The 144,179-nt window shown below is 37.1% G+C and overlaps 4 protein-coding genes, 1 pseudogene and 4 gene segments (V, D, J or C); 7 read left to right on the top strand and 2 right to left on the bottom strand.

Moving 5' to 3' along the window:
* Positions 1-17,999: 17,999 nt before the first annotated feature.
* On the top strand, positions 18,000-19,999 carry LOC107197475 (zinc finger BED domain-containing protein 5-like). Its single transcript, XM_049481849.1, has 2 exons — positions 18,000-19,126; positions 19,235-19,999. The coding sequence occupies exons 1-2, from the start codon at positions 18,049-18,051 to the stop codon at positions 19,564-19,566; spliced, it is 1,410 nt and encodes a 469-aa protein (XP_049337806.1). The 5' UTR covers positions 18,000-18,048; the 3' UTR covers positions 19,567-19,999.
* A 14,737-nt stretch (positions 20,000-34,736) lies between these two features.
* LOC111194197 (uncharacterized) lies at positions 34,737-36,134 on the bottom strand. Its single transcript, XM_022677673.2, has 3 exons — positions 35,853-36,134; positions 35,606-35,710; positions 34,737-35,311 (listed from the first exon to the last, which is right to left on the bottom strand). The coding sequence occupies exons 1-3, from the start codon at positions 36,037-36,039 to the stop codon at positions 34,758-34,760; spliced, it is 846 nt and encodes a 281-aa protein (XP_022533394.2). The 5' UTR covers positions 36,040-36,134; the 3' UTR covers positions 34,737-34,757.
* Positions 36,135-44,203: 8,069 nt separating this feature from the next.
* On the top strand, positions 44,204-44,813 carry LOC125804021 (Ig kappa chain V-VI region NQ6-8.3.1-like). The segment is given in 2 exon segments: positions 44,204-44,249; positions 44,382-44,813. Coding segments are annotated over 2 exon segments (438 nt in total).
* A 438-nt stretch (positions 44,814-45,251) lies between these two features.
* LOC103023731 (Ig kappa chain V-IV region S107B-like) lies at positions 45,252-45,968 on the top strand. The segment is given in 2 exon segments: positions 45,252-45,466; positions 45,604-45,968. Coding segments are annotated over 2 exon segments (408 nt in total).
* Positions 45,969-50,594: 4,626 nt separating this feature from the next.
* On the bottom strand, positions 50,595-51,901 carry LOC125803738 (uncharacterized). The gene is made up of 3 exons (XM_049481851.1): positions 51,611-51,901; positions 51,369-51,473; positions 50,595-51,171 (listed from the first exon to the last, which is right to left on the bottom strand). Exons 1-3 carry the CDS (start codon positions 51,795-51,797, stop codon positions 50,618-50,620), a joined length of 846 nt encoding a protein of 281 aa, XP_049337808.1. The 5' UTR covers positions 51,798-51,901; the 3' UTR covers positions 50,595-50,617.
* A 3,613-nt stretch (positions 51,902-55,514) lies between these two features.
* LOC111194233 (T cell receptor gamma variable 2-like) lies at positions 55,515-95,355 on the top strand. The segment is given in 2 exon segments: positions 55,515-55,565; positions 95,003-95,355. Coding segments are annotated over 2 exon segments (396 nt in total).
* On the top strand, positions 78,684-82,169 carry LOC111194306 (uncharacterized). Its single transcript, XM_022678012.2, has 3 exons — positions 78,684-78,895; positions 81,229-81,601; positions 81,695-82,169. Exons 1-3 carry the CDS (start codon positions 78,849-78,851, stop codon positions 82,016-82,018), a joined length of 744 nt encoding a protein of 247 aa, XP_022533733.2. The 5' UTR covers positions 78,684-78,848; the 3' UTR covers positions 82,019-82,169.
* A 16,247-nt stretch (positions 95,356-111,602) lies between the features above and the next one.
* Positions 111,603-112,173, top strand: LOC111194236 (T cell receptor gamma variable 3-like). The segment is given in 2 exon segments: positions 111,603-111,698; positions 111,818-112,173. Coding segments are annotated over 2 exon segments (402 nt in total).
* A 1,052-nt stretch (positions 112,174-113,225) lies between these two features.
* On the top strand, positions 113,226-142,185 carry LOC103022687 (uncharacterized; annotated as a pseudogene).
* Positions 142,186-144,179: the final 1,994 nt, after the last annotated feature.

The following is a 144,179-nucleotide window of genomic DNA, read 5'->3' as shown; positions in this document are numbered from 1 at the left end:
ACAGGCGGAATGTTAATCAGGTCAAAACTTATATACTATATACGGGTTATTTATATGCCCTTTTTATGCCTTGTGTTTTTTCAATTTAAGAACTGAATTTGTTTCACCAAATGCCCACTAGAGTGCAGTAAGACACCACATAAAACCTGATGAACACTACAGCTCAATTTATCAATGCTTTTCAACTAGTTTACTCACACTACTCATCTAGCATTGCCATTATGGTCTTTATGGTCACGCTGGTCACCCAGCTTGGTTATGCTGGCCATCCAGCTTGGTCATGCTGGCCATTCACATTGGTCATTATGGTCCTGCTGGTCATTCAGCTTTGTCCTCATAGTAATGGTGGTCTTCCAGCTTGGTCATACTGGCCAACCACCTTTGCCATGCTGGTCATCCAGTTTGGTCATTATGGTCTTCCAGCTTGGTCAATATGGTCAACAAGTTTGTCATCCAGATTAGTCATGCTGGTAATCTAGCTTGGTCTTCACGGTCATGCTGGTCATCCTCATCCAGTTTGGCGATGCCGGTCAACCGGCAACATGTTTTAAGCCTAACTGGCCTCCAGGGGTCTCTTTGCCTGTAACGCTCGAACCCCGTAAATCGCCGCTTGCGGCTATATTTATTATTATTATTATAGTTCTTATTCTTTTTCTGCCATAGAAGTGATTGGGCAGAAGAAACCGTAAGGCCTACAGGGCTGAGACTTGGTCATATGGTAGTACTTCTCACCGCTACTCAGATTCAAAAGATGAGCCCGATCGGCCTCAAGGGGGCGCTATGGCGAAGGTCAACGCGTTTGGCCTCGTAACTCCTACGCCCTGATAGCTAGAGCAAAAATTCTTGCATTATATGATTCCTTGGTTAATGGCAAATCAAAAAGGTCAATAGAACCACTAAGCTCCGCCCACTTAGATTTTTTGCTATTTAGCATAATATGCAAAACCTACTTTTGAGAACTTGTCCTAGGGTCATTGACCAATCCTGTCATATTTGGTGTCAAACAACTCAGCAGAGTCCCATCCTCAATAATTATCGAAAAAATTGAGAAATTTTTAAACAATATGGCCGCCATATGCAAATTAATCTTACCGTGGCACACCCAAATTTACTCTAACAGCTGTAACTTTTGAATGCTTAAACCTACACTAATGCCACTTTACATCTTTGATGCCAACATGATTCTGAGGTAGCCCGTCAATCTGTGTAGACATACGCCCCCAGGGGGCGGAGCCAAAGCTAAAAATCTGTTTCTCAGGAACCGTACAAGCTATGAAGCTCTCCTTTGGCATGTATCATCTATGGCCTATGTCCTAATGTTTTACAGAAGGAAAAGTTGATATGCAAATTTTTGCGATCGTTATTAGCCAATCAGATTCCAGCAAGCTTTTGACAGGCTAAACAATGACCAATCAGGACAATACATATACCCTACATGTATCTCAGGGCCTTCTATCATCCATTAAAATATGGCGTTGATTGGCCTCAAGGGGGTGCTATAGCAGAAAATCAGTTATATCTAAAGGTACAAGTGGCCTAGGCTTGTTATTCTTTTTTAGTTGTATACGTTGCTGTAGCCTTTACAACTTTGTAATTACATATGTTTACCAAAAATGCAAAGATTTTCATCAGTGGCCAAAAGAGTAAAAATTCCTCTTTTCGAACTTGTCTTTAAGTCCTTAATCAATCAAAACAAATTTGGTCTTGGTGCAATCTTGAGACACTGTAGGTAAATAATTATCAAAAAAATCTTGACATTTTTACTATTCGAGGCCCATAAACCTTGATCAAACATGTACGTGAAAGCCTTTTCAGAGTTATTTGGCCAAAACTCTGTCAAAGTTTAAAACATGCCAAAACTGTTGAAGCTACTAATTAACCATGACATTTGAAGTACATGTGCCAAGTATGAGCCAAATAAGTCTTCAGTAGGCTCTACAGTGAAAAAATAACTATTTTCAATTTATTCTATTTATCGCTATTTTCCAACCTAAATGGACAGAAGACAGGAACCTTTCACCCTATCAACACACAAATTTATACACATATATAGACTGATAATCTGATCTTGATTGCAAATTTTCAGCCAAATCGGACATGTTTTGCCTCTACAACGGCTGGAAAACTACAGCGATTTTGTAGGCCTCAAGCCTGTATTATCGCTTTTTTCAAATCTAAATGGACAGAAGTCAGGAACCTTTGACCCTATTGACACAGAAATTGACATACATATATAGACTGATATTGTGATCTTGATTGCAAATTTTGAGCCAAATCAGATATTTTTTGCCTCTAATATGGCCAAAGAGCAACAGCCATTTTGTAGGCCATAAGCCTGTATTATCGCTTTTTTCAAGCCTGAATGGACAGAAGTCAGGAACCTTTGACCCTATCAACACACAAATTTACACACATAAATATACAGACCACTTGATCATGAGTACCAATTTGGAGCCCAATCGGACTTTTCTTCTCTTTTTAATAAATAGAAACACACTGATAGGGAATGTTCTGTCTTTCTGATAGAATGATAGATTTCCAGCAGGTTATATGTGGTCTCTTGCTGCGCTCTGGTGGTCATTTGGTGAAACAGCTACAGGTGAATTATTCTAAATTAAAGCTCTGCTGAACTTATTTAATCTTGCTTGTCTGGCTTAATTGAACATCTTTATCCTTCTTGGTCATGCTGCTCAGCCACCTGGGTCATTCTTGTTTATGCTCCACCCAATAATTTTTTTTTTTATTTGCATAATATGCAAAACCTACTTTTGAGATCTTGTCTTTGCCTCCTTGACCAATCATGACATGTTTGGTGTCAAACAGTTCAGCAGAGCTTACTCCTCAACAATTATAAAAAAAATCTTTACATTTATAAACAATATGGCCACCATATGCAAATTAGTTTTACCATGGTGCAGTAAAATGTCTTTAACACTTAGAACTTTTGAATGCTTAACCTGACACTAATACCACTTCAGTCCTTTGATCATTACATGACTCTCAGATACCCTGTCAGTTTAAGTAGACATACACCCCCAGGGGGCGGAGCCAATGCTCGATAGCTGTTTCTCTAGAACCATACAAGCTATCAAGGTCATCCTAGCCAATTATCATCTATGGCCCATGCACTAATGGTACACCAAATGAAAATTTGATATGGACACTTTTGTGGTCACTATTAGCCAATCACATTCCAGCAAGCTTTTAACAGGCGGAATGTTAATCAGGTCAAAACTTATATACTATATACGGGTTATTTATATGCCCTTTTTATGCCTTGTGTTTTTTCAATTTAAGAACTGAATTTGTTTCACCAAATGCCCACTAGAGTGCAGTAAGACACCACATAAAGCCTGATGAACATTACAGCTCAATTTATCAATGCTTTTCAACTAGTTTACTCACACCACTCATCTAGCATTGCCATTATGGTCTTTATGGTCACGCTGGTCACCCAGCTTGGTTATGCTGGCCATCCAGCTTGGTCATGCTGGCCATTCACATTGGTCATTATGGTCCTGCTGGTCATTCAGCTTTGTCCTCATAGTAATGGTGGTCTTCCAGCTTGGTCATACTGGACAACCACCTTTGCCATGCTGGTCATCCAGTTTGGTCATTATGGTCTTCCAGCTTGGTCAATATGGTCAACAAGTTTGTCATCCAGATTAGTCATGCTGGTAATCTAGCTTGGTCTTCACGGTCATGCTGGTCATCCTCATCCAGTTTGGCGATGCCGGTCAACCGGCAACATGTTTTAAGCCTAACTGGCCTCCAGGGGTCTCTTTGCCTGTAACGCTCGAACCCCGTAAATCGCCGCTTGCGGCTATATTTATTATTATTATTCTTTTTCTCCTGAAAAAACAGTTGTGCAGCCTAAACCGTAAGTCATAGAGAAATGAAACTTGGTAGGTAGATGTAGGATCAGTGCATCTCGGTGGACAACAAAAATGGCACCGATTGGTCAAGTGGTGGCGCTATAAACAAGGAAATTCATTTTTCACAATTTTCTCAATAACTCAAAAACCAGAAGACCTACATTCAAAATTCTTTTTTTGATGGATTCCTTGGGTCAATACCAACAACTTTCCAATTTGGACCATGCACTTCCGTCTATATAGATTTTTTGCTAATTTGCATAATATGCAAAACCTACTTTTGCAAACTAGTCCTAGGAATTTTGACCAATCCTGGCATGTTTGGTATCAAAACACTCGTGAGAGCATGCGCTTCAATATTCATTAAGAAAAAGTTGAAATATGTAAACAATATGGCCGCCATATGCAAATTAGTCCTTCCGGATATATGCCCCATTCACTTCAAGAGGTAAATTTGGAGCACTGTTTCTCAGCAACCGTGCAATCTAGCAAGTTGAAACTTTGCATGCAGAATCTATCATACAGCCTCTAAAGGATGTTCAAAGGGCAACTTAATCAATCAACATGGCTGAACACCATCAGCCAATCAGCATTCAGCAGACATTTTGGCAGGCTGAATGTTGCCGAATCTGGATGATATTTGGCAGTTATGTTCAGGTGGAGACACTGTAGTGACCTGCAAAGTGCTGAAACAATCCGCCCACTGGGGGGCGCTGTTCCAAAAAAACGAGTATATGTCAATCATGCTGTACTATTTTGACATCTAATTGTTTTTGCCATATTTAGTACAGTGGCTCTGACAAATTTCTCAATACAACTATGTTTAAAAAGTGCTTTGTTCATTCATAATTGCTAATTGTTTGAAAATAGCTATATTGAAACTACTCTCTGGATATTTGGCCTATCACCTCCATTTCAGTCTTGCTGCACACTGTAGAGTCTCTAGGTAAATGTTCATTAAAAACATTTGTGAAAATTTCACATACAATACTCTCCAGGCATCAAGCAATCTGTGCGTCCTTGGAATTTCTAACCTAAATTGCTGTAACTCTGCAGTATTTGCTGTAATCTCACAATGTTAAAGACCTCTGTACAATATCACGCTGATGAAGCGCCATTTAATACAGAACTAGATTAAGAATAACTTGACATTACATGTCATATCAGAACATTCACTCCTTTGTGCCTCTTCTCAACATTAATAACAGGTGAAAGACTTTTGATCATTTCTAAATGTGACAGAATGTCTCCAATTGTGTTAGACCTTCTTACACATCACCATCCTATGCTCTAGTAGGCACCATTGTGCTAGTTGGTGCTTGATGAAGCGCCATTTAATTCAGAACTAGATTTATAATAACTTCGTAATTACATGTCATATCAGAACATTCACTCCTTTGTGTTAAGTTAAACTTGTTTGGTCAAACATTTCAGCTTGTTCTGCAAAGGTTCAAAGGTCAATCTGAATACCACTTTGTGAACATTCTGGTTGAAGCCACCTGATCAATACCAATAACATGTAGACACCTTTTGACTAGTTCTAACTCACTTAATGAATATCCTACAAAGTTCACTAGATTTACATGTGAATTTAAGCACTGATCAGGTTGAAAGGCCTCTGCTCAACATTAATAACAGGTGAAAAACTTGATAATTTCTAAATGTGACAGGGCATCTCCAATCATATTAGACCTTCTTACACATCACCATTCAGTGCTCCAGTAGGCACCATTGTGCAAGTTGGTGCTTGAACCCAATGATTGCCGCTTGCGGCTATATTTATTATTATTAAGAGATAGCTCACCACAGTGCACCACGGTTAAGATCCTCTAGTCTTCATTTAGACCTTAAAAGCTCCATCACATGCAGAGGAAACACAGTAAAGAGAGTAGAAATGGGAAATCGCTCTGATGCTCTTTAACTAAACCAGTTTATAGATTCAGATTTATAACATTATAATGCAGACTGGAACAGTTTTGGAATTTTTATTACTTAATTTATGGCTTTAGAAGTGATATGTTGAGTACGACAATCAGTTTTAATACATAAGTAAACCTCAATAACACAGTAAATGGTCACATTCTCTTACTGTCATAAACACTGAGACTGTGTAAATCACTGTGTAAAATATAACATGATGCATAAGTGATGGTAGCCTTGGGGAAACAACTACACATTGATGGTGAGTGAAGTGGAGAAGGAGACAAATCCACTTCACAAATAAATGGTGGCAAGAACCAATGAGAAAGGTGTTTTACTCAAAGAGTTTGCATTACACACACACACACACACTGAATGTGAATTATAGACTAGTTACAGGTACTTGTGAGAAACATTAGCAGATCCAACATCAGTGCAGTTTATTTTATTGTGTATGCTTTATAAACTTTCAAGGAGCATTTACTGTCCAGCTGAACAGATAAATTCAGCTTTTACAAGCTGATTAATCTCAAAGATCTGTCAACTGATATAAAAACACTTGGAGAACTATCAACAAACTAATAAACAGGATAATCACCAGAAAAGACTCTGCACACACAACACAAAAGCAATATTTATACCCGCAAGTTTTATACACAGGCACACACTGCACATTTCCCTATTAAACAATATGTGCACTATTTTAACTGTGAGAATTTCATCAATTAAAATGGTCCCACTTTATAATAAGTGTCCCTAAGTACTATGTAGTTACACGGTAACAATCTATGTAACTACAATATAACTACTGATGACGTACACATTGTTACAGATTAACTACAGAGGAACAGGTTATGTAATTACACATGTGTATTAAGGTTAATTTTGACTTGTGTAAGTACACATGTGTACCAGGGTGAGTGTACTTACACATGTAATAGAGCAAGTGTACTTACACATGTGTAACAATGTGTGTGTACTTACACATGTGTAATAGTGTGAGTGATAAGATGAGTATAAACTTATCCAACAGCTATTTTCTAGTATGTAATTAGGGCTGATTGAGTACACACACATTGTTACACATGTTTAAGTACACTCACCCTGCTAAACATGTGTAATTACATAACCTGTACCTCTGTAGTTAATCTGTAACAATGTGTACTTCATTAGTAGTTACACTGTAGTTACATGGATTGTTACCGTGTAACTACATAGTACTTCGGGACACTTATTGTAAAGTGGGACCATTAAAATGTATAAAAACATCTTTTTTAGATTATATTAAAGATATCTTACATCACTTCAAATACTGTAATTCACTGAATAAGTAATATTATCCCGTCTGTTGTGACTGACATAATGAGTGCTGGAAAACATCTGACCTCAACGGGTGAGACCATCTCCTTCTGACATCTCATCAAAAGCACCTGTTCCTGAGAAATGTGTTCCAAAGATATATCAATCAATCAATCAATCAATCAATCAACCAATCAATCAATGTGTGCCTTAAAGATCCCTTCAACTGATTTATCAATCAAATTCTGTTTTCACTTCTTATGAATAACATCCAACCCATCCATCGGTCTATCATTAAAATTATATCAACAGTGAAACTTTCCCACACTGTAGTGAACCTTATAGGAAACTATACAGGAGCTAAAGAGCAGCATTTCATTATGATTTTTACCTTTATTATTTACTATCATCACACATTATTACTGTATATTTTACACTAGAATTTCTCCCTCTAACTTTGATCATTGAAATAAAAACATTTGTTTTAATCTAAGATCTTGTGAAACACAGTTACGTTAGTTCTTATTTACATTCTATTGTCTAAAGTATTGTGAGTACTTGAGGAGCATTATAATAATCTGTTAATCATAAAATAAATCTTCACACAGTGTAACAGCCAATCAGGGCAGATGTTCCTCAGAAACACCTCCTCGTGTCATCTCATCACTCCCACCTGAACCTGAACAACATGTTCTAGAGAAACACAAGGGGAGTAACGTTCACACCCACGACTGTTTCACAAGAATTCAGAGAAAATTAATCCTGTTTTTCTCTCAGATCCGAACATCCAAACGGCTTTGTGGTGATCAGTCTGGTGTAAAAGTGTCATCAACAGTGAAACTTTCCCACACTGGTTTATGATTCCAACTGACCGATACTGAACAACCGAAACTGCAGAGTTAAATATAAACCTCATGATTTCACCATTATTATTATTATTATTATTAATATTATTATTATTATTATTATTATTATTATTATTATTATTATTATTATTATTATTATTATTAAGAGATAGCTCACCACAGTGCACCACGGTTAAGATCCTCTAGTCTTCATTTAGACCTTAAAAGCTCCATCACATGCAGAGGAAACACAGTAAAGAGAGTAGAAATGGGAAATCGCTCTGATGCTCTTTAACTAAACCAGTTTATAGATTCAGATTTATAACATTATAATGCAGACTGGAACAGTTTTGGAATTTTTATTACTTAATTTATGGCTTTAGAAGTGATATGTTGAGTACGACAATCAGTTTTAATACATAAATAAACCTCAATAACACAGTAAATGGTCACATTCTCTTACTGTCATAAACACTGAGACTGTGTAAATCACTGTGTAAAATAAAAGTGATGGTAGCCTTGGGGAAACAACTACACATTGATGGTGAGTGAAGTGGAGAAGGAGACAAATCCACTTCACAAATAAATGGTGGCAAGAACCAATGAGAAAGGTGTTTTACTCAAAGAGTTTGCATTACACACACACACACTGAATGTGAATTATAGACTAGTTACAGGTACTTGTGAGAAACATTAGCAGATCCAACATCAGTGCAGTTTATTTTATTGTGTATGCTTTATAGACTTTCAAGGAGCATTTACTGTCCAGCTGAACAGATAAATTCAGCTTTTACAAGCTGATTAATCTCAAAGATCTGTCAACTGATATAAAAACACTTGGAGAACTATCAACAAACTAATAAACAGGATAATCACCAGAAAAGACTCTGCACACACAACACAAAAGCAATATTTATACCCGCAAGTTTTATACACAGGCACACACTGCACATTTCCCTATTAAACAATATGTGCACTATTTTAACTGTGAGAATTTCATCAATTAAAATGGTCCCACTTTATAATAAGTGTCCCTAAGTACTATGTAGTTACACGGTAACAATCTATGTAACTACAATATAACTACTGATGACGTACACATTGTTACAGATTAACTACAGAGGAACAGGTTATGTAATTACACATGTGTATTAAGGTTAATTTTGACTTGTGTAAGTACACATGTGTACCAGGGTGAGTGTACTTACACATGTAATAGAGCAAGTGTACTTACACATGTGTAACAATGTGTGTGTACTTACACATGTGTAATAGTGTGAGTGATAAGATGAGTATAAACTTATCCAACAGCTATTTTCTAGTATGTAATTAGGGCTGATTGAGTACACACACATTGTTACACATGTTTAAGTACACTCACCCTGCTAAACATGTGTAATTACATAACCTGTACCTCTGTAGTTAATCTGTAACAATGTGTACTTCATTAGTAGTTACACTGTAGTTACATGGATTGTTACCGTGTAACTACATAGTACTTCGGGACACTTATTGTAAAGTGGGACCATTAAAATGTATAAAAACATCTTTTTTAGATTATATTAAAGATATCTTACATCACTTCAAATACTGTAATTCACTGAATAAGTAATATTATCCCGTCTGTTGTGACTGACATAATGAGTGCTGGAAAACATCTGACCTCAACGGGTGAGATCATCTCCTTCTGACATCTCATCAAAAGCACCTGTTCCTGAGAAATGTGTTCCAAACATATATCAATCAATCAATCAATCAATCAATCAACCAATCAATCAATGTGTGCCTTAAAGATCCCTTCAACTGATTTATCAATCAAATTCTGTTTTCACTTCTTATGAATAACATCCAACCCATCCATCGGTCTATCATTAAAATTATATCAACAGTGAAACTTTCCCACACTGTAGTGAACCCTATAGGAAACTATACAGGAGCTAAAGAGCAGCATTTCATTATGATTTTTACCTTTATTATTTACTATCATCACACATTATTACTGTATATTTTACACTAGAATTTCTCCCTCTAACTTTGATCATTGAAATAAAAACATTTGTTTTAATCTAAGATCTTGTGAAACACAGTTACGTTAGTTCTTATTTACATTCTATTGTCTAAAGTATTGTGAGTACTTGAGGAGCATTATAATAATCTGTTAATCATAAAATAAATCTTCACACAGTGTAACAGCCAATCAGGGCAGATGTTCCTCAGAAACACCTCCTCGTGTCATCTCATCACTCCCACCTGAACCTGAACAACATGTTCTAGAGAAACACAAGGGGAGTAACGTTCACACCCACGACTGTTTCACAAGAATTCAGAGAAAATTAATCCTGTTTTTCTCTCAGATCCGAACATCCAAACGGCTTTGTGGTGATCAGTCTGGTGTAAAAGTGTCATCAACAGTGAAACTTTCCCACACTGGTTTATGATTCCAACTGACCGATACTGAACAACCGAAACTGCAGAGTTAAATATAAACCTCATGATTTCACCATTATTATTATTATTATTATTAATATTATTATTATTATTATTATTATTATTAAGAGATAGCTCCCCACAGTGCACCACGGTTAAGATCCTCTAGTCTTCATTTAGACCTTAAAAGCTCCATCACATGCAGAGGAAACACAGTAAAGAGAGTAGAAATGGGAAATCGCTCTGATGCTCTTTAACTAAACCAGTTTATAGATTCAGATTTATAACATTATAATGCAGACTGGAACAGTTTTGGAATTTTTATTACTTAATTTATGGCTTTAGAAGTGATATGTTGAGTACGACAATCAGTTTTAATACATAAATAAACCTCAATAACACAGTAAATGGTCACATTCTCTTACTGTCATAAACACTGAGACTGTGTAAATCACTGTGTAAAATAAAAGTGATGGTAGCCTTGGGGAAACAACTACACATTGATGGTGAGTGAAGTGGAGAAGGAGACAAATCCACTTCACAAATAAATGGTGGCAAGAACCAATGAGAAAGGTGTTTTACTCAAAGAGTTTGCATTACACACACACACACTGAATGTGAATTATAGACTAGTTACAGGTACTTGTGAGAAACATTAGCAGATCCAACATCAGTGCAGTTTATTTTATTGTGTATGCTTTATAAACTTTCAAGGAGCATTTACTGTCCAGCTGAACAGATAAATTCAGCTTTTACAAGCTGATTAATCTCAAAGATCTGTCAACTGATATAAAAACACTTGGAGAACTATCAACAAACTAATAAACAGGATAATCACCAGAAAAGACTCTGCACACACAACACAAAAGCAATATTTATACCCGCAAGTTTTATACACAGGCACACACTGCACATTTCCCTATTAAACAATATGTGCACTATTTTAACTGTGAGAATTTCATCAATTAAAATGGTCCCACTTTATAATAAGTGTCCCTAAGTACTATGTAGTTACACGGTAACAATCTATGTAACTACAATATAACTACTGATGACGTACACATTGTTACAGATTAACTACAGAGGAACAGGTTATGTAATTACACATGTGTATTAAGGTTAATTTTGACTTGTGTAAGTACACATGTGTACCAGGGTGAGTGTACTTACACATGTAATAGAGCAAGTGTACTTACACATGTGTAACAATGTGTGTGTACTTACACATGTGTAATAGTGTGAGTGATAAGATGAGTATAAACTTATCCAACAGCTATTTTCTAGTATGTAATTAGGGCTGATTGAGTACACACACATTGTTACACATGTTTAAGTACACTCACCCTGCTAAACATGTGTAATTACATAACCTGTACCTCTGTAGTTAATCTGTAACAATGTGTACTTCATTAGTAGTTACACTGTAGTTACATGGATTGTTACCGTGTAACTACATAGTACTTCGGGACACTTATTGTAAAGTGGGACCATTAAAATGTATAAAAACATCTTTTTTAGATTATATTAAAGATATCTTACATCACTTCAAATACTGTAATTCACTGAATAAGTAATATTATCCCGTCTGTTGTGACTGACATAATGAGTGCTGGAAAACATCTGACCTCAACGGGTGAGATCATCTCCTTCTGACATCTCATCAAAAGCACCTGTTCCTGAGAAATGTGTTCCAAAGATATATCAATCAATCAATCAATCAATCAATCAACCAATCAATCAATGTGTGCCTTAAAGATCCCTTCAACTGATTTATCAATCAAATTCTGTTTTCACTTCTTATGAATAACATCCAACCCATCCATCGGTCTATCATTAAAATTATATCAACAGTGAAACTTTCCCACACTGTAGTGAACCCTATAGGAAACTATACAGGAGCTAAAGAGCAGCATTTCATTATGATTTTTACCTTTATTATTTACTATCATCACACATTATTACTGTATATTTTACACTAGAATTTCTCCCTCTAACTTTGATCATTGAAATAAAAACATTTGTTTTAATCTAAGATCTTGTGAAACACAGTTACGTTAGTTCTTATTTACATTCTATTGTCTAAAGTATTGTGAGTACTTGAGGAGCATTATAATAATCTGTTAATCATAAAATAAATCTTCACACAGTGTAACAGCCAATCAGGGCAGATGTTCCTCAGAAACACCTCCTCGTGTCATCTCATCACTCCCACCTGAACCTGAACAACATGTTCTAGAGAAACACAAGGGGAGTAACGTTCACACCCACGACTGTTTCACAAGAATTCAGAGAAAATTAATCCTGTTTTTCTCTCAGATCCGAACATCCAAACGGCTTTGTGGTGATCAGTCTGGTGTAAAAGTGTCATCAACAGTGAAACTTTCCCACACTGGTTTATGATTCCAACTGACCGATACTGAACAACCGAAACTGCAGAGTTAAATATAAACCTCATGATTTCACCATTATTATTATTATTATTATTAATATTATTATTATTATTATTATTATTATTAAGAGATAGCTCCCCACAGTGCACCACGGTTAAGATCCTCTAGTCTTCATTTAGACCTTAAAAGCTCCATCACATGCAGAGGAAACACAGTAAAGAGAGTAGAAATGGGAAATCGCTCTGATGCTCTTTAACTAAACCAGTTTATAGATTCAGATTTATAACATTATAATGCAGACTGGAACAGTTTTGGAATTTTTATTACTTAATTTATGGCTTTAGAAGTGATATGTTGAGTACGACAATCAGTTTTAATACATAAATAAACCTCAATAACACAGTAAATGGTCACATTCTCTTACTGTCATAAACACTGAGACTGTGTAAATCACTGTGTAAAATAAAAGTGATGGTAGCCTTGGGGAAACAACTACACATTGATGGTGAGTGAAGTGGAGAAGGAGACAAATCCACTTCACAAATAAATGGTGGCAAGAACCAATGAGAAAGGTGTTTTACTCAAAGAGTTTGCATTACACACACACACACTGAATGTGAATTATAGACTAGTTACAGGTACTTGTGAGAAACATTAGCAGATCCAACATCAGTGCAGTTTATTTTATTGTGTATGCTTTATAAACTTTCAAGGAGCATTTACTGTCCAGCTGAACAGATAAATTCAGCTTTTACAAGCTGATTAATCTCAAAGATCTGTCAACTGATATAAAAACACTTGGAGAACTATCAACAAACTAATAAACAGGATAATCACCAGAAAAGACTCTGCACACACAACACAAAAGCAATATTTATACCCGCAAGTTTTATACACAGGCACACACTGCACATTTCCCTATTAAACAATATGTGCACTATTTTAACTGTGAGGATTTCATCAATTAAAATGGTCCCACTTTATAATAAGTGTCCCTAAGTACTATGTAGTTACACGGTAACAATCTATGTAACTACAATATAACTACTGATGACGTACACATTGTTACAGATTAACTACAGAGGAACAGGTTATGTAATTACACATGTGTATTAAGGTTAATTTTGACTTGTGTAAGTACACATGTGTACCAGGGTGAGTGTACTTACACATGTAATAGAGCAAGTGTACTTACACATGTGTAACAATGTGTGTGTACTTACACATGTGTAATAGTGTGAGTGATAAGATGAGTATAAACTTATCCAACAGCTATTTTCTAGTATGTAATTAGGGCTGATTGAGTACACACACATTGTTACACATGTTTAAGTACACTCACCCTGCTAAACATGTGTAATTACATAACCTGTACCTCTGTAGTTAATCTGTAACAATGTGTACTTCATTAGTAGTTACACTGTAGTTACATGGATTGTTACCGTGTAACTACATAGTACTTCGGGACACTTATTGTAAAGTGGGACCATTAAAATGTATAAAAACATCTTTTTTAGATTATATTAAAGATATCTTACATCACTTCAAATACTGTAATTCACTGAATAAGTAATATTATCCCGTCTGTTGTGACTGACATAATGAGTGCTGGAAAACATCTGACCTCAACGGGTGAGATCATCTCCTTCTGACATCTCATCAAAAGCACCTGTTCCTGAGAAATGTGTTCCAAAGATATATCAATCAATCAATCAATCAATCAATCAACCAATCAATCAATGTGTGCCTTAAAGATCCCTTCAACTGATTTATCAATCAAATTCTGTTTTCACTTCTTATGAATAACATCCAACCCATCCATCGGTCTATCATTAAAATTATATCAACAGTGAAACTTTCCCACACTGTAGTGAACCCTATAGGAAACTATACAGGAGCTAAAGAGCAGCATTTCATTATGATTTTTACCTTTATTATTTACTATCATCACACATTATTACTGTATATTTTACACTAGAATTTCTCCCTCTAACTTTGATCATTGAAATAAAAACATTTGTTTTAATCTAAGATCTTGTGAAACACAGTTACGTTAGTTCTTATTTACATTCTATTGTCTAAAGTATTGTGAGTACTTGAGGAGCATTATAATAATCTGTTAATCATAAAATAAATCTTCACACAGTGTAACAGCCAATCAGGGCAGATGTTCCTCAGAAACACCTCCTCGTGTCATCTCATCACTCCCACCTGAACCTGAACAACATGTTCTAGAGAAACACAAGGGGAGTAACGTTCACACCCACGACTGTTTCACAAGAATTCAGAGAAAATTAATCCTGTTTTTCTCTCAGATCCGAACATCCAAACGGCTTTGTGGTGATCAGTCTGGTGTAAAAGTGTCATCAACAGTGAAACTTTCCCACACTGGTTTATGATTCCAACTGACCGATACTGAACAACCGAAACTGCAGAGTTAAATATAAACCTCATGATTTCACCATTATTATTATTATTATTATTAATATTATTATTATTATTATTATTATTATTAAGAGATAGCTCACCACAGTGCACCACGGTTAAGATCCTCTAGTCTTCATTTAGACCTTAAAAGCTCCATCACATGCAGAGGAAACACAGTAAAGAGAGTAGAAATGGCAAATCGCTCTGATGCTCTTTAACTAAACCAGTTTATAGATTCAGATTTATAACATTATAATGCAGACTGGAACAGTTTTGGAATTTTTATTACTTAATTTATGGCTTTAGAAGTGATATGTTGAGTACGACAATCAGTTTTAATACATAAATAAACCTCAATAACACAGTAAATGGTCACATTCTCTTACTGTCATAAACACTGAGACTGTGTAAATCACTGTGTAAAATAAAAGTGATGGTAGCCTTGGGGAAACAACTACACATTGATGGTGAGTGAAGTGGAGAAGGAGACAAATCCACTTCACAAATAAATGGTGGCAAGAACCAATGAGAAAGGTGTTTTACTCAAAGAGTTTGCATTACACACACACACACTGAATGTGAATTATAGACTAGTTACAGGTACTTGTGAGAAACATTAGCAGATCCAACATCAGTGCAGTTTATTTTATTGTGTATGCTTTATAAACTTTCAAGGAGCATTTACTGTCCAGCTGAACAGATAAATTCAGCTTTTACAAGCTGATTAATCTCAAAGATCTGTCAACTGATATAAAAACACTTGGAGAACTATCAACAAACTAATAAACAGGATAATCACCAGAAAAGACTCTGCACACACAACACAAAAGCAATATTTATACCCGCAAGTTTTATACACAGGCACACACTGCACATTTCCCTATTAAACAATATGTGCACTATTTTAACTGTGAGGATTTCATCAATTAAAATGGTCCCACTTTATAATAAGTGTCCCTAAGTACTATGTAGTTACACGGTAACAATCTATGTAACTACAATATAACTACTGATGACGTACACATTGTTACAGATTAACTACAGAGGAACAGGTTATGTAATTACACATGTGTATTAAGGTTAATTTTGACTTGTGTAAGTACACATGTGTACCAGGGTGAGTGTACTTACACATGTAATAGAGCAAGTGTACTTACACATGTGTAACAATGTGTGTGTACTTACACATGTGTAATAGTGTGAGTGATAAGATGAGTATAAACTTATCCAACAGCTATTTTCTAGTATGTAATTAGGGCTGATTGAGTACACACACATTGTTACACATGTTTAAGTACACTCACCCTGCTAAACATGTGTAATTACATAACCTGTACCTCTGTAGTTAATCTGTAACAATGTGTACTTCATTAGTAGTTACACTGTAGTTACATGGATTGTTACCGTGTAACTACATAGTACTTAGGGACACTTATTATAAAGTGGGACCATTAAAATGTATAAAAACATCTTTTTTAGATTATATTAAAGATATCTTACATCACTTCAAATACTGTAATTCACTGAATAAGTAATATTATCCCGTCTGTTGTGACTGACATAATGAGTGCTGGAAAACATCTGACCTCAACGGGTGAGATCATCTCCTTCTGACATCTCATCAAAAGCACCTGTTCCTGAGAAATGTGTTCCAAAGATATATCAATCAATCAATCAATCAATCAATCAATCAATCAATCAATCAACCAATCAATCTATGTGTGCCTTAAAGATCCCTTCAACTGATTAATCAATCAAATTCTGTTTTCACTTCTTATGAATAACATCCAACCCATCCATCGGTCTATCATTAAAATTATATCAACAGTGAAACTTTCCCACACTGTAGTGAACCTTATAGGAAACTATACAGGAGCTAAAGAGCAGCATTTCATTATGATTTTTACCTTTATTATTTACTATCATCACACATTATTACTGTATATTTTACACTAGAATTTCTCCCTCTAACTTTGATCATTGAAATAAAAACATTTGTTTTAATCTAAGATCTTGTGAAACACAGTTACGTTAGTTCTTATTTACATTCTATTGTCTAAAGTATTGTGAGTACTTGAGGAGCATTATAATAATCTGTTAATCATAAAATAAATCTTCACACAGTGTAACAGCCAATCAGGGCAGATGTTCCTCAGAAACACCTCCTCGTGTCATCTCATCACTCCCACCTGAACCTGAACAACATGTTCTAGAGCAGCGTTTCTCAAAGTGTGGGGTGGGTATTGCAGGTGGGGCGCAGGGAATCGGGAGAAATAAACCTTTTTAAACTTGTCCTTTAAATGCCTTTTTGTTTTGCCAATAAAAGGGGCGAGGGCGCGGCGGGCATAAGCCCCGGATGTTTAAAATGTCGGCGGAACAACGTAAACAGTACAACAGAGCAGTAGAGGTGTGTACAAAATGGACAAATTTGTTACAAGGACCACAAAAGTTGGCGAGTCCGCGCCAACAGAGAAACAGAAGACAGACGGGCCAAATCAATCGAAATGCCAACCAAAAAGAAGGTATGATGAGGCATATCTTGCTTTTGGATTCACTGTAGCTGAGGTGGGAGATGAGGAGCGACCCATGTGTGTTCTGTGTCTTAGACAATTGGCAGCAGACAGTATGAGACCTAACAAATTGCGCAGACACTTGGAGACCTCACACCCAGCTCACGCTGATAAGCCCATCAATTTTTTTCAACGAAAACTCGCAGAATACCGTCAGCAGGAAAAGCGAATGGTGAAAGCTGCGTCAGTGAATAGTAAAGCACAAATGGCATCTTACAGAGTTGCATATAGAGTCGTCCAGTGCAAAAAACCACACACAATAGCTGAGCAACTTATTCTCCCCGCTGCTGTTGACATGGTGTCAGTTATGCTGGATGAGATAAGCGCTGCAAAGTTGAAAACAATCCCCCTGTCAAACGACACAATTGCGAGGCGTATTTGCGACATTTCCAATGATCTTGAAGCACAACTCATTGACAAACTGAAAGAAAATCGTTTTGCAATACAAGTGGACGAAGCCACAGACAGCAGTAAAAACTGTTTGTTCATTTCGTATGTCCGCTTTGTAAATTCGGAGTCACTGACAATGAGCGAGGATTTGCTCTTTTGCAAATCCGTGCAAACAAGAGCCACGGCTGAGGAGCTTTTCAAGATTATGGACAGCTACTTCACAGAACATGAGCTGAAATGGGAAAACTGTGTGGGCTTTTGCTCTGATGGTGCACAAACTATGGCAGGGAAAAGGAAAGGACTCCAGGCATTAGTCAAAAGGGCTGCACCAGACGCGCAGTGGACGCACTGCATCATCCATAGGGAAGCGCTGGCTTCCAGGCAGCTCAGCCCCGAACTAAACGAGGTTTTGACAGCAGTTGTGGATGTGGTCAATTTCATCAAAACGCGACCTCTGAAAGCGCGACTGTTCTCCGCTCTATGTGAGGAGATGGGCGCTGATCATACAGCTGTGCTATTTCACAGCGAAGCAAGGTGGCTCTCCCGAGGAAAAGTGTTGTCGCGCGTCTTTGAGCTCAGAACGGAGATTCGGGTGTTTTTGGAAGAAGAGCGCATGTATGAAGCAGCGGGCAAATTTGGTGATCAACCATTTCTAATGAAACTGGCTTATCTCAGCGATGTATTTGCAAAGCTGAATGAATTAAATCTTCAGCTTCAAGGCAGAGACAAGCACCTACCTCACCTTGCAGACAAGATAACTGCATTCATCCGAAAGCTCGAAGTGTGGGGCAGGCGCCTCGACCAAGGAAATACTGATGTCTTTGAGAATCTGACTGAAGTTGCTGAAACCGTTGATTCTGGAGCCACCACAGTGATTCCATGCATACAACAGCACATCAGTGCATTGAGAGGATTGTTTCAAAAATACTTTCCAAATAGTGCTGCTCAGTATGACTGGATTGTGGACCCGTTTAATGCAGCAGGTAGGTGTTTTGATAATTTTATATATTGTAGGCTACATATTATATGCTGCACCTACTAATTCTAGAGGACTTGCAATGACAACTTAAGTATTTTATTTCTTTCTGCAGCACCAGCTGAGTTTAGCTCTGCCACAGAGGAACAACTGATTGAGCTGACCTCTGACTCCACCCTGAGACTAAGATTTACATCTGAGCCTCTCAGTCACTTCTGGCTTGAAGTGGAAAGGGAGTATCCACTCGTTGGGCAGAGAGCTGTGGACATTCTTCTTCCCTTTGCCACATCCTATCTCTGTGAGATTGGCTTTTCAGCTGTTACTTCACTGAAAACAAAGTACAGGTCTCAGCTTAATGTTGCACATGACTTGAGAGTGGCAGTATCAAGCATGAAACCCCGTTTTGAAAAGATGTGTAGTGCAAAACAGGCTCACTGCAGTCACTGATGCTGTGATAAGGCATAGTCATTCGTCATTTTTTGTCACTTTGTTCTGCCTTTGCTCTTTTTTTGCACAGATTGAAAATGAAGAAACTAAACCATAATTTAGTCATTGGTCATATTCATTTGTTGTTTTTTGTCATTTTGTTCTGCCTTTGCTCTGCACATATTGAAATTGGATAAATTAACCAAAACTTAGTAGGCCAATTTTCTGTATTTTTTTTTTATTTTGAACATTGATGTTAATATTTTAGAGTGTTATAATGTTAACCTTCTGCTTAAGAGACAAATTGATGTTACTTAATAAATTAATTGTAAAATTTAAAACTTGCATTAGTATTTTATTACCATTTTGTTGGAGCGATATGGGACAGGTGGGGCGCAGAATTTCCCCTTCTTCTGAGGTGGGGAATGATAGAAAAAGTTTGAGAACCACTGTTCTAGAGAAACACAAGGGGAGTAACGTTCACACCCACGACTGTTTCACAAGAATTCAGAGAAAATTAATCCTGTTTTTCTCTCAGATCCGAACATCCAAACGGCTTTGTGGTGATCAGTCTGGTGTAAAAATGTCATCAACAGTGAAACTTTCCCACACTGGTTTATGATTCCAACTAACCGATACTGAACAACCGAAACTGCAGAGTTAAATATAAACCTCATGATTTTACCATTATTACTATTATTAGTGTGATTGCAGTATGCAATCACAGTATTGTTCTTCTTAAGTCTTATTAGTGTGATTGCAGTATGCAATCACAGTACTGTTCTTCTTAAGTCTTATTCTTCTTATTAGGGTTCAAGCACCGAAGGTGCGTAGAACCGTATTGTTTTTGCTAAGATTTTTCTTCTTCTTCTTCTTCTTCTTCTTCTTCTTCTCATTATTATTATTATTATTATTATTATTATTATTATTATTCTTTTTCTCCTGAAAAAACAGTTGTGCAGCCTAAACCGTAAGTCATAGAGAAATGAAACTTGGTAGGTAGATGTAGGATCAGTGCATCTCGGTGGACAACAAAAATGGCACCGATTGGTCACGTGGTGGCGCTATAAACAAGGAAATTCATTTTTCACAATTTTTTTAGATTTTGTGCTAATTTGCATAATATGCAAAACCTACTTTTGCAAACTAGTCCTAGGAATTTTGACCAATCCCGGCATGTTTGGTATCAAAACACTCGTGAGAGCATGCGCTTCAATATTCATTAAGAAAAAGTTGAAATATGTAAACAATATGGCCGCCATATGCAAATTAGTCCTTCCGGATATATGCCCCATTCACTTCAAGAGGTAAATTTGGAGCACTGTTTCTCAGCAACCGTGCAACCTAGCAAGTTGAAACTTTGCATGCAGAATCTATCATACAGCCTCTAAAGGATGTTCAAAGGGCAACTTAATCAATCAACATGGCTGAACACCATCAGCCAATCAGCATTCAGCAGACATTTTGGCAGGCTGAATGTTGCCCAATCTGGATGATATTTGGCAGTTATGTTCAGGTGGAGACACTGTAGTGACCTGCAAAGTGCTGAAACAATCCGCCCACTGGGGGGTGCTGTTCCAAAAAAACGAGTATATGTCAATCATGCTGTACTATTTTGACATCTAATTGTTTTTGCCATATTTAGTACAGTGGCTCTGACAAATTTCTCAATACAACTATGTTTAAAAAGTGCTTTGTTCATTCATAATTGCTAATTGTTTGAAAATAGCTATATTGAAACTACTCTCTGGATATTTGGCCTATCACCTCCATTTCAGTCTTGCTGCACACTGTAGAGTCTCTAGGTAAATGTTAATTAAAAACATTTGTGAAAATTTCACATACAATACTCTCCAGGCATCAAGCAATCTGTGCGTCCTTGGAATTTCTAACCTAAATTGCTGTAACTCTGCAGTATTTGCTGTAATCTCACAATGTTAAAGACCTCTGTACAATATCACTCTGATGAAGCGCCATTTAATACAGAACTAGATTAAGAATAACTTGACATTACATGTCATATCAGAACATTCACTCCTTTGTGCCTCTTCTCAACATTAATAACAGGTGAAAGACTTTTGATCATTTCTAAATGTGACAGAATGTCTCCAATTGTGTTAGACCTTCTTACACATCACCATCCTATGCTCTAGTAGGCACCATTGTGCTAGTTGGTGCTTGATGAAGCGCCATTTAATTCAGAACTAGATTTATAATAACTTCGTCATTACATGTCATATCAGAACATTCACTCCTTTGTGTTAAGTTAAACTTGTTTGGTCAAACATTTCAGCTTGTTCTGCAAAGGTTCAAAGGTCAATCTGAATACCACTTTGTGAACATTCTGGTTGAAGCCACCTGATCAATACCAATAACATGTAGACACCTTTTGACTAGTTCTAACTCACTTAATGAATATCCTACAAAGTTCACTAGATTTACATGTGAATTTAAGCACTGATCAGGTTGAAAGGCCTCTGCTCAACATTAATAACAGGTGAAAAACTTGATAATTTCTAAATGTGAAAGGGCATCTCCAATCATATTAGACCTTCTTACACATCACCATTCAATGCTCCAGTAGGCACCATTGTGCAAGTTGGTGCTTGAACCCGATGATTGCCGCTTGCGGCTATATTTATTATTATTATTATTCTTTTTCTCCTGTAAAAACAGTTGTGCAGCCTAAACCGTAAGTCATAGAGAAATGAAACTTGGTAGGTAGATGTAGGATCAGTGCATCTCGGTGGACAACAAAAATGGCACCAATTGGTCAAGTGGTGGCGCTATAAACAAGGAAATTCATTTTTCACAATTTTCTCAATAACTCAAAAACCATAAGACCTACATTCAAAATTCTTGTTTTTGATGGATTCCTTGGGTCAATACCAACAACTTTCCAATTTGGACCATGCACTTCCGTCTATATAGATTTTGTGCTAATTTGCATAATATGCAAAACCTACTTTTGCAAACTAGTCCTAGGAATTTTGACCAATCCTGGCATGTTTGGTATCAAAACACTCGTGAGAGCATGCGCTTCAATATTCATTAAGCAAAAGTTGAAATATGTAAACAATATGGCCGCCATATGCAAATTAGTCCTTCCGGATATATGCCCCATTCACTTCAAGAGGTAAATTTGGAGCACTGTTTCTCAGCAACCGTGCAACCTAGCAAGTTGAAACTTTGCATGCAGAATCTATCATACAGCCTCTAAAGGATGTTCAAAGGGCAACTTAATCAATCAACATGGCTGAACACCATCAGCCAATCAGCATTCAGCAGACATTTTGGCAGGCTGAATGTTGCCCAATCTGGATAATATTTGGCAGTTATGTTCAGGTGGAGACACTGTAGTGACCTGCAAAGTGCTGAAACAATCCGCCCACTGGGGGGCGCTGTTCCAAAAAAACGAGTATATGTCAATCATGCTGTACTATTTTGACATCTAATTGTTTTTGCCATATTTAGTACAGTGGCTCTGACAAATTTCTCAATACAACTATGTTTAAAAAGTGCTTTGTTCATTCATAATTGCTAATTGTTTGAAAATAGCTATATTGAAACTACTCTCTGGATATTTGGCCTATCACCTCCATTTCAGTCTTGCTGCACACTGTAGAGTCTCTAGGTAAATGTTCATTAAAAACATTTGTGAAAATTTCACATACAATACTCTCCAGGCATCAAGCAATCTGTGCGTCCTTGGAATTTCTAACCTAAATTGCTGTAACTCTGCAGTATTTGCTGTAATCTCACAATGTTAAAGACCTCTGTACAATATCACTCTGATGAAGCGCCATTTAATACAGAACTAGATTAAGAATAACTTGACATTACATGTCATATCAGAACATTCACTCCTTTGTGCCTCTTCTCAACATGAATAACAGGTGAAAGACTTTTGATCATTTCTAAATGTGACAGAATGTCTCCAATTGTGTTAGACCTTCTTACACATCACCATCCTATGCTCTAGTAGGCACCATTGTGCTAGTTGGTGCTTGATGAAGCGCCATTTAATTCAGAACTAGATTTATAATAACTTCGTAATTACATGTCATATCAGAACATTCACTCCTTTGTGTTAATTTAAACTTGTTTGGTCAAACATTTCAGCTTGTTCTGCAAAGGTTCAAAGGTCAATCTGAATACCACTTTGTGAACATTCTGGTTGAAGCCACCTGATCAATACCAATAACATGTAGACACCTTTTGACTAGTTCTAACTCACTTAATGAATATCCTACAAAGTTCACTAGATTTACATGTGAATTTAAGCACTGATCAGGTTGAAAGGCCTCTGCTCAACATTAATAACAGGTGAAAAACTTGATAATTTCTAAATGTGACAGGGCATCTCCAATCATATTAGACCTTCTTACACATCACCATTCAATGCTCCAGTAGGCACCATTGTGCAAGTTGGTGCTTGAACCCGATGATTGCCGCTTGCGGCTATATTTATTATTATTATTATTATTCTTTTTCTCCTGTAAAAACAGTTGTGCAGCCTAAACCGTAAGTCATAGAGAAATGAAACTTGGTAGGTAGATGTAGGATCAGTGCATCTCGGTGGACAACAAAAATGGCACCGATTGGTCAAGTGGTGGCGCTATAAACAAGGAAATTCATTTTTCACAATTTTCTCAATAACTCAAAAACCATAAGACCTACATTCAAAATTCTTTTTTTTGATGGATTCCTTGGGTCAATACCAACAACTTTCCAATTTGGACCATGCACTTCCGTCTATATAGATTTTGTGCTAATTTGCATAATATGCAAAACCTACTTTTGCAAACTAGTCCTAGGAATTTTGACCAATCCTGGCATGTTTGGTATCAAAACACTCGTGAGAGCATGCGCTTCAATATTCATTAAGCAAAAGTTGAAATATGTAAACAATATGACCGCCATATGCACTGGGGGGCGCTGTTCCAAAAAAACGAGTATATGTCAATCATGCTGTACTATTTTGACATCTAATTGTTTTTGCCATATTTAGTACAGTGGCTCTGACAAATTTCTCAATACAACTATGTTTAAAAAGTGCTTTGTTCATTCATAATTGCTAATTGTTTGAAAATAGCTATATTGAAACTACTCTCTGGATATTTGGCCTATCACCTCCATTTCAGTCTTGCTGCACACTGTAGAGTCTCTAGGTAAATGTTCATTAAAAACATTTGTGAAAATTTCACATACAATACTCTCCAGGCATCAAGCAATCTGTGCGTCCTTGGAATTTCTAACCTAAATTGCTGTAACTCTGCAGTATTTGCTGTAATCTCACAATGTTAAAGACCTCTGTACAATATCACTCTGATGAAGCGCCATTTAATACAGAACTAGATTAAGAATAACTTGACATTACATGTCATATCAGAACATTCACTCCTTTGTGCCTCTTCTCAACATTAATAACAGGTGAAAGACTTTTGATCATTTTAAATGTGACAGAATGTCTCCAATTGTGTTAGACCTTCTTACACATCACCATCCTATGCTCTAGTAGGCACCATTGTGCTAGTTGGTGCTTGATGAAGCGCCATTTAATTCAGAACTAGATTTATAATAACTTCGTAATTACATGTCATATCAGAACATTCACTCCTTTGTGTTAATTTAAACTTGTTTGGTCAAACATTTCAGCTTGTTCTGCAAAGGTTCAAAGGTCAATCTGAATACCACTTTGTGAACATTCTGGTTGAAGCCACCTGATCAATACCAATAACATGTAGACACCTTTTGACTAGTTCTAACTCACTTAATGAATATCCTACAAAGTTCACTAGATTTACATGTGAATTTAAGCACTGATCAGGTTGAAAGGCCTCTGCTCAACATTAATAACAGGTGAAAAACTTGATAATTTCTAAATGTGACAGGGCATCTCCAATCATATTAGACCTTCTTACACATCACCATTCAATGCTCCAGTAGGCACCATTGTGCAAGTTGGTGCTTGAACCCGATGATTGCCGCTTGCGGCTATATTTATTATTATTATTATTATTATTATTATTATTATTATTATTATTATTATTATTATTATTATATAACACATATTTCACTTTATAATACTGTGTCCTGATCTGCAGTAACTCCTCAGTTATTAGTAATTAGTTACCATGTTTCACACTTTATAATACTGTGACATGACCTGCAGTAACTCCTAAAGAACACAGTAACTCATCAGTCATTAGTAATGGGTTACCATGTGCTGCTGTTAAGTCCCGAAAAATAAGGCAGGGACACCTAATTAATGATCTAAGAAGAACACAGGAACACCCAGTCCGTTATCTTACACGAATATTTATTCATTTAAACATGATTTCCCCCCAAATAAGGATGTCGGACACAACCTACAGTAAAGCTGTATGTGAGCCATCACTTCTACTGAGCACATCTCCTGGAGGACTGAAGTGGAGCAGAGTTTTAGAGTAAACACATGTAACACATTGACATAACATTAAAAAAACGTATCTAATACTGAGAATATGGTAAGTATTGTTAATGTATGAAAAATGGTGATACTGGCTTTAATATCACCACTGGCTCTCCAGATTCCGGAACTGTGCTCCGGTTTACTGTAGAATGTTCCTGAATTAAAGCTGAAAGAGCGCATTACAGCGCGTGTTTACAGTTAAAACCTGCTCGGGTTTTGTCCTGGGGTTACCTCAGGACACACCACACACACCCCCAACCACGATCTTACCTTTAAAACTCATCCAAACTTAAGAGAATCCATAAATCCAGTCTCCTATAATCCCCATTTATATACAACCAGTGCTTGAAATAATTTCATGCAGAAAGAAATTAATATAAATATTAACTCCTTATTAAAAGTGTTTTATTTGACGCTCTACCAAGTGTCTGGTGTCTGCTTACAGAGCAGACTCTACTGGACGTGATGAAATGCAAATCAGGTCTGTCAGCCAATCAGGTGCCGAGTTCTGCCAGTTGAAAGCGGGGGTGGGGGCTGCTTGGTCACAGATACTGTCTCTCAGAGACTTCCCCCTCTGCAGAAAGCGCTCTGTTAAAGAGACACTGCGGATTTCTGTTTGTATAGGAGTAGACCACACAAAAACAGCCTTATTAGTGCAAAATGAGTTATTAAAGTGGTAGTTTTTATTATTATAAAGTTTTCAGGAGAAAGAAAATACCATTACTGGTTCAGATCACAATAATATCTTACCAATTAAAGGCAGCAGTTTATAATTTTATATGATGATTGTAAACACATTATGGCAAAATATAGAGCTGCCGAAAGCCTTCTTCCATATAAATAGTTCATTTTATATGTCTGAAAATAAAAAAAATAAAATAGAAAATCTGAAAAGCGGCTAAAATTTTTCCTGTTTTTTTTTTTTACCATATTTTGGCCATTACATGTTCAATTGAATAATTAAAGTGTCTTAAATGAAATGTGTAAAGGCTTCCAAGTAATATTAATTCTGTCACGGGGGTGACCCAGGCAGGTAGACGAGGAGGCGGATGCAAGTGCAGGTAAGGGCGAAACAAATAATAATTTATTAAAATAAATAACAAAGATAAACAAAGAAACAAGTAAACACGTAACAAAGATAATAAATCAAAATAAACGACGGAGACTAGAGAACATAAACAAACTAGAGATAATGATAATAATAAACAAACAGGGAATATATACAAGGAGCTAAACTAAAAAATAAACACAAAGCAGGGTATATACAGGGAGCTAGGGAACACGGAGCTAAACAAGAAACTAGAAAAAAACAAACAAGAAATAAACAGAGAAAAACACAGAGCAAGGAACTAGGGAACGAGGAGAATAGACAAGAGTAACGAGGAGTGACAAAACAACAGAGGAAGGTGCAAAGACCGACAAAGGACAAGAGACAAAGGAAGGCTTTATAGCACACAAGGAAAGTGGAAACACCTGGGGCTAGGGGGCGGAGCTACAAATTAACACAGGTGGAAAAGTACTGAGACAGAACACAGGGGCACAGGTCACATGGGACACACACAGAGACATGAGACAAGGCCAGGACGTGACAGATTCATGGAATTGACTCTGAATTATTTAATATTGGAGTAATACGCCTTCAAATGTGAGTATGTAATTTCAGGAGGAAAATGGTAAAAATAGGCTTGGAGCTTAAGAGGTTAATGTCGTCATCTTCACCAACAACACAAAACCTCATATTTGAAAGTCGACTTGTAGCTTTACAAAGGGAAATGGATGCGTTTGTTAGCAGCTCATACGTGGAGCATCTTTTGCTGGAGTGGAGAGTAAACAGATGGTCTGAAGTTCATGCTCAGGTCGAGGAGGTGAAAAAAAGACCGTCTTGCTTTTGCTGTTTTTACAGCTCTAGTTGATGAAGAGATGTGTGGGTATGAAAGAGAAGCACGTAGCGCAGCGTAAAAGCAAAAAGACGCATGAATTCCGATTTGACCGTTCACATTCTTGTTGCATGTTCATAGATCAGATACGTATACGATTTAGGAACACATATGAAAGTGACTCAAATCTGATTTGGCACGTTCACACAGCCAAAAATCTGATTTGAACCACATTGAGCAAAAAATCAGATTTGAGTCACTTTAGCCTGGTAATGTGAACGTAACCAATGAGACTGTGTAAAAATGGCATAATGGCAGAGTGCCAAGGTGAAAACCACTGCTGAGCAAAATATAAATTAAATTAAATATAAATTAAACATTTTTCACTGTTTACATTTAAGTGTGATATAATGCAAATACTAAGAAACCACATGGCTTCACATGACTGAGTGTCGAGTGATCGCAGATTTGCCTTCAAGCTGAGGTTTTTAACAAAGATCTTCCAACAGTTGACGACCTGTGTAGTGTGAACTAGGCCTTATCTGATCTGTCCTGGTTAATTTACCCAGAAACACTTGCTACAGTGTATTTAAACAATTTATTTATTACAATGTATTTAACTGTATTTTTAAAGCCATATTAATCTGTCTGATTTATTTATTTGTTTACTATAACGTTGATTACAGTGGGTGTACTCGGACAACCTGTGGAGCAAACTGAACTCTTTTGGACAAAGTCACTGAATAAGAGAGCTTATATCAGCTGTAAAGTGACTGGACTTCAGAGCAGCAACTACGTCCACTGGTACCAACAGAAAGGTGGAGAAGCTCTAAAAAGGATCCTGTACGTTAATAAAGATGCCTCTAGCACTGTTCCTGATCCAAACCATCCTGAAGCAAAAGACTTCTCTGTGACTCTAGAGAAGGGTGATGCAGGTGATAATTATGTTCTGAAGGTGGGCTCAGTGAAGCTCAACCATGCTGGAGTTTATTACTGCGCTGTCTGGACGAGCAGCCACAGTGAGATAAACTGCTCACATCCTGTACAATAACTACTGTAACTCTGCCAGTGTTCAACCTGAACGTTACACAGCACAATCAAATCCATTTTAGTATTCATTGTAAATAAACAGGCACGTCAAAATATTGTGGCCACCTCCTTTTTAATGCACCCAATGTCCATTATATCAGCACCACTGTTCATATAGGAGCACTTTGAAGTTCTGACCCAACGCGGGGTCCTGGGTTCAAGTCCCTATCTGGGTGAAGTTTCCTTGTTCTTCTCATGTCTGTGTGGGTTTCCTCTGGGTACTCTGGTTTCCTCCCACAGTGCAATAAAACATGGAGGTCAGGTGAAATGGTAAAATGGATATTCTTTTTTCACCCTAATTTTTATTTTTACAAGGCCAATTACCAAAGCCACTCATTAGGACTCCCCCTATCACTAGTGAAGACCCAACACATCCTCCAATAGCATCACAGCGCACTCGGAGGAAAGCGCAGCGACTCATTTCCGATACATCAGCTCACAGATGCCCTGTGCTGATCAACATCACCCTTTGGAGTGATGTGGGAAGAGAGCACCACCTACCCACCCAGAGAGAGCAAAGCCAATTGTGCTGTCTCAGGACTCTGGTAGCCGCTGGCAAACTACATGGTCATGATTGGAACCAGTGATCTCCCGATCATAGTGGCAGCATTTAGCCCGCTGGATCACTCAGAGCCCAGATAAATTGGATATTTTAAATTGCCCAGAAAATTGTATACCCTAAAAGTTGCTCTGTGTGTTTGATTTAGAAAAACCTAAACCAACTATATGTTACCAATTGAAGTAATTTTTTTAAGTTAGTCTAACAGTTCCCTTTTTACAGTGTATTATATAACTGTCTTTTGGGGGAACCATTCTGATAACTGTTCTGCATGTAATGACTGACTGTTATGGCTACTCCACCCACAGGAAATGACATCAGCACTGTTTTATAGCAGAGACATTGTAAGGCTGGTAACATAACATGAAAACTCAAGCTTGTGAACCATAACATTTTAACTCAAACAACTCAAACAAGATGTTTGTTGATACGTTTATTATTTTCATTTTCTCACTGATCCAAGGTGAGTAGTATAATTAGGTCTTTATTACACATGGGTTATCATACACATATTATTATGTATCATCAATATACTACTATATTCTATCATGTATCATCAATATACTACTAATATAGAGTTGACTGTTGATTCCAGTAGCTGTGCTGGGAGTGACAGTGGAGCAAGATCAGCTCTCCTGGGTGAAGGAGGAGGGTAAAAGTGTGTATATCAACTGCAGAGTGACTGACCGCAGTACTGACTACATCCACTGGTACCAGCAGAAAGACGGAGAGGCGATGACTAGAATACTCTACATCAAGCACGACGGCACTGGACTCACCAATCCCCAGGCAAAGGACTTCACTGTGAGCGTAAACAAAAACTCTTATAATCTGAAGATAGACACACTGCAGAAGAGCCATTCAGCAGTGTATTACTGCGCCAGCTGGCAGAGAGGCAGCCACAGTGACGCTAATCACTCACATCCTGTACAAAAACTGCTACAGCATGCAACACTCAGTACAGAGCAGATGAAGAAGCAGTAGAGGAAGTACACTAATTCATTAATTAAGTGTAAATACTGGAATTCTGAAAGATATAGTGTTTTTTTGATGAAGATCGACTAACAGGCTACTCCTGTAGTGTGAACTAGGCCTTATCTGATCTGTCCTGGTTAGCTTACCCAGAAACACTTGATGCAAGAGTGGAATATGCGCCTAGAAAAAATTGCAGGATTCCTGGCTCCCACGCATTTAATTTCTCACATACATATTTTCACTGTTATTATAACCAAACCACCAACCGGCATGGTCTTAGGAAACCCACATAGACATGGAGAGAGCACACAACCCTCAGTTCCCTTTTGGTGTGTGGTATTCACACACACACAGACCATGCTTTGCCACCATGCTGCAACTAGTTCCTGTTAAAAATCCACAAAATTAAATTTCTTCTTCAATAGAAATTACTCTTTTACCTTTTTTAAATGATATACACTACAACAACTACTTTGCACTTATTATTAACACTTCAGAAGAACCAGAATGCTGACTGATATACAGGAAATGACATCACTGTGTCACAGATGGGAGGTTTTCATTACTGATAACACACTGCCGCTTTAATGAAACAGTTGAGTTGAGGAGCAGGTGAGAGAACTATATAAAACACAGAACTCTCTTAAGTTCTTAAGTAAATGAAAGATGAATATAGAACTCTATGCTGTTCTCTTCTCACTGGTTGTAGGTGAGTAGTATATTAATGTTAAATATCAGGATTACAGTGTATTTAAGCATGTTGGGGTTACAGTGTATTTAAATTCATTTTTAAAGCCATATTAGTCTGTCTGATTTATTAATTTATGTACTATAACGTTGATTACAGTGGGTGTACTCGGACAAACTGTGGAGCAAACTGAGCTCTTTTGGACAAAGTCACTGAATAAGAGAGCTTATATGAGCTGTAAAGTGACTGGACTTCAGAGCGATAACTACGTCCACTGGTATCAACAGAAAGATGGAGAAGCTCTGAAAAGGATCCTGTACGTTAATAAAGATGCCTCTAGCACTGTTCGTGATCCAAACCATCCTGAAGCAAAAGACTTCTCTGTGACTCTAGAGAAGGGTGATGCAGGTGATAATTATGTTCTGAAGGTGGGCTCAGTGAAGCTCAACCATGCTGGAGTTTATTACTGCGCTGTCTGGACGGGCAGCCACAGTGAGATAAACTGCTCACATCCTGTACAATAACTACTGTAACTCTGCCAGTGTTCAACCTGAACGTTACACAGCCCAATCAAATCCATTTTAGGGGAACACTTTATAATACTGGTCCATAGTTAATAGGTAACTAAGCTGCATTAACACCTAAATATTTTCTGTTAACTACCAGGAAGTACTGAGTAATTACTAGATAATACTGAACTAATGATTAAAATAGTTCACTATTAACTCTACATTAATTACCGAGACTTACATACAGTATCTCCTGGAGAACTACTTACTAATTATGTCTCCTTTATTGTAACTATTCATGAATTACTGCCCAAATCAACAGTAACTACTTAGTTGAAAAACCCTACATGCCACCTGGGAACTATGTACTTGAACAATTATCAAATTATTCAGTGGTGATATTAAAGGCATATTTGAATGAAGCCAGTGACACCATTTGCAGTAGAATGAACCTTAGTTACTTTATTATCTTCATTATCTTCCAAATATTAACAACATATAGTTACATACTACAGTGTGTAGTAGTCTGCTTAAGCTCTGTTTTTGAAAGAAAAAACATGTAGCAATACAAAGAAGACCATAATATTAAAAAAAAGTTATCCAGAAGGCATCTAAGACTCTAAGACTGACTGTAAGACAGTAATAGTTTTTGTTTTAATAATCACTGCTTTAATATTAAGCATCAACCTCATAAAAGTGCATCTTCAGCCTTGCAGTCTCACAGTGATTTTATAGTGCGCACTATCAGGGTAATTACGGTAATTTCACAGCAGACGCAGTTCTCCTGGTCTTCAGTGTTTATTCTCTCATGTGCTGCTGCTCTTTTTTCTTATTTCTGTATTTGGGTGAAAATAAACTAGTAAACACGATATTAAGACCTTTTCCAGCTTATTTTTTTTACCCCCGAATGTGTGTGTGTTAGTTAGCTTGTTTAAATGCGTGTGTGTTAAATAGCTATGTAAGTTCACTACAGAATGGACTGGCTACCTTAGGGTTAAATATACAACACTACACAGTGTATTTACCAGTGTTAGCACTATTAGTTAATTAGTGTAAAACCAACAATCACACTGTGGGATTTTGAACATTCACACAGCGTTTATCTAACACTGTTAATATAACACTGGCGAATGTACTGTGCGGGTAAAACAAATTAACTGCATGACTGTTAAAATGTCTTAGTATGATTATTATTATTATTTTTATTAACAACATATATTTCACAACATAACAATAAGCACTTGTTATGTTGGGGCCCATTTAGTTGGTGCACTTATATAAGAGCAAAGATGGAAAATAATTTGGAGAGTTAGATTTATACATCGATATCACAACATATGTTATCACAGAGTATCGTATCTCGTTGACATCTCGTTCAGTAGCTCCTCCATTTCCACTCAATGTTGTGTTTACATAGATCTCTGTGGAAACGCACACCCAAAATGTAATTATGGTGCGCAGCAGTGGACAAATAGCTATTTTATTAAACACGAGGTGACGGAACTCAGAGATGTGAGTCCAGACGGAACTAAAATTACCGGAGGACCACAGAGTTAAATGAAAAACAGTAGATAGTTTTGCCTGTAATTTTCTCAGAGGACGTCTGAGAAAAACGCATAGATAGTCGTTCCGCACACTCCTCTGTCCATCAACGGAACTGCTGTGGAGAGGGTGAGCAGCACCAAGTTCCTGGGTGTGCACGTAACAGAGGACCTCTCCTGGAGCACCAACTCAGCATCACTGGTCAGGAAGGCAAATCAGCGTCTCTACTTTCTCCGCAAGCTGAGAAGAGCTGGAGCCCCCATCCCCATCATGACCACCTTCAACAGAGGGGCCATCGAGAGCATCCGCAGGACCCTCCAGCGCATCGTGAGAGCAGCTGAGAAGATGGCACCTCTCTCCCCTCCCTTCAGGACTTGTACAGCTCCCGCCTCACACAGAAAGCCCTCCGTCTGGCAGGAGATCCCTCCCACCCACTACACAGCTTCTTCAGCCTGCTGCCATCAGGGAGGAGACTGTGGAGTCTCGGGTCTAGGACCAGCAGACTGCGAGACAGCCCCATCCATCAGGCTGTGAGGATGCTGAACTCTCTTCCTGCTGTACCCCCAATCCCAATCCTGCCCCCAGCGCACACTCACTCAGCATCTCCCAGCCCCCACCATCACAGTACTGAAACTCTGTACTAGAACACACACAGTACTGGAACTTTTCAAAACGGACCTGCACTACACGCCCAATACCTGCACTACTGCTATACTTTCACTGTCATACACACTTTCATTCCCCAACAGTTGTGACTGTAAGAACTTTACGCACTCATTCACTTTACCAGCCTTAAGCTATTATACCATATTTGCACTTCTGTTATACGGGTTCTATTTATACTGTCATTCCACTACATCACCATCAATATAGCACTATTGTCTTCCGTCTTACGTATGTCTATTGTGTCCTTGTTGTATTGTACATATAGTGTCTCCCATTCTTTTATATTATATATCTTATTTCACCCCCCACACTACTGCACTTTGTTTTCTGCTTCATGTATGTCTATTTGTGTCCCTGCTGTACTGTACATACAATGTCTCCCATTCTATTTTATTGTATCGATTATCTGTACTTGCTGTAAAAATGTAGGAAGGAGAGTAAAGTAATTTCAAATCTCTGTCCTGTACATATGCAGTATTGACAATAAAACTACTTGACTTGAAATATAGATTTTTTTAAGCTTACATATAACTTTAATTAAAGAATTGGGAATTGTTTTAAATTAATTATTTGAAATGTTTAGGCTGATAAAGTCTACTGTGAACTCTGTTATCTTCCCAATCTCTAGAATTTGTTTTTTATTTTCTTACATTAATTCATTCTGTTGTTTACAAAATACTCTATTTTTAAGTTTACAGATTTTGAATGTTATAGAAAATAAAACTTTAACATTTATTAGCATCTAATGCTGAGTTGTTGATTTCACTGCAGTGTAAAGTCATCAGTCTCCTGGTGTTTCTCAGTGTTGAATGAATCCAGATGAATCCAGGTGATTTCAGCAGAATCACTTTTATTAGATGAAGGTTTTCAGGGATTCTGCGATGTCATTTAAAAAGAGCTCGTTGCCAGAAGGAGACAGGTGAACCCGGTCTCTGAGGAAGAGTCGAGGGTTGTGGAACAGGATGTCCGGGTGATGAATAACACCCCCCTCCACTCCCAAGATGAAATCGGCCATCTCGCCGTTCAACCATTTCCGGGCTGCATCAATCCTCTTGGGGTGAGTGGAGGACCTCCACTGACGTCGGGGGGTGATCTCCGACAGCATGATCTTCATGTGTGGGAAACGACGGTGGAGATCACGGAGATCCTCCTTCATCTGGGCGCTAAGATGAAGGACGTTCATTCCTCCAAGGTCGTTCCCTCCACAGTGGATGATCAGCACATCCGGAGCCGTTCTTCCTCTTAGAGACTGGTTGAAGAACGGGACGAGTCCCTGCCACCTCAGTCCTCCCCAGCCGAACCAGCTGACCTCAGCCTGTACGCCCAGGTCACCTCCCAGTGAGCTCCTCGCCATCTCCTCCCCACGGCGAATATAGCTGTCCCCTATGATCCATACCGTGGGAGGAGCTGTAAAAAGAAAACAATAAAAAGAATATTAAATCATTGTATGTATTTATACAGTATATATACTTAAATATAGTATAATTAAACAGCTAAAGAAGTACTGCAATACAACAATTCATGCTTCATCACCACCAGTAACATCACTACTGTAGTCTGTCTACGCAGAAATAGCTAAGTGGTTGCTATGTTGTTGCTAAGGTGTTGCTTGGTGGTTTTAAATAATGATGTTGGTCTTAAAGAAACGGTAGCTTAACCAAGCATGGAAACCAGATTCCTGAATTCTGCCCCATAACGCACCTCTCTCCAGCTGGATTCGAGTCTTTTTCATTACTGGAGCTTCCTCCTCCGGTGTCTCCACCAGCTTCCTCTTACCAGAGGTTCCGCTGGAGCTAACGACAATATCTGCAGCACATCAGTGACATTAGAAACAGGTTAGAAACAGAACTGAATTAAAATCAACATTTAAAACTGATGTGAGAACATTTGATTTAGTTTAAGAGAAATTAAACATGTTAACCAAACTGAAATCTGTCCCATAACGCACCTCTCTCCAGCTGGAGTCTGGCCTGTTTCAGTGCAGGAGCGTCCTCATGTCCGTCCATGAACACTTGGGGACGTTTCTCTCTCCTGCTGGGGCGGTTGGTCGCCCCGTGCTGGAAGTCCTCCCAGCTCTGCCGGTTGATCTTCACCGGCCGCTGAACCACCGTCTTTATCGAGATCAGTAAAGACATTCTGCTAATGTTCACTAAAGCTGCTCGTCCTCAGTAACTGAAAGATTTCCTCCGAAGTCCTGATACTGCGTCTCCCAGCTCTAGCCTGAACCCCAACTGACGGAACTCCTGCTGATATATGCTCAGGTGTGTGATGTCACAACTGTGTCAGTGGAATCTCTTCTGCAGTAACCATGGTGACCACCAGGCTAGCACGCCAGCTAGTGTCTCTAATTCCACTGGTTACATGTTAATATTAACGTATTAGTACTGTTTTTAAACGTCTTCATGGCCCTGCACCCCTTTATTTTAGTGATATGATTGTTAAGTATGTTCCAGCTAGATCTCTCAGGTCTTTATTCTTCTGTATTTGATAGAAAATAAACTAGTAATCAAGATATTGGGATGTTTTCCAGTTTATTTAACCCCCAGATCGGACGAGGACACTTTGTGTGTTGTTAAACAGCTTTAGGATGTGTTTAGCCAACGTTACCTAAGTTATATGTGTGCTAGTTAGCTAGCTAAGTTAGGTTATGTCTGTGTTAGTTAGTGTTAGCTAGCTTAAATATGTGTAGTTAGAGCTATCTAACTAAGTTAGCTGGGTTAAATGTGGGTTTTAGCATTAGTTAGTCAAGTTAGCTAGGTTAAATGTGTGTTAGTTATCTAGGTTATATATGTTGTATCCACAACATAAATGAACTCACACAGAGACAGAAGAACGCTTATTGGTTTACTGGAGTAGAAAATAACACGTACAGCAGCTCTCCATTAGTTAGTCCAGTGTAGTGGGGACCAAAAACTACATTACCCATCATCCTTTAGTGCTTCTAGACTACAACTACGGATAGCCAGATAGGTCACAGTATTGTCCAATACACTACAATATATGTGTTAGTTAGCTAGGTTATATGTGTGTTAGTTAGCTTGGTTATATGTGTGTTAGTTAGCTAGGTTAGATGTGTGTGTTAGCTTGGTTAAATGTGTGTTAGTTAGCTAGGTTATATGTGTGTTAGTTAGCTTGGTTAAATGTGTGTTAGTTAGCTAGGTTATATGTGTGTTAGTTAGCTTGGTTAAATGTGTGTTAGTTAGCTAGGTTAAATGTGTGTTAGTTAGCTAGGTTATATGTGTGTTAGTTAACTAGGTTATATGTGTGTTAGTTAGCTTGGTTAAATGTGTGTTAGTTAGCTAGGTTAAATGTGTGTTAGTTAGCTAGGTTAAATGTGTGTTAGTTAGATAGTTTATATGTGTGTTAGTTAGCTAGGTTATGTGTGTGTTAGTTAGCTAGGTTATATGTGTGTTAGTTAACTAGGTTATATGTGTGTTAGTTAACTAGGTTAAATGTGTGTTAGTTAGCTAGGTTAAATGTGTGTTAGTTAGGTAGGTTATATGTGTGTTAGTTAGCTAGGTTATGTGTGTGTTAGTTAGCTAGGTTATATGTGTGTTAGTTAGCTAGGTTATATGTGTGTTAGTTAGCTAGGTTAAATGTGTGTTAGTTAGCTTGGTTAAATGTGTGTTAGTTAGGTAGGTTATATGTGTGTTAGTTAGCTAGGTTATGTGTGTGTTAGTTAGCTAGGTTATATGTGTGTTAGTTAGCTAGGTTATATGTGTGTTAGTTAGCTAGGTTAAATGTGTGTTAGTTAGCTAGTTTATATGCGTGTTTTAGAATTAGTTAGCTAGGTTAAATGTGTGTTAGTTAGCTAGGTTATATGTGTGTTAGTTAGCTAGGTTAAATGTGTGTTAGTTAGCTTGGTTAAATGTGTGTTAGTTAGGTAGGTTATATGTGTGTTAGTTAGCTAGGTTATATGTGTGTTAGTTAACTAGGTTATATGTGTGTTAATTAGCTAGGTTATATGTGTGTTAGTTAGCTAGGTTATATGTGTGTTAGTTAGCTAGGTTATATGTGTGTTAGTTAGCTAGGTTATATGTGTGTTAATTAGCTAGGTTATATGTGTGTTAGTTAGCTAGGTTATATGTGTGTTAGTTAACTAGGTTATATGTGTGTTAGTTAGCTAGGTTATATGTGTGTTAGTTAGCTAGGTTATATGTGTGTTAGTTAGCTAGGTTATATGTGTGTTAGTTAGCTAGGTTATATGTGTGTTAATTAGCTAGGTTATATGTGTGTTAGTTAGCTAGGTTATATGTGTGTTAGTTAGCTAGGTTAAATGTGTGTTAGTTAGCTACGTAAGTTTACTACAGAATGTACTGACTATCTTAGGGTTAAATACACAACACTACACAGTGTATTTACAAGTGTTAGCACTAACTAGTGTAAAACCAACAATCACACTATGAGGTTTTTAACATTCACAGTGTTTATCTAACACTAACACTGTTAATATAACACTGGCAAATGTGCTGTGCGGGTAAAACAAATGAACTGCATGACTGTCCAAATGTATTATTATTATTATTATTATTATTATTATTATTATTATTATTATTATTATTATTATATAACACATATTTCACTTTATAATACTGTGTCCTGATCTGCAGTAACTCCTCAGTTATTAGTAATTAGTTACCATGTTTCTCACTTTATAATACTGTGACATGACCTGCAGTAACTCCTAAAGAACACAGTAACTCATCAGTCATTAGTAATGGGTTACCATGTGCTGCTGTTCAGTCCCGAAAAATAAGGCAGGGACACCTAATTAATGATCTAAGAAGAACACAGGAACACCCAGTCCGTTATCTTACACGAATATTTATTCATTTAAACATGATTTCCCCCCAAATAAGGATGTCGGACACAACCTACAGTAAAGCTGTATGTGAGCCATCACTTCTACTGAGCACATCTCCTGGAGGACTGAAGTGGAGCAGAGTTTTAGAGTAAACACATGTAACACATTGACATAACATTAAAAAAACGTATCTAATACTGAGAATATGGTAAGTATTGTTAATGTATGAAAAATGGTGATACTGGCTTTAATATCACCACTGGCTCTCCAGATTCCGGAACTGTGCTCCGGTTTACTGTAGAATGTTCCTGAATTAAAGCTGAAAGAGCGCATTACAGCGCGTGTTTTCAGTTAAAACCTGCTCGGGTTTTGTCCTGGGGTTACCTCAGGACACACCACACACACCCCCAACCACGATCTTACCTTTAAAACTCATCCAAACTTAAGAGAATCCATAAATCCAGTCTCCTATAATCCCCATTTATATACAACCAGTGCTTGAAATAATTTCATGCAGAAAGAAATTAATATAAATATTAACTCCTTATTAAAAGTGTTTTATTTGACGCTCTACCAAGTGTCTGGTGTCTGCTTACAGAGCAGACTCTACTGGACGTGATGAAATGCAAATCAGGTCTGTCAGCCAATCAGGTGCCGAGTTCTGCCAGTTGAAAGCGGGGGTGGGGGCTGCTTGGTCACAGATACTGTCTCTCAGAGACTTCCCCCTCTGCAGAAAGCGCTCTGTTAAAGGGGACATGAAACACTTCAAGTATTTAGTTTAATTCACAAGATGTATTTTCACTCTAACAAATTTTATAAGTTTAACAGTTGTCAGTGAAGCGGAATTAAAATAATAAGCAATCTAAATGTCATTTTTTTAAGTAAGGGCAGCGCCATCTTGTCCCAGCGCTGAAAGTGACGTCACGAGGTTGGTTCTCGCACGCCTCACTACTAGAATCTATGAGAATACCGTAATTTAGCGCCTCAATAAATAATAAAATCCAAACCAAAACTCAATGCAGAGCGGGGGGGCCCTTTTGTATTGTCCCTGTGTGTAGTAATACTGGGAGTAGTGAAATTTAATAAGGTGAGGAATGAGAAATATTTACTTTCACTTTCATACCTTCAGCGGGGGCTCGCAGCACTGAAGCGTGAGAATCCTCCGGTTAGCTGCAACGCTAGGGGTTAGTGGCGAGCACTTTCTAGACCAGGACTATGTGAAGGAGAGGGGTTTGAGTCAGGAGCATTAGCGCCGGATAAATAAGCTGCAGTCCGAGGCTTTTTTCCTCCGTTTTTTTATTTTTCCTCTGATCAGCTGGAATGTACAGACCGTCTGACTGATGGTAATGTTACTATGAGAGCAGCAGCTGTGAGCCGCACCAGCCAAACAACACGCCCACCCAGCAGAGCAGCGAGAGGTACCGTTACCGAAAATCTAGATAAATTAGATAATTTAAAGATAACATAGCTAGCGTTAGCTACTTAGCTAGCTATCTTATTCTAGCTAGCCAACGCTAGCTAACTAGCTAACACTAACTAGATGAAGCTAAGTACCCAGTAAGCATTCTAACTTCTAAACTGAACGGTTTATCAACCAAACAGCGCCTGGATGTTTCAATATCCATTTAAATCATGTTCGTTTCATTCAGTCTTAATGAACTCTGGACTTTGCATGTTAAATAGCTAAATGTATATAAAATAGCTGGTTAACTGGATGGCAGTACCTGCTGTGGACGCGCTGCAGGGTTCTGCACGGCTCCACGTAGAGAGAGAATAAACACTCCCAAAACCCCTCGCTCTCGGAAAAGCATCTGAAAAGTTCTGCTCAGGTTTATATAGGAAAGATCTCTGAGTAAATGCTCCATGTTAGCCTAGTTCAGCTTCGTCTTCATCCATAATCTCGACAAACAATTAGCTCTTTTCCTCTAGCTATATGCCTGGGATCTTAAACCAACCAACCTCGTGACGTCACCAGTGCTGCACGGGCAACATGGCGGCGCCCTAGCTCAAACGTAACAAACATAAATATATTATAATTTAGTGTGTAAACATTTTATATAAAAAAAATCCCCCCCAAATAAATGCCATTATATTTAATACCTTAGAAAACTTGTACAAACTGAAATGTTTCATGTCCCCTTTAAAGAGACACTGCGGATTTCTGTTTGTATAGGAGTAGACCACACAAAAACAGCCTTATTAGTGCAAAATGAGTTATTAAAGTGGTAGTTTTTATTATTATAAAGTTTTCAGGAGAAAGAAAATACCATTACTGGTTCAGATCACAATAATATCTTACCAATTAAAGGCAGCAGTTTATAATTTTATATGATGATTGTAAACACATTATGGCAAAATATAGAGCTGCCGAAACCCTTCTTCCATATAAATAGTTCATTTTATATGTCTGAAAATAAAAAAAATAAAATAGAAAATTTGAAAAGCGGCTAAAATTTTTCCTGTTTTTTTACCATATTTTGGCCATTACATGTTCAATTGAATAATTAAAGTGTCTTAAATGAAATGTGTAAAGGCTTCCAAGTAATATTAATTCTGTCACGGGGGTGACCCAGGCAGGTAGACGAGGAGGCGGATGCAAGTGCAGGTAAGGGCGAAACAAATAATAATTTATTAAAATAAATAACAAAGATAAACAAAGAAACAAGTAAACACGTAACAAAGATAATAAATCAAAATAAACGACGGAGACTAGAGAACATAAACAAACTAGAGATAATGATAATAATAAACAAACAGGGAATATATACAAGGAGCTAAACTAAAAAATAAACACAAAGCAGGGTATATACAGGGAGCTAGGGAACACGGAGCTAAACAAGAAACTAGAAAAAAACAAACAAGAAATAAACAGAGAAAAACACAGAGCAAGGAACTAGGGAACGAGGAGAATAGACAAGAGTAACGAGGAGTGACAAAACAACAGAGGAAGGTGCAAAGACCGACAAAGGACAAGAGACAAAGGAAGGCTTTATAGCACACAAGGAAAGTGGAAACACCTGGGGCTAGGGGGCGGAGCTACAAATTAACACAGGTGGAAAAGTACTGAGACAGAACACAGGGGCACAGGTCACATGGGACACACACAGAGACATGAGACAAGGCCAGGACGTGACAGATTCATGGAATTGACTCTGAATTATTTAATATTGGAGTAATACGCCTTCAAATGTGAGTATGTAATTTCAGGAGGAAAATGGTAAAAATAGGCTTGGAGCTTAAGAGGTTAATGTCGTCATCTTCACCAACAACACAAAACCTCATATTTGAAAGTCGACTTGTAGCTTTACAAAGGGAAATGGATGCGTTTGTTAGCAGCTCATACGTGGAGCATCTTTTGCTGGAGTGGAGAGTAAACAGATGGTCTGAAGTTCATGCTCAGGTCGAGGAGGTGAAAAAAAGACCGTCTTGCTTTTGCTGTTTTTACAGCTCTAGTTGATGAAGAGATGTGTGGGTATGAAAGAGAAGCACGTAGAGCAGCGTAAAAGCAAAAAGACGCATGAATTCCGATTTGACCGTTCACATTCTTGTTGCATGTTCATAGATCAGATACGTATACGATTTAGGAACACATATGAAAGTGACTCAAATCTGATTTGGCACGTTCACACAGCCAAAAATCTGATTTGAACCACATTGAGCAAAAAATCAGATTTGAGTCACTTTAGCCTGGTAATGTGAACGTAACCAATGAGACTGTGTAAAAATGGTATAATGGCAGAGTGCCAAGGTGAAAACCACTGCTGAGCAAAATATAAATTAAATTAAATATAAATTAAACATTTTTCACTGTTTACATTTAAGTGTGATATAATGCAAATACTAAGAAACCACATGGCTTCACATGACTGAGTGTCGAGTGATCGCAGATTTGCCTTCAAGCTGAGGTTTTTAACAAAGATCTTCCAACAGTTGACGACCTGTGTAGTGTGAACTAGGCCTTATCTGATCTGTCCTGGTTAATTTACCCAGAAACACTTGCTACAGTGTATTTAAACAATTTATTTATTACAATGTATTTAACTGTATTTTTAAAGCCATATTAGTCTGTCTGATTTATTAATTTATGTACTATAACGTTGATTACAGTGGGTGTACTCGGACAACCTGTGGAGCAAACTGAACTCTTTTGGACAAAGTCACTGAATAAGAGAGCTTATATCAGCTGTAAAGTGACTGGACTTCAGAGCAGCAACTACGTCCACTGGTACCAACAGAAAGGTGGAGAAGCTCTAAAAAGGATCCTGTACGTTAATAAAGATGCCTCTAGCACTGTTCCTGATCCAAACCATCCTGAAGCAAAAGACTTCTCTGTGACTCTAGAGAAGGGTGATGCAGGTGATAATTATGCTCTGAAGGTGGGCTCAGTGAAGCTCAACCATGCTGGAGTTTATTACTGCGCTGTCTGGGACTGGAGCTCAAGCAGCCACAGTGAGATAAACTGCTCACATCCTGTACAATAACTACTGTAACTCTGCCAGTGTTCAACCTGAACGTTACACAGCACAATCAAATCCATTTTAGTATTCATTGTAAATAAACAGGCACGTCAAAATATTGTGGCCACCTCCTTTTTAATGCACCCAATGTCCATTATATCAGCACCACTGTTCATATAGGAGCACTTTGAAGTTCTGACCCAACGCGGGGTCCTGGGTTCAAGTCCCTATCTGGGTGAAGTTTCCTTGTTCTTCTCATGTCTGTGTGGGTTTCCTCTGGGTACTCTGGTTTCCTCCCACAGTGCAATAAAACATGGAGGTCAGGTGAAATGGTAAAATGGATATTCTTTTTTCACCCTAATTTTTATTTTTACAAGGCCAATTACCAAAGCCACTCATTAGGACTCCCCCTATCACTAGTGAAGACCCAACACATCCTCCAATAGCATCACAGCGCACTCGGAGGAAAGCGCAGCGACTAATTTCCGATACATCAGCTCACAGATGCCCTGTGCTGATCAACATCACCCTTTGGAGTGATGTGGGAAGAGAGCACCACCTACCCACCCAGAGAGAGCAAAGCCAATTGTGCTGTCTCAGGACTCTGGTAGCCGATGGCAAACTACATGGTCACGATTGGAACCAGTGATCTCCCGATCATAGTGGCAGCATTTAGCCCGCTGGATCACTCAGAGCCCAGATAAATTGGATATTTTAAATTGCCCAGAAAATTGTATACCCTAAAAGTTGCTCTGTGTGTTTGATTTAGAAAAACCTAAACCAACTATATGTTACCAATTGAAGTAATTTTTTTAAGTTAGTCTAACAGTTCCCTTTTTACAGTGTATTATATAACTGTCTTTTGGGGGAACCATTCTGATAACTGTTCTGCATGTAATGACTGACTGTTATGGCTACTCCACCCACAGGAAATGACATCAGCACTGTTTTATAGCAGAGACATTGTAAGGCTGGTAACATAACATGAAAACTCAAGCTTGTGAACCATAACATTTTAACTCAAACAACTCAAACAAGATGTTTGTTGATACGTTTATTATTTTTATTTTCTCACTGATCCAAGGTGAGTAGTATAATTAGGTCTTTATTACACATGGGTTATCATACACATATTATTATGTATCATCAATATACTACTATATTCTATCATGTATCATTAATATACTACTAATATAGAGTTGACTGTTGATTCCAGCTGTGCTGGGAGTGACAGTGGAGCAAGATCAGCTCTCCTGGGTGAAGGAGGAGGGTAAAAGTGTGTATATCAACTGCAGAGTGACTGACCTCACTACTGACTACATCCACTGGTACCAGCAGAAAGACGGAGAGGCGATGACTAGAATACTCTACATCAAGCACGACGGCACTGGACTCACCAATCCCCAGGCAAAGGACTTCACTGTGAGCGTAAACAGCATTGCTAACTCTTATAATCTGAAGATAGACACACTGCAGAAGAGCCATTCAGCAGTGTATTACTGCGCCAGCTGGCAGAGTGGCAGCCACAGTGACGCTAATCACTCACATCCTGTACAAAAACTGCTACAGCATGCAACACTCAGTACAGAGCAGATGAAGAAGCAGTAGAGGAAGTACACTAATTCATTAATTAAGTGTAAATACTGAAATTCTGGAAAATATAGTGGTATTTTTTGGAGAAGATCACCTAACAGTCAGCTACTCGTGCAGTGTGAACTTGGCCTTATCTGATCTGTCCTGGTCAATTTACCCAGAAACACTTGGTGCAAGAGTGGAATACACCCTCTACAGATCATTGCAGGATTCCTGACTCCCATCCGTTTACTTTCTCACATACTTATTTGCACCCTTATTTTAACCAAACCACCAACCGGCATGTTCTTAGGAAACCCACATAGACATGGAGAGAGCACACAACCCTCAGTTTCTTTTTGGTTTGTGGTATTCACACACCATGCTTTGCCACCATGCTGCAACAAGTTCCTGTTAAAAATCTTCAAAATTAAATTTCTTCTTCAATAGAAATTACTCTTTTACCTTTTTTAAATGATATACACTACAACAACTACTTTGCACTTGTTATTAACGCTTCAGAAGAGCCAGAATGCTGACTGATATCCAGGAAATGACATCACTGTGTCACAGATGGGAGGTTTTCATTACTGATAACACACTGCCGCTTTAATGAAACAGTTGAGTTGAGGAGCAGGTGAGAGAACTATATGAAACACAGAACTCTGTTCTTAAGTAAATGAAAGATGAATGTAGAACTCTATGCTGTTCTCTTCTCACTGGCTGTAGGTGAGTAGTATCTTAATGTTAAATATCAGGATTACAGTGTATTTAAGCATATTGGGGTTACAGTGTATTTAAATTCATTTTTAAGCCATATTAGTCTGTCTTATTTATTTATTTATGTACTATAATATTGATTACAGTGGGTGTACTCGGACAAACTGTGGAGCAAACTGAGCTCCTTTGGACAAAGTCACTGAATAAGAGAGCTTATATCAGCTGTAAAGTGACTGGACTTCAGAGCAGCAACTACGTCCACTGGTATCAACAGAAAGATGGAGAAGCTCTGAAAAGGATCCTGTACGTTAATAAAGATGCCTCTAGCACTGTTCCTGATCCAAACCATCCTGAAGCAAAAGACTTCTCTGTGACTCTAGAGAAGGGTGATGCAGGTGATAATTATGTTCTGAAGGTGGGCTCAGTGAAGCTCAACCATGCTGGAGTTTATTACTGTGCTGTCTGGACGGGCAGCCACAGTGAGATAAACTGCTCACATCCTGTACAATAACTACTGTAACTCTGCCAGTGTTCAACCTGAAAGTTACACAGCCCAATCAAATCCATTTTAGGGGAACACTTTATAATACTGCTCCATAGTTAAAAGGTAACTAAGCAATAACTAATTAATAGTGCTGCATTAACACCTAAATATTTTCTATTAACTACCAGGGAGTACTGAAAAATTATTGAGTAGATAATACTGAACTAATGATTATAGCTGTTCACTATTAACTCTACATTAATTACCGAGACTTACATACAGTTTCTCCTGGAGAACTACTTACTAATTATGTCTCCTTTATAGTAACTATTCAATATTTACTGCTTAAATCAACAGTAACTACTTACATGCCACCTGGGAACTATGTACTTGAACAATAATCAAATTATTCAATGGTGATATTAAAGTCAAATTTGACTTAAGCAAGTGACACCATTTGCAGTAGAAGTAACCTTAGTTACCTTATTATCCTCATTATCTTCCAAATATTAGCAACATATAGTTAAATACTACAGTGTGTAGTAGTCTGCTTAAGCTCTGTTTTTGAAAGAAAAAACATTATGTAGCAATACGTAGGAGCATAGGCGTAGGAACCGGGGGGGATGGGTGGGACATGTCCCACCCAATATTAGAAATAGGTGGATTTGTCCCCCCCAAAAATGAAATCAGTTCGCTCACATCAGCCATAATATTAATGAGGAGACAGACCGGACCAATCGGAGGAGGAGAGTCAGTTTGCTGTTGGGGAAGCCCCGCCCCCTCGCTGTGAGATTTAGCAGCGGGATCGGGCTGCAGCCGCTTCAGCTGATTTTAAAACAGATCTGGATATACGGAGATTTTTCTAACAGAAAGGTAACGATAGGCTAACCACGTAAACTGTGATGATATGTTTCTGATAGCTGGTTAAAAATACACGTCTCTGAATCAAAACACACAGTTTAAACCCACTGTGATTAATAAACTGCAGCTGTGTTAGTGAGTTAGTTTAACTTAAATTAATTAGATAGGGAGTCAGGGTTAAAGAAAAAAATATATATATGTAATGTTCAACTTGACCTGTACCTGATCAGCTAATCACTATTTCATTTTCAAACTGTTTCTTAATTTAGGATTGCAGGACTTAGTGTGAGCTATAATGAACGAAAATGAATTTAACTAACTAGTTAACTAGAAGCTGCATGTAGTGGATAGCCAGGATTTAGTACAGTACTTTATGTTTGTAGTTTAAAGCAGTTTCTTAACCCTGATCACTGCCCTAAAACTGTGTTTTCCACCTGATCCACCTGATCAGCTAATAAACAGTCATTTACTGAGTTTACCTGTTAAAATCCTTTAGCCCCCTATGGAGCCTAAATTAATCATGTAAATCCAGCAGTGTATTAGACACATCATACCACCACTTTATTAAATGCCTTTAAAGCAGAGGAAGCTCAAGAACATGCAGAACAGTGTTAATATGCAGTAGAATATGTAAGAACAGGGTTGAGAAACACTGATCTAACCTGACTTCTGTTCATTTGTAGTTCACAGTAAGACCACATGTCCTGACGTTTATAAAAATTTATATGAAACGTAAAGTTCCATTCTTTTACATAAAAGGACACCATCTTAAGAAGAGCTCTCAGTAGAAAAAGAAATAAAAGCGCAGGAGAAAATGTAAATATATGACAGAATTGACATGCCAATACATAATAATAATAATAACCAAATCTGTTATATTATTTTAAATATTAGCTGATAACTGATCATTTTTGTTATATGTATATAATTCAGACATTGCATGCATATTTTTTTCTAACAACAGTAACTGTAACGTGGAGTAACCTGTTTAGGTTGTAAAATCACCTTATAATAATAATTTACTTTTAATTTAAAGTAATTTCCACAAATGTTGTTCTAGGAAACTATAGGGTGGGCTTGGGTTCATATTGGCAAATGTGTCCCCCCCAATATCAAGCCCGCTCCTACGCCCTTGCGTAGGAGACCATAATTAAAGTTATCCAGAAGGCATCTAAGACTCTAAGACTGACTGTAAGACAGTAACAGTTTTTGTTTCAATGATCACTGCTTTAATATTAAGCATCAACCTCATAAAAGTGCATCTTCAGCCTTGCAGTCTCACAGAGATTTAAAGTGCGCACTAATAGGGTAATTATGGTAATTTCACAGAAGACGCAGTTCTCCTGGTTCTGAAAATAAACTAGTAAACACGATATTAAGACCTTTTCCAGCTTATTTTTTTTACCCCCGAATGTGTGTGTGTTAGTTAGCTTGTTTAAATGCGTGTGTGTTAATTAGCTATGTAAGTTCACTACAGAATGGACTGACTACCTTAGGGTTAAATATACAACACTACACAGTGTATTTACCGGTGTTAGCACTATTAGTTAATTAGTGTAAAACCAACAATCACACTGTGGGATTTTGAACATTCACACAGCGTTTATCTAACACTGTTAATATAACACTGGCGAATGTACTGTGCGTGTAAAACAAATTAACTGCATGACTGTTAAAATGTCTTAGTATGATTGTTATTATTATTTTTATTAACAACATATATTTCACAACATAACGATAAGCACTTGTTATGTTGGGGCCCATTTAGTTGGTGCACTTATATAAGAGCAAAGATGGAAAATAATTCGGAAAGTTAGATTTATACATCGATATCACAACATATGTTATCACAGAGTATCGTATCTCGTTGACATCTCGTTCAGTAGCTCCTCCATTTCCACTCAATGTTGTGTTTACATAGATCTCTGTGGAAACGCACACCCAAAATGTAATTATGGTGCGCAGCAGTGGACAAATAGCTATTTTATTAAACACGAGGTGACGGAACTCAGAGATGTGAGTCCAGACGGAACTAAAATTACCGGAGGACCACAGAGTTCAGTGAAAAACAGTAGATAGTTTTGCCTGTAATTTTCTCAGAGGACGTCTGAGAAAAACGCATAGATAGTCGTTCCGAATGGGAATGAAATCACAGAGGACCCCCATGAAAGAGAAAATTACCGCAGGACCCCCGAATAGGGCTTTAGTGATATTTATTGAAATGTAGAAACTCTAAACTCCCTGAATCTTAACTCAACAACGATGAGTCACACTACAGGAGCGAGGTGAGCCGCCTGGCCTCCTGGTGCAAACACTACAATCTCTCTCTGAACACAGAGAAGAACAATGAGATTGTTGTGGACTTCAGGAGAACTCACACAGCACACTCCTCTGTCCATCAACGGAACTGCTGTGGAGAGGGTGAGCAGCACCAAGTTCCTGGGTGTGCACGTAACAGAGGACCTCTCCTGGAGCACCAACTCAGCATCACTGGCCAGGAAGGCAAATCAGCGTCTCTACTTTCTCCGCAAGCTGAGAAGAGCTGGAGCCCCCATCCCCATCATGACCACCTTCAACAGAGGGGCCATCGAGAGCATCCTACCGCAGGACCCTCCAGCGCATCGTGAGAGCAGCTGAGAAGATGGCACCTCTCTCCCCTCCCTTCAGGACTTGTACAGCTCCCGCCTCACACAGAAAGCCCTCCGTCTGGCAGGAGATCCCTCCCACCCACTACACAGCTTCTTCAGCCTGCTGCCATCAGGGAGGAGACTGTGGAGTCTCGGGTCTAGGACCAGCAGACTGCGAGACAGCCCCATCCATCAGGCTGTGAGGATGCTGAACTCCCTTCCTGCTGTACCCCCAATCCCAATCCTGCCCCCAGCGCACACTCACTCAGCATCTCCCACCCCCCACCATCACAGTACTGAAACTCTGTACTAGAACACACACAGTACTGGAACTTTTCAAAACGGACCTGCACTACACGCCCAATACCTGCACTACTGCTATACTTTCACTGTCATACACACTTTCATTCCCCAACAGTTGTGACTGTAAGAACTTTACGCACTCATTCACTTTACCAGCCTTAAGCTATTATACCATATTTGCACTTCTGTTATACAGGTTCTATTTATACTGTCATTCCACTACATCACCATCAATATAGCACTATTGTCTTCCGTCTTACGTATGTCTATTGTGTCCTTGTTGTATTGTACATATAGTGTCTCCCATTCTTTTACATTATATATCTTATTTCACCCCCCACACTACTGCACTTTGTTTTCTGCTTCATGTATGTCTATTTGTGTCCCTGCTGTACTGTACATACAATGTCTCCCATTCTATTTTATTATATCGATTATCTGTACTTGCTGTAAAAATGTAGGAAGGAGAGTAAAGTAATTTCAAATCTCTGTCCTGTACATATGCAGTATTGACAATAAAACTACTTGACTTGAAATATAGATTTTTTTAAGCTTACATATAACTTTAATTAAAGAATTGGGAATTGTTTTAAATTAATTATTTGAAATGTTTAGGCTGATAAAGTCTACTGTGAACTCTGTTATCTTCCCAATCTCTAGAATTTGTTTTTTATTTTCTTACATTAATTCATTCTGTTGTTTACAAAATAGACTATTTTTAAGTTTACAGATTTTGAATGTTATAGAAAATAAAACTTTAACATTTATTAGCATCTAATGCTGAGTTGTTGATTTCACTGCAGTGTAAAGTCATCAGTCTCCTGGTGTTTCTCAGTGTTGAATGAATCCAGATGAATCCAGATCATTTCAGCAGAATCACTTTTATTAGATGAAGGTTTTCAGGGATTCTGCGATGTCATTTAAAAAGAGCTCGTTGCCAGAAGGAGACAGGTGAACCCGGTCTCTGAGGAAGAGTCGAGGGTTGTGGAATAGGATATCTGGGTGATGAATAACACCCCCCTTCACTCCCAACATGAAATCGGCCATCTCGCCGTTCAACCATTTCCGGGCTGCATCAATCCTCTTGGGGTGAGTGGAGGACCTCCACTGACGTCGGGGGGTGATCTCCGACAGCATGATCTTCATGTGTGGGAAACGACGGTGGAGATCACGGAGATCCTCCTTCATCTGGGCGCTAAGATGAAGGGCGTTCATTCCTCCAAGGTCGTTCCCTCCACAGTGGATGATCAGCACATCCGGAGCCGTTCTTCCTATTAGAGACTGGTTGAAGAACGGGACGAGTCCCTGCCACCTCAGTCCTCCCCAGCCGAACCAGCTGACCTCAGCCTGTACGCCCAGGTCACCTCCCAGTGAGCTCCTCGCCATCTCCTCCCCACGGCGAATATAGCTGTCCCCTATGATCCATACCGTGGGAGGAGCTGTAAAAAGAAAACAATAAAAAGAATATTAAATCATTGTATGTATTTATACAGTATATATACTTAAATATAGTATAATTAAACAGCTAAAGAAGTACTGCAATACAACAATTCATGCTTCATCACCACCAGTAACAAGAAACGGTAGCTTAACCAAGCATGGAAACCAGATTCCTGAATTCTGCCCCATAACGCACCTCTCTCCAGCTGGATTCGAGTCTTTTTCATTACCGGAGCTTCCTCCTCCGGTGTCTCCACCAGCTTCCTCTTACCAGAGGTTCCGCTGGAGCTAACGACAATATCTGCAGCACATCAGTGACATTAGAAACTGTATTAGAACTGTATTAAAATCAACATTTAAAACTGATCTGAGAAAATTTGATTTAGTTTAAGAGAAATTAAACATGTTAACCAAACTGAAATCTGTCCCATAACGCACCTCTCTCCAGCTGGAGTCTGGCCTGTTTCAGTGCAGGAGCGTCCTCATGTCCGTCCATGAACACTTGGGGACGTTTCTCTCTCCTGCTGGGGCGGTTGGTCGCCCCGTGCTGGAAGTTCTCCCAGCTCTGCCGGTTGATCTTCACCGGCCGCTGAACCACCGTCTTTATCGAGATCAGTAAAGACATTCTGCTAATGTTCACTAAAGCTGCTCGTCCTCAGTAACTGAAAGATTTCCTCCGAAGTCCTGATACTGCGTCTCCCAGCTCTAGCCTGAACCCCAACTGACGGAACTCCTGCTGATATATGCTCAGGTGTGTGATGTCACAACTGTGTCAGTGGAATCTCTTCTGCAGTAACCATGGTGACCACCAGGCTAGCACGCTAGCTAGTGTCTCTAATTCCACTGGTTACATGTTAATTTTAACGTATTAGTACTGTTTTTAAACGTCTTCATGGCCCTGCACCCCTTTATTTTAGTGATATGATTGTTAAGTATGTTCCAGCTAGATCTCTCAGGTCTTTATTCTTCTGTATTTGATAGAAAATAAACTAGTAATCAAGATATTGGGATGTTTTCCAGTTTATTTAACCCCCAGATCGGACGAGGACACTTTGTGTGTTGTTAAACAGCTTTAGGATGTGTTTAGCCAATGTTACCTAAGTTATATGTGTGCTAGTTAGCTAGCTAAGTTAGGTTATGTCTGTGTTAGTTAGTGTTAGCTAGCTTAAATATGTGTAGTTAGAGCTATCTAACTAAGTTAGCTGGGTTAAATGTGGGTTTTAGCATTAGTTAGTCAAGTTAGCTAGGTTAAATGTGTGTTAGTTATCTAGGTTATATATGTTGTATCCACAACATAAATGAACTCACACAGAGACAGAAGAACGCTTATTTGGTTAACTGGAGTAGAAAATAACACGTACAGCAGCTCTCCATTAGTTAGTCCAGTGTAGTGGGGTCCAAAAACTACATTACCCATCATCCTTTAGTGCTTCTAGACTACAACTACGGATAGCCAGATAAGTCACAGTATTGTCCAATACACTACAATATATGTGTTAGTTAGCTAGGTTATATGTGTGTTAGTTAGCTAGGTTATATGTGTGTTAGTTAGTTAGGTTAAATGTGTGTTAGTTAGATAGTTTATATGTGTGTTAGTTAGCTAGGTTATATGTGTGTTAGTTAGCTAGGTTATATGTGTGTTAGTTAGCTAGGTTAAATGTGTGTTAGTTAGCTACGTAAGTTTACTACAGAATGGACTGACTATCTTAGGGTTAAATACACAACACTACACAGTGTATTTACAAGTGTTAGCACTAACTAGTGTAAAACCAACAATCACACTATGAGGTTTTTAACATTCACAGTGTTTATCTAACACTAACACTGTTAATATAACACTGGCAAATGTGCTGTGCGGGTAAAACAAATGAACTGCATGACTGTCCAGATGTATTATTATTATTATTATTATTATTATTATTATTATATAACACATATTTCACTTTATAATACTGTGATATGATCTGCAGTTACTCCTCAGTTATTAGTAATTAGTTACCATGTTTCTCACTTTATAATACTGTGACATGACCTGCAGTAACTCCTAAAGAACACAGTAACTCATCAGTCATTAGTAATGGGTTACCATGTGCTGCTGTTAACTCACGAAAAATAAGGCCGGGACACCTAATTAATGATCTAAGAAGAACACAGGAACACCCAGTCCGTTATCTTACACGAATATTTATTCATTTAAACATGATTTCCCCCCAAATAAGGATGTCGGACACAACCTACAGTAAAGCTGTATGTGAGCCATCACTTCTACTGAGCACATCTCCTGGAGGACTGAAGTGGAGCAGAGTTTTAGAGTAAACACGTGTAACACACTGACAGAAGATTACAAAAATGTGTCTAACCTTTGGAAGATACTGAGGATACTATGGTGAGTATTGTTAATGTATGAGAAATGGTGATACTGGCTTTAATTTCACCACTAATCGATTAACCTGCAGCAACAGCAGATAAACACACTGATAGAGGGCGGCGGTCCGGCGTTGTGAAATTACTGTAATTACCCTAATAATACACAATATAAAGTCTCTGTGAGACTGCAAGGCTGAAGATTAACTTTCATAAGGTTGGTGCTTCATATTAAAGTAGTGATTATTAAAACAAGAATCATTACAATCTTAAAGTCATTCTTAATTAATGTCTCTTATGTAATAATATTACATTATAATGTTTTTTTCCCAGAAATTGAGGTTAAGCAGTCTTTTATATAGTAGTATTTTACTATATATTGCTAATATTTGGAAGATACTGAGTATGCTATTGTAACTAAGGTTACTACTACTACAAATGGTGTCACTTGCTTTATTCAAATATGCCTTTAATATCCCCACTCATCAAATATTTTTTGTACACTGATTTAGATCTATAGTTCTCCAGGTGGCATGTAAGAGTTTTCAGCTGAGCAGTTAATGTTAATTTGAGCAGTAATTAATTAATAGTTACTATAAAGGAGACATTATTATTAAGTAGTTTTCCAGGAGATACTGTATGTAAGTCTCAGTAATTAATGGGGAATTAATAGTGAACAACTATAATCATTAGTTTAGTACCACCTACTGAGTAATTACTTAGTACTCCCTTGTAGTTAACAGAAGAGACTTAGGTGTTGATGCAGCGCTTTTAATTAGTTACTGCTTAGTTTACTATTAACTATGCAACAGTGTTTTAACGCGTTACCCCATTTTAGTCTTAATTTTAAATAAACAGGCACGTCAAAATATTGTGGCCACCTCCTTGTTTATGCACCCACTGTCCATTATATCAGCACCACTGATCATATAGGAGCACTTTGTAGTTCTCACCTAACGCTGGGGTTCTGGGTTCAAGTCCCTATATGGGTGGCACAGAGACATAAAAAGCTAGATTTAAATTTGTCAAAATGTACATGAGTAAGCCAAAATTCTTATGGAAAATTGTCTTGTGGACAGACACCAAGAGACCTAAATAAAGCTTTATTGTAAAGCACATCATTCTGCTGTCTGACAAAAAGGAAATGGGGCCTACAAAGAAAAAAAACACAGTACCTATACAGTCACATATTGTGGAGGTTCAAATATGTTTTGGGGTTGCTTTTCTGCCCCTTGGATTAGCTGAGATTAGATTTTACCAGATGATTTTGGGCTTAGTGTCAGAAAGCTGGGTTTGCCTCCTAGGTCATGGGCCTTCCAGTAGGACAATGACCCCAATCATACTTCAATGAAAACAAAGTGCTGGAGAGATATGTAGTGGCCATCAATGAGTTCAGATCTAAATCCCATTAAGCACCTGTGGAGAGATCTTAAAAGTGTTGTTGGGAGAAGGCTTCCTTGAAGGCTTGTTGATGGTTATAGGAAACCACTGATTGATTTTAGTTCATTTGTTTCAAAGGTTTACATTAAGGGAGCCAATCATTTTGTCTGACCTAGTTTTGGAGTTTTGTGTGAAATTATATCATGCTTAGCTTTTTTGTCTCTTTTTTATTAAGTGTTTTTCCAATACACATTAAAGAAGTAAACATGTGTATAACAAAATAGATTTAATTGCTATAATTTTCTGGAATAAATATTTCATTTCAGATAATGAACACAGATTCATGAAGTAATAAAGCATGCATGTCTTTCTGGCTAGATTATGTTTATAGTAGTACAGTAGTGCCATGTTAGGGCCAAACTAAATAGTGGCATATTAGTGGCAGTGCAGGGTTAGAAAGAACAGACTGTTACTGCATCTCCACCCACAGGAAATGACATCAGTGCTACTCTATAGCACAGCTCCCTTAAAACATTATTTTTTAAGACAAACCAGCAGATAAACAGCAGTATTTTAAAGCAGATTTCAGGTTAAACTCAATGAAAGATGAAAACATATGTGTGTGTGGTTCTCTTCTCACTGATCACAGGTAAGAACCAGATCAATGAGAGATATTATATTATTATTATCATTAGAATGGTTTATTTACAGTGTAATGTTGATTACAGTGGGAACTCTGGGACAGACTGTGGAGCAAACTCAGCTCTCCTGCACGAAGCAGGTGGGCAAAAGAGTTTCTATCAGCTGTAAAGTGACTGAACTTCAGCGTGATAACTATGTTCACTGGTACCAGCAGAAAGACGGTGAAGCTCTCACAAGGATGCTGTATGTTAATGCTGCAGGGACGAGCACTGTTTACAACCCTGACCATCCTGAAGCAATGGAGTTTTCTGTGAAGCTCGAGGGAGAGAATACGTATGTTCTGAAAGTGAGCGCAGTGAAGATGATCCACACAGGTGTTTATTACTGTGCCTGCTGGTATAGAAGCAGCCACAGTGACTCAAACTGTTTACATCCTCTACAATAACTCTACCAGTGTTCAACCTAACAGTTTCACTACAAAATCACAAACAATTCACTCTTCATTTTTTTTCATTTCACACAAATATAAAACCACTAGTCATCTTTAACCCCCTGAATCTGACATTTATCATGTTCAACTTATTGACCATAATGCTAAAACACGTATTCATTTTTTTGGTAAACATTTAGATTGTGGAGTCACACAGGGTTCTATTTCAGGGTCTATGAAGCTGATGATATTTATGACATTAATACCTTTCAATGACAAAAGGTTGCAGGCTTACTTACATGGTCTAAGGGGTCAGTTCACCTCTAATAGCAGTGCATTGGAATAATACACAACATGCTCATGTTGGTCTCAAATGGGTGGAACATGAGCTACATAGTGATGTTGTATTTTCTCTAAATAATCAGTGAAGAGACATGTTTAGTCACCTTGTCTGTTATTCAACGTACCCTTTCTTGTATTGTCAATAATGAAAGAAGGGGAGAGTCTACGTTACAGCTTCATTAGGCCCCAATATTTTTCGCACTACGCACTTAAAATTCTTTAATTTTCCCAAAAATCAGTAGTGCGCCTTATAATACGGTGCATTTTACGTATGAATTTTACCAGTCAGGTTGTAAGGAGCAATAAAGCTACTCCATTGAAGTACAGCATTATGAAGGAGTTTCAGTAAAGTTTCTCCAGAAGCGAGACTGGAGCATTATCCACTAACCACACTAAGCGCTAGCACTTTCACCGTTTAGAAGTGAGTATTACCAGCCTGTAGCCTGTTGCTAACCCCGGCTAGCACTGCTGGAGCAGCATAAGCATTACCCATTAACTGCACTTAGCACTAGCTCTTTTGCCATTCAGAAGTGAGTATTATTGGCTTGTAGCCTTCTGCGGATTCTGACTAGCGCTGCAGGAGCAGTATAAGCATTATCTGCTAAACGCAGCGCTAGCACTTTCACCGTTCAGAGGTTGTATTTCAGAGTATTTTTGGCCTAGAGTCTGCATGTTTACCATGTTAAAACAAGCTGGGACGAACTCCAAGTGAATATCGCCCTGGCTTCCCGGGACACGGATTTGTCGTTGTTGCACTGTAAGGCAGCATTAGCTGCTAACAGCAAAATCTAGAAATCTAAGCTTATTGTAAATAAACAGAGGTGCTTTACTCACCCAAATAAACAGTTTTCAGAAGACAAATCTGTGTAGATTAACATCCAGCACTCATTTATTATTTTTTTTAAAGAATTTCAGATTTGTTTACTTAGCTTAGCTGTTCTTAACGTAGTTTGCAACCCCCACCACCACCCAGCGGTGAGACCTGCTAATTTAAACAGCCTTATGTACGAAAATAGACCACAAAATAGACGTTTATTGATAGTGCACCTTATAATATGGTAAGTATAGACAAAACTCAGACTGACAAACATACTCTGCACTCTGGACCCCAGAGTGCTTTCTCTGACTGCTGATGGACTTCTAACCCACCAGTCTTACTTAACTTTAACACAGTTTATATAGTCTTTAGGCAGTAATTGCTGGTCACATTGATCAGTGTCCAGATACACAGCCTAAAAGCCGATGTCCAATCTTTTTGACCTGTGAATGGGGAGAATGTCATGTCTTATGCTTATGCATCAACTACCCCGGCACTAGAGCGTCTGAGAACATGTAACAATTCACACAGAATTTGGGTGAATATAAGACAATGTATATTACAATGTAATTAGAAAATCATATTCTACAGTTGGTACAGGTGATGCTGATAAAGCTTTATGGTTCCCAGTGAGCAACCCATACAGTCCCAGCATGTTTACTATGCTGGGACACGTTACTATATCTGCACACGTTTTACAGAAAAAAAGACTGATACTGACATTTGTGTCCCTTCACAGCAATGGGGAAAAGTTGCGCCGAAGTGAATTTATGCGAATGAATTCTTCCAACACAACGCATCTATTCAATAAAAAGGCAGGAGTTTGCCTGATATGTGTCCTAAGCACAGTGTTTGGAAACATTTTAGTTCTGCCTTTAAGCGTTCCAGAGAATCATGAAAGGAAAGCTAATCATTGCGGTTTCTGGCTTCCCTGTCCTTTATGATCAGTCCCTGCTGATTTACAGGACCTCTGATCATTGTAATACAGTATGGAGAAAATTTGCAGAGCTTGTTGGGGTCTCTGGTGGGTTTTGAAAATATTAATATAGAATTTAATTGGAAAATTTTGCTTTTGTAAGCCTATTTGCTGCTTCCTAGTGTTAAAAAGTTCAATGAACATGTATATTTATTCGTTTATATAAAATACTTCCTATTTATTTAAACAATGTAATTGGACGATGCCGGGGGGGCGCGTTCTTTTTGTAACTATTTAAGAGTTTTGGAATTCTTGTTCTTAAGAATGTTTACTCTATTTGGAAAAGACTTCTAGGTCAAGGTTCTACTGATATTGTGATGTTTGCTTCAAGAAAGTGTTGATATTATTTATTTGAATTAATTTATGCATCCAATAAGGAAAGATTTCCCATGCCACTGGATCCAAAACAAGCCCAAAGCATGATGATCCAACAGTTGAAGATTAAAAAAAGACATATTTTAACTATCACCATGTTTCAAAAAATGCATCAGGCTTGATAACGTGTTTTTTTTTTTCAAAATTTATAATATTTTGAAAGTGTTTTTTTTTGTGTTTGTTTTGTACATTGTACATTTTATAGACAATACAATACAATACAATACAATACAATTCAGTAAATGTTTTACTTGCATGTGGGGGGCAGCACTGTACTAGGGGAAAATATGTGTATCTCATGCAAGAACAGAGAAAATATGTACAGAGGGCAGCACATCCCAGCACACACCTCCACAATAAAAAATGCATTTCCACCTACAGGAAATGACATCAGCAATACTCTACAGAACAGCTGCTTTGAAACTCTGCATGAGACTCTAGCAGATAAACAGCAGTATTTTATCCAGACGTCAAGCTAAACTGAATGAAAGATGAATTTAAACGTTTATGCCGTTCTCTTCTCACTGATCACAGGTAAGAACCAGATTAATATGGAGTATTATATTTACAATTTTTTTTTAAATAATTCTAAAAACATTTTATTGATATTATATGGTTAGAATAATTAATTTATAGTGTAATATTGATTACAGTGGGATTGCTGGGAGTGGAATTGGAGCAAACTGAACTCTCCTGGACGAAGCCAGTGAACAAAAGAGTTGATATAAAGTGCAGAGTAACTGGACTACAGACTACCTATGTCCACTGGTACCATCAGAAAGACGGTGAAGCTCTCGTTAGAATGCTGTATATGGATCAATCTGGCAGTAACCCTGTTTACAATCCTGACCATCCTGAAGCGAAAGACTTCACTGTGAGACGACAGGGGGATGTGTATTTTATTAAAACAAATGCAGTGAAGAAGGAACACGAAGGGGTTTATTACTGTGCCTGCTGGGAGAGCAGCAGCCACAGTGACTCAAACTGCTCACATCCTCTACAATAACTCCACCAGGGTGAAACTCTCAGGTTGTACAGTGGCAAATCATATGCAGTGCTGTGATTATATATGTTCTATATGTTACAGTATGTCACACATCTCAGCACCTTATCCCCACTACACACTTATTATACCGTATCGGTACTGCACTGTCCTGTCACTGTCTTTAAATTGTCTCGTCCTTTGTATTTATTGTATTTATTGTTATTTAGTGTTATAATTTTATAATTTTATGTTGCACTGTCGTCACTCCTGCACTTTATGTTGTCTATTGCTTGTTGTTCTATGTTGCACCATGGTTCCGGAGGAACGTAATTTCATCACACTGTGTAGCTGTACTCAGATGTAATGACAATAAAAGCCTCTTGACTTGACTTGGCATTTCATTTTTCATCTCTAATAAAATTAAGACAATGGATATATCCAGTGAGGATATATTAACAAATTTTGTGTAAAGATGTCCAATCTTTTTGACCCGTGAATGGTGAGAATGTCATGTCTTATGTTTATGCATCAACTACCCCGGCACTAGAGGGTCTGAAAACATGTAACAATTCACACAGAATTTGGGTGAATATAAGACAATGTATATTACAATGTAATTAGAAAATCATATTCTACAGTTGGTACAGGTGATGCTGATAAAGCTTTATGGTTCCCAGTGAGCAACCTATACAGTCCCAGCATGTTTACAGAGATATCTGCACACGTTTTACAGAAAAAAAGACTGATACTGACATTTGTGTCCCTTCACACGCATGGGGAAAAGTTGGGGAAAAGTTGCGCCGAAGTTAATTTATGCGAATGAATTCTTCCAACACAACGCATCTATTCAATAAAAAGGCAGGAGTTTGCCTGATATGTGTCCTAAGCACAGTGTTTGCGTTCCAGAGAATCATGAAAGGAAAGCTAATCATTGCGGTTTCTGGCTTCCCTGTCCTTTATGATCAGTCCCTGCTGATTTACAGGACCTCTGATCATTGTAATACAGTATGGAGAAAATTTGCAGAGCTTGTTGGGGTCTCTGGTGGGTTTTGAAAATATTAATATAGAATTTAATTGGAAAATTTTGCTTTTGTAAGCCTATTTGCTGCTTCCTAGTGTTAAGAAGTTCAATGAACATGTATATTTATTCGTTTATATAAAATACTTCCTATTTATTTAAACAATGTAATTGGACGATGCCGGGGGGGCACGTTCTTTTTGTAACTATTTAAGAGTTTTGGAATTCTTGTTCTTAAGAATGTTTACCCTATTTGGAAAAGACTTCTAGTTCAAGGTTCTACTGATATTGTGATGTTTGCTTCAAGAAAGTGTTGATATTATTTATTTGAATTAATTTATGCATCCAATAAGGAAAGATTTCCCATGCCGCTGGATCCAAAACAAGCCCAAAGCATGATGATCCAACAGTTGAAGATTAAAAAAAGGCATATTTTAACTATCACCATGTTTCAAAAAATGCATCAGGCTTGATAACATGTTTTTTTTTTTCAAAATTTATAATATTTTGAAAGTGTTTTTTTTTTAAACTTTGTACACATTTTATGGACAATACAATACAATACAATTCAGTAAATGTTTTACTTGCATGTGGGGGTCAGCACTGTACAAGGGGAAAATATGTGTATCTCATGCAAGCACAGAGATAATATGTACAGAGGGCAGCACATCCCAGCACACACCTCCACAATAAAAAATGCATTTCCACCCACAGGAAATGACATCAGCAATATTCTACAGAACAGCTGCTTTGAAACTCTGCATGAGACTCTAGCAGATAAACAGCAGTATTTTATCCAGACGTCAAGCTAAACTGAATGAAAGATGAATTTAAACGTTTATGCCGTTCTCTTCTCACTGATCACAGGTAAGAACCAGATTAATATGGAGTATTATATTTACACAAAAATTAAAATATACTAAAATATATAATTGATATTAGATGGTTAGAATGGCTCATTTACAGTGTAATGTTGATTACAGTGGGATCGCTGGGAGTGGAATTGGAGCAAACTGATCTCTCCTGGACGAAGCCAGTGCGCCATGGAGTTGATATAAAGTGCAGAGTAACTGGACTACAGACTACCTATGTCCACTGGTACCATCAGAAAGACGGTGAAGCTCTCGTTAGAATGCTGTATATGGATCAATCTGGCAGTAACCCTGTTTACAATCCTGACCATCCTGAAGCGAAAGACTTCACTGTGAGACGACAGGGGGATGTGCATTTTATTAAAACAAGGGCAGTGAAGAAGGAACACGAAGGGGTTTATTACTGTGCCTGCTGGGATAGCAGCAGCCACAGTGACTCAAACTGCTCACATCCTCTACAATAACTCCACCAGAGTGAAACTCTCAGGTTGTACAGTGGCAAATCATATGCATTTCATTTTTCATCTCTAATAAAATTAAGACATTGGATATATCCAGTGAGGATACATTAACACATTTTGTGATCTATACAGTGATGTAAAAGAGTATTTGCCCCTTCTTCATTTCTTTTTTTCATGTTTAAACATTTTAAATGTTTCAGATCATCAAACCAATTTAAATATTAGTCAAAAACTCAACACAAGTAAACACAAATTGCAGCTTTCAAATTTTTTTCTATTATTAAGAAAGAAAAAAAAATCCAAACCTACATGGCCCTCTGTGAAAAAGTGTTTGCCCCCTAAACTTAATAACTGGTTGAGCCACCCTTAATAGCAATAACTTCAATTAAAGGTTTGCAGAGTCTCAATGAGTCATTTACAGTGACGTGGAGGAATTTTGGCTCACTCTTCACTCTTTTTTACAGAAGTGTTGTAATTCCACCACATTTGATGATCTGAAAAATGTAATGTAAAGTGATTAAAATAAATTAAATCAAGGTTTTATTGTTTACACATTATTTAATGTATATCACAACAAACACAAGGTAATAAATCATGTACAATATGTCTTATTATTGGGATTAACAATTTAATTCAATTAACTTTTATCACATGCTTCATTAGAGGGCTGCGAATCGTTGTCAGATCTATAGCTGTGGTAGCAACCTTACCGAAGCTTAGTGATTACCCGTTCAGCAGAAAAGTGCACACTGTAAACAGCACACTGTATGATGTCGTCTATACCTGGTGACCCCGAGTGTGGAAATGGAACTGAGGAGTGAGGAGGAACATGCCTGACTGAGTAGTGACAAAAACTACTTGACTTGACTTCCTTACATGTCTTTTCAACCCTCCATCACCCCATTGCATCCATTTAACTCCATTTAACATTTATCTCTCCCCTCTGACTCCACTTATTATTGCGGGGGACTGCAATTAGAAGCTGCCTAATATCAGCCCAAAAAGCTCTTTTCTTCCTGAATGATATGTTATAAACTCCTGTCATAAATTTGAAAGGAGTGGAAATGATTCAAGGTTGTTAAAAGCATGTGTCCTGTTATATCTGTAGGAAAAATAACACATCATTTTAGAAAAAGAACATCATACTGAACTTAAAACATGGTGGTGGTAGTGTGATGGTCTGGAGCTGCTTTGCTGCTTCAGGGTCTGGATAAACCTGCTGTAATCGATGGAATCAGGAATTCTGCTGTTTAACAGAAAATCCTGAAGGAGAAGATTCAGCCATCTGTTCATGACCTCAAGCTCAGGAGAACTTGAGTTCTGCAGCAGGACAATGATCCAAAGCACACAAACTAGTCCTCCTCTGAATAGCTTAAAAAAATAAATAAATGAAAACGTTGGAGTGGCCTAGTCAAAGTCTGATTGAGATGCTGTGGATGATCTTAAACAGGAAGCAAACATTTTTTTCACACAGGGGTAGATTGGTTTGGGTAGATTTTTTTATTTTAATAAATAAAATTATCATTCAAAAAGTGTTTTTTTTATATTAACTCAGGTTATCTTTTTCTGATTTTAAAGTTTGTTTGATAATTGGAAAAATATTAGTATGACAAAACAGCAAAAAGTAAAGAAAAATACTTTTTTTACGGCATTGTATATGTCCGTGCTGTAAAATCACACTGAATCCCACTGGGCCTAACTGTTCACCTGACAACATGTATGGTGCATGTTTGTATTCATGCTTTGTTTTGACAGATATGCACATGCATGGTATAGTTGGTGTGGTGCAGTGGATAACACTGCCACTTGCCAGTGAGCTACCATATCATATCATGTGGTAGACATGGGTTCAATTTCCAGTCTGGGTGACTTTTCTGTGCTGCACCAATAAGAGACTAGTCCTTGGGCAAGACTTTAAACACTACATTGGGCCTCTCTGTAATTTGAACAAAAAAGTTTAAGCTAAATTCCATAAAAATAAATAAAGGAGGCTAACATATTAGTGGCAGCATTGTGTAATAGGGAGAACTAATCACACTAATATTAGTACAGTGAAGTAGTACAGAGGGCAGCAGATTCTTCCTTTTCAGTGTAGGAGTGGCCAGACTAACAACACAGGCAGCTACTGTTTCTCCACCCACAGGAAATGACTTCAGCACTGTTTTATAGCTGCATGGCAGTAAATGGCATAATTTATAGGTATACTCCATTTACAATTAAGTGAAAGATGCTTTTCGAAACATATATTGTTCTGTTCGCATTGAGCCAAGGTGAGTAGATCATCAAATTAAATCATTAGATCATCATTAAATACTTTTATAATTAAAGTGACTGATTTCATTTCCAGTATCTGTACAGGGATTAACAGTGGAACAGGAACAGTTCTTCTGGACGAAGACAGAGAATAGTACTGTGTCTATTAAGTGCAGAGTCACTGACTTAACTGATAGCGTTCACTGGTATCAGCAGAAAGATGGAGAAGCTCTTAGAAGGATTCTATATGTTAATGCAGTCGGCAGCTTTGTTCCTGACCTTAATCTTCCTGATGTGGAAGAGTTCACTGTGGCGAGAGGCACCTACGATCTAAAAGTGCTGAAACTGAAGAAGAGCCATTCAGCAGTGTATTACTGTGCCAGCTGGGAGAGTGGTAGCCACAGTGAGAGTAATCCCTCATATCCTGTACCACAAACTCAACCATAATATTTAACAGGCAGTTTGCTTTGAATAAATATCTTAATGAATGAGGTAATTCTTCTAATTTTTTATTTATTTATTTTTTTTTTTTTACATATTTTTAATACACACTGCCATTCAAAGTTCTGCTTTGGCTCATGTGAAGCTGCACTAATTAACAAATTACAGTTACAGTATTAGAGTGACATTACTGTATTTTTCACACTATAAGATGCACTTAAAATTCTTAGATTTTTCCTTAAAGGTTATACGGAGCAGTAAAGCCACTCCGCTGAAGTAGAGCGTTATACAGGAGTTTCAGCTTAGCTCTCCAGCACCAAGACACGAGACTGGAGCAGACTTTAATTTAGCATTAGCTGCTAACCACGCTAAGCGCTAGCTCTTTCGTTGTTCAGAGGTGAGTATAATGGGCCTGTTGCCTGCTGCTAACCCCAGATAGCACTGCTGGAACAGCATTAGCATTAACCACTATCTGTGCTAAGCAATAGCTTTTTGTGCCGTTCAGAGGTAAGTAGTATCAACCTGTATCCTGCTGCTAACCCTGGATAGCACTGCTGGAGCAGCATTAGCATTACCCGCAAACTGCTAGATCCTTTGATGTTGAGAGGTGAGCATTATCGGCCTGTAGCCTGCTTCTAAGCCTGGCTAGCACTGCTGGTGCAGCATTAGCATTACCGCGCATTCTCTTTCGCTGTTCAGAGGAAGCACTTAATTCACCCAATTAAACAGTTTTTAGGAAATAAATTTGTGTAGATTAACATCCAGCGCTTGTTTGACTTTGAAAGAATTTTTTTTTAAATATTACAGTTTTGTGTACTTAGCTTAGCTTTACTTAACTTAGATAAGTACCACCTCTACCCAGCGACGAGACCTGCTGAATTAGAAGGAAAACATGCACCCTATTCCTTACTAATGTTGCATAATGCGCCTTCTAATCCGGTGCACCTTATGTATGAAAATAGAGCAGAAAATAGACATTCATTGAGTATTATCGGCCTGTAGCCAGCTGCTAACCCTGGCTAGCACGGCTGGAGCAGCATTAGCATTACCTGCCAACTCCGCTAAGCTCTAGCTCTTTTACCATTCAAAGGTGAGCTCTGCTAAAGCAGCATTAGCATTACCCTCTAACCGCGCTAGCTCTTTTGACATTCAGAGGAAGCGCTTTACCCAAATAAACAGCTTTAGGAGAGAAATCTGTGTAGATTAACATCCAGCGCTTGTTTGACTTTGAAAGAAAGTATTTTTTAGGGATTACAGTTTTGTTTACTTAGCCTAGCTTTAGTTAACTTAGTTAACATGGTCTCACCCTATTCCCTACTAGTGTTGCATAATGCGCCATATAATCCGGTGTGTCTAATGTCCTTGAGGCCTTAAACTTACTGTATCTATGGAAATCACACAGATCAGCTGTCACAAACTCAGTCCACAAATATAGACGTGTTTTAGTTATTAGAGATACATTTCCCATTACATTTTCTAATAACAGACTCTAATAAAATGTAGCATAATCATACCTAAAAATGTGTTAGCATTAGCAAAATCAAATTAGCTGACCTTAAACAAAACAGTATAGTCAATTCAACAAATTCCCTGGCATCAGAGACACATCACTTTCGTTTTTAGTGGTGTTGTGAACAAGAAAGCTGTATTGTTATTTAAACTGAAACTGCGTTGTCTTTAGCAACAAAAACAGGCTTTGTTTGGGATCTGATGATGTTTGATGCATCCAATGAGGTGGGCACTGCTGGTGTGATGATCTGAGGAGCCTGTTGATACTGATGCTACTGTATCTCCACCCACAGGAAATGACTTGAGCACTGTTTCATAGCTGCAGTATTTTTGAAATGGCAGTAAAAGGCAGCATTTATGGGCATACACTAGTTACAGTCCAGTGAAATATGCTAAAGATGCTTCGTGAAACATATATCATTGTTTTCGCACTGATCAGAGGTGAGTAGTGCATGAAATTAGATTAGATATGCATCACATGTGCAATATAACAAAATATTTTACAATTAATGACTGATGTACATTTTACTGCTGATTCCAGTAGCTGTGCTGGGAGTGACAGTGCATCAGGAACAGTTCTTGTGGATGAAGGAAGAGGATAAAAGTGTGTTCATTAAGTGCAGAGTGAATGACCTGACTACTGACTACGTCCACTGGTACCAGCAGAAAGACGGAGAAGCTCTCAGAAGGGTTCTATATGTTAACACAGCTGGTAGCATCGTTCCTGATCCTAATCACCCAGATGCGAGAGAGTTCACTGTGGCGAGAGGCACCTACAATCTCAGGGTTCCAAGACTGAAGAAGAGCCATTCAGCAGTGTATTATTGCGCCAGCTGGGAGAGAGGCAGCCACAGTGACGCTAATCACTCACATCCTGTACAAAAACGCTGACTGTGAAAAAATCTATTGTTGTGAGTGGGTGAGCATTATCCTGCTGAAAAATGGCAGCCCTGCAATAATAAGCAACATATATGGCCATAGAATGTCCATCTCATATCGCTGAGCTGTTATTGTCCCTCTTATCACTACTAGGAGTATCTGACTAATATGGAAAGGAATTAATGCAAAATTAAAAAAAAAAAAACAGTACCATAGAAAAATGTAAGTACAATCCACAAGACGCATTGCTTTTCCTCACTAACATGCAGAATATGTGCCAAAATGAAATGCAAAATAACTTTTACATTTAAGCAACGGAACACTCAGGGTTATGTGTTATTGCAAATAACATAACGGCTGTGATTTGGTCGTACCCATAGATCATCACAGCTGTGATAATATTTGCAATAACACATGACCTTGAGTGTTCTATTGCTTTTATACAACACTTTTTTTTTTTAAAATGAATCAAGAAAATAAAGGACCCTCAAAAAATTTGGTAATGAATATGCTTTAATAATGACTGTGCCTTCCCCCAAAAAGTAGTTTCACAACAAGTGAACTGTAACAGAACTGTAACTATAAAATGGGGTATGGTTTATATGTTAGCTTGAAATCAAAATTGAGGATTAACGTGTTTAGTAAAAGCTTGGATCGTAAAAGTTTGGATCGTGAAATAATGCTGAAACTCTAATCTCCTGTGGAGTCGTCTTCAGGTGAAAACTGTGTGTTTGTAAGCATTACTGCTTGTTTTGCTGGATGTTATTAGTTAGCTAGCCGGCTGGACTGTGGTTAGGTTAGCATTGCTTGCCTTAGTTTAGTATTAGCTTAGGTTAGGTTAGCCTAGCCTGGATGGTTACCGCTATCAGACTGCAGCCGAGGTGACTGATGGATTTTTTTTCTCTTTTTTTTCCAACAAAGGACAAGCCAGCACTGTGGGTTGTGGGCGAGCGTGCCTTGGCTGGGCGCTAGCCTGTGCTAAGCAAATGCTGCTGCTGCTAGTGGAGGCAATGATAGTAAAATGTCCTGTGTGTATATGCCATTACTCTGCAATGTACAGTGGAGTGATACAGATTAAGTGTGAGAAGGCCGTGCTGTTATCACAAATATCAGCACCAATCAGACTGTGAGTGTGAGGTTGGAACTAACTGTTGTATAATACCTTACATTTCACAGCACTTGATCTCTTCTATCGAAAAGCAATATTTACATTTACAGAATTTACATTTTCCAAACCAAACACTGAATTATTGTCAGAATTGCACTTAAAATGCTTTCAGCGCAACTGCTTTGTATTCCACTGTGTGTGCAATCACAATGCACAGGATTGCATTTCGTCTAGGAGCAGCGTGGTATTCGTGCCAACATGACATGTAATCACTGTCCAAACAGACAGGGGCGGGGCAGAGAAACCAGTCAGAAAGAACCTAATAAGAGGAAGCGTCACATACAAAAATTAACCAGACACACCTACACCACCCCACGCAGACCCAGACTCGAATAGCTTCCACCAGTGAACCCCAGATGACCGACCAGAGATCAATACTTGGGACTGATTACTTCTGGGCTTAAAAACAGCGTCCATGTTTTACCAAGCGCACCCGGGTCTAGAAAAAAGTGTGAAAATGACCCAGGCATAAGAACCGGACCCATGTTAAAATCTACTCAACTCTGAAAAGCATGCAGTTGTATGTGACTGTACCAGCCTTAATTTAGAGTATTAGATTCTTTATTTTCTTTTATATCATTTCGCAAAAGACATTTTCTCTGGTTTAAAGTGCAGCTATAAGTGCTTGTTTTTGACTGTTTTTTCAGCCCCTTTCCCAATTTCAGTAGTGATTGGACAGTGATTACATTTCATATTGGCACGAATACCTTGCTGCTCCTAGACAAAATGCAATCCTGTGCCTTGTGATTTGCTTCTGAACATTTGCAGCACCACACAGTGGAATAAAATGCCGTTGAGCTGATTGCATTTTAAAGAGATTTGTGTGCAATTCAAATTCAGCATATGGTTTTGAGAATGTAAATTCTTGTGTATTGTTTTTCAATAAAGAAATCAAGTGCAGTGAAATGTAATGTAACAGTGGTTTTGCATTCCATTTTGGCACATATTTTGCATGTTAGTGTGGAAAAGCAACACATCTTGTGGATTGTATAATTTTTTGCTTTTAAATTTGGCACTAATTTCTCTCCATAGATTAAAAGGAGGATCAACCAGTTATTAAATCCAAAGGTTCACATACTTTTTCCACCCTTCACTGTGAATGTGTGGTCTTAGTGTAAGTAGTCTGTGTTTGTCTATTGTTGTGACCAATTTATGCAGAAATCCAAGTAATCCCAAAGGGTTCACATACTTTTTCTTGCAACTGTATTTGTGCAGGTGTCATATACAGTAGAATCGTGTACAAGTGTACAGTGTTTCTAGTGTTCCTACAAGCAGAGCTTACTAAAAGTATCCTTTGGCTTTCCAACCTCAACTTGACCTCCACTCTTCCTAGTTCCTGTTAACTGATATTTCAGCAAATACCGTTGCAAAATCACAAGCAAGTGAAGGCTATGAACTGTGGTGGGAAAGAACAGCTCTGAGATACTGAGTGAATGAGTCAGGATTTAAAAATGAAACCAAAAGCTTTATTTAAAAAAGGAACAATGCAAAAGAGAAGTGAATAGGTCAGGGCAGGTCAAAAACAGCACATACAGTACAGTACATGGAGCAATGCAAAAAGCATAGACAAAAAAAGTGAACTAAATCCACAAATCAGCAGTGAGGAACAGGGTCATGACAGGGATAACAAGTAAGCAGCAGAGTAGTACAAAAGTAATACTAAAGACAAATACTTGATATGCACTGAAAACAGAGACAATACTTCACAATTTGCATTAATTCTTTCTCACCAATCTCTGCCACTGTTTAAACAGTGATCTAAGCTTGTGCCATATCTCTCTGCAAACATGCTGTGGGATCAACAACCTAATAAAAATCTCCGCTGTTTCTTAGCTGCTCCCATGTATTTCAAATGATTCCATAAAAAAAATGTGTTCATAAAAGAGGAAGGAAAAATATGCATAAAGGATGAAAATATGTACATGATAATAATGTGATAAGCATGACTAAGGATGTACAGGGGTTGGACAATGAAACTGAAACACTTGTCATTTTAGTGTGGGAGGTTTCATGGCTAAATTGGAGCAGCCTGGTGGTCAATCTTCATTAATTGCACATTGCACCAGTAAGAGCAGAGTGTGAAGGTTCAATTAGCAGGGTAAGAGCACAGTTTTACTCAAAATATTGCAATGCACACAACATTATGGGTGACATACCAGAGTTCAAAAGAGGATAAATTGTTGGTGCACTTCTTGCTGCTGCATCTGTGACCAAGACAGCAAGTCTTTGATGTATCAAGAGCCACGTTATCCAGGGTAATGTCAGCATACCACCAAGAAGGACGAACAACATCCAACAGGATTAACTGTGGACGCTGTAAGAGGAAGCTGTCTGAAAGGGATGTTCGGGTGCTAACCCAGATTGTATCCAAAAAACATAAAACCACAGCTGCCCAAATCACGGCAGAATTCAATGTGCACCTCAACTCTCCCGTTTCCACCAGAACTGTCCGTCACCACAATAAATTATTGTGGTCTAAAATCAGGTGTTTCAGTTTCACTGTCCAACCCATGTAGACTACTGAGTAACCTGACAGTTGACCTTGCATCCCTATCAACAGTCTATTTTCATGCCTTGTGCCTGCACTGTTAAAATAGTGTCATAATGTAGGAATAAATCTACACTGATTGGCGTGGTGGTCTGGAAGTGAGGTGTGTTTCTGGAGGAGTAAAACGCAGGTGCGCCACTGATTGAAATTAACCTAGACAAGAACATTTCTATAACTTTCTGACTTTTATTTCAACAATAAACCAAATAAAGAATAAAACATCATTGCTCTTCCCTTTAAATGAGCTGCTGGTGTACCTTCACAGCCTGAGACGAACAAAGCACCGCGCTGTTAAGATACAAACGCACCAAAGTCAGAGCTCACCTGCCTCTTAAAGGGAACGACACATGACACACGGACACCATAATGTTGATGGTCTCAGGACAACATCTGAAATTGGTCTCAGTACAAAACACATGATGATAATGATGATCTCAGGACAACACAAATGATAATAATGTTCTCAGAACAACATATGTAATGGTTTTAGGACAACATATACGATTATCTCAGTACAACTTGGTGATGGTGATTTCAGGACAACATGTTGTAGTCCAAGACATATGGTACTGATTTAATTTCTATGATGATGAATGCCTCAGAACCTTAAGACAAAACATGAATCTTTTCATGGTCAAATAGCCTCAGAACAGGCTCACATGATGTTGATGATAATGGTATCAGGACAATCAGGATTATGGTCGGGAAAACATATATGCAAGATGACACAAATGATGATAATGATGATGTGTGGTGATTGGATGATGGTTAAAGTTGTGTCCTTTAGGAGAGCTACAACTTGGCAAAATCAAGTTCTACGTGTACCTGTGGCTTGTCGGAGTGGCCAAGTTCAAGGCCAAATAATCTAGAATACTACATATCAGAATGACCCCATATTAAGGCATGTATATACAGTATATAGAGACATGTACTGCCAGGGGATAAAACATGAGATATCAGATACTGAGATGAGGTAATAAATTTACTCACAGGCCTCTACTTGTAGGTCAATTGTGCAAGCTATCAAATAATCCAAGACAATACTTTTGTGTTTAATTTTGCTTTTAAACTGACAAATTATTAAAAAGCAACAGTAATATCAGTAGCGTTACTCTAATCTGAGTATTTTGTCAGTAACGAGTAATCTAACAGGTTACTATTTCCAATCCAGTAATCGGTAACACTTCATAATACTGTTCCATAGTTAATGGATAACTAAGCAGAAACTAAGCAGTAACTAATTAATAGTGCTGCATTACCACATACATATTTTCTATTTACTACCACGTAGTACTGAGTAGGTAAGTTAACTAGTTAGCTAGCTAACACTGACGCTAACTAACACACATATAACCTAGCTAACTTCGCTAGCTGACTAGAAAATGACATTGCGTTCCCTCACAACTGTTTTGCGTTTCCCTCGCGAAAAAAATAACAAATAAATAAATAAAAAAGCTGGAGAAAACTGCATCATGCATCCACCATGGAGTATGGACCAACTTGTATTTTACTTTGATCTTGGACTGAAAAATAGAGACATATTATCAATTCTCAAAATCAAACATGATTACGCAATAAGTGAGCGCAAACTACGTTTGCTGAGATCAGCAGGACTTTCTAGAAGAAAGGATTACATGTTTTTTGTATTTTTGTGCTTTAAACAACCTGGACTCACTGTCATTGCACTAAAGAGTAAATGGAAACTAATAATTCAAATAAAAAAAATGAAAACACAAAAGCAGTTTCTAATGACCTCTATTTACCATAACTTTATCATGATACAGTGATTTATTCTATACAAATATACTAACCTACATCTACTGGGACTTCTACTGGGAACATGCTCTAATATGGTGCTTCTTTTGTATTTTTACAGTTAAACATATACACTAGGGCAGCACGGTTTGACATGGTAGCACAACTTGACAGAACACAGGCTATTTTCAGCAAATGTGCTCAGAGAAAAGGAAAATACAGTAAATGTCTGTAGTTTGTTCTATGTTCCTCCATCGTGTGGATAATGCAATTTGGGAGAGGTTAGGAAGTTGTTTGTGAGCAAGAGAACAGTTAAAACGCGAATTTTGAATATTAATCTACATTTACCAAGCTTACAAGCTTAAAAACTATTCTAAAATGCATGTACTACATTTTGCCATAATACAAAATAAATGTCCCGTGTGTTAAATCTGCCCTAACGTAGGCAAGGACATCGGCATCTCTGGTTCTACATGCTTGCGCTCTGTCGAACATGTACTTGGTGCCAGGGAACACAAAACTTTTGTGAGGGAACTGAAGAGTTAACCGTTTATTATACCTTGGGTGTGTTGACAAATATCCTTCAATAATGATTACTTAACTTTAGCATCTACAATCACATAATCATTGTGTGAAACATTGTATTTTATACACATTTATATATAAGATTAACCAATACTCACAATGTATATTCTTTACACATATAGTTAAACATTGCTTGATCAGGCATTTAACTAACACATAGGATCTATTGTATGGCGTACTAACCACATGTTACTGACATATTAGCATATAACATATGAAATCTATTGTGTGACTTTAGCTCACGCTTAAGGCATTTTGGTCACTGCATGATCCTAACTAACGGCCATCAATCATCGACTGGTGCACTCTGTACGAACTAAATTGATACAAAGGAGACTTCGGGATGAACAGGGCGGCCTTTCTCTCTGTGCGTGTAAAGTCCTTCACCTATCAAAGCGGGAGAAGGACACGTGCACATGGGGAGGGCGGCACTGTCCAATTCCTGACACAATGCCACACTGTCTGGCTGGATACAGTCAAGGCCAAACACTAGTGGTCCGGCCAGACATGTGGAACTTGAGTACTAACACGTGAGATTATGCATATTAACATGAGCTAATCATTAGCAACGCCTCATCAGCAGGTTTCACGTCATTTGGGGTATAAACATGGAGTCAGATCAGAGGGGGGTCAGAACTTTTACTGGGACGGCTGTTAACTGTCTTGTATGTATTGGTTCTCCTGAATTCAGTATTTTGTAATAAATACTTGATTTGCTTTCAACTTCACTCCACCTGTCTGCGACTCTCTCCATCAAAACGAACACGTAGGGGAGTTGTACCCCGGATGAGGGGTGGGGGGAAACCCATCTTTCATTTTCTGTTTACAACAGAACGCAATGTCATTTTCCTATTTTTTCCTATTCCCGTAGAATAAAGACCTGAGAGACCTAGCCGGAACATACCTAACAATCTTATCACTGAAATAAAGAAGAGCAGGGCCATGAAGACGTTTAAAAATACTAATACCTTCAAATTAACAGGTAACCAGTGGAATTAGAGGCACTAGCTAGCTGCAGAAGAGATTCCACTGACATCACAGTTGTGACATCACACACCTGATCATATATCAGCAGGAGTTCCGTCAGTTGGGGTTCAGGCTAGAGCTGGGAGCCGCAGTATCAGGACTTCGGAGGAAATCTTGCAGTTACTGAGGACGAGCAGCTTTAGTGAATATTAGCAGAATGTCTTTACTGATCTCGATAAAGACGGTGGTTCAGCGGCCGGTGAAGATCAACCAAAACTAAATCAAATTTTCTTAGATCAGTTTTAAATGTTGATTTTAATACATATGATTCTGTTTCTAACCTGTTTCTAATGTCACTGATGTGCTGCAGATATTGTCGTTAGCTCCAGCGGAACCTCTGGTAAGAGGAAGCTGGTGGAGACACCGGAGGAGGAAGCTCCAGTAATGAAAAAGACTCAAATCCAGCTGGAGAGAGGTGCGTTATGGGGCAGAATTCAGGAATAGGCCTTTCTCTCGCTTCCGGGGTCGACATTTCCGGTCTAGACATTTCTGTGTAAACTCAGTTCCGTTTGGAGCGTTCGTTCTTCCGCCATGGCGCAAGTGAGTAGTAAGTGTTTTTGCAGCGTACCACTGTGCTCTAATTCCAAGCAAAAACAGCCTTATTTGAGTTTCCACTCATTTCCAGCTGAGGAGGAACTCAGAAAGAAGTGGGTGATAGCCATTAGAAGGAGTGAGGGGCCGAATTTCAAAATTCTTAGGAACAGCACGCATGTGTGTAGCGCTCATTTTGAGCCGCAGGACATCTACGTTACACCAAAGGGCAAGACGTGGCTGAAGAAAGGTGCGATACCGCGTCGTTTTAGCTGGACTCGGCCAGCCAGGCAGTCTGTGTACAGCAGAGTGAATTCCCGTCTCGGAGATTCTGCTCGTTTGGACGAGGAGGGCGCGATAGGGGAGCAGGCTGTCGGTGTGCTGGAAGAAGAGGGAGACGGGAGCGCGGCTGTGCGGGACCACGACTACGTGACTCGGCCGACTCCCGGTGAGTAGCTAACTACCTAGCTAGCAAGCTAGTAACACTGCTCTATAAAACATTGTACTTTAAACAAGATAAACTAAAGAAGTACAGTGTTATCAGGAAAAAAACATGCATGTAAAGTCTGATTCAGCTAGCATGATAACAGCTGTTCTGTCTAAAATAGACAGAAGCTTGTAGCTAGCTAGCTACGGTCCATTTTATATAGAACAGCTGTTATCAAGCTAGCTGAATCAGACTTTACATGCATGTTTTTTCCTGATAACACTGTACTTCTTTAGTTTATCTTGTTTAAAGTGCAATGTTTTCCTCACCTTTTTCTCTTAATATTAAGATATTCCCTTTTTTCTTACTCTTATAACCTAATTTACATTAGATGGCTACGTTTTTTTATTTGTTTACATTATTTCTTGGCCACTTTATTTCTTCATTTATAGCATCCATTTTAATTTCACTTTAATTAGCTTAATCCTGTACTTCATATGTGTATTTAAAAAAACATGACTTTCCATTCATCCATGCGTGTCCCTCAAGACTGGCACTAGGAACCATCCGTGAAGGCAAGCGGCTGCTAAACAGGTGTGTGTTGGCAGAGTCCATAAAACTCAACAGGGTATCAGACTCTAATAATAACTAGTAAATCTATTTGGGGAAGTTAAGATGGTTTAGCGAACTGCAGTGCTGTAACCGTGAGATAGCTGAACCGTGAGATAGCTGAACCGTGAGATAGCTGAACCGTGAGCTTGGACCTCTAGCTTGTGTGGTTCCTCGCTTTTCTTTAAGGACCGGTAGCACCGAGCCCTAACACGGATCTCCTTCTCTACAACATTGGACACTAAACACACAATATCATAAGACAGGCACTTATAACAGTACACTATATGCTTTATTTAACAATAGAATTAACAAACAGTTTGATAAAGGCTTAAATGATAGAATGTTAAGTGAGCACCGAGCTAAGAAGCTAGCTAGGCAGGCTAGTTAACTTGGCTAACCTAAACTACAGAACTGCATCCATTTACCTTCATAATCAAAAATAAATTGCTCGAAAAAGAACTTGTATCCTTTATCGAGTTTGGCTCGTTTGGTCCTCGACAGCTCCTCGACAGTTCTGGTCACATCATCCTGCCTAAAGCGGGGAAGTTCAGCCAAAGACGAGGAATAATAAAAGCCATCCATTTTCCTAGCGGTGCTGCAAACCGGAAATACGCTTACACATCACCTCGCCCGGAACTTGACCCCTCCTCCTTGCGTGAAAGAGGTCTATCTGGTTTCCATGTTTGGTTAAGCTACTGTTTCTTTAAGACCAACATCATTATTTAAAACCACCAAGCAACACCTTAGCAACAACATAGCAACCACTTAGCTATTTCTGCGTAGACAGACTACAGTAGTGATGTTACTGGTGGTGATGAAGCATGAATTGTTGTATTGCAGTACTTCTTTAGCTGTTTAATTATACTATATTTAAGTATATATACTGTATAAATACATACAATGATTTAATATTCTTTTAATTGTTTTCTTTTTACAGCTCCTCCCACGGTATGGATCATAGGGGACAGCTATATTCGCCGTGGGGAGGAGATGGCGAGGAGCTCACTGGGAGGTGACCTGGGTGTGCAGGCTGAGGTCAGCTGGTTCGGCTGGGGAGGACTGAGGTGGCAGGGTCTCGTCCCGTTCTTCAACCAGTCTCTAAGAGGAAGAACGGCTCCGGATGTGCTGATCATCCACTGTGGAGGGAACGACCTTGGAGGAATGAACGCCCTTCATCTCAGCGCACAGATGAAGGAGGATCTCCGTGATCTCCACCGTCGTTTCCCACACATGAAGATCATGCTGTCGGAGATCACCCCCCGACGTCAGTGGAGGTCCTCCACTCACCCCAAGAGGATTGATGCAGCCCGGAAATGAGTGAACGGCGAAATGGCCGATTTCATGTTGGGAGTGAAGGGGGGTGTTATTCATCACCCAGATATCCTGTTCCACAACCCTCGACTCTTCCTCAGAGACCGGGTTCACCTGTCTCCTTCTGGCAACGAACTCTTTTTAAATGACATCGCAGAATCCCTGAAAACCTTCATCTAATAAAAGTGATTCTGCTGAAATGATCTGGATTCATCTGGATTCATTCAACACTGAGAAACACCAGGAGACTGATGACTTTACAGTGCAGTAAAATCAACAACTCAGAATTAGATGCTAATAAATGTTAAACTTTTATTTTTTATAACATTCAAAGTAGTCTATTTTGTAAACAATAGTAGTTTTTTGTTTGTTTTTGTACATAAAATGAATTGTAAGAAAATAAATACAATAAATACCAAATTATAGAGATTGGGTGGATAACACAGTTCACAGTAGACTTTATCAGCCTAAACATTTCAAATAATTCATTTAAAACAATTCCCAATTCCTTAATTAAACTTATATGTAAGCTTAAACAAATCTATATTTACAATATTCATCACAAGTTTACCCAACTCATTTTATTAGCGCCACCATAAAGAGTTAAGATTCAGGGAGTTTAGAGCGTCTAGGTTTCAATAAATAGAACTAAAGCCCTATCTCGTCCACATTAATAACCAAGACTTACATATCCCCTGTAGAACTACTTAATAATTATGTCTACTTTATAGTAAGTATTCATTAATTACTGTTCAAATTAACATTAACTGCTCAGCTGAAAACCCTTACATGCCACCTAGAGAACTATACATCTAAATCAGTGTACTTGAAAAGTTACTTTATTATCCTCATTATCTTGCATATAATGAGTAAATTACATATAGTAAATTACTGCAGTGTGTAGTACTCTGCTTAACCCCACTGATCGAATAATTGTTTGTGTACACTGATTTAGATCTATAGTTCAGGTGGCATGTAATAGTTTTCAGCTGAGTAGTTAATGTTGATTTGGGCAGTAATTAATGAATAGTTACTATAAAGGAGACATAATTAGTAAGTATTCCTCCAGGAGAAACTGTTTGTAAGTGTAAGTAATTAGTGTTGGGTTAATAGTGAACAGCTATAATCATTAGTTCAGTATTATCTACTCAGTAATTACTCAGAACTCACTGGTAGTTAATAGAAGGGATTTATGTGTTAATGCAGCACTTTTAATTAGTTTCTGCTTAGTTACCTATTAACTATGAAACAGTATTACAAAGTGTTTCCTAGTAATCAGATTAAAGTTACTTGTCCAAGTCATTGTGCTTTACTATTTCTCAATGTCCTTAGTAAAAAGATATAGTAGTGTCCGGATGAAAGGACGAACAAGAAAAACCTTTATGGTTGTCACAAACTCTGCACTCTCTCCACCTCACACACACACACACAAACCCCACACTCTCTCCACCTCACACACAGACACACACAAACCCCACACTCTCTCCACCTCACACACAGACACACACAAACCCCACACTCTCTCCACCTCACACACAGACACACAAACCCCACACTCTCTCCACCTCACACACAGACACACACAAACCCCACACTCTCTCCACCTCACAGATACACACACACAGACACACACACACACACACACACACACTCAGCAAGCCCCAGCATGCACAGTCATCTGAGTTATCCGATTGCACAATTGTGGAAAAACCTTTCAGGGCTTGTTTCTGTTGAACAGTAAAAATCATGAAAAATGAGGAAGTGACTCATCTAACGTCTAAGTCATTCAAATAAGTCACGGGCAACGAGCAGTTTCAATGCTGGGGAAAGTTCTTCCCTCTCATCAACTGATGCATTTCTGTGAAGGATACCTTCAAGATTACACAGCCACTGCTCTTTCCTCGACCTGCTATACCTAAAATTTGCTTTTTAGAACAACAGTTCAATATATTTGAACATTTTACACAAGATGAATTCTGCTGTTCTTTCCTTTTTTCTTTTTGGGTTTCTCATAAGGTAAGCATGCATATGTTTCCTTTTAGAGTGTTCCTGTGTCTTACACTTTATATTTCTGTTTGATTTTAGATTAATTAAATATGTAATTAGTATGTTTACAGTAGTAGTAAGAGTAGTAGTAGTAGTAGTAAAATAATAATAGTTGTAGTAGTAGTGGCATATAGCAGTGATAACAGAGGTAGTAATGATAGAACAGCAGTGGTAAAAGAAGAAATCAAGAGAGTGCCTGTAGTAATTTTAATAGTGTAGTGGTAGAATAGAATGGGGGTATTTAATTAAAATTCAGGACGGTCCAGTTGAAGAAAATTTTGTCAGTCCAAGGTCTGATTCAGGGCTATATATATATATATATATATATATATATATATATATATATATATATATATATATATATATATATATATATATATTTATATATATATATATATATATATATATATATTTATATATATATATATATATTTATTTATATATATATATATATATATATATATAATGTATGTCCAGCTGAAGAAATTTTGTCAGTCCAAGGTCTGATTCAGGGCTATATATATATATATATATATATATATATATATATATAGCCCTGAATCAGACCTTGGACTGACAAAATTTCTTCAGCTGGACATACATTATATATATATATATATATATAAATAAATATATATATATATATATATATATATATATATATATATATATATATATATATATAATGTATTTCTGTGTATGAAACGTCTTACCTGAGGATGTTTGTACTATGATGAAAAAAATATATAATAGTAATAAAATGCCTCTCTGGGCAGATTTTTTGTACATTCCTCCCATTTCTCTCTCGCGCGCTCAGTGTGTCTTTAGTTTCCGCCCGTTCTCGTTTTTCCACCAGTTCTCGGGCACCCTATCTCTTTTTTAAAGGCAGTTTTTCCCGTCGCGTCCCAATTTACTAGCTGAGGGAAAGGGTTTTCACAGATCTGATTGGCAGAGGAGAGCGTTTGGTGATATTACACAACACGTGATTGGTCTGTGCGTTTACTGCACTGCAAAACACACACTGCAGCGACGCGATGCGTTTTCCCACTGTTTTCTATGGAGAGTGGCGAAGCGAGAGGCAAAAAGTGGGGATATTTTCACCTTTATGCAAATGAGAAGCGAGTTTCGCTGGGCGGTAGCCAATCAGCGACACGCGGACAAGGCTTCAGCACCACACACACCACAGGCTGAACTACAGTGTGAGGTCACGGAGGAGAAGCTGATTACAGCTTTTTCAGGCTTTTTTGTGCTTTAAGAAACTCCTTTGTAAGATAACAGAGATGGAGGAGCAGCTCGTCCTGAACTGGATGTTTAGCAGGGTTCACTGGGCGATAAAAAAAGAACAGCATCTTGTTCATACACAGCACTGAACTACAACTCTTCATATTCTTGCTGGTGGCAGATAAACTGCTTGCTCTTTCAGGCGACACGCCCCAAAGCGACGAGAGGAAGGCAGAGAAAGCGTTTGGAAGCGATGCCGCGTCGCTGCAGTGTGAACAAGAAAAGTTCTGCCCCTTTAAATGAACACTGTCAAAATTAAATCCTTCTCTGTAGTTTATCGGTTTGGGTTCAAAACATTGGGTTGGCAAAACACTGCCCATGCAAGCCAAAAACAAAACTTCACATAAAACAGACTTCATTTATTTGAGTTTAAACAAATTGTGGGTTTACAGTGCAATATTAGTAGTGATAGTAGACTTAATAGTGAGAGTAGTAGGGTAATAGTAGTAATCTTTGTAGAAGAATACTGAGAGATGCTGTAGTAGGAGTAATAATGAGGGTAGAAACTGAAGACAAATTAATATTAGTAAAATTAATAGTGATACTTCTTCTTATTAAGCAGTTATTACATTCTTACTAATACATTTCCCTGTTGCTGTCAAGTCTTTATGGCTTTGAGTGATCCAGTGGTCTAAGGCCATCAGCAGCCAGAGTCTGAGAGAAATTGGCCGTGCTCTCTCTGGGTGGATAGATGGTGCTCTCTCTCCTCATCAATCCCAGGGCGATGCCGGTCAACACAGGCATCTGTTAGCTGATGTATCATAGCTGCGTCGCTGCGCTTTCCTCTGAGTGCGCTGGCTATCCGGTGATGCTGCATCAGTGGCTGATTGAAAAAAGAGGAGTGCTAGCCTGCACCTTTGTAGTGTTGGGGGCATTACTGGTGATAGGGGGAAGTCCTTGTGAGTTGGTGAGGTAACTAGCCTTTGGTGAATGGTGGGAACATTTTGATAAAATTAGATGCTAAATGCTATTTTTATAGACAATATTTGTTTGACAATTTATGTGTTTTTATGTCACTTTAGCTCTGGTTTGGCAACCAGACATGAAGAGGGTTCCTGCCAGTCCCAATGGGTTAACAACGACCACTCTGGATGTAGTTTAACATCCAAACAAGGTGAAGATGTCTATGAGGAACTTTGGGTTCAGAACATGGACATTGCCGAAAAAACGTTCAACGTTGACTTTCTAATCCATATGCAAAACGGTATCCTTGATGCGTTTCGCTTTGTCAAGTTTACTCTGCAGGACATTTTGTACCTGCAAGTGGTGACTAACATGCTGAAAGAGGTGAGTGAGATGCCCGGGCAGCCAGATGACCTGAGGGAATTCATTACAGGAAGATACAGAAGCTACAAGAGATTTCTTCAGTCTTGTGAAAGTGACTTCTCACTTGCGGTAAGAACTTTAAATGTTGCAACAATTAAATGTTGCAGTGAAAATGTAATTGTTTTATGTTAATTGCGCACTATGTTATGTTTCATACTGTAGGATACAAAATCCATCCAACCAACACCAGCCATTGAGAAGTACCTGAATTCCTACAAGAATGTGATGAATACTGAAAAAGATACTATTTACTTCACTGTGGCTCTCCTGCCGTGCTCCAGACTCTGGGTCTGGCTGGCTCAAAATCTGAAGATGGAGAAAAATAATGCCTACATCCAGTGGAAAATAGATAATATTGGGGGCCATCCTGAGAAATATCAACCCATTCTGAACAAGTATCTGAACACAACGGAAAAAGCGCAAAAGGCCAACAACATCTTCCGCATGCAAATGCAGAATGAGCATGACTTTTTTTCCACTTCTTGATTGATTTCCTATTAATTGAGAAATATCGGTGGCCATAAGGTTCCTTCTGCCCAATCCAAGTTTACGCATGAGTTTTTGACTTGAAAGCTTCAAATGTGAGTTATAATTATTTCAATATACAGGTTTAAGATTAATATAACTTAATATTAATATATATATATATATATATATATATATATATATATATATATATATATATATATTATATCCTCAAATATTCCTCCTCATTCTTTAAATCAGTGATTCTGAAAGGGCTGCAGAAAATGCTGCAGAAAAAATGTGGATTGCAGTTAGTCAGGTTTGCCCATGTATTATTATCCATTTTGGATATATCTTAAATAATCACAGAGAAACATTGCAAAACCAGAAATTAAGAAAGAAATTAGCCTTTGAAAGTGTGCATGGTAGAATAAGGTGTATGGGGTGGGGGTTGGGAGGAACCGGTGGCACTTACCTCCAACTGAAAAGGTTTAAAAATGCTGCTTTACATTTGTTTTTTGTTTTTTTTAATCTACTAAAGAAGAAAAAAATCTGCAAATCAATTCTAACTTTCATACAGGAACATGGTTTTTAAGTTTCAATATTTTTCAATATGTGGATACTGTTTTTGTGCCAAACCATGGCTACACCTGTTGACATTTTTTATTTTTTCAAACTCATTTGCTCCTAAATTTCCTTCGGGATAAATAAAGTATCTATCTATCTATCTATCTATCTATCTATCTATCTATCTATCTATCTATCTATCTATCTATCTATCTATCTATCTATCTATCTATCTATCTATCTATCTATCTATCTATCTATCATTTGTAGACCTACATTTTGCCTGTACTAACTATAGTTGAAGTGTTGGCATGCCTGAGATGCAGAATTAGTCATATTTAGGAATGAGAGTGAGTGTGTGAAATGGCTACAGGAACCCAATTTCCAAACCCCAGATACAGTTTCCTGCCCCCTTTGCTCATTCCCAGCTGTGAAGCTCATGCAGGTTGCCAGATTGACACACAGTGGCAAGCAACGATGAGTCTTACTCTGTATCCAATCAGTGAATATATATGTTTGCAATGTCCAAAATGCCAGCCTTTACTACTAGTGGGTGTAGGTAAATTACATAGCAGTGGTTAGTGAACCTTACTGAAGCTCAGTGATTACCTGTTCAGCAGAAAAATAGCTAGCTCCTATGTTTTCATGGCTGGAGCACACTGTTTGCATGCTATTATTTGTACCTGGCAACCCTGAGTATCAAAATGGGACTGGGAGAATGGAGGTGGGCAGATTTGAAGGCTAAATCCCAGCATGTTTTCTTAATATGTGATGATACATCCTAATCATGTTATGAGTTACTACATAAAAAATGTAATAATTAATGGTCCTAATTAAGAATGTAGATAATCAGATAAATCATGAAATGTCTTGGGTTCATACAGTCTGTAATCAAGTCAAAATAAAAGTAAATGTAAGTGGAAGAAACAGTGCACTGTTTTATTTGCATGTGTAATACTGTCCCAAAATTTTCTGATTTGGGTCTGAAGAAGGTATAACACAAAAAGAGCCATTTGAACTTAAACTGAGTGGCTACAGGTTTTTATTTAAACAACTGCTGTTGCTGAGGTATTGTCCTGTGCTAAATCTTACTGTGACCATGATTTTTTTTTTGCCAAGACTGAAGACTAAGGCCCCATCCACACGAATCCGGAGATTTTTAAAAACGGAGAGGTTTTTGTCTCCGTTTTGGCCTTTCCGTTCACAGGAAAACAGCATTTTTCGGTCTCTGAAAACGAAGCTTTTAAATTGGGAAATATTGGTGGCTGTAAGGTTAATTCCGCCTAGATTAATATAACATATATATTATAACCTCTTATATTCCTACTCTTTTTTTAATTCAGTGTTTCTGAAACGGGGGCTGCATAAAATGGGGGTAGTTCGTCAGTTTTGCACATTTATTATTATTCGTTTTGAATATCTTAAAAAGTGATGGCCTATTTAAATAATTCCAGAGAAACATTGCCAAACCAGCAATGTTTGTTTTTTATCTTATCCACCACCTTATGTGTATACTCTGTGTGACGACAAGGAGCGGCCATATTTGTTTACTCTATGTTAAATGTCTGGTGCAGTAGTGTACCATTGATTTAGGTTACACCCACAGTGATAATAAACGTCCAGAATAAATAATATAATATACCCAGTTATAGGCTGTCACAGTCATTAAAAGATAAGGAGAAATTAGCTTGAAGTGTTTTTAAGTCTTGAGGAGTTCCATTTAACTTATATCCACCACCTTCCACAGAAGCTGGTAAATTAGCTAGTTAGCTTCTCATTATCTCAGTTTTTACCAAGTTCCATGCAGCTATTTTTATTGTTCACAGTTAAATTTAAATTATTTAACCAAACGCCCATTAAATGGAGGATAAACCGACACCAGAACATCCTAACCCAGAGAAGGGATTTACGGTCCTGAAACTCTGGTAAATAGGGTTGCCGCCCATCCCGTAAAATACGGAATGAATGATTTTTGGGTTTCCATTGACTGTAAGCCATAATCATCAATAATAAAATAAATAAATGCTTAAAACAGATCACTCTGTGTTTAATACATCTATATAATATATGAGTTTCACATTTTGAACTGAATTACTGAAATAAAGTAACTTTTCAAAGATATTCTTATTTTTTGAGATGACCCTTTATAAGCTTATATGACTGACAATAAGTACAAATAGGTAATAGTAATAAATTCTCTCTTCCCAGTTGTTAACTTAAATTAACAAAAGTATATAGTGTTTTGTTGATTAATGTAAAAAGTGTCATTGATGCGATTTTTTTCATTGACTTTTAAGGATAGTCAGCAGAGCTTACAATACACATTTCATATAACTAAAATTAGGCCAACTAAAAACATAAACTGGATTTTAAAGTTGATGAGACCTTGTACATGTGAAAAATAAATGATCTGAACTAAAGATTTCTATGTTGGTGGTGATTGTCTTTAAAACTTAAAAGTTAAATCTAGTGCAGTAAGCCGCCTTGAAATGTTGATGTTTTTTTTCTATTTCTCTATTTGAATAGGTATGACAAATGAACTCTAGTGATAAAGTTGTGAAACAGCTCAGGATTGGCTGGCTGGTAAGATGGTGAAATAATTTATTAGAATATTATAGGCTTGTAGTGTAGGATCTAATGGAGGCTGAGGAGAGAAATTTGTGTGACACGGACATGAATTGGGAAGTTGCTTTTTAAATTAGAATCTTTTAATGTTCTTTAGTATCACTGCTTAATGTCTTCTGAAGCTCATACTTTTTATCATGTTTTACTGCAACAAAAGTCAACCAGAGTTCTCCTTTAATGAGTGAATGTGTTCTGTAATGGTCACATGAAACAGTGTCATTTTGGTGGCAGCACTGAGTTGGGGGAGAAATGATGCAGAGTAGACAGCTGTACATCTGTTATTTCTACATCTCCACCTACAGGAAATGATGTCAGCACTACTTTACAGCACAGACCCTATGAAACGAAATCCTCTTCATTAGAATCAGGCAGAGAAACAGCAGTGTTTTCATACAGACTTTCAGCTGTAAGCCTAACTAAATGAAATATGAATATAGATGTGTACGCAGTTCTCTTCTCACTGATTACAGGTAAGAACCAGATCAAATAAACCAATCAATTAAAAATAATATTATCAGGATGGTTCATTTATAGTGTAATATTGATTACAGTGGGAACGCTGGGAGTGGAAGTGGAGCAAAATGAACTCTACTGGACAAAATTACTGAACAAAAGAGTTGAGATCCAGTGTAAAGTGACGGGGCTACGGACTAGCTATGTCCACTGGTACCATCAGAAAGACGGTGAAGGACTCACACGGATACAGTATGTTAATGAAGCCGGCAATAACTTTGTTCAGAACTCTGAATTCTCTGTGAAGAAAAAAGGTGAAAATTATGATCTGAAACTGACCGCAGTGAAGAAGAGCCATGAAGGAGTTTATTACTGTGCCTGCTGGGATAGCAGCAGCCACAGTGACTCAAACTGCTCACATCCTCTACAATAACTGCAATAACTCTGCCTGTGTGCAACCTGAACACCCTGAACTCTCCACAACAGTTACATATACTATACATACTACATATACTATACATACTACATATACTGTACATACTACATATACTACATATACTATATATACTACGTTGTTCCTCACTTTAAATAAAGGTACTACACTCAGATACAGTGTGACAGAATGTCCATCTTAGAGTTAGAGTTGGGCGGCACGGTGGCTTAGTGGCTAGCACAGTCGCCTCCCAGAACTGGGGTCTTGGGTTCAAGTCCCTATCTGGGTGGAGTTTCCACGTTCTCCTCGTGTCTGTGTGGGTTTCCTCCGGGGCCTCTGGTTTCCTCCCACAGGCCAAAAACATGGAGATCAAGTAAATTGAATACTAAATCTAAATTGCCCAGAAAAATGTAAAACTCTAAATTGACATGGTAAATTGAATACTCTAAATTGATCTGGTGTGTGTGTAAATGTGTGTAAATGTATGCATGACTGTGCCCAGATATGGATTGGCACTCTGTCCTGGGTAAAAGCTGTAGTGCCCGATGCACTACAGTCCTCCAGGTGGACGGTTGTTTTCAGTTGAGAGTACGCTGTGCGCTATTGGCTGCCGCTTCTCACCGGTGTGTGGATGAGTGTTGATGTGTAATGTGCGTGTGTGTAAAAACGTGTAAATTGTAAAACTTCCTTGGGTTTCTAGAAAGGCGCTATATAAGTTGAACTATATTCATTCATTCATTAAAATATTTGTATTCACTGACCACACTACCCTTTCAAAGTTTTGAATGTCTTCTTTCTTCTTCCCAGTCTCTCAAGACAAAAAATGGTACATGGTTTTCAAAGTTTTAATAAAATAAAAAATCTAAAAAGTATGACGTGCAAAAAATTTTTACCCTCCTTTACTCTGAACCCCCTAAATAAAATCCAGTGCCATCACTTGCTTTCATTAGTTAATTTAATCAATTAGTTAGTAGAGTCCAGCTGTTTGTAATTTAGGGCTCTATCATACACCCTGCAAAAGTACCGTTGCTATCTTATACCTCTTTGTTAAAATAGTGCTACAGTTTAGGAATATATTAACGCTGATAGGTGTGGTGGTCTGGAAGTGAGGTGTGTTCAGGTAAATATCTGGTGTGTTTCTATCTTGGTGCACTTCTGACTGATTTAAACCAGGACAACAGTCAAGAGTCATTATTTACAATGCTCACCCAAGCAAAAAATAAACCCATACCATCACTTCTTGACCACAGCAAAAGGAAAACCCTCACACATAGCCTTCAGGAATCTATAAACTATAAAATAAAATATACCTAAAAATGTGCACAGAAACTGTTATTATTATTATTATTAAATTTTATGTTTATGATTAATACATGGACTTAATAATTGTAGCTTAATATAGTAGATTCTGCTGTTTGAGAATTTGACATGCTCATTCTCACTCATTCTCTGTCACATCCTAAAGTTTTGAAAATAAAAAATTTGAAATAGAAAAGCACTTTGACTGAACATAAGTTTGTTTTATTTCACTTCGCCTTCATTAAACTGAAATTCGCTTTTATAATTTTTATATAAAAAAAAACATCAAAGCACTTTGCCACCGTACTCTCGTGGCTCAATTATTCAAAACATTAAAAAAAATGTAAATACACAGATCTATAAAGCTATATGTTACCATTTGTTTCTTTTCACCAGGTCACATTTATTAAAATATAAAATAATTAATTAATGAAAGTCTAGTCCAGCTCTCTCGCTGCTAGAGAATGCGGCGGAACTTGCCTTTGCAGCGCTCCGAACTGATTTCTTCTGCTGAGACAAACAAAAGCTAAGATAAGAACACGCCAAAGTCACCGAGCGACTGGCTGTTAAAGGGAATGACTACTGGCACACTGATTGTTTTTTTTTTCACATTACGCCCGAAACACACCCATGAATAATTAAGAGAATTAGAACATGCCTTTTGCATGCCTTTGGCCTAAATGCAAAGCGCTCGACTTGAGACTGGAAAGGATGTTCACCTTCCAGCAAGACAATGACCCCAATAACGGTGTAATGATTTAGATACAAAAAATATTCATGTGTTAAAATGACCCAGTCAAAGTTCTGACCTAAATCCCACTGAGCTTCTGTGGAGAGACATGAAATTTGCTGTTTACAGAGGCTCTCCATCCAACCTGGCTGAACTTGAGCTTTTAGTAAAGAAGAATGGACAAAAAAGCTCAGTCTCTAGATGCGCAAAGCTGGTAGAGACATACCCCAAAAGACTTGCAGCTGTAATTGCAGAAAAAGGTGGCTCTACTAAGTGTCGATATAGGAGATATAGGAGTAAGGGGGCTGAATACATTTGCATGTCACATTTTTCTAATTTTTTACAGTTATGTGCTACTTTGTGTTGGTCTATCACTTAAAATCTCAAAAAATACAATAAAGTTTGTGGTTGAACAAGTTTAAGGGGTATGAATACTTTTAAAAGCCACTGTACATACCTGCATAGTTTTAGGGGTGCAGAGTTTAGGAGTGAGAGGGACATATCAGAAAAAATAGAATCCTATGATGCTGGTTTGAATCCCAGTCATGCAGCTTGCCATCAGCTGCCAGAGACCTATAAGAGCACAACTGGCCTTGTTCTCTCTGGGTGGGTAGCTGTGAAATTCTATAAAAACTAGTTAGTTAACTAGTGAATTAATCCAGCATGCGCTCTGTATTACTGGTAAGCAATGCATAGCACCTTCATCAGAAAGCAGAGGAGTTAAACACCCATTGCCCCGCCCCCGTAGTGAAAATCATGAATCTGATTTGTTAGATTTTCCTTCGAATTTGCTAACAGACTCATTACTACACAAAATCAGTAGAAGGGTCACGCAGACACAGTACCGCTGTCAGTCAGATATGCATCCTATAGCAACTGCAAAACGCAGACTAATGCTTTAAATTAGTTGCAGTTTTTTTTTTTTTTTTAGTTAATTTATGAAATATATGAAATTTATGAAATTACAATTTACCAGTGGTGTATAATGATGCCCTTCTAACCCTTCAGAGAAGGGGTGACAATACATGCATGTAAATAATTACATAACTTTTAATCAGGAAATATATATCATAGCTATTGTAAGTGTACAAATCTATTTATTTATAAAATAAGCTAAAAATAAAAAAGCAGCAACTAATTCAAAGCATTAGTCTGTGTTTTTCAGTTGATATGGAACTCTTATCTGACTGACAGCGGTTTTAACCAATCAAAACTGTTTTTTAAAATGGCTTCTGCCCCCTTGTGTCTGCGTGGGCCCTTCTCCTGATTTCGAGAAGGGTGTAGTAATGAATCTATTAGCAAAGTCGCAGGACAATCTAACCAATCAGATTCATGATTTTCACTACGGGGGCAGGGCCACGGCTGTGTAACCCCTTCTCACCGATGTGTTGAAGGTGTTACGCATTGATTAGTCATAAACTGAGCTCATGCTGGATTAATTCAATAGTTAGCTAAGTATGATGGAATTGGGCCTGTAAATGAGACAAATATTGTGTCACATCATATTAAAAGGCCTTTTTAAAGGCTCTCCTTCAATGTGAAACTAAATCACAATAATAGGCCGCATGACTGGTGAGTTTTTGTGTGTACTTAATGTTTTGGCTGCCCTGGTGTACTGTAGACATACAAATGAGTGATCTATGTTGAACGGTTGTACTTGTAGGAAAATTAAGCATTGATTGTTGAGTCTATTGTATACTTTTGTAGTTTGTAGCTGTATTTGTGGGCTGTTGATGTGTATTAAGTTAATATAACTAAGTCAAGACAGAGAATATGTAGTTATTGTAATATTTATCTATGTGTTGGTCGGCCGGCGGCGGGGTGGGGGGTTATGGAGGGGTGGTTGCAGAAGTGGTACACACTATATTCACTGCACGCCACTGCAATTTACAATATCTATAATATATGTTTCTTGATTAAATATGATGTAATGATTTACATGCACTTATTGTCACCCCTACTCTGAAGGGTTAAAGGGCTTTACTGCACACCACTGGTTAAAACAGACAAAAGTGAAGAAGGCAGCACATTTAACCCATAACTGAAAGAACAGACCCACCCACAGGAAATGACATCAGCTCTACTCTACAGCACAGCTCCTCTGAAAATAAAAAATAGACTTTAAGCTAATCTAATAAAAGATGAATGCAGCTGTGTTTGTAGTTCTCTTCTCACTGATCACAGGTAAGAACCAGATCTATTTTTCCTAATAAAACCAGTTCACCAATAATTGACCAGTTCATTTACAGTGTAATGTTGATTACAGTGGGAACTCTGGGACAGACTGTGGAGCAAACTCAGCTCTCCTGGACGAAGCAGGTGGGCAAAAGAGTTTCTATCAGCTGTAAAGTGACTGAACTTCAGAGCTTCAACTATGTTCACTGGTACCAGCAGAAAGACGGTGAAGCTCTCACAGGAATACTGCATGTTAATGCTGCAGGAACGAGTCCTGTTTACAACCCTGACCATCCTGAAGCAGAACACTTCTCTGTGAGGCTCGAGGGAGTTACGTATGTTCTGAAAGTGAGCGCAGTGCAGATGATCCACACAGGTGTTTATTACTGTGCCTGCTGGGATAGAAGCAGCCACAGTGACTTAAAGACTGCATATCCTGTACATTAACCTTGACAGAGTGAAAGAGTTACATACATTCAGTTTAAACAAATACATTGATTTTTACATTGATATTGATATGGAGGGAGTTATGGGTGTTTGTTTAGATAAATTTAAGATGTGTTAGCAGTTCCACTGGTGGAGCGTTAATCAACCTCGTGATGTTGTGGTGGAGGGTGAATAAGGGTCTCCACCAGTGGGTGGGAAAACTACTGTTTGTGAGCAATACTTTTTCTAAAGTCTCTTTCCTTGCTCAGATAATGTTGAAAAATGTAAAAATATATATATATAAAAACGTGATATACATACACGTCAATTTGCACTTTATTAATATAATCAAACATTATTTGTATAGACTGTACACTACGCTATTATTGCCAAAAGTATCTACTCACCTGCCTTGTGTTTGCTGATGTGAGGTTTGGATGGATCTGCTCGGCCATGGAAAACCATTCCATGAAGCTCTTTACACTCTTTACACTGCTGTTCTTGAGCTAATCTGAAGGCCACGTGAAACACTAATAAAATAAACACAGAACATCAGTTTTAAATAGGGCTGTCACTGATCAACCCAACTCAAGGTCACATTTGCATTACTACAGGGTCATCTAAAAAAATGAGAATATCTTTATTTCAGTAATTTAGTTCAAAATGTAAAACTCATATATTATATAGATGTATTACACACAGAGTGATCTATTTTAAGCGTTTATTTCTTCTATTGTTGATGATTTTGGCTTACAGCCAATAAAAACTCAAAAATGGGGAGAACTGAGGTGAGTACATTTTATTACGTTTTACTACACCAACAGTCCATTTTACATCAGAGTTTTTCTTTAATGAGTGAATGTGTTCTGTTATGGTCACATGAAACAGTGTCATTTTGGTGGCAGCACTGAGTTGGGGAGAAATGATGCAGACTAGACAGCTGTACATCTGTTATTTCTACATCTCCACCTACAGGAAATGATATCAGCACTACTTTACAGCACAGACCCTATGAAACGAAATCCTCTTCATTAGAATCAGGCAGAGAAACAGCAGTGTTTTCATACAGACTTTCAGCTTTAACTAAATGAAATATGAATATAGATGTGTACGCAGTTCTCTTCTCACTGATTACAGGTAAGAACCAGATCAAATAAACCAATCAATTAAAAATAATATTATCAGGATGGTTCATTTATAGTGTAATATTGATTACAGTGGGAACGCTGGGAGTGGAAGTGGAGCAGAATGAACTCTCCTGGACAAAATTACTGAACAAAAGAGTTGAGATCCAGTGTAAAGTGACGGGGCTACAGACTAGCTATGTCCACTGGTACCATCAGAAAGACGGTGAAGGACTCACACGGATACAGTATGTTAATGAAGCCGGCAATAACTTTGTTCAGAACTCTGAATTCTCTGTGAAGAAAAAAGGTGAAAATTATGATCTGAAGTTGAATGAAGTGAAGAAGAGCCATGAAGGAGTTTATTACTGTGCCTGCTGGGATAGCAGTAGCCACAGTGACTCAAACTGCTCACATCCTCTACAATAACTGCAATAACTCTGCCTGTGTTATACAAACGTGATATACATATGTCACTGATCAACCCAACTCAATCCAAGTCTCTTAATATTAAGTATCAGCCGATACTGACCGAAACAGATCTTGGTGTTTGTATAAGTACAATCATGGCCAAAAAAGTGTTGGCACCCCTGAGATTTTTGCAGAAAATTAAGTAGTTCTCCCAGAAAATGATTGCAATTACACGTTTGGTTCTACACATGTTTATTATGTTTATTCCCTTTATGTGTATTGGAATTGGATTTTTTCCACAATTGTGGGTATATAACTTTGATTCAAGCATGTGATGCTCATTACCTTTGGCAAGTAACGTGTAGGCAATATAATAATCACACCTGAAACCAGAGAGAAGTTGACTTAATCTTTGCAGCGTGTGTCTGCGTGTGCCAAACTAAGCATGAAAACCGAAAGAGGAGAAAACAGCTCATTTAGTTTACAACCCATGTCACTGTAGCTAATCTCCTTGGACCTGGATGGAAGAGAAAAACAAAGGTAAAAGTTTGCAATGCAGGATTGGTAAATGGTGGATAAGCAGCCCCAATCAAGTTCCAAAGAAATTCAAGCTGTCCTGCAGGTGCAGGGTGCACTCGGGCCAGCACAAACTATCCATGGATAATTGAATGAAATAAAACAATATGGCAGCAGACCCTCTGGGAAAAGGCATTGTGGACAGATGAGACCAGGCTAGAGCTTTTTTATAAAGCACCAAAACGGTTTACCATTTACCAAAAACAGAATGAGACCTACAAAGAACAAAAAAAAAAAAAAGTAGCTACAGTCAAATATGGTGGAGGTTCCAAGATGTTTTATGGTTGTTGTGCTGCTTCTGCCACTAGTTGCTTTGACTGTGTGCAAGGCTGGAGAGTTCTAAAATGGCCAGCAATAAGTCTAGATCTAAATACCATTGAAAATCTGTAAAGAAATCTTAAAAGCTGTTGGGGGAAGGCCCTTATAAACAAAGAAGAGTGGTACCAAAATCAAGTTTAGAGGTGTAAGATGCTTGTTGATGGTTATAGGAAGCGATTGATTGCAGTTATTTTTTCTCAATGCAACCAAATATTAAGTTGAGTTTGCCAAAAATATTTGTAGTTTTGCGTGAAATTATTTAAATTTTGGCTTTTTTTCTCTGGTTTATGTTTATCCAATACACACAAAGGTAATAAACATGTATATAACAAAACGTTTAATTGCAATAATTTTCTGGAAGAAATATTAAATTTTCTGGAAAAAATTCAGGGGCGTCAACACTTTCTACCATGACTGTAATACAGTTAGTTTGTCAAGTTTGGAGCAGCGAGAGGACGCAGAAGCGGAAGCAAATACGAGTATATTTATTAACATATTAAGAACACAAACAATAAGCCAAAAACATAAACAACAAAGAAACACTACAAAAGGAAATAAACGCAACCTGAACTGATGCAAACACGTACAAGAATAGACAAAGGAAATAGCAAACACAGGGCTATAAGTAAACACACAAGGCAGGAAAGGAAACAGGGAACACCTGGGGAAAGGTAACGAGGGGGCGGAGCTAAAGATGAAACAGGTGAAAGCACTAGACGGGGACGGAGACATGGGCTGCATCCAGAAACTTTTGCTACTCCTCCTCTCCTACTCCTACTTTCCTACTCCTCCTCTCCTTCCCCGGAAGAAGATGGAGGAATCGAGGAGAGGAGGAGGAGAGGAGAAGGAATGGAGGGAAGAAGCTGTAATTGGGGAAATGGGACAGCTGATTCCTTTTAAATGGGATGTTGACTACCAGTGAACTGAGCCACTTTCACAACGTCACTATCACACACAGTTAAAAATTCAGATATTACAATAAAATCCTGCTTACTCCGGAGTAGGATGTTTTAATGTATCCTCTGTTGGAAGCCTCCTACAGGAGAATTTTAAGCTGCTTCTTTCGTCTCCTACGGTATTCGGACAGGCGGTAAGATGGAGTCACGAAATCAGTTTCCGTGTCACGGAGGAGGATTGGTAGGAAAAAGGAGACACTTTTGGGGTTTCTGGACGCAGCCACGGAAGAGCACACAGCAGAGCACATGAATGCAGAGACAGAACAGAACAAACAACTGAAGTTTAACGCTGAAGTAAAATCACATTATATTTTAGTCACAGTTCATATAATAAAATATTAATCACCCTCTTGATTTGTGGAGGAGGGTGAATAAGGGTCTCTGCTGGTGGGATATCATTTTAAGAGACAAAAATGATTCAATCTGATCTGGTCTTTAATTTCTTAGTCTGCTCAAATAATATTGAAAATATAAAAACTTATTTTCCAATAAAAACACATAGGCTACTTGTCAATTTGCACAGGATTAATATAACCTGAGGTTATCACTTTTATACTGTTATGGCCAATTAAAACAGTGGCATATTGGTGGCAGTGCTGTGTTAGGAGAGAATTTACAGAGGGCAGCAAATTTCACACAACATGCACTACTGTTACTGCAGCTCCACCCACAGGAAATGACATCAGCACTATTCTACAGCCCAGCCCCTTTGAAACTGCATTGTTCTTGAGAAACCAGCAGATAATCAGAAGTATTTTCAAGCAGATTTTAAGGTGAACTGAATGAAAGATGAAAATAGCTGTGTGTGTGGTTCTCTTCTCACTGTTCACAGGTAAGCACCAGATTGATTTGAGTGAATACACTGTACATTTATATTAAAATGATTTATTTACTGTGTAATGTTGATTACAGTGGGAACTCTGGGACTGACAGTGGAGCAAATTGAACTCTCCTGGACAAAACAGCAGGGCAAAAGAGTTTTTATAAACTGTAAAGTGGGTGGACTAGGTGATAGCAACTATGTCCACTGGTACCATCAGAAAGATGGAGAAGCTCTGAAAAGAATCCTGTACGTTAATAAAGCCGGCAGCAGCACCACTCCTGATCCCAACTATCCTGAAGCTAAAGACTTCTCCGTGGCTCTAGACAAGGGTGATTATGTTCTGAGAGTGAACGCAGTGAAGAAGAGTAATGAAGGGGTTTATTACTGTGCCTGCTGGGATGGCAGCCACAGTGACTCAAACTGCTCACATCCTCTACAATAACTCCACCAGTGTGTACAACCTGATTCCTGTTTCACAACCAGTGATGTCAGTAAGGCATTACTTAGTAACACGTTACTCTAATCTGACCCTTTTTTTCAGTAACGAGTAATCTAACGCGTTACTATTTCCAATCCAGTAATCAGATTAAAGTTACTTTTTTAAGTCACTGTGCGTTACTCTCTCTCTCTCTCTCCACCTCATCTCCTCCACAAACACACACACACACACACACACCGCTCCCTTACCCATTCCCCCTCCGCTCTTCCCCAATCACACGCGTCTCGCTTTCTCCCCTGTCTCTCTCTCGCGCTCGGCGTGTCTTTAGTTTCCTCCCGTTTTCGTTTTTCGCCAGTTCTCAGGCTCCCTATCTCTTTATAAAGACTTTTTTTTGAGGCCACGTCCCAATTCACTAGCCAGGGCAGCGGTCTGCCACAAATTTGATTGGCAGAGGAGAGCGTTTAAAGATTTTACACCACACATGATTGGAAGTTCACTGTGGCGCAGAGCACACATACCGTAAAGACAAGAAAAGTTCCGGTGCTTTAAATGAACACTGTCAGAATTAAATCCTTCTCAGTAGTTGGGTCCGGTATGGGTCCGTATTGGACAACGTCTAGGTCCGGACCCGGACCGCAGTCCGCATATATGTGATCCCTGGTCTAGACCATATACACGGTTCTGTTTTATAAAACCACTCCTTGCTGCCCTGCAGAGAACAACAAGTTCAATGTTCAGTTTTACAGTGTTAAATATGTCAGGTCAAGAAAGACTTTCTTTATTTTATATATTTTTTTTATAAAAACAAGTATTTATGTTTAGTAAAATCAAGAAAGACCATATTTTGTTTTTTATAAAAAAAAAATATATTTTTGTTAAGTTTATTTTTTTTTTTTATAAAAAAAAACATATTTTTTTTTAGGAAATATTTCAACTTAATAGAGATACATTGTTGCTGTTAAAAATGCATTTTCCAATGAAGGGAGTATTGGCAAAACTGGTTATAATTTTTATGTTAAGGCGGCAGGACGTGGTGTCTGCAGCTGCTGAAAGTAACTAATAAAGTAACTTGTAAAGTAACTTAGTTACTTTTAAAATCCAATAATCCATAAAGTAACTAAGTTACTTTTTAAAGGAGTAATCAGTAATCAATAATCGGATTACTTTTTCAAAGTAACTATACCATCACTGTTCACAACACAATTATATGCATTTTAATTTTTAATAAAAATGCAGTAAAATTTGATACAGTGGGAACTAGTTTCAATCAACCAATCAACCTTTATTTTGACCCGGAAGTTCATTGAAGGCAACCCTCATTTTCAGTGTAGTGGAGCATTTACAAATACAGGGAGTGACATGACAAAGAAAAATAGGTCCCACTTTATAAAAAGTGTCCCTAAGTACTATGTAGTTACACGGTAACAATACATGTAACTACAGTGTAACTACTGATGAAGTACACATTGATACAGATTAACTAGAGAGGAACAGGTTATGTAATTACACATGCGCGCTGGCTGCTCGGCAATGCTGCATCAGCAGCAGCTCGAAAAGAAGCGGTGGCTGGCTTCACATGTACCAGAGGAAGCATGTGTTAGTCTTCACCCTCCTGGTGTGTTGGGGCATCACTAGTGATGGGGGGAGTCCTAATGAGTGGGTTGGGTAATTGGCCGTGTAAATTGGGGAGAAAATGGGAAGAATTAGAAATAAAATTATAAAAAAAAGTACACTCACCCTGGTACACGTGTGTACTTACACAAGTCAAAATCAACCTTAATACACATGTGTAATTACATAACCTGTACCTCTGTAGTTAATCTGTAACAATGTGTACTTCATTAGTAGTTCCACTGTAGTTACATGGATTGTTACTGTGTAACTACATAGTACTTAGGGACACTTATTATAAAGTGGGACCGAAAAATAACAGCTAAATTTAATTATTTTAAAATAACAGTAAATAAATTAAAACATAGATTTGAAAAAATAGAATTAGAATAATTTAAAAAATTATAATTATAATAAAACTTGGTTTATTAAGATCAAAAAGGTAAGATCAATACAAAAAATTGTTAAAACTAAGCTAAAAGTAACTTTTTTGTAATACAATAAAAATACAAATAAATAAAAAAAACAATAATAAAATAATAATAGAAGAAAATCTAAATAAGTTTATAATAATAATAATAAAATAAGTTTTGTTTCAACAGTGAAGTTTTCAACTTCAATACAATATTTAAAACCATACACATTCTCTTTACTATACCAAACTTACAATAAATAAACTTAATAAAATATATGCAATATATAAAACTTATAAAATATACAAAACATGCAAAATGTTTTATAATAATCCTATAATAAAAACAACAGTTTTTGGGATAAAACAATTTGATCCATTGATAACATCCTTGTGTTTTATTACTGATCATAATTTGTACTTTTTTAAACTTTCTTAGGTTTGGAAAGCACTAAAGGGATTTGGGTGAATGTGGAAAATTTTAATTTTATTAGGGCTTTCAACAGTAAAGCGTTATTGCATGCAATTAATTTGGAATCTTTAACTCATTAATATTTTTTAACACAAGTTATCACGACATCAAGTTTGACCCCAACCCTGTCGTAATCTGCCACGCCCTCGCTTAACACACAGATTTTTTTTTCTGAAGTTGTTCACTTGTGGTAAGAATGTGATCTGGTCTCAATCCGACCCAGCTATCAATTATTATTTTTTTTAATTGAGCTAAACTCCTGATAAGGCGCAGTTTAATCTAATAATATACTGCTATGAACAAACTCTGTCTCTGCTGCTGCTCCATGCTGTTAACATGTGCAGTATGTGCAGCGTTCACTGCTCGCAGCCATGACACTTCATTAACTAGATCTGTGCTGCACATCCCATTGAAAACACTGTGTTTGAAAGTAAATGAACTCATTAACTGATCTGGACTAGAGAAACCATCTACAAGTGTGAAAACGCATTTTTATAGTCAGCAAATTAAGTTCAATTTGTCATTGCATCTTAAAAAAGAAATTGATTAATCGATTGATGCAACTAAATTTGATTTAATATTATTGCTGACTAATTACTGCCCTTATCACCACCTCAAATCCACAGTGCACTATTCCAACAGGACAATGCTTGTCCACATACTGCTGCTGTCTCAAGAGCTTACCTTAAATGAGAAATCCGGTGTGAAATGAACTTGGGGGTTAGTGAAACATGATAATGAATACAAACCTTATATTGAATCGCCCATCTATAGCAACCTCATAGTAACACCTTTGCAACCAACTATCACCACCTTAGTGACCACCTTGCATACCATAGCAATCGCTTAGCTACACCATAGCGACTACCTTGCACACTGTAGCAATCACCTATCAATACCTTAGCAACCATTTGGCAAAACCATAGCAACCACATTGGATGCCATAGCAATCACTTAGGAACACCATAACAACTGCTTTGGATATCATAGCAATCATACTGCATACTATAGAATATCCCTAAAAGCAGGGGTGTCCAAATTACGGTATTTTAGAAATAGAATGAAAGTTGGCCCGCTGTTAAGCAGGTTTTTATAATGTGAGATTCAAAGATTCAAACGCTAGGTGTCAGAAATGGGCCAAAGAGTCTAAAAGTGGAGAGGGTGCTCAGTTGTAGCACAGAAAAACGGGCCAAAGAGTCTAAAAGTTGAGAGAGTGCTCAGTTGTAGCGCAGAAAAACGGGGTAAAAGAGTCTTTGTAAAAGCGGAGAGGGTGCACATTTCTAGTGCAGAAAAACGGGCCAAAGAGTCTAAAAGCGGAGAGGGTGCACATTTCTAGCGCAGAAAAACGGGCCAAAGAGTCTAAAAGAGGAGAGAGTGCGCATTTCTAGCGCAGAAAAACGGGCCAAAGAGTCTAAAAGCGGAGAGGGTGCGCATTTCTAGCACAGAAAAACAGGCCAAAGAGTCTAAAAGCGGAGAGGGTGCGCATTTCTAGCACAGAAAAACGGGCCAAAGAGTCTAAAAGCGGAGAGAGTACTCAGTTGTAGCGCAGAAAAAGGGCAAAAGAGTCTAAAGTTGCCGTAATTAAGGAGTTTAATATTAAGAGACATCATGAAATTAAACATCTATTTGAAAAATCTTAGTTTACACAACACTGTCAAAGATAAAGATAGTAAGTCAAGTAAAATGGTGTGTAAATGTAAGTAATCAGGAAAATGTGTTATTTAAAGTGATATATTTCACTATTAGTCTGTGGCTCGTGACTTCAAATATATTTCTCCTTCTGGCCCCCAACAAAAAAAGTTTGGACACCCCTGCCTAAAAGCATCATAGCAACCAGCTAGGAGCTACTTAGCAACCATTTAGCAACACCATAACAACCATCTTGCACATTGTAGCAATCACCTAGCAGTACTTTAACAACCATTTGCCAAAACCACATCGGACCACATAGCAATCGCATTGAATACCAAAGCAAACTTTTGGCAAAACCATAGCAACCACCTTGGATACATAGCAACCAATATAGTAGCAGGCAGCATTCCTCAAGCGACACTGTGGCAACCAGCTAGCACTGGTAGTTTGCAGATTTGTAGTTTGAAATGAATTTCCACGTGTCTCCCTCATACGAGAAGTATGCCCATGGTCTTGTAAAATTCTGTAATAATCTGCATTATCAGTTTACATGCTTCTTTCACTTTCAGTGACTGTTCTGTATCTCAGCTTGTCCAGAAGTGCATGTATAAAGCATGTCCTTTAGAGAGGACTCAAAGTGTTAATTACTCTCCCTGTCTGTAGGGGGAGTAAGGGTTTGTTCTATTTCTCTGTGCTTTCCCAAAGCTCTCATACATGTAGCTCATTTACTTCAGTAGAAGTGCTGAGAGAGGAAGAGAATCAGGCAGTTTACCAGCAGTTCACCACATTCACTCTCCACTCAGCATCTACCAGAGACTGTTTCACTATCAGCACTAACAGCAGCCATGCATCTGATACTGATGATTTTACTTATCCGTGCAGGTAAGCCCTGTCTGAAGTCAATTATTTATTTTTTATTATATTAGCATTATCTGTTAATAATAATAATAATGCTTATTATTTAAAAATAAAGAAATAAAGAAACTAATATGATACACAGATGAATATTTTGAATTTAGTTTTAAACCTCATATAAACTGTTCTCTTCAACAGTGGGTGCTGTGGAGCTGCAGCAGAAGTTCTTAATGACTAAACCTGCTACAAAAACCGCCATCATAGAATGTACATTCTCCTCAGGCTGTGACTATTACATTCACTGGTATCAGAAGAAAGATGATGAAACACTGAAAAGAGTTCAGTATGTGGACATCAGTAATGGAGTAAATAAAAATGAAGCTGGTTTTGAGTATTTAAAATCAGAGAAGAAATCAAATAATCAGTTTGTTTTAAAAATCCCCAATTTAAAGGCAGAGCATACTGCAACTTATTACTGTGCCTGCTGGTCCTGGAGCTCATATGACACAGTGAGAAAACATGTTGAGGTTTTGTGCAAAAACTATGAACATCTGCAGCTTCAAACAGAAACACTAGACCTAACAAATGGCCTGTTTATAGGAATTAAAATGCGTTTTTTAAAGTCAAGATAATATCTTGATAAACAGTACCAAACAAAAGTTTGGACACCTTAAATTCAGTGTTTTTATTTTATAATTTTTAAATATTCTGTATTGAAGGTTAATACTAAATGTATCCAAACTATGGATAAAACATAGAATTATTAAGTAAACAAAAAATGTTAAACAAACCAGAATATGTTTTATATTTTAGATTTTTGAGCGTAATGAGGTAAAATAACCCGGAGTGGCTTTCAGTTAACAGCTGTGCTGAACTTGTCAAGAGATAATTACTTGAATTCTCTTGTTTTCTTCATGTGTTTGAGAGCATCAGTTGTAAAGTTGTGAAGAGGTAGAGTCAGTAGACAGTGAATAGAACTGTTTGAGTAATATTCTAATCCATATTATAGCAAGAACTACTCAACTAAATAAAGAAAATAATACTTTACGAAATGAAAGTCAGTCAGCCCGAAACAAAAATACTGAGTACCTTGAAATAATCCTCAAGTTCAGACACAAAGACCATCAAAAACATTATGATAGAACTGGCTCTCATCAGGTTTCCAGTTAGTCCTGCAAAGGAAGAGCAAAAGTTACCAGTCTTTATTATCCTTAGTCTTTACTACACTAGTGATGGTGGTAAGCAAGCCACAGCAACCATCTTGCATACCACATCAATCACTTAGCAACACCATAGCAACAGCTTAGCAAAAATCGTTACTATAGCAATCTCATAGTAACATCTTTGTAACCAACTCTCAACACCTTAGTGACTACCACACATTCCATAGCAATCGCTTAGCTACACCATAGCAACCACCTTGCACACTGTAGCAATCACCTAGCACCACCTTAGCAAACATTTGGCAAAACCATAGCAACCACTTTAGATACCATAGCAACCACACTGCATACTATAGACAATACCTAAAAGCAAAATAGCAACCAGCTAGGAACCATTTAGAACCACCTTGCACCTTGTAGCATTCACCCTGCACCACCTTAGCAAACATTTGGCAAAACCATAGCAACCACATTGGATACCATAGCAATCACGCTGTATACTATAGAATATACCTAAAAGCATCATAGCAACCAGCTAGCAATTACTTAGCCACCATTTAGGAACCTCATAGCAACCACCTTGCACACTGTAGCAATCACCTAGCAATACCTCAGCCATCCTTTGAAAAAAACCATAGCAACCACATTGGATACCATAGCAACCACTTAGCAACACATATCAACCACCCTTAAATACCATAGCAATCACGCTGCATGCTATAGAATATTTCTAAAAGCAACATAGCAACCAGCTAGGAACCACATAGCAACCATTTAGCAACACCATAGCAACCACCTTGCACCTTGTAGCAATCACCTAGCAACACCTTAGCAACCCTTTGGGAAAACCATAGCAAACACATTGAATACCATAGCAACCACTTAGCCACACCATAGCAACCACTTTACATACCATAGCAACCATTTAGCAACACTATGAAATCTTCCTAGCAACATCATGGCAACTGCTTAGCAACCATTTGGCAAAACCATAACAACCACAATGCATACCACAGCAACGACTTAGCAACACCATAGCAACCACATTAGATGCAATAACAATCACACTGCATACTATAGACAATACCTAAAAGCAACATAGCAACTAGTTGGCAATCACTTAGCCACTGTTTAGGAACCTCATAGCAACCACCTTGCACACTGTAGCAATCACCTAGCAATACCTTTGGCAAAATCATAGCAATCACCTTACATACCATAGCAACCATTTAGCAACACCACAGAATCTACCTAGCAACATCATAGCAACCACTATGCAAACATATGGCAAAACCATAGCAACCACCTTGGATACATAGCAAATGACTTAGTAGCAGCAGGCAGCATTCTTCAAGCGACACTGTGGCAACCAGCTAGCACTCAGACATCATTACAATCAGTGGGAACCACTTTAGCTCTGCATTCTGTGCTTTCTTCAGAAATGTACGCCCAAGATCATGTAAAATTATGTAATAATCTGCATTATCAGTTTACATGCTTCTTTCACTTTCAGTGACTGTTCTGTATCTCAGCTTGTCCAGAAGTGCATGTATAAAGCATGTCCTTTAGGAAGGACTGAAAGTGTTAATTACTCTCCCTGACTGTAGGAGGAGTAAGGGTTTGTTTTATTCTTTTTTTGGCAGTTACCTGAAGCTCTGATTCATGTAGCTCATTTACTTCTGTAGAAGTGCTGTGAGAGGAAGAGAATCAGGCAGTTTACCAGAAGGAGGAGAAAAGTGAATGAAAAAGATTCTCTTAACCACATTCACTCTCCACTCAGCATCTACCAGAGACTGTTTCACTATCAGCACTAACAGCAGCCATGCATCTGATACTGATGATTTTACTAATCCGTGCAGGTAAGCCCTTTCTGAAGTCAATTATTTATTTTTTATTATATTAGCATTACCTGTTAATAATAATAATGCTTATTATTTAAAAAAATGAAGAAACTAATATGATAAACAGATGAATATTTTGAATTTAGTCCTAAACTTCATATAAACTCTTCTCTTCAACAGTGGGTGCTGAGGAGCTGCAGCAGAAGTTCTTAATGAGTAAACCTGCTACAAAAACCGCCATCATAGAATGTACATTCTCCTCAGGCTGTTATTATTACATTCACTGGTATCAGAAGAAAGATGATGAAACACTGAAAAGAGTTCAGTATGTGGACATCAGTAATGGAGTAAATAATAATGAAGCTGGTTTTGAGTATTTAAAATCAGAGAAGAAATCAAATAATCAGTTTGTTTTAAAAATCCCCAATTTAAAGGCAGAGCATACTGCAACTTATTACTGTGCCTGCTGGTATGGTGGCACAGTGAGAAAACATGTTGAGGTTTTGTGCAAAATCTATGAACATCTGCAGCTTCAAACAGAAACACTAGACCTAACAAATGGTCTGTTTATAGCTGGCATTAAAATGCATTTTTTTAATCTGTATAATATCTTGATAAACAGTACCTGACAAATGTTTGTACACCTCAATTTTTTTTTTTATTATGTTAAAAAATATTTTAAAATATTTTGCATTTTAGATTAATACTAAAGTCATCAAAACTATGAATAAAAACAGATGGAATCATTAAGTAAACAAAAAAGTGTTAAACAAACCAAAATATGTTTTATATTTTAGATTTTTGAGCTTTATGAGGTAGAGTCCCCTGGAATGGCTTTTAGTTAACAGCTGTGCTGAACTTGTCAAGAGTTAATTACCTGAATTCTTTTTAAAGTGTTCTAATCCATATTATAGCAAGAACTACTCAACTAATTAAAGAAAATACTTTAAGAAATGAAGGACAGTCAATCTGAAAAAAATTAAGAACCCTTGAAAGTATCCTCAAGGGCAGATGCAAAGGCCATAAATTATTTTTTGATGAAACTGGCTCTCATCAGGATCACCCTAGAAAAGGAAGAGCAAGAGTTACCTCTGTTACACAGGGTAAGTTTATCAAAGTTACCAGCTCAGAAACCACAAGTTATCAACTCCCCAGATAAGAGGACATAAATGCTTCACAAAGTATTTTGGTTGTTTAACACGTTTAAGTTACTACATGATTCATTATGTGATCCTTCATAGTCTGGGTGACTTCAGTATCAGTGATGTCAGTAATGCGTTATGTAGTACTCTAATCTGACCAGATTAAAGTTACTTATGTAAGTCACTGTGTGTTACTAATTTGTTCTTTTTCCTAATAATAAAGATACGCAAGTATCGTTGCTTTATTGCTGGAACTTACAATAGTTGCTGTCAGTCGCAACCACGGCAAAATAACAGCAGGCTTGTGAGCTAACGAGTTAAAACTAGCACTCTGGGCTGAACACACACACACAGCAAGCCCCCTTTTCTCTCCACCTCAAACACACACACACACACACACAAAGTTTATACCATTTCAGGTAAACATGGATTTAATGCTAGAGAAACAAGTGTTTGTACATTCAAAATACTTACCGGGTCCTACAGGTACTTAACTGTACATATAAATAAATAACAAGCAGGTACAAGAGTGTAACAACTAGGTAACTTTCTGAAACTTACCTTATACTTTCCCAACACTTATAGTGTAACTGTTCTCTATGAATCAGTAAATACAAAATACTTATTGGGTCCTACTCATACTTAAATGTAGGTACAAATAAATCACAGGAGAACCAGGAACAAGAGTGTAACAACCGGATATCTCATTGCCTAGTAAAAAAATAATAATAAAAAATAAAAAGAATAATAATAATAATGATAATTATGTCAGGGTGGAGTAGAAAGAAAACTTTTAGTTTGTAATGTCAAGACTAAAATACAATAATATTTATATATCTTCAATAACAATCAGAAAAAAAGAAATTTGGTAATACCACAAAGTTTTATATCAATGGTTGATGGTAGAGGGTTCCCGCCTTTAGTTCTAAAAAGAACTTTTTAAATAAACCTTGATTTGTACCGTTCTTACTCTGTAAGTACACATTAAGTACTCAGAAACAACAGGGAGCAGGCTGTATTATGTATTGTACAGTGAGTACACAAAGAGTACACAGTGTCAGAAAGTTACCCCAGTAGTCACACTCTTGTTCCTGGTTGTTCTTTATTTATATGTACTGTTAAAGTACCTGTAGGACCCGGTAAGTATTTTGAATGTACTGGTTCATCCATAGAACTAACACTGTAAGTAAAAGCAACGTACCCTCTTAAACGTGGACTGTATTATAAAGCATTATCAATAATTGAACTCATCTTTTTAGAGTTTTTTTTTTTTTCTCAGATTTTAGAAGTTTCCTTTTTTGTGTGTAGTTCCCTTTTTGGAGGTTCTTGAGCAGTGTTGGGAGTAACGGCGTTAAAATAAACGGCGTTACTAACGCCGTTACTTTTTTCAGTAACGAGTAATCTAACTAATTACTCTGACTGTAACTATAACGCCGTTACCATTTTCGACACTCCGTTACTGCACGTTACTTTAGCAGCTGAATGAACTTTTTTTAACTTTGCGCATACAGACCAAGAGCCCTATCATACACACCGCACAAGGCGTGTAGGTGGCGCTTTGCCACCCGTCAACAGTCTATTTTTAGGCCTTGCACGCGTCCTTAAAATAGCGTTGGACTTTGGAATATATTAACACCGATGGGCGTGGTGGTCTGGAAATGATGTGTGTTGAGGTAAATTTCTGGCGTGTTTTTATCTTGGCGGCGGAAAAAAGCTTAGCGCGATTGCTCACCCTGCGCTCCAAAATACTCCATACCATCACATCTTTACCACATAAAAATAAACCACACCCAGAGCCTTCAGCAATCAACTATGAAAAATATATATACATAAAAATCTGCACTGTAACTATAAATTATTATTAGTTATATTTATTTCTGTCAGTTATAAGGATTTATATTTATGTTTAGTACACAGACTAAATAACTGTAACTAGGCATTCTGCTGTTTAAAAATTTCAACAGATGCTTATTTTCACTCAAATGCTGGAGTTTTGAAATGGAAAATTAAAAGAGAAAATAACTTTGACTGAACATAAATTTATTTTAGTTAACTTTGCTATTATTTAACTGAATTTCACTTTTATATCTGAAAAACAAAGCACATTGTCAATCTGGCGCGTGGTGCTGCCCGTCAATTATATAAAACTTAAAACATTTGAAATACACAGAAATATAACGCTATATGTTAGCATTCGTTTCTTATCACCAGGGCAAATTTATTAAAATATTAAATATATTAATTCATGAATTAAAATCTCGTCCAGCGCTCTGAAATGTCAGGCACGCAAAGTGGTGCTTGGCGCAGCGGCGCGGCATTGCGCGCAGAATAACCTCTGTCTTCTAAAAAAAGTTTTTATAAATAAGATCTGACAAGTATACTAAAATTAATGTTATTAAACTTACTAAAGCCAACAAATGTACTGTTAATTAATAAAGAGAAATCAGGCAAAATGCGCTGCGCCTCTCTCTCTCTCTCTCTCTTTCGCAGCGCGGAGCTGAATTCAGCGCGAGGCTATAAATAATTTACAACTCAGTTCAGTTAAATAAAAAGGACCTGTAAGTTAATCAAATATTGTCAAATATAAAGGATAGGTTGAGGTTTTGGTGAGCTGTTTTCATGATTTGAAACTGAAACTAACCGAAACTTTTATTATTCTGCGCAAAAAGCCTGTGATTGTTTTAAATGAGTTTTTTAATGGATTTAAATGAGTTTTTTTAACGGATTGTTGTTTTTGTCCATTCTTTTGTTTTGTTTATATATACATTTATTTCTTTGAGTGTGGTTTGGTTTGTTTAATTTTTATCCCCAGACGTGTATTTGTTTTTTCCGTTTTTTTTTCAGTATTACATGTCTTAGTAATTTTCTTTGGTCCTGTGGAGTTTTTCGTTTCTTATTTTTTTTATTCGTTAGACTATATTTTTGTCAACATTTTGGGTTTATTTTTGTTTGTTATTTTTCTAATAATAATAGTAATTACATCATTTATTTTCTTTATTTATTCTTTATTTATTTATTTTTACGGGGCGAAGTAACGCAATAGTTACTTTTACTGGTAACTAGTTACTTTTATAGTGGAGTAACTCCGTTAGTAACTCAGTTACTTTTTTGGAGAAGTAACTAGTAACTATAACTAATTACTTTTTCAAAGTAACGTGCCCAACACTGTTCTTGAGGTATTGTTCCAGCAATGATAGCGTATATAATTTAGTACAGAGATGATTTGTGTAATGGAAACACAAGATGTGTCTGATGAGATGATTTATGGGTTTAAGATTGTTCAGTATGTGGTGAAGATACACAGAATAGTTTAATGTAAATTTCTTACATATTTTCTTCTGTCTTTATTTGAATTTGTGGCCTAAAAATTACATGTAATCCAAAACTAACTAACAGCAATCAGATTATGTTACTTTAAAACAGGGTATCCATTAGATTATGTTACAGATCTATTTTTGAACTGGCAGGGCTGTTTCACAGCCCCCCAGACACTGTCTTGTTTTTTTCTTCTTTACCTTTCTCAAGTTTCTTTCCAGGTTTCATGATTGCTGAAGTTCCATATTTTGCCGGCTGCAGGAATCATGAACCTGGTTGGCTGGCTACTGTTAGCAACTAGATGGTGGGGCCCAGTTGAGGGGGATTCTGATAACAGTATGGTTGTACTTTCCTGCAATGGCAATCACAGAATTTGTTGTTTGTTGTTGTCTGGGAGCCACAGACCAAGATGTAAAACCCTTGAGACCAGAACCCTGAAAAGACAGAACACTGTTACCCTCTAGTGTCATTCAGAGTAATCACAGCCGCTCGTGCACTGCTTTGTGTTTCTTGGTGATCAACCACAAGTGTCCCAGTTTACAGTCTGCATGTGTCAGTATCACAGATACAAACTGAAACACAGATGCACTGTAACACACAGATGCACCATTATCACTAAAGCAGGTGATTGTGACTTCAAACTTCTGTAAGTTGATTTTTTATAGTGAATATGTACATACAGTAAGTACGGAAAGTATTCAGACCCCTTCCCTCTTTGCTTCTTCATCTTTCAAAAACGTTTTTGAATATTTATTAAAAAAGAAAAGTTGAAATATCACATGGTCATAAGTAGTCAGACCCTTTTCTGTGACACTTATATTTTACTCACATGCTGTCCATTTCTTCTGATTGTCCTTCATTGCAGTCCAGGGGCCTCATGTACTAAAGGTGCGTACGCACAAAAACATAGTGTACGCCATATTTCACGCTCACGGTCAGATGTACTAAATTTGACTTGAACGTGAGAAAGAGCGTTTCCCCACGGCACTTTCATTTCAGGTGTATGTATGTTTTTTTGTGCGTATGTATTGTGTTTTTGTCATTCGGCGACACTTAGAGGCGATGCATTAAAATTACAACTATTAAGATATCCTTCATTCACACATTAATAAAGTAAATTTATCAGACAATTAAACAGTTAATTATTTAGACAATTTCATTGACTTCATTACTGAAATAATCATTCAACGTGTTTCCACTTAGCCTAGATTATGTAAACATGAATAAAAGTTTGCGCTGGAGTTGTTGGAGATGGCAGCGGTGGCATTATTGGAAAATATTACTAATGGCCGAATTCATCGAGAGTACATTTTCCGTGACCATTACGTTTTTTTGGCCCATGATAATGACTGGCTTATAAGCTTATAAGGTTTCCAAGAGCATAGTTTGGATAAGATTACAAGCTGAGTGTGTGACGAGTGGCTTCCTGGTAAGCAACTCATTTAAATAAAAGCATTTATTATCCAGCTTAGAATAATAAATTTAAAACATGTTTCATTATTAAATTACTTAGAAGACAGCGTCTACATTACGCGCCTTGCGACACTTTCTTGACAGGCATATTATACTTGATCATATAATTATTATTATTATTATTATTATTATAACATTATACTCTGTGTAATTGAGGGAGGAGTCATGGCAGGTGTGATGTTTTCGTGCACTTGAGCTTAATTTCAAGTTGATTGCGCTGTAATAAGAGAGAGTATGTGGGATTCTGCTTTTCAGCTCTGAGCGTACGGAACATTTTAGTAAGAAGTCCACGCAAGTGTTAGTACATGAGGCCCCAGCTGTGTTAAATTAAACTGATTGGACTTGATTTGGAAAAGCACACACCTGTCTATATAAGACCTCACAGCTCACAGTGCAGGTCAGAGCAAATGAGAATCATGAGGTGGAAAGCTCAGAGACAGAATTGTGGCAAAGCCCAGATCTGACCAAGGTTACAAAAGAGTTTCTGCAGCACTCAAGGTTCCTAAGAGCACAGTGGCCTCCATAGTCCTAAAACAGAGGAAGTTTGGGACGACCAGAACTTCTCTTCCTAGATCTGTCCGTCCAGCTAAACTGTTTTGGAAGAAGATCCTTGATGAGTTGTAAAGAAGAACACAAAGATTACTGTGACTCCACCATTCAGGGCTTTATGGCCTTATAAATGAGTTAACAGAAGCATCTCCTCAGTGGCAGACATGTGAAAGCCCATATAGAGTTTGCCAAAAAACCCATGAAGGACTCCCAGACTATAAGAAATAATATTTTCTGGTCTGATGAGTCAAAGATTGAACTTTTTGGCGTTAATTCTAAACGGTAAGTGTGGAGAAAACCAGGCACTGCTCATCCCCTGCCCAATACAATCCAAACAGTGAAACATGGTGGTGACAGCATCAGAATGACTGGTTAAAATTGAAGGAACAATGAATGTGGCCAAGTACAGAGATATCCTGGAAGAAAGCCTCTTCCAGAGTGCTCTGGACTTCAGACTGGGCCGAAGGTTCACTTTCCAACAAGACAATGACCCTAAGCACAAAGCTAAAGTAACAAAGGAGTGGCTTCAGAACAACTCTGTGACCATTCTTCACTGGCCCAGCCAAAGCCCTGACCTACACCCAATTAGGCATCTCTGGAGAGACCTGAAAATGGCTGTCGACCAACGTTCACCATCCAACCTGATGGAAACAGAAAGGATCTGCAAGGAAGAAAGGCAGAGGATCCCCAAATCCAGGTGTGAAAAACTTGTTGCATCATTCCTAAAAAGACTCATGGCTGTACTAGCTCAAAAAAGTGCTTCTACTCAATACTGAGCAAAGGGTCTGAACACTTATGACCAGTATGTCTTTTTTAATAAATTTGCTGTCAAGATGGGGTGCTAAATGTACATTAACAAGAAATTAAATGGAACTTTTTTTAATTTTAGCAAATGGCTGCAATGACATAAAATGACAATTAACTGTATGTCAGTATACAAATATCTGTATGTCAGGGCCAGGCAGAGATAAGACACGCACACAATAAAAAGGCCAATACAAAAGGAAATAAACACTAAGAATGTTGAGGCAGTCTAGGTCAAAAACATTGCAGCGGCAGGACAGTTTAGGAAGGCAAAGCAAAATCGTGGTCAAATATACAAAAATAGTCATGCTCTCAAGATAAATGCTTTCTAAAGATGGACAGAACCAATCTAATACTCGGCAACTAGTGAATAAAGTGCAGGGGCATATATAGTAAGGTGAAAAGGTGAAATCAATACTCTTGTTATGTGCTCAGTATTATGGTACAGTATTGTTTGCCATATTTTAGCAAAAATTACAAAAAAAATAATTTAGGGGTTACATATATACACACACCCTCAGCCTAATAACTTGTCTGCCTATGATTTTTTACACTTTGATTTTTAATAAATTAGCACACGTTTTTATTTTGTCATTGTAGCTTGTTTTGTGTAAAATATTGTGACAAAAATATACTGAACGTTTTTGTATAATAAATCTGTGGAGAAGATAAACAACTTTCTGATTTGATTGTGGATTTGAAAAAAATTATAATAAAAGTTAAATAAAATGAAAATAAATAAAAAGAACTGGGACTGACAAAATAAAATATTATGGTACATTTAAGAACCAATTTAGTATTTAATGTTTTACTGTTAATGTTTTTAATCTTCTTCTTCTCTGCATTATAATTTAAGTGCACAGTGAGGAGAGACTCTCAGAAGGTCCAGATGCTGACTATTAAATTCAGGAAGTGACATCAGTGTGGTAAGACAACTGATAACACTGCTGTCTTCAGGCCAACACTTAAGGTTAAGCTGCAGATGAGAGCAGTTAATAAAGCCTTGACTTCTTATCTTAACTAAATGAACGATGAATAAAGCTGCACAGTACGCTGTTTTCTTCTCACTGATCACAGGTAAGATCTACATCAATGTCAGTCAGTCATTTATGTTAAAAAGTAACAATTTTGAAAATGTCTAGACAAAAGACTAGAAAAGTTACAATTATTAATTTACAGTGTGATATTGATTACAGTGGGAGTTCTGGGACTGACAGTGGAGCAACAAGAACTCTCCTGGACAAAACAACAGTACAAAACTGTTTACTTAAACTGTAAAGTGACTGATCTAGCCAGCAATAACTACGTCCACTGGTACCAACAGAAAGATGGAGAAGCTCTGAAAAGAATTCTGTACGTTAATAAACAAGCCACAAGCACTGTGCATGATCCCAACCATCCTGAAGCAAAAGACTTCTCTGTGACTCTAGAGAAGGGTGATAATTACGTTCTGAAGGTGGGCTCAGTGAAGTTCACCCATGCTGGAGTTTATTACTGCGCTGTCTGGACGAGCAGCCACAGTGAGAAAAACTGCTCACATCCTGTACAATAACTACTGTAACTCTGCCAGTGTTCAACCTAAAAGTTTCACAGCACAATCACACATTTAAATCTTTAATAACTATATCTACAGTTGCAAGAAAAAGTATGTGAACCCTTTGGGATTATACTGCATAATTTCTGCATAAATTGGTCATTCAATGTGTTCTGATCTTAATCAAGTCACAACAATAGACAAACACAGTCTGCTTAAACTAATACCATACAAAAAAATATGTTTGCATGGTTTTATTGAACACAGCATGTTAATATTCACAGTGATGGTGGAAAAAGTATGTGAACCCCTAGGCTAAAGACTTTTCTAAGAGCTAATTGGAGCCAGGAGTTAGACAACCTGGAGTCCAATCAGTGTGATGAGATTGGATGTGTTGGTTAAAGCTGCCCTACCCTATAAAACCAGTTTTGAGTTTGCTGTTCTTAAGAAGCATTGCTTAATGTGAATCATGCCTCGCACAAAAGAGCTCTCAGAAGACCTACAATCAATAATCGTTGACTTACATGAAGCTGAAGGGTTACAAAAGTATGAGGTGAGGAAGAATCCTAGAGTCTCTGGCACATGCTAACATTTTTGTTAAATACACCTTCTGGAGAGTCCTGTTTACATTTATGGCATTTAACTGATGTTTTTTATGAAGAGTGACCTACAAGGTTATTCCTATCATACAGGTGGGTCAATGTAGTGTTAGGACTACAGACCAGGTATTGAACACCAGTCTCCCAGATGATGCAGTAGCTCATTGGCGTTACCCTTTGTGCTGCGTCCACTACGTGTATTCCATCTTATTTGACATCAAAAACTATTGTGATGCTATATTTATGATACTATGTACATTAATGTCACCCACCGCTAAAGAGAACCAACACATTAAAAGTTCACAGTTGGTGTATTCTATTATATCGAATTTAACATCTTTTCTTGTATTTTCTTCATTGTTAACCATTAATAACTATCACAGAGTGAAGAGACCATCTGAGGAGGAGAACCAGATGCTGACTGTAACCCAGGAAATGACATCACAGACTCATAACTGATAACACTGCTGCGTTCACGCAAACAGGGTGGAGGTGGTTGAGGTGCAGGTGAGAGCATTTCATGAAGAAATCACTTTTTCTCAACTGAATGAAAGATGAATATAGCTGTGTACGCTGTTCTTTTCTCACTGACTGCAGGTAAGGAGCATTTCAGTGTCAGTAAAATATTATGGATGGAAAAATTAACATTACAATTGTATCAGAATAGTTTATTTACAGTGTAATATTTAATGTTGATTACAGTGGGAGTTCTTGGACTGACGGTGGAACAAACTCAGCTCTCCTGGACAAAACCTCTTGACAAGACAAAAGAACAGTACAAAACTGTTTACTTAAACTGTAAAGTGACTGATCTAGCCAGCAATAACTACGTCCACTGGTATCATCAGAAAGATGGAGAAGCTCTGAAAAGGATTCTGTATGTTAATAAACAAGCCACAAGCACTGTGCATGATCCCAACTATCCTGAAGCAAAAGACTTCTCTGTGACTCTAGAGAAGAGTGGTGCGGGTGATACGTATACTCTGAAATTAGGCGCAGTGAAGCTCAACCATGCTGGAGTGTATTACTGTGCCTGCTGGGTCTATGATGGCAGCCACAGTGAGATAAACTGCTCACATCCTGTACAATAACTACTGTAACTCTGAAAGTTACACAACACAATCACAAAGTTTTCTTCTCTAATCATTACATATGTACTAATTTAAATGTCTATATTTTGCTCTTTCTGATCCTATTCAGTGTTTTATAATTATGAGGTTCACATTTATCTGCAAACTTTTATCTTTTAATAAAATGACTGAAATAAAAAAAACACCAGTAGCTAGTAACTGTGCGCAGCAGTCTAACAGTCCTGAAGCATACCAAATCATTTAAATAAAACATAAAAAAATAAACCTATAATGGGTCATAATATGCATCAATAAAAAAAATACTACAAATAGGTTTCAAAACCTACAACTTTAAACTGAGCCTTATTCATAAGGAAATGATGGGTAACATTGGACACCATGGTTTGTTAATGTTTGAGCAGTGATTATTAAACTTAAACTGTTGAAAGTAGCTGTCCTGCTGTCAAATGCTTAATTAACTATTAAAAATTGTTTTGATAAAAAATATTTTCTTTTCAGCGCACAGATGAGGATCTCCAGTGTTGTATTCCTTTTGATTCCGACCTCAGTCTTCCAGCTTTAAACTGTTGTATATTTCTAAATTATGCAACAGTTAGTTCTGATCTCACAATCTGATTGGTTGAGAAGTGTTCTAATCGCGATGATAGCAGTCTGATAGCTGGAACGGTGAACAGCCAGGCTAGGCTAAGCTAATGCTAAGCTAAAGCAAATACACTAATTAAGCTACACCCATAGCTACCTTTGGCTCGTGCCTACGACCAAATCACGGCCGTGATGTTATTCGCGATAACACACTCCCTCTTGTGTTCTATTGCTTAAGTAGTCTGTGAAGATACATATTTGGTCATCTTGTCTGTTGCCCAACATATCACTCTGTGTTTTTTTATGCTTTTACTTTTAAAAGTAAAACTAAATTACAAGTTTTGCATATTATGAAAATGAGTAAAAAATCTAAAAGGGCAAAGCTTCCTAGTCCAAATTGCAAAATTATATGGCCCGACCCAAAGAATAAGGGTATTTTTTTATGTTGAGAATATGCCTTATAGTTCAGAAGCTATTGATCAAAATGTATAAGACTTTGCTATAGCACCATCATCAGGCCAATGATTGTAAGGTCTCCTTTTGCTGAAATCCACTTTTTTTTGTTCTTTGTGAAATACTATAGATATCTCTGAGTTGTATATGATGCTGCACATGAAACTGTTCCTTAACCTCTACTGTCTGTCTACAAGTCGATCAGGAAAAGCACTGTGTCTACATCAACCCATGAGTTCATGGCCTCGCCCACCTTGGCTCGGGAACGCACCCAGACAGAGCAAAAGCTGGGCTGCAGCAGAGCCAACACTGTCATCTAAAGAGCTTACTGCGTTAGCTAACTTGTGTAAATAACTATAGGTTTAACCCTTAATCAACCTTCTCCTTAACCCTTAATCAACCATAAAATCTAACCCTACATCTAACCCTAACCTTAACCCTTAATCAACCATAAAATCAAACCCTACACCTAACCCTAACCTCAACCCTTAATCAACCCTAAAATCAAACCCTACACCCAAACCTAACCTTAACCCTTAATCAACCATAAAATCTAACCCTACACCTAACCCTAACCTTAACCCTTAATCAACCATAAAATCAAACCCTACACCTAACCCTAACCTCAACCCTTAATCAAACCTAAAATCAAACCCTACACCCAACCCTAACCTTAACCCTTAATCAACCATAAAATCTAACCCTACACCTAACCCTAACCTTAACCCTTAATCAACCCTAAAATCAAACCCTACACCCAACCCTAACCTTAACCCTTAATCAACCATAAAATCTAACCCTACACCTAACCCTAACCTTAACCCTTAATCAACCATAAACTCAAACCCTACACCTAACCCTAACCTCAACCCTTAATCAACCCTAAAATCAAACCCTACACCCAACCCTAACCTTAACCCTTAATCAACCATAAAATCTAACCCTACACCTAACCCTAACCTTAACCCTTAATCAACCCTAAAATCAAACCCTACACCTAACCCTAACCTTAACCTAAACTTAAAATCTAACCCTAAACCCAATCCTAAAATATTAAGATAAGCGTTTTGATTAGAGTTGAATGTACGCTTATATTCAATAGAGAATCATTTACTTTCACCTTTTAGTTAATTTGCATTTAATAGACATGTAGTTGAATGTTAGTTGAATGTCAGTTGAGCATCAAAGAGGCCATCAAATGGACCATCCAAGTAAAGTGTTACCTAAAGAAATTAGGGCTGGGCAATATGAAACTACAGTATTTATTAATATTTTAAAAATTATATCACAACCTTTCTTTCTAAGTTTACTGTGAATGCTTTTAGTACTTAAGGAAAGGGAATGTTTATTTAAAGAGAAATTAGAACTTTATCTAGAACAGTGCAGTGTATAAAATGCTAAATAAAGAGCATTCGAATTTAGCTTTTAAATATGCCACCAGTGGGCATGGTTGTAATTTTTCCTTTAGTCTAACCTAACATGAATTTATTAAGAAAAAAATAAAGTTCACGCTAACTTTAAGAATTAATTTAATATCTGTTCTTTTATTTTAGATAATAAGGCAGAATTGTATTCATTTTAATTACTATTGCATATTGCAGAGACGGTCTGAGAAGAACCAGATGCTGACTTTAACGCAGGAAATGACATCACAGAGACAAAACTGATAACACTGCTGTGTTCACGCAAACAAAGTGGAGGTGGTTGAGGTGCAGGTGAGAGCATTTTATGAAGAAATAACTTTTTCTCAACTGAAAAAAAGATGAATATAGCTGTGTTCACTGTTCTCTTCTCACTGACTGCAGGTAAGTAGCATTTTATTGTCAGCCATTTGGATTCAGAAGTAAACATTTATAAATAAAATTGTATTAGAATGGTTTATTTACAGTGTGATATTTATTATTGATTACAGTGGGAGTTCTGGGACTGACGGTGGAACAAACTCAGCTCTCCTGGACAAAACCTCTGGGCAAGACAGTTTACATAAACTGTAAAGTGACTGGACTAGCCAGTGATGAGTACGTCCACTGGTACCATCAGAAAGATGGAGAAGCTCTGAAAAGGATTCTGTACGTTAATGAACAAGCCACGAGCACTGTGCATGATCCCAACTATCCTGAAGCAAAAGACTTCTCTGTGACTCTAGAGAAGAGTGGTGCGGGTGATTCGTATACTCTGAAATTAGGCGCAGTGAAGCTCAACCATGCTGGAGTTTATTACTGTGCCTGCTGGCACTGGGTCTCAGGCAGCCACAGCGACAAAAACTGTTCACATCCTGTACAATAACTGCCAGTGTGCAACCTAAAAGTTATGCAACAGAATCACATACATTTCATTCTCTCATCAATACCTTAAATCAGCTAGACACTGGAAATTGTGAACGTTTGAGTGAGGCCTAAAAGTGGATGTCGGGCGGATGGAAAATTTAGTCTAGTTTTGAGATGCACAGTTTCCTTGATCCACAATGTCACCTGTGTAATGTGAATACATCATAGAAGGCAGTACTGCTCAAAGTTATCAGCTCAGTGGGTGGTAATGGGTGGCAGCATCAGGCTAGAATTGTCCATATGTGAAGACAAGTGACTCTGGCAGATATGCAGGGTTTCAATTATGCATGGGATTAATTATGCATGGATTTCTGAATGATCCACAAACATGATGTTTGGCATAAAAGCAACACAGCTCATCACCCTGAACACACCATCCCCATTCTGAAACATGGTGGTGGCAGCATCATAGTTTGGGCCTGCTTTTCTTCAGCAGGGACGGATTTGGGAAGATGGTTTAAATTAATGGGAAGGTGGATGGAGACAAATACAGGAGAATTGTGGAAGAAAACCTGTTGGAGTCTGCAAAAGACCTGATACTGGGACGGAGATTTGTCTTCCAACAAGACAATGATCCAAAACATAAAGCAAAATCTAAAATGGAACGATTCACAAATAAATGTATGCAGGTGTTTGAATGGCCAAGTCAAAGTCCAGACCTGAATCCAATGGAGAATCTGTGGAAAGAGCTGAAACTGCTGCTCACAAACTGACGCTCTCCATCCAACCTCACTGAGCTCCAGCTGTTTTGGAAGAAAGAATGGGCAAAAATTTCAGTCTCTCGATGTGCAAAACTGTAATCACAGCAAAAGGTGGAGCTACAAAGTATTAATGCAAAGGGAGAGGGGATAATGATAAACCTTTCAGTTTTTTATTTCAAAAAAAAGTTAAGAATATCCAATAAATTTCATTCCACTTTACGATTGTATCTTGATACACTTGTTGTTGATTCTTCACAAAAAAAATAAAATTATATATCTTTATGTTTAAAAGCCTGAAATGTGGCAAAAGGTTGAAAAGTTCAAGGGGGCAAAATACTTTTGCAAGGCACTGTATTTCTTACCTATAAGGTTAAATATTAAATAAATGTACAGTATCCATGCCTTTAGGGATTTCACACACCCCTAAAGTGAACCATACCATTCAATGTTATTTGCCATTCCTCTCACCTTTCTGCCTCACTAATATTACTTGTCATATGGCTTACATCTTCATTAAGTTAGCACCACATGCACAAGCCGCAGCACTGTGTGTAAGTAGCTGCTATCTAGTTTTCTTAAATACACTTTATTGCCTTCAGAAAACCACACACATATACAAATTAGATTATACAAATTTACCATTCCACTTCAAATGCTGCTGCAGCCACACACAGGAGATATGTTTTAGGTGCTTTAAATATTAAGTCTGGATATTCTGAATGTTCAGGTATCCAGGTTTGGTTTAACGTGGAATTTTGGAATTTCTGCACAACATAAGCAGAAACGTATAACATACAGTAACAGTTAAATGTTGGGACACACATTAAATTCAGCAGTTTTTCATTATTTAAAAATTGTCCGCATTTTAGACTAAAACTAAAGTCATCTAAACTATGAAAAAAAACATATGGATTTATTTAGTTAACAAAAAAAGTGTTAAACGAACCAGAATATGTTTTATATTTAAGATTCTTCAAAGTATCACCTCTCGTTTAGATTAGACCGTTTTTCACATCACATTCACGGCCTGTAGCCTGTGCGTTTACCGTGTTAAAGCAAGTTATGTAGGGTGAACCGCTAGCTAATATAACCCATCCAAAAGTTATGATGAAACTGGCTCTCATCAGGACCACTCAAGGAAAGAAAGAACTGAAAGCTCCGTGCAGGTTCTAGCAGAAAACTCAAAATCCCGCCACTTTTCTCAGCCAATCACCAACTCCCACCTGTCCTTATAAGACCTCCCTCATACCTGTTCTCCCCTGCAGACGCTGACATACGTTTTCAGGCGTCGGTCGTTGCCGCGCGGCTGCATGGTGTTTCTGCCCTTTGTCGTTGCCTTGCTCTCAATTTGCCGTTCTCGCCCGTCTGCGTGGCTGCTTGTTCGTAGTTGGCTCGTTTTTTCCTGCTCGTAGGGTCCATGTTGGTTCGTATTGCTCTCTGTTCTGTCGCCGACGTTTTGGATGAATCCTTGCTGTGTTTTGCTGTTGGCGGTCCGGGTTCCTGTTTTGCTGGATCACCTGACTGTCTCGCGCTTGCCTTCGAAGCTTCGATGCTTTGTCTCGGCTCGCAGCCGTGTGCTGAATCGTGCTGGTTGTTTCGGCTCAGTGTCGATTCTGTGGCGTTCTAGCCTAGTGCTGATGCTTTTCTTAGCGATGTTCAGATAGTTGCTTGGTGTTTCTGCGTTTTCCACGGCTCTGTTAAGTTTGTACGCTTCGCTCGAGAAGTCTGGGCTGGATTGCTGTTTTTAAACCCGCTCCTGCTCGCTCCCGCTTGTTTTAGCCCCGCGACCGCGCTCCGTTTTTACTTATCTGCCGCTCCGCACGCAGTCCTGCTTTGTGTTGCTTACGTTTAGTGCTCGAAATTAACTTTGGTATTTATTGAAACAGCATTGTAGCGCTGATAGCCTGCTCCCTTCCTACTGTCCACACACACGCCCACGCCTCAGTGAAGCTGACCCCTCGTATGATCAGACACTGCATACAAAGTGCTTCGTTCGTGCAGCACCAAAACCTAATTTGATCAATAATAAATAAACTTAGCGTATTTGATTAATCCTCGTTCGTTTGTGATCTCGCTCTCGCGACGCTCTTGGGCTTTACTATTGCTAAATGTTAGTGATGTGTCGTTCGCGATCGATCTGGCTCACGAGCCGGCTCTTTGAAGTCAACTTTTGGAACCGGCTCCGCAATGGTAGCCGTTTTCTCGTTTTTATATACCTTCATATTTTACACTTTAATTTAAAAGCACTGTATTTAATATTTGTATTGTGGCACTTTTTTGTTATGGAGCTGTTTCAATACTTTTTTCGTATTGGGTGATTGTATTTATAACTGTTTACTTTGTTTTAAGTTATTCTTGTGGAAGTGGCGCTATTTTGTGATCATTTCATGATTGGTTATAATAAGTTTTGTTTATAAAGCATTGTTATGCAGCAGTTTTACTTATGACAAGTGCCTTATTAAAAAAATAAAAAAATAAAATACAAATTGTACCTTGTAACTCCTCGACCGTGTTTATTTATTGTAACACATAAAGCGATAATCTCGCTGTCCGCACTGTTTGCGACCTTGAGCGTCTGTCGAATGCTTTCTTGGACTTGCTGCCTTGCCCGCTCTGTTGATTATCTGTACTCGTTTCCGCGCTGCTGATTATCTCCGTGCCCGCTCTAATGCCTTACTGACTCGCTTTCTGCGCAGCTTATTATCTCGGGCAGTGCCCGCTCTTTTCTGTACTCGCTTTCCGCGCTGCTGATTATCTCGGGCCGTGCCCGCTCTATTGCTTTTCTGAACTCGCTTCCGCGCTGCTTATTATCTCGCAGTCCGCGTCGTTTACTATCTCGGGCCGTGCCCGCTCTAATGCTTTAATGACTCGCTGTCCGCGTTGTTTATTATCTCGGCCGTGCCCGCTTTAATGCTCTACTGACTCGCAGTCCGCGTGGTTTATTATCTCGGGCCGTGCCCGCTCTAATCCTTTAATGACTCGCAGTCCGCGTTGTTTATTATCTCGGGCCGTGCCCGCTCTAATCCTTTAATGACTCGCAGTCCGCGTGGTTTGTTATCTCGGGCCGTGCCCGCTCTAATGCTTTACTGTACTCGCAGTCCGCGTTGTTTATTATCTCGGCCGTGCCCGCTCTAATGCTTTAATGACTCGCAGTCCGCGTGGTTTATTATCTCGGGCCGTGCCCGCTCTAATGCTTTAATGACCTTCAGTCCGCGTTGTTTATTATCTCGGGCCGTGCCCGCTCTAATGCTTTACTGTACTCGCAGTCCGCGTGGTTTGTTATCTCGGGCCGTGCCCGCTCTAATGCTGTAATGACTCGCAGTCCGCGTGGTTTATTATCTCGGGCCGTGCCCGCTCCAATGCTTTAATGACACGCAGTCCGTGTGGTTTATTATCTCGGGCCTTGCCCGCTCTAATGCTTTACTGTACTCGCAGTCCGCATTGTTTATTATCTCGTGCCGTGCCCGCTCTTATGCTTTAATGAATCGCAGTCCGCCTTGTTTCTTATCTCGGGCCGTGCCCGCTCTAATGCTTTGCTGTACTCGCAGTCCGCCTTGTTTATTGTCTCAGGCCGTGCCCGCCCCGCTGCTTGATTGGACTCGGTCCGATGCTGCTTGTATAAGAAACACTCGAATGAACAGTATACTGCACAGGTTTCTCGATTACGTGATTTCGTGGACGGTACAGCCCTGCAACGTTCATTATTTGATGACTGCACTGACGCCGTATAATTCTGGTGATTTGCTGGCTCTTATTGGGTTAATTTTGTGTTGCCTGTGCTATGTTTTGTTTTTTGATTGGCATGTACCTTTCTTGCAGAATTTCAGACTTTTATGATGCCGCGTATTAAAATATTAATCAACGCCGTGGGCCACGGATGCTATTGTTTTAGAACATTTTAGTGGCCGCTCTAAATACCCACTGGACTCGTAGTCCGCGCTGCTGCGATCGCGCGCCGTGCCCGCTGTAAATACCCACTGGACTCGTAGTCCGCGCTGCTGCGATCGCGGGCCGTGCCCGTGTTCTGTCGAATTTTCCTACCCATCGATACATGCTTCCCAAAGGTACTGCGCATGCGCCGACCTACACAATTTAATTATTTCTCGAGTTTTATGTATAATTACTCGGGTTTAGGGGGGTTTATATGCATTAAACGACCTGGACGCACTATCATTGCACAAAAGTGTAAATGGAAACTAAAAATTACACTTATTATCATAAATAAATACAAAAGCAGTTTGTAATGAGCTATATTTACTATAACGTTGCCATGGTACAATGAATTATGCAATCCAAATCTAATAACGTACATCTACTGGAATATCACTGGGTACATGCCCTAAAATAGTGCTTCTTTTGTATTTTTACAGTTAAATATACATTGGGGCAGCACGGTTCGACAAGGTAGCAGAATTCGACAGAACACCCGCTCTAAATACCCACTGGACTCGTAGTCCGCGTTGCTGCGATCGCGGGCCGTGCCCGCTCTAATAACCACTGGACTCGTAGTCCGCGCTGCTGCGATCGCGGGCCGTGCCCGCTCTAAATACCCACTGGACTCGTAGTCCGCGCTGCTGCGATCGCGGGCTGTGCCCGCTCTTATATCCTCACCCATCTTGTTCGGGATGCCAGATGTCTGGCATGAGTAAGTAATTTATGTACGTTATATATATATATATATATATATATATATATATATTATATATATATATATATATATATATATATTATATTATATATATATATATATATAATGTATTTATATTTCTATTTTCTATATATATATTTAATTGCAAACAACTGGAGGCGGTTGTAAGATTTTTATACAGACGTCAAATTAATATACTGCTATATAACGTACTGTCACGTCAGCTCGCGCTCGCTTAAATAATATATCCTACTCCTTATGCTCCTAGATATCAACACGGGCCGTGCCCGCTCCTATGCTCATTAAACTCCTAGTCCGCGTTTTGCTGCGCAGCGGCCCGAGCCCGCTCTTATACCCTTTTGGACTCGTAGTCCGCGTTTTGTTGCGCAGCGGGCCGTGCCCGCTCTTATACCCTTTGCACTCGTAGTCCGCGTTTTGCTAGTACCGTCCAACAGTTGTGCCCCTCAAAGGCTTAATGTATCGGTAGTTCCGCAGTGTTTTCTCATGCTGATCAAGTCAACGTTACGCTTATCATACGCTTATAAACAAGTTCATAAAGTACCTAATAAATGTATGCTATCATTAGCGCAACTATATATAATACACACGTACCCAGCAAATAACACTTAAATCTTGAACATCTCTTTAAGCTTGTTTATAACTGTTTTCCTTACAGAATACGTGAACCAGGTAAATGATCCTCCTGTGGGTAATTATATCTTTTCATATTTTTGGGGATAGGCTCCGCCCCCGCCGTACCTATACGGCAGGATGTGCGAGGTTCCTGACGCTGCAGACCTGGGCTTCGACGGGGCTTTCGCCAAAGACTCTATATACACTATATTCACTATTACTAATTGTCATACGTGTTTATTGGGATTAAATCTTTCTTGCTGCACTTTGTCTCTAGAGTTTTCCTGCTAGAACTGAAAGCTCCGCGCAAGTTCTAGCGGAAAACTCGAAATCACGCCACTTTTCTCAGCCAATCACCAACTCCCACCTGTCCTTATAAGACCTCCCTCATACCTGTTCTCCCCTGCTTGCAGACGCTGACATACGTTTTCACCCTCCTCCTTCCCCACCGCCTCCAGTTCGGTCCTGCCCGTTGCCAGGGGATAGGCTCCGCCCCCGCCATACCTGTACGGCAGGATCTGCGAGGTTCCAGACGCTGCGGACCTGGGCTTCGACGGGGCTTTCGCTAAAGACTATATACACTATATTCACTATTACTAATTGTCATACGCGTTTATTGGGATTAAATCCTTCTTGCTGCACTTTGTCTCTAGAGTTTTCCTGCTAGAACAAGAGTTACCTCTGTTGTACAGAATAAGTTCATCAGAATTACCAGCCTCAGAAACCACAAGTTAACAGCACCCCAGATAAGAGCACCTTATGGTTGGTTTAACACTTTTAAATTTCTCCATGATTTCTTATGTGTTCCTAGTCTGGATGACTTCAGTATTAATTTACAATGTAGGGAAAAATGTATGAAACACTGAATGAGAAGGTGTGTCCTTTGGAGTGGTACTGTATACTACATACCCCACACACAATTCTCACAGTTCAGTGCAGTGTTTTTTTTTAACTGTTATGCAGAAACTGTAACGAACTGTTGCTGACTGGATGATTGATGGAAGTTATAATATCTTGTGCTGTTCCACCAGGTTTTACTGTAGGACCAATAAAACTGATGATAAAACTGTTGTCCTAAAAATGAAGGACAGAAGTGTAGCTTACCTACAGGTTCTAATGGGTAAAACACTAAACACAGTCAACATTAATGTAAAGAAATTTACAGATAAAAACTTTATAGATTTTAAGTTTTTTTTATATAGTGTACTACCTTGGGATGCTTCAAGTACCTGACCTAGTTGTTAGGTGTCAGATCTCCACGTTTGGGTTATAGGTTGCTGATCAGATCATAAATGGCCACAGCCACAGCTGTTGGAGCTCCATGTGTTGATTATATGTTACTGATTGGATCATAAATGTCCATATTAACCGAGCTGTTAGGTTCCGGATCTCCATGTTTGGATTAATTGTTGATGATCGGATCATAAACGGCCAAAGCAGCCTAGCTGTTTCAGATCTCAATGTTTGGGTTAATTGTTGATGATCGGATCAAAAACAGACACAGCCACTCAGCTGTTAGGTTTCAGATCTCCATGTTTGGGTTATAGGTTGCTGATTGGACTGTAAACGGCCACAGCCACTTAGCTTTTAGGTGTAGGATCTCCATTTTTGGGTAAAAAGTTGCTGGTCGGATTATAAATAGACATAGCAACCTAGTTGTTCAGTTTCATATCTCCATGGATTATAGGTTGTTGATTAGATCATAAGCAACCACAGCAACCTAGTTGTTAGATGTCAGATCTCCATGTTTGGATTATAAGTTATTGATCAGATCATAAACAGCCACAGCAACTTAGCAACTTAGCCACAGTGACTTCAGATCTCCATGTTTTTGTTGAAGTTGTAGACTGGATCATAAACGGGCATTGTAACCTAGTTGTTGAGTGTTGGATCTTCATGTTTGGGTTATAGGTTGCTGCTTGGATCATAAACGGCCACAGCAATTTAGCTTTAGGTGTCCTCATTAAAACCCAAGGTAAAGAAAGTGTCCCAACACTGTAATGATGCGTTTTTTGTTCACATTTCCCAGCAGCATTTAGAATGCATATTGCATAGAGTGTAGATAAGGCTTGAGGGTGAATTGATATCTCTCATCAGTATACGCCACCACTTCAAGTAATTAACCTCAATGTGGGGGCATATAAAAAGGCTTTGATAACAGCCTGCCAGCCATGGCAACACCTAGTGGTAAAATTATGATAAAAACTATTCAAATAATTTACTTGCTTTGCACACTCAACACTAACTAACACATAAACAGAACACAGCCTGAGCTCCTGCATGTCTACAGAGGTCAGTTCAGGTCTTTTTGTGCTTGAGTTATACACTGTGCACCAGTGGGTGGTGGATTAAGGTCTTTGGTAAAGGCACAAGATTATTTGTAACAGGTAAGAAAATGGTCTTTATTCATTGCTCCAGGTTTACTTAAAAAATGTTAATGTTGTAAATTTGGAAAAATTATCTAATCATCAAATTTACTATATGATGCACAAATGAAAGTCTGGAAACTTCAACACTCTAAAGCTAAAGATGATGGGAAATGGTATTTAATTTGTCAGATTCATTTTAGATTAGTTGTTTAGGAATATTTGTGATAGTGTGTATCTAAGTGTAGCTCTGGGTACTACACCCACAAAGTGTTTGGATCTGGAACTCGACTAGTCGTCACTGGTACGAACATATTTTACACTTTATTAACTACAGAAATGATAAAATGTTAAAGCATGATGAGTTAACTTATGAAAATCAGGTAACAAGGATACAATAATAAGGATATATTATTTAACAGTACTCACTACATAAGTTAAAACATTAGGAATCTTTACAATGTGTCTCATATGTCTCAGAATGTCTCCATTTATTATTGCTTACAACATTCTTAAGCATTGAAATGTGTAGTCATGTATAATATTGTCTTAACTAGGGTCAATTAATAATTAGTTGAGATGTTACTTTAACCATTTAACAATGTCTACAGCTGTTATAATTACAATTATTTGTGACACTTAAGCGTAAAGTGTTAACGAAACTTTTTTCATCGTAACGATTTGGCAACACTATTCTACTAGTCTACTGAGTCTTTCTATTCTTTATTTTTAGATGTTCATCTTCTAGTATCTTCCATTATTTGTCTGTTAAACATAATAGAATGAATCTAACCCTACCTTAGGAAACCTTGAATATAGCCTAAACGGTATTTCTAAGCTTAAATATAATCCCAAGGCTAATAATAATCAGTTAAGAGTTTTGAGTTTACACTGTAAGAAATTTTACCTTGTAAACAATCAAAAATCAGTCAAAAAGCCTGTGAAAGTTCAATAAGACAGCATAAAAGTTAATATCCAACATTTACACCATATAAGAAAATAGAGAATAAAAATAATGGTTTCACTTAAAAGTATTTAGTTTAAAGCATGGAAAACTAGCATACTAGTACAAGTGTACATTAAGATGTATCATGTTAAAATCAATTCCTTTAAAAAATTACCAAAATTTATCCTGTCAACTAAAAATGTTTCATCGTATAAGAAAATTTACACCATATAAAAAATAAAGACTAAAAATAATGTTTTTACTTAAAATGATTTAGTTTGAAGCCTAGAAAACTAGTATACTAGTACAAGTGTACAAGAAAATGTATCATGTTAAAATCAATTGTGAAAAAACGTTCAAAATTTTATTTATATAAGAACATTTACTCCGTATAAGAAAATAGACCCTAAAATAATGTTTTCAGTTTCAATTCATTAGTGTAAATCCTGGAAAACTAGCATACTAGTACGAGTGTACATGAAAATGTATCATGTTAAAATCAATTCCTTTAAAAAAAAAATTACACAAAAGCAGACTCATTCATGTTCATGTATTAGTGAGCTTAGATATTTTTTTTTGTTCATGAATATAACACTGTGGCGGTTACTGGAGAAAGATTTTTGGTGCAGGCACAAGATTGATTGTAACAGGTAAGAAAAAGATCTTATTTCATTGATCTAGAAAGATTTGGAGATATGTAACAAATTTGTAACATAATCTGAATAAAGGATCTGGTGATTATGGAACAGGTAGCTTTACTTTTTTCCAGTTTGCTGTTTAGGAGTATTTGTTGTAGACTGTTTCTATGTGTGGCTACTACTACAAAGTGTTTGGATCTGGAACACGGCTGATCGTCACAGGTATGAGCATTCTGGCCCATCAGTGCATGTTTCCATGTTTGGAGAAAAATATGCCTAAAAGCAATTTTGTTACTGGTCTGATTTGCTCCAAGATACATTCATAGCCCCTATGCACTGTTGAAATGGTAATTTCCTTGAGTAAGCTTTAGTGATTCTTTAATTTGAAATTGTGAAGGAACCCCTTAAGGTGCTGTGAAGAACCTTCTAAGTAAAGGATTTTAGAAGAAAATGTTCCTTGAAGTACTTTTAAAACGTTCTTTAAGGAGCTTATACTTTTAACAGTGTGAAGCATTCTGAGTACAAAAATTCAGATGAGCACACATTTAAAAGAATACGTTGCTTGGGGACCTTTTGAGGTTTTTAAAATGTAAAACTGAGGAGGAACCTCTTAAGGAATGTGAAGAAAACCAAAAAGTTCCTTGAGGATTATTTAATTTGAGCAGTGTACTGCACAAATCGTCACTGTCCAATGAAAAAACAACAAGTATCTCCAAAACAGCAACTTTACAGGAGAGAGTAAAAAAAAACTTCTAAACTTTTAATGGAAGTCCATGTATAAAGAGTTTATTTCAGGTCATTTTGAAGTATTTCAAATGGTCCGTTCATCAAGAAAAGTTGGCACAGTGTAAGGGACAGTTTGTCAGTTTAAGTTATGTAATAAACTAAAAATGTACTATTTTTTTTAGTATTTCTTGTTTTAAATAAAGTTTATATGCAACAGGTATAAAATGGTACAATAGAAATTGTTTAAAAAATCATTTAGATGTTTTTTCTAGCGGTATCTTGAATCTGCTCATACAATTCACTGTATGGTTTACAGATTAAACCTTGGCTTTAAAAAAGTCTTTATTAAAATATAAAACATAAACTGGAAATAGAGGTTTTATTGTTGAGATTAGCGGTAGTTAGTGGTAGTATTTGTTACAGTCTGTTTCTTAGTGTAGCTATGGCTACTCCTATAAAGCGTTTGGATCTGGAACTCGGCTAATCGTCACAGGTATGAACATATTGCTTTTTTTAAAGAAAAAATCCAAATTAATATAGTTGAATTTATTATTTTGTAAGTCAAATAAGCAAAAACCATTAATGAAAGTCTCAGCATCAAAATATTAAAAACAAGGACACTTAAAAAATATAGTAACATCATCAATTTAGTAACATCTGAGGCAAAATCTATAGTGTAATGTCTTTTCAGCTTAAATGTTCTGCTAGGCAGCTTCAACCTTACTGTTAATAATGTCCTTCATTTGACCATAGCAGCTTAAAGCTCATGAAAATGCTAATAATTAGACATGTTAGCAAAGTATATGCATCGTATCATTTATAATAAAGTTTCTTTCTTATAATATAGCTTTCATTTTATTGTCCTTCTTAAATTAGGGAAAGTTATTAAATATGAAGCACAAATATCATTACAGAGATGTTTAACACTAAATATAGGGTCAAATTGACCCATAAGGTAAAGGAAGAGTTAAAGAAATTAAGTGATATAACTGGATCTGGATAATTACAATAATTATCACCCAAATTAACATATATATTTTCTCAAAGAGTCTCACCAATATTTACTGTCCATGTTTATCTCTTCAAATTTGTATAGATTTAATTAGATTAATTAATTAGATTTAATTTAATAGGACTTTGGTAACTTGTGTGAACTATATTTTATACTAATGCTAGTGGCCAGAACTTTAGATTTAGACTTTAAAAAAGTGCTAAATCATGAGTTAATTATCAGGTATACTTGGATTCTCTGTAAAACACACTATATTTGGAGTCTTTAATGCAAATTCTTAATGCAATCCAGATTCAGAGTCACTGTGTGTCTGTAGAGGTCAGTTCAGTTCTTTTTGTTCTGGAGTGAAATGATGTGGGGGCTTGATTAAGGTCTTTGGTGCAGGCACAAGATTGTATGTAACAGGTAAGAAAATATCTTAATATGATGCTCCAGAAAAGAACAAAATTTGAGATTTTATTTTAGTATCAGACTAATCATATGATAAGTGTATAATATCCATATGAAACATTGACTTTGGTATTCTTAGTTAAGCTAATAATAATTCTAGTAGCTGTACCGAGGCTCTGAAGATGATAGATTTAGGTTTTAGTTGTTAGCTCGTTGTTTAGGAGTATTTGTTATAGTCTGTTTCAAAGTGTGGCTATGACTACAAAGTGTTTGGATCTGGAACTCGGCTAATCGTTACAGGTATGACGACATTATAAAAGAGCCCTTTTTTATGTCTCTAACAAAATTCTATAATGTTCTATAATAATTTTTGAGGCTTACAAGTTCAACAAAGCTTAAAACAGCTTAAAACATAATACAACGGATCTAAAACTATACGTAAAAGAAAAATTAAAGAGAAAGAGAAAACAGACAGTTTAATTGTAGCTCAAAAAGACAGCGGCACCGATGTGACACGCCAACTGGTACCAATGACCCTATTAAACTACAAAGGATTGTGGTACTTTGGTATGAAATAAATAAATGGCTTTAAATTGACCACTAAGATAATGGAAAGGTTAAATTAAAAACAATTAAAGAAATTAACTATCGTTGCTAGATCTGGAATTATAATAATTAACACTAAAATTAATATATATATATATATGTTCTAAGAGATTCATCGATTTTAATGTCCATGTTTATCTTCACAACTTTATAGAACAAATGAACAGAACTTTTATTACTTATTTTATTATCATTGTCTGAAATGAACAAATACAACATAATGCAACTGATCTAAAACTACATAAAAGAAAATCACTTTTTTTAGTTTAATTGTAGCTCAAAAAGAAAGCAAAAATGACCAAAAATGTGTCAACTGGTACCAATGATCCCATTAAACTGTAAAAAAAAATAGTAGTGTACTTTGCTATAAAGCTGGATGGATGGTAACTTGTTTTTTAAAAAGTGACACTTCATTTAAGTAGTTTAATTTTTTAAGATATACGTAATATAAACAAATGGTAAAATAAACCTTTTTTTAACCTGAAACTACAGATTATTTATGTCTTATTTATATCTGCTTTAAGAAAATTAATAAGTAGACCTCATTTTGAAGTAAATCTAAAATATACAGTTCGCAAAGTAAAAAAAGTGTAAAGTTTCATTAAACCAAATTGAATCTAAACAGAAATAAACATCATATAAGATCTATAGAGTCAGTTCAGGTTTTTTGCTGTAGAGTAAACTACTGTGGGCAGGAAGGTCTTCGGAGCAGGTACAAGACTGTATGTAACAGGTAAGAAAATACTCTTAATTAATTGATTCAGAATAATTCAGAGGTCACGTAGCAAATTTGCTATTTTTTTGCTCAAAATATGGAAAGTAAGAGCAGAAACTCTGTCTTCAGTCTCTTTAACTTTTACACTTGTAAAAAATATAGCTGATATCTGAGCTCTAAAATACAGATTAAAGACTAAAGAATAGGAATTGTCGTGTAGTTGCTCAACTATTGTTCAGATGAAGTTTGTTTAGGAGTATTTGATATAGTCTGTTACTGAGTGGAGTAGTCAGTGGAAGAGCTCGCATCACATACTACTATAAAGTATTTGGATCTGGAACCCGGCTAATTGTAACGGGTATGAACACAATTTTTCTGTCTTCATTTACAGAAATGACCAAATGTTTAGTATTACTGTGGCAATCTAATATCTAATATGTAGTGCATTTGTTTTAGCTTAACTCATTTACAGGCCTTGAAAAGTAAACAGGCTACAGGTGTAGGTGATACAAAACCATTTTATTCTGCAGTAAAATAAGTTATTCACACTCTGTAAATTTAGGGTTTTAAAATCTCCTGTAGGACACTTGACAAAAGCTGCCTGTTCACTGTCTAACTTACTCCACTTAATAATTCAAGATCAGTAACAGGAATCAACCCAAATGCTGCAGGTTTGAAAATATATGATAAAAAACTAGACAAATATAACAAAAATAAAGGTTTGGAGAACATAAAATGTTTGATTTGTATTCTGGAAAATATTGATTTTAAAATTATGTTTAGAAAAGAGCCAATTTTATGATTGTTATTCAATAGATTTATTACAATCACAATTAGTAGTAATTTGTAGTAACATTTATTATCAAACATGAAACTTATTTTATTTAATGCTTGAATACAAATCATAAACAAGATTAAGACGATTAAGATTAAGATTAAGACAAAAATGCTGGCCTGTTAAGGGGTTAAATCTCCTAATCTAATGTCCAACCTATATGGAGTACATCTTAATACAACTAATACAAAAGCTTCCAAAAAACTAAAAAGTCCCGTATAAAAATGTACATTTCTATGCAGAACGATAGTGAAAGTAATAAAATATAGTGGGACTCTTTTTTGCCGCAACATATTAAAGGTTTTTCACTAATTAGAAGAATCCTGCAGCCAGACAAGAAATCACATCCTCAATCCTCACTGTCCAAAGAAAAAAAACTTAAAGAATATCCAAAATAGAACATTTACAGAAGAAAGAAAAAATGGTCATAAATGTTAATGAATGTCAGTGTATATGCAATGGTTTTGTTTGGTTTTGTTTCAAAGTCTTTCTGTACAATTGATATTATATTTATATCATATTGTCAATTTATATGTATAATTACTGTTTTTACACAATGTAAAGGACATCTGCTGTGCAAATGGTGAACTGTATAGTAAATAGGAAAAATATATAGAAAAATTTAAGTACATGATTTTCTTTAGATAGCTTCGTTATACCTCACTACTGTCCAATGACAAACCTGTATCTCCAAAAAACAGCAACTTTAAAGGAGAAATATCATGTTGTAGAATTTAAATGTCCATTTCTCAAAAAAGAGGCACAGTGTAAGGGACAGTGTCTGTGTTTAAATTATATAGTGAACTTAAAATCTAAATCAAAAATTGAGGTACAGTGTCAGCAAGTCTAAGAAATTCAATAATTCCAAAGATATTTTATTAGTAGAGGTTCTTTAGTATCGGTTATGGTCTGTTTCTAAGTGTGACTTCTACTATAACTATAGTAGAGATACCTACATATCATATGACTACAAAGTATTTGGATCTGGAACACAGCTAATTGTCACTGGTATGAACACATTTTCTATTTTTATGTCTTATTGAACTTATTGAAACTTAAACGGAAAATAGATTTTTACCTAAGATATTTAAAATTCTAGAAGGTAGAACTATAGATAGAACTTGGTGATATAAAAAAGATACAAAATGAACACAACAGAACACTGCTGATAAAAAAAATACATAAAATGCAAATTCTCATAAAAACAGTTGACTTTTTAAACAAAAAAAATCAACAAGTAAAACATTTTAATAAATTTAAGCTCAAATTAATGTTTGGAAGACCATAATACAGTTTAAAAGTTCGAAATTACATTAAATTACAGGGTATTACTGAATAAAACGTTTCTGAAATGTCAGAAAGTTCAGTTGTGAAGCTTGATAAAATATCAAATGAACAAACCCAACAATCAATAAAAATAAAATAATGCTAAAAATAACATCGTACAATAATGGGTTGTTTAAAAAATAGTAATAATTTAAGACAAAAGTGTGCAACATGTTTAAGTGTAATATCTGTAATTGATAAATGTAATATTTACTTATATTTTTATTGATATGTCTTTACATCTTAGAAAACAAAATATTTGGATTCAATAAGAGTTCAACATCACCTAAAATCTAAAGTTTTTTTTTTAAACAAAAGAAATGAAAATATTCAACATAAAATGGGTCAGTATTAATCTCTTTAATTTCTACACTGTTGCTTTAAACTAAATACAGTAAATCAGTAAATTAATGAAAACGTATATGAAAGGAACACAAAATAATGAAGGGAAATATAAATATCTAATAAAAAGTATATATGTATTAATGAGGAATGTGAATTTATTTTAAAGCCACTAATTCAAATTCTGGCTATGCTGAATGTTTGGCAGAGTCCACAAGCCCAAGTAATGCAAGAATACAGATATTTTATTAGTAGATGTTCTGAAGTATTGGTTATGGTCTGTTTCTAAGTGGGACTACTATGACAGTAGTAGTGGTACATACATAGAATATGCCTACAAAGTATTTGGATCTGGAACACAGCTAATTGTCAGCTAATTAATCAGTTACAGTTAATTTGCATGTAATACATGTACAGTTGAATTTTAGTTGAATATTAGTTGAGCACCTATGAAGCTTTCCAGGAATGTCAGGAAGTTGTAGCTTAAACATTAAACTAACAAACCTAATAAACATGTTAAAAAATAAAACAGTACAATTCTAAATTGTTTAAGAAATAAAATTAAAATGAAAAATAAAAATAAATAAAATAAAATGTATAATTTGGGTAACACTTTATTTTGATGGTTATAAATATCTATTAAATGCAACTTAATTAACCATAATGTAAATGATTCTCTATAGACTCTAACCCTACACCTAAACCTAATCTTAAACTTAAATCTAAACCTAAACCTTGTCTTAAAATGTTAAGATTAGTGTTTAGGTTACAGTTGGGTGTAATGTTACATTATATAGAGAATCGTTTATTTTACCTAATAGTTCAGTTGCATCAAATAGACATGCAGTTAAATGTTAATTGAATATTAGTTGAGTATCTATGAGTCATCTATAATGGACCATTCAAATAAAGTTTGGGACAAAAGAATACAACGTGTTTAATTACATTTACTGCTGTTCGACTGCTGTTCTACTAATAGGTCTGATCACTTTACATTTTAGACACAACTAAGTTATGAGAATTCAAACATCATCTAAAATCTACTTACAGATCTTACTTTTTTCTGAGTATTAGAATTCATAATTTAGTCAGGGAACAAAAGGAGAACCTACTCCAGCATACTTACTATAGAACACTAAATAAATTTCAGCTACTGTTATTACTGTCTTTGCGTCACTCGCTAAATAACCCTTATTTATCAGTTTAATGAGCAAGTATACAGAAATAATATTCAATCATACAGTCAATGCTGATGCAGTGTTTACCTTGATAGGTCCAAATAAATACTATGTGAAATACTAAATTAATATTATAACTTAATTTCTCTCATGAAAACACTTTTTAAATAAACAGTTCTTAGTGAAACATTTCCATAAAGTTAAGACCAAATTAATATTTGGAAGACCATACTCAATTTAAAGACTGTAAAGGCTGTAAATTATTTTTAATTACTGATTAAAACATTCAAGCAATGTCAGAAAGTGGCAGCTAAAATATTAAGCTAACAAACCGAACAAAGATGTTAAAAATAACATTGTACAAATATGGATTGTGTAGGGAAAAAAATGGAAAGTAAAAATAAATAAAATACAATTAATATTTTTTGTTAATAAACAAATTGCACATAAATGCCAAAATCAAATGATGCCTTAAATGAGATAAAAAAGGTGAACTACTTAAAAAGAGAGAGCACACAGAAGCTACAGTAATTGAAGTATGATACAGAATAGTATATCATATCTAAAGTAAATACTAATAACTCTACTCTATAATAACATTACGTAACTTGTTAACATTTACAGAATATAAAGAGTTTAAAAAAAGGATTAAATAGTGACTCAGAATGTGTCTAATTCATGCTGTAAGGTATTAATTTATTTATTTTATTCATTCATTCAACAGACTTAAACTAATAGTTAACTCTTAAGTATTTAAAACAGTTAAATTAAAAATGAGTAAATCTTCCAACAGAAATAAACTTAAATTTAAAATTCGACCAAAATCCACCGAAATGACACTGGTATTTGGCCAAAATGAAAAGAACAAATAATATATACCAGCAATTTCAAATCTCAAATTGCTTCCATCATATTCATCTGAATATATTAGACCTGCTGTGTGTGGATGTATAATAACTGTATCAATCATCCTGGTTCTTCCCGAGCTTTCTTCCTCCTTCAGCTCTGAGGGAGATTTTCCTAGCCTCTGTCGTTTACTGAGATTTCTGTATTTTATGTTAAATGTTTAGCCTAATTCTCTGTGCTGTTACTGCTTTGTAACAACATCAGCTGTAAAAGTGCTATATAAATATGTAGCATACATAGCATATGATATAAATTTGATTTGATTTAATGGCAGGTCTGCTGGAATATTAAAAATGTTCAGTGTCCAATCAGTATTTGTAAAATAAATTTTTGTCTAGCTATTTAATTTCATTTATTAATTGCTGAAAGGGTATCAAATTGAATTGAAAAAAAATATATATATGAAAAAAACTATGTTTAATATTCCACATATCCACATATGGCTTTTAGACAAATTTTTATTTTGTTCAGTTTCAGTATACTTCTTACTGTATATACAGCTCTGGCCAAAAATAAGAGCCCACTTAAAAATGATGAGTTTCTTTGATTTTACCAAATTGAAAACCTCTGGAATATAATCAAGAGGAAGATCACAAGCCATCAAACAAAGCTGAACTGCTTCAATTTTTGCACCAGGAGTGTAAAGCATAAAGTTATCCAAAAGCAGTGTGTAAGACTGGTGGAGGAGAACATGCCAAGATGCATAAAAACTGTGACTAAAAACCAGGGTTATTTCAACAAATATTGATTTCTGAACTCCTAAAACTTTATGAATATGAACTAGTTTTGTTTGCATTATCTGATGTCTGAAAACTCTTAAACTGTTATTTTAGCCATTTCTCATTTTCTGCAAATAAATGCACTAAATGATGAAACAATATTTTTATTTGGAATTTGAGAGAAATGTTGACTGTAGTTTATAGAATAAAACAACAATGTTCATTTTAATCAAACATAAACCTATAAATAAATAAAATCAGGGAAACTGATTCAGAAACTGAAGTGGTCTCTTATTTTTTTTTTATTTCATGATTACTGGACCAACATAAATGCAGTAAAATTATTATTTTGTCATCCTGAGACATTGTTTTGCATGACAACAAAAATTCTGCTGTGTGATTCAGTTCTAATCCGAGTTGTTTTTATTATTTTCTATGATGATGATTATTATTATTATTATTATTATTATTATTCAATGATTAACTCTACTTTTACTTGTGCCAAACAGATCAAGAAAATCCAGCGAGAAAACCTAAATTATCAGCGTATCCAGTATTCCGGCCGAGCAATGGGAGGAGTGTGCTGCTGTGTCAGGCCAGCGGCATGTTCCCAGACCTGGTGAGGTTCGACTGGGCGAATGAAGATGGTAAGGTGCAGCTGAACGAAAGAGAGGAGCTGCTGGAGCAGAGAGACGGTCAGGGTCAGGAGGTCAGAGTGACCAGCATGCTGATCTTAGAGAAAGCAAATGAGAACTCCAAAACATTCACATGCTCCGTCCAACACGACAGCAGCATAGATTCAACGAACAATGACCTGAAGGTCACTATTCCTAAAGGTAACATTTGCCTTTATGTTCTTGGAATTAAAAGTGCTGTTTTTGGAATGACAGGAAACGGTATTGTGATGTGATTTGAGGTGATTTGAGAGTTTGCAATCAACCACTAGTAAAAAGATCTCCTCAAAAACATGTAAATCAGGATTTACAGTTGCAGTCCAAAAGCATGTCTACAGGGCAAAATCTCAAAAAATTTGAATATCTTTGAAAAGTTACTTTATTTCAGTAATTCAGTTCAAAGTGTGAAACTATATTATATAGATGTATTAAATACAGAGTGATCTATTTTAAGCGTTTAATTCTTTTATTTTTGATGATTATGGCTTACAGCCAATGAAACCCAAAAATCAGTGTCTCAGAAAATGAGAATATTACATAAGATCAATTGGTACTTTCTGCAGTGTGGGCAGTGTGCCAAGTCCTGCTGGAAAATGAAAGCCGCATCTCCATAAAAGTTGTCAGCAGAGGGAAGCATGAAGTGCTGTAAGATTTTGTGGGAAACAAAATCTTACAAAATCTCCAAACCATCACTGATCATCAGTACATTTTACATTTCATTTAGAAATCAAGGGCGCAGAGTCTGGAGGAAGAGTGGAGAGACACACAGTCCAAACTGCTTGAGGTCTAGTGTGAAGTTTCCACCAATCAGTGATGGTTTGGAGAGGCATGTCATCTGCTGGTGTTGATCCACTGTGTTTTATTATGAATCTAAAGTCAGTGCAGTTCTGTTTTCCCACAAAATCGTACAGCACTTTTAAGAAGATGTGGATTTCATTTTCCAGCAGGACTAAGCACACTGCCCACACTACCAAAAGTATCAATTGGTCTTATAATATAATATTCTAAATTTCTGAGATACTGATTTTTGGGTTTTAATTGGCTGTAAGCCAAAAATCATCAATGATAAAATAAATAAATGCTTAAAATAGATCACTCTGTGTCTAATAATACATCTATATAACATATAAGTTTCACATTTGGAACTGAATTACTGAAATAAAGTAACTTTTCAAAGGTATTCAAATTTTTTTAGATAGCCCTGTATATAACCCAGTGTTTCTTATCCTGAGGTGTTTCTTATTACCAAGAACGTGAAGAAAGAATGGGCTTATGTTCCTCAGAAGAACTTTTTTGAAGTTACCTTGGAAGAAAAAACACCTTTACACAAGTTTTAAAAAAGAGCACAAGAACAGAGTACATACAGTGCTGTGTGATTATTATTTTATTAGCTATATTACTTTTATTAGTTTATTGCAGTAAAATCCGCCTTCCAGGTTAACAACTATTATCCAAACTTATCTAGCTTAGCTGATGCTACCAGAGGAGGGTATATGAAGTACACTTTTAGTTTATATATAATTTTACATACTTCTAAAATCCTTATTTCCAAATATACTTTTGTGCATTTTTAGCAAAGAGTGTTAAACACAGCTGTTACAGTAGTTCACTTAAAGTGCAATGTATGATGTAACTTAAAAAATAAAAAGTTAATTAAATTATTACATAGATAAAATGTTAAGCAAATTTGTAAAACACTAATAATTGTAGTACAGTATATTAAAATATATTTTTTATACCCAACAAAGTATATGAGGACTGCGCTACTTACAAAAGACAGGAAGAAGAAGCATCTTTGTACTATATATATATATATATATATATATATATATATATATATACATGTGTATATATATATATATATACATATATATACATATACATATATACATATATATACATACATATACATACAAGTAGTATGTTTAAATGTTATGTTTAAAAGTATATTTCAAAAAGTTCCATTTTAGTACAGTTAAGTACACTTTCACACAGCACAATTTCAGTAAGACTTTTGTACTATTTTTATACAATTAAAGTTTAATAAGTACAGAAAAAGTTGTTCCATTTTAGTCTTTAATCTACTTTTCTTTTCACTAGGGTTTATTCCTCACAAGGATGTAGCAGTATAATTGATTTGATCTGTATAAACTAATGGCGATTTTATTATGTTGCAGAACAAGAGACCAAACCTAAAACTGATCCTGCTCCTGACCCGACCTGTAAACCTGAAACAGAGGAGGAGGAAAATAAAAAGACAAACCCAGATTTTGGTAAGCTGGGCTCTGGGTGATCCACTGGACTAAAGTTCTGCCACTAAAAGCTTAAATGGAGCCAATAGGCCTGTTTAGTTCTTTATTTCACACATACAATCAAACTGACTTAAAACTGACACTATTAAACGTTTCCCCATGTATCATCTTCCTTTGCTGTTCATTGTGTTATGCACTATTATTTTTAGAACAATTTTAAGACCTTAAATACTTTAATATACTTTATTTTCTGACTGTCTGACTGTGATTATGTGTATTTTTATTTTCTCTTACCGTACAGTTCTTTTGTTTTTGCTTTTTTGTCATACTAATATTTTTTCAGATTATTAAACAAACTATAATATCAGAAAAAAGATAGCAAGAGTAAAAAATTTTAAGCAGTTTAAAATGATCATTTAATGTATTAAAGAAAAACAAATATCTAAACCAATCTAGCCCTGTGTGAAAAAGTGTTTGCCCCCTAAACCTAATAACTTGGTTGTTATTATAACAACTGCAATCAAGCTTAGCTTTACTGATAACTGGCAACAAGTCTTTCACATCTGTGTGGAGGCATTTTGTTCCACTCTTCTTTACAGAATTGTTTTAATTCAGACACACTTTAGGTTTTTTCCAGCATGAACATCCTGTTTAAAATCATGCCGGAGGTGGACTTGTTTGTGTGCTTTGGATCATTGTCCTGCTGCAGAACCCAAGTGCACCTGAGCTTGAGGTCACGAACAGATGGACGGATATTCTCCTTCAGAATTGTCTGGTAAACAGCAGAATTCCTGATTCCATCTGTTTATGAGTTGTGTTCTTTTTGGTCTTGGAACTCTCTTATAGAGAATATTTTTGATCAGTCTCTTTCTTATTAATCAATCATTAACACTGACCTTAACTGAGGCGAGTGAGAGCTGCAGTTCTTTAAATGTTGTTCTAGGTTCTTTTGTGACCTCCTGGATGAGTTGTCCATGCCCTTTTGAAATAATTTTGGTCGGTTGGTTTCTCCTGGGAGGGTTCACCAGTGTTTCATTGTTTTCTCCATTTGTGAATATTAGCTCTCTCTGTGAGTCCCAAAGCTTACAAATAACTTAGTTTTTTCCTAGACTGATAGATCATTAATCAATTTGTTTTCTTATCTGTTTTGAATTTCTTCAGATCAAGGCATAATGTGTTGTTTTTTTAAGATCTTTTAGCTGATTCATGTTGTCAGACAGGCAGTAATTAGGCCTGATTATGGTTAGTAGTGAGACTGAACTCCAAAAAGCTTTCCAAAAAGTGTGATTAATCACAATTATTTTCCAGAGAGAAAAACACTTTTTTCACACAGGGCTAGATTGGTTTGGATATTTTTTCCACTTAACAATTGATAATAATCATCATTTAGAAAGTGATTTTTATATTTACACAGGTTATCTTTGTCTGATATTAAAGTTTGTTTGATAATATGAAAAATGTAAGTATGACAAAAATGCAAAAAACAAAAGAAATATGTAAGGGGGCAAATACTTTTTCATTCCACTGTACATATTTTACACTGTTTCTGTAATTTATACAGGAATAGCACAGGTGTTTGTTAGCTGACATATCAGAGCTGGGTCGCTGCGCTTTCCTCCGAGTGCGCTGTGATGCTACTCGGTAATGTTGCATCAGCGGCAGTTTGAAAAAAAAAATTCTAAAAATAAAAATAAAAACTCCTAGCGTTCTAAACATTATCAAACTTTGTGTATCTCTTGATCCTAGTCTCTACAAACTAAAGTCATTCTGGATAAGGGCATCTGCTAAATGCCTTAAATGTAAATGTATCGGAGGAGGCATGTGCTAGTCTTCACCCTCCTGGTGTTGGGGGCATCACTAGGGATAGGGGGAGTGCAGCTGAGTGTGTGGGGTAAACGGCCAACTGGGCCAACTGGGGAGAAATATTGGATAAAATAATAAAAATATATTATTCAAACCTTATTTAACTGGCTTTACTAAGGAAATCATTATTATTTTCTATAATATCAACAAATCAAATAGCATCTCTATTTCACATAACTTTTTTTCATTTTCATTTGCACATTTTTTTTTTATTTATACAGCATTAGTTAAAACTTAGGACACACCTTTCTCATTCAATGTTTTTTTTCCCTTTATTTTCATTATTTTACCTCCCTCTCTCTCTCTCTCTCTCTCTCTCTCTCTCTCTCTCTCTCTCTCTCTCTCTCTCTCTCTCTCTCTCTCTTCTCTACAGGTTCGTTTTCGCTCGTCCCTAAGCTGAACCTGTTCAATCTGACCTACGTGTCTCTGCTTGTGAAGAACGTGCTGTATTTCTTTGCTGTGTGTTTCTTGCTGTACAAGAGGAGAGACAGAAGCAGCAAACCTGATCTGGAACCAAACCAGGGAAAATGAGGAATTTCTTATTTTTCACATATGGAGGAAATGCTCATAATAGATTCACCTAAATCTGAGCAAACATAGTTTTATACACCTGAGAGCTTTTTAGACCACTTACAAGCCATTTCACATAAATACAATTATCACACACACACACACACACACACACACACAGTCAGATAGATGTGGTCTCCACACACCATACTTACAATATCTCTTTTGCTTTTAGTGACTCAGTGATCTAATACCACCCTGCGATGCTTTATTATGTACCCTGCTAAAACATGGCATTTTAAACTCATGTTAGAGCACAGTTCCGTCTTGTTTGCTCAAATTAATATATTGAAAAAAATAAAATATTACTTTTTTTACATACAACTTCAATGTATTTCCACTCCATGTGTTAAATTAAGCAAACAGTCTTTGAGCAGGTTTCTGGACAGGGATTATTCCTTTTTTATTGGATCTATTCTAAACTGAAAATAAAGATTAAAAAATTATACAAGGTATTACACATAAATAAAAAGAAGAAAAGACTTTTTGAGTCCACATATGTTCCAAATGTTTAGTTCTGTTCATTTCGTTCTATGCAATTATTTGTAAAACAATTTTCAGATTTGATAAATATTTTGATCTGTTTTCTTGACTTTCTTAACTATCGGACTGTAATGATGTGTATTTTTATTTCTCCTACATTTACACTGTTCCTGTAATCTGTCTATCTATTCTAGCAATATTTGAATAATGACATCGTCTGCTTACTTACAGTAGTAGTAGTGTAATCATGAATAAAAGAATAGCAGAGATGCTTTGGCAGATGTCCTTAGCTTCCATTATATGTTTTAACCTTCTTAACCTTCGCTTGTTCTATCAGATTGTTTTATTCTGTATTTCTTGTAATCGTAAACAAACTGCTTTGGATAGATTTAATTCGGAATATGTTTTATTGTGTTTTTGCAAAAACTTTTCAAATAAATTGGATTTTAACAAAAAAATGTGTTCAGAATGATTTGTTTGGAAATTGATTTTTAAAAGCTCTGTAGTGCAAAATCGTGATATAATTATTACATGATATGCAGAACACCTGTAAGAGATAAAATACTATTTTTCTAATACAGTTATGGCCATAAATATTTAGACAGTGACAGGAACAAAAATATTCTATGAACTCTTGAGTAATTGCAACCATTTATCAACAAAGCATCTTTATTTCAGGGGCTCAAAATAACAGTGCAGATGGACAGTGACCCAAAACATACTGCGAAAAACAATAATAATAATTAATGAATACATGTTAATTAATATGTATTTTTTTGGTTTATACAATTAAATGTAGTATACCCTATTTTATTTACACATGTACACATTCATATTCATAGGGCTATATTAACATTAATGGGCTTTTTTTTTTTAACAATCCAATAAAAAAAAAAGTTTAAAAAACTATTTTTAAATGTATTTTTTAAACAATAAGACAATATGTACACCTACATTTTATGCTAAAATAGATAAACTGATTTGAGCTTTTTTCTTTAAAAAATAATTGCCTGACATTAAAAAATATCACATGATGTGACCACGAGTCTTATTAAAATGAATTATTTTCGAAAATATGCTTACAATTTTTATTCATACAATCATAGTATAACATTTAAACAGTGGAAGACCTAAATTATGTGCCCAGTGATGGACAAAATATAAAAAACAATAATAATAATGCTGTTTTCTGCCTGTAATGCACACAAAAGGCAGACTCTAATATTCTAAAAATATAAAATCTATATAACCTATAATCTACATAATCCAATTAACTAAAAAAATGAATGTTTTTTATGTCTTTTGAATAAGAAGCCTGTGCTTCATATTTTAATTTTAGATTTGATATTGTCCTTTTTGTTCACAAGCTATTTTTAAAACTAAAATAAACACACAAGAATAAAAAAGTGTTCTAAATCACACACAATTAATAAAAATGGGCTTTTTAAATTTGCCTGTTTGGCTTTAGTGCTGTTTTGTTCCAGTGCAGTGAAAAGGGCTAAACTATTGTTTCATTGGCTCGTTTGTAGCCTATTCTGAATAACAACAGGTCTCAATTAATGTTATGCGCAACAAAACATTTGAACAAAAAAAAAAAAGAAAGAAAAAACATGATTTCTATTTTAATGGATGCAGGGTCTAAAGGGGTTAAAACAAAGAGTTTGCATTATTCATTGCCTGAAATTAGAAATGATCATATGGTCACATATTAAAATAAATTAATTTCTATAACATGCTTACATTTTTTATTCATACATTCATAGTGTAACGTTTTAACCCTTGCAGACCTAAATTATGTGCCCAGTGATGGACAAAATATAATCGGACGCAGGGTCTGAAAGGGTTAAAACAAAGATTTGTATTGGAGTTTTTTAATAAATAATTTCACAGTGGGCTTCTGTGTTTAATAGACTTATTTTCGTCTATAAGTCACAAAACTGAATAACACAAAATGACATTTTGATATTTCAAACAATAAAAAATGACAATTAAAAAAAGATAAAGTCACTGTTTTACGCATTTAAACCTTTCAACTGAAAATAAATCAGTTAAAAAAAGGCATTTATTTACCCACATATATAAGAAAATGGGTATATGTTATTAGTATACTGTATATAATTTATTTAAATAACAAACTAAGTTAACATACATTATTTATAGCACGTATATTACAGTTTTCTGTTTATCATTAATAGATGTTGAAGATGTTTCCAGGCAGAGAGCACCTGCACATCATAACAGTACAGAGAAGAGGTTTAATTAAGGTAACGTGTTCCTGTTCAGTTACTCTACAGTTGATGATGATCATGCTGGTCTCTGACTGCCTGTATTTGGTATTAATGTGATTAAAGAGTTTTAAAGATCAGACTAGGATGGAAAGTTTTGTGGTAGGAAAGTGTGGTGGGCTCTGTATTCAGCAGAGCGGAGTGTGTTTACTGGAAAC

The sequence above is a fragment of the Astyanax mexicanus genome, chromosome 8, assembly GCF_023375975.1.
Source record: "Astyanax mexicanus isolate ESR-SI-001 chromosome 8, AstMex3_surface, whole genome shotgun sequence".
Classification (NCBI taxonomy): Eukaryota; Metazoa; Chordata; class Actinopteri; order Characiformes; family Acestrorhamphidae; genus Astyanax; species Astyanax mexicanus.
Note: the sequence above shows the minus strand (reverse complement) of the source record. Positions and strands in the feature narration are given on the sequence as shown.

Bases quoted from the DNA above. Each gene is read 5' to 3' on its own strand.
- LOC107197475 (XM_049481849.1), top strand. From the start codon at position 18,049: ATGGTGTCAGTTATGCTGGATGAGATAAGCGCTGCAAAGTTGAAAACA. The intron at 19,127-19,234 runs GTAGGTGTTTTG...TTCTTTCTGCAG, and splicing joins GGACCCGTTTAATGCAGCAG to CACCAGCTGAGTTTAGCTCT.
- LOC111194197 (XM_022677673.2), bottom strand. From the start codon at position 36,039: ATGTCTTTACTGATCTCGATAAAGACGGTGGTTCAGCGGCCGGTGAAG. The intron at 35,711-35,852 runs GTGCGTTATGGG...GATGTGCTGCAG, and splicing joins CAGACTCCAGCTGGAGAGAG to ATATTGTCGTTAGCTCCAGC. The intron at 35,312-35,605 runs GTGCGTTATGGG...TTCTTTTTACAG, and splicing joins TCGAATCCAGCTGGAGAGAG to CTCCTCCCACGGTATGGATC.
- LOC125803738 (XM_049481851.1), bottom strand. From the start codon at position 51,797: ATGTCTTTACTGATCTCGATAAAGACGGTGGTTCAGCGGCCGGTGAAG. The intron at 51,474-51,610 runs GTGCGTTATGGG...GATGTGCTGCAG, and splicing joins CAGACTCCAGCTGGAGAGAG to ATATTGTCGTTAGCTCCAGC. The intron at 51,172-51,368 runs GTGCGTTATGGG...TTCTTTTTACAG, and splicing joins TCGAATCCAGCTGGAGAGAG to CTCCTCCCACGGTATGGATC.
- LOC111194306 (XM_022678012.2), top strand. From the start codon at position 78,849: ATGAATTCTGCTGTTCTTTCCTTTTTTCTTTTTGGGTTTCTCATAAG. The intron at 78,896-81,228 runs GTAAGCATGCAT...ATGTCACTTTAG, and splicing joins CTTTTTGGGTTTCTCATAAG to CTCTGGTTTGGCAACCAGAC. The intron at 81,602-81,694 runs GTAAGAACTTTA...TTCATACTGTAG, and splicing joins AAAGTGACTTCTCACTTGCG to GATACAAAATCCATCCAACC.